Below are 144,179 nucleotides of genomic sequence, written 5' to 3'. Positions count from 1 at the left end.
AGAAAGAAGCGAGAGGAGGAGATTTGTCAAACTTATTTCTGTGTGTCTGACCTGGAAGAGTATCAGTTCCTCTGGGGAGCTGAATGCATCATAGTTAGCAGCTGAGAAACTGAAGGCAATCCATCTGGACCTGCAAGTGATCAGGGAGAAACAGGGGGGGGGGGGGGGGGATCAAACATCTCCAAGAGGGTTACAGCCCTGGATTCACCCCTACCTTCTCTGATGAACCTTCAGCCTCTTGACGATGTCCCTAAATGGGTATTGTCAGTCACTGCGGATACGAATTAAGGCAAACCCGGAACTTCTGTGGATTGCACTGGGCTCCCAATCAATGATCAGTGCAGAGAGAGAGAGAGAGACAGGGAGAGAGGACCAATAGTGAGGCCAACCCCAGGAGGAACCGAAAGTAAACGTTGCTCTGTAGTCCCATCTCCATTCTGGTTTGCAGCTCTGTCTGAAAGGGAGACCCCCCCACCCCACTCCCACCCCCCTCACCCCCCACTCCCCCCTCCTTCTATTGCACAGAGTCTCTTGACAAGTTATAACTGTGTTTAGCCATCGATATCCATTCAGCATCTTTCTGGGAGGGAGAGGGCTGTGGCATTGATGTGGTACCCAGTGCTGCCCTTTAACAGAGCTGTTTGACCCATCTTAGGGATCTGTCTTAAGACACTGGACTACAATGTATATACACATACACACATGGGAAAACATATCACACACACACACACACACACACACACACAAGGCTTCTGCTTCCTGGTTATTCAGATTCCTGCAACAACAACGAACTCACACAAAAGGATCAGCAGATTGGAATTTGAACCCTGTGGTGTATCAAAGGGCAATGACTGTACTCATCAGAGCATTTTTTTTTGTAAACCCTTCTCTTCTGATCTGCTGTTTTCATTTCTTTGCGGCTCACCGAATTGTCCGCCGAACAGATTTCCGTGGGGTGGGCAATGGAGCAACTCATCACCAGCTCGTCCAACTGTGGGGAGGGATCTGGTATTCGTGTTCTGTCGAGTTCTTCTGTCGCTCGTTGGGGGACCTGTTGGGGAGGGGTGGGTTGAGAAAGAGGACATTGTACCCTTGCTAAAGCATGGTTGATGCCCGTCTGATGTATCATATATGTGTGTGTGTGTGTGCATGATATATAGTCACTTCGATCCTGTTTGTGAGACACTGCTGCGCACAATCGGCTGCCGCGTTTGCCGTGTCAATTCACTTTGCGGTATATTCTGTGAAGGGCTTTGAGACATTTCGAAGACGTGATAAGGTGGTATATCAATTGCAAGTATTATTATTATTAAATATATTCCTACCCTCCGCCCCTTCCAATCCCAACCCCCTGCTTGGGTCCAAATCCCTGACTGTCCAGCGCCTTGGGACGTCCTCCTGATGTGAAAGGCGCTGTACAAATGTAATTTGTTGTTGTTGTATCAACTATGGTTGATGTCTATGTCTGCTGTACCTGACAGAACGGTTGAAAACAAATACTTTATTGTACCTCTTCACACACATTTAAAACACACACAAATAAAGACTGGACTGACTTAATCAAACAAGATCTGCTTCTAATAATTGTTTTAATATGATATTTCAGTCAAATGGTATCATTCGGGGAGGTTGGATTAACATTTAATAAAATATATATATATCCATCGCAATCAACCGCCATTCTCTTGTACTACTTGTACAATTGTACTGGAGTGGTTCCAATTTTAATGGGGGCTGAGACTGACACAGATGTACGAGTGCCTGGGATGGAAATCGCCACCACTAGCCAGTACTGTACAGATATAATCCTACACCTGGACATGTCACTCACAATCAGGGGGCTGGGCAGCTGCAACAATCCGACTATTTTTGTGTCGTTCCTGGGCGGAATGTCGACGGTAGGGTTTGTCTTGATCATTGTCATCTTCTCCACAAATTCCCGGAAGTGGTCGCAAAAGGCCTCTTGGATGAAGGCTTTGTATTTGATCTCGGAGTAAAGAGAGTAAGATATTGACTTGACGTTCTTTGGTGTCCGGTTGTTGATGTGGGATGTAATGATGACTTCTTCGCCAGGGACGAATCCGCCTTTATCGATCGAGACTCTTAAAGAAATCCCTGGGAATGTCCAGCATAGGTACGAGACCCCTTTTTCAGCTTCAACCATCACAGGGAGCTGGAGAGAGAAAGGCATGCACAACGTTACAGAAATGACACGAGTTCAGATAAACATGCCTGGTCCAAACTTGTCCTGCAGTGTATTAGTTTGAGCATTGCCACGATTCCCAGGCAGGACAAACCATTAGGCAAGTTTCCTTTCTCCACACGCCTGTTTATCTAGCAGTAAGTAGGAACTTGATTGTTAGTCGATTGGCGGATCGCTTTTCCAGGGGTAATAATCCTTCAAAAGACTATTAATAATAATTTGGTCACTCAATCCATGACTGTTCATTACTGTGCACAATTGGCTGCCGTGTTTCACCCACAAAAAATATACAGTCAATTCACTTTACAGTATTTTTGTGAAACACTTTGAGACGGCTCAACGATGTGATAAGGCACTATATTAAAAGATTATTATATTATTGTCATTACAAACTTCTAAAGCAACTTCTTTCACACTTCTGTTATACTGAATTCCTTATTGCATAGTGATGCTTCAGTGCAAAATCAGGACTGAACCAGGATTATTTTTGGATCAGTTTTTTTTTCTCTCTCCCAATTTTCTCCTCTTCTGAAAGTGCTGCCTTGCGTTGATTGGGGGAAAGTTCCACTGGTGTCCTCCGGTACCTGACTCGAGAGGCCTTGCTTCAATTCTGAGCCTAGATAGAGAGTGTTGGCAGATATCGAGACAACAGCAGCAACAACAAATTACATTTGTATAGCGCCTTTCACATCGAGAGGATGTCCCAAAAAGCTGGAACAGTCAGGGATCTGCACCCAAGCTGGTGATTGGGATCAAGAGGGGTGAAGGGCAGGGTTGGTAGGGGTAGGAGGGTGACCGAAGGCACAGTCGAAGAGGAGACTGATTCTGCTTTCACCCATTGATTCCCTACTAAGTGCAGTTAGTTGCTACACTTCACAGTAAATCCTGTGAAACACTTTGAGATGTCCTCCCAATATGAAAGGTGCTACATCAGATATGTGGATTATTTTATCGGACACATATGCTTTACACTAAGGATCAATAGATAGCGATAGTAGATCGGTAGATATCGAGCGATAAGGGGCAGAAAAGACTCACCTTTTTCTCTTCCCGAGCCCAAGATCAGTGCGATCATTATAGCTGTTTTTTTTCTCCCTCAGCGAAGCTGCTTAGATCACTGGAAGAGCTGCCCTGATTTTTTTTTTGTAATTTTGGCGTAGTCACAAGACAACGGCACTGTCGGTCAGTGCAACAACTGATGGATAGAGTGACCAATTTTTTTTTGAATGGATTATTCCTCCGGAAAAGTGATCCACCAATTGACTAACAACCGGGATCCTACTTAATGTTAGGTAAACAGAGACGTGTGGAGTAGGAAAACTTGTCTAAGGTTTCGCCCAACCCTGGGAATTGAACCCAGGTTGCAAGGCAAGTGCTCTAAAGTCTAACCAATACACTACAGGACGCTACACAACTGCAAGTTCAGATCTGTGCTAAATTTTGTGATCTCAAGGTGGAGCAGCATTTGACCTCAGTGTTCTTGGGTTAACTACGGGGCAACTTCAGACAGGTTTTCTGCATCTGATTACCTGACTTTTCAGAGATTCTTGCTGTAAGGTGTCTGTGTGTGGATGTTGGGTCAGAACAGTAGGGGTCAAACAAACCACCCCACCCACTCCACACACACACACACACACACACCACCACCACTATGACAACACATGAAGAATAGGAGGTGTTCTTGCAACGGTGGTCCAGCTTGAGTCAACACCTTCAGAAGAGAGGGAGGAAAAAAATTATTTATCAATAGCGAAATCCACTTCAAAAGAGTAATGGAAATGCCACACATTCCTGAAATCTGCGCACAGCTACAAAAGGGTATTGCCTTGGTAACCAGACTGTTTCTACTGTACTCGGATTCTGTCTCCCTTAGTGAGATGCGGAAATTGTGCTGCTGTACATTAGGGTCCCAAGATCGATCTGTGCTACGTTAGCGGATCTCACTTTCCGGAACTAGGTCAGCGGGAGAGGGGAGAGAGGGCGCATTCCATTCCAACAATCTGTCTCTGGGATTTTCATGTGTAGGTGGGACGCGTGGAATTCTCAGTTTGGTTTGGATACTCTCAAGCACGGTGAAGGGTTTCCGCGTGTGTCAGTCACCCGGCTGACCCAAAGAAAAAGCGGATCTCATTTGAGGCAATAATAATAATAGTAATAATAATAATAGTTGGTGATCTGCAATTGGCCTCAGCACCTTCCAGAGAGAGGAAGGTAGAACGTCAGTGTGTATAATAATAATCTTTGCATTTGATATAGCGCTTTTCACGTCTTAGAGACGTCTCAACGCACTTCCCAGAATATACTGTAAAGTAAATTGACTGTATATTTGTGGGCGAAACGCGGCAGCCTATTGCGCACAGCAGTGTCCCACAAACAGTCGTGGATTGAGTGACCAAATTATTATTTTTTAATTGAGGGATTATTATCAGGTGTCTGGAGTAAAGGTCCTTACTATCTACAACCTCATCCTGGATGAGCACATTGATATTCTTGGGCTTACAGAAACCTGGCTTTCCCCCGGTGACCCCGTTTCTCCTCGTTGAAGCCTCCCTTCCTAGCAACACTTTTCACCGCACCCCCCGCCCCAACCAACATGATGGCGGGGTGGCCCTCATCTCTCAAGCTTCCCTTGGTCTATCCCGCTATTCCTCTGGCTGTTTCTCCTCCTTTGAGCACCTCACCTCTATCATCCCTCCTCTTTCTCCCTCAAATCCTCCTAGTTTCTCCCCCTCCCCCCAAACCTCCTGGTTCCTTCCTGACTGATAGCTCCTCTCTCCTCTCATCCCTGTCCCTCTGCACTGCTCATAATGGGTGATTTCAACCTCCACCCAAACTCCCCTTGCACCACCTCCTCGAATTTCACTGGCCTCCTCTCCTCCCTAAACTTCAAGCTCCACATCAACTCGCCGACCTACAACCGTGGCCATACCCTCGACCTCATCATCACACATGGCCTTGACATTTCTGACCTGCCCATCACAGACAAGGCCACCTCGAACCACTTCCTCATCTCCCTCTCCTCCCGCAACCCCTCCCCCAGCCCTTCCAATCTTCCTCCTCGAATGCCGTCTCTTCCTCTGACCTCCTCTCCCTCTGGCCCTCCACCAGCAGAGATCCTGATGCAGCTGTCAAGCTGCTGAATAACTGTCTCTGCACAACCTTCAATTCCTTGGTTCACCTGAAATCCAGGGTTGTTTCCAAACCCACCCGCTCCCCCCGGTACAACAGCCATCTCCACTCACTCAAAACACAAACCCGCAAGCTCGAGCGCAGATGGTAGAAATCCGGCCTCACGATTCACCACCAAATGTGCCTTAAGCATCTCCACTCCCACCGCCTCTCCCTTTCACAGACCAAAACTGACTTTTACTCCAAAGTCATTCTGGAGGCAAACAACAATCCAAAGACGCTGTTTCCCACCGTCCATCACCTCCTTGGTGCACCCCCTCAAGAACCCTCTATCCTTGCATCTAATGGCAAGTGCAAAGTGGTCCTAGACTTCTTCGCCTCAAAAATTGAAAACATTCGCTTGGCTGCATCATGTCCACCATGTCCCCTTCCACCGCACCCATACCATCCACACCCTCTTCTCCCTCCGCCACAGCTCCCACCACTCCCCACTGCTAACATTCCTTTGCCCCCACTTCTCCCTCCTCCTCCTCAACCATAATCACCCGGATGAAATTCACCACCTGCTGCCTTGACCTCTTCCCTACTCAACTGCTGTCCCCTGGTGGCCGACCCGGTCAACCAGACTCTCTCCTCAGGCTCTGTTCCGCTCCCCCTGAAAACTGCTGTCATCACATCCCTCTTCGAAAAACCTTGAGTGCTCTAACCACTGAGCTACAGGATTCCAACTCTGGAACACACTCCCTCAATCCCTCCGCCTTGTCCACTCGCTCCCTTTTCAAGTCCCGCCTGAAAACTTTCCTCTACGACCATGCTTATGGCCACCTCCCCCTCCCCTGGCTCAGTCAGGCTCCGTCACTGTCAAGTGCTCTGAGACGCTACTCTGCATGGAGGGCACTATATAAGCGCAAGTTGTTGTTGTAAGGAAACTTGCCCAAGGTTTCGTACTGCTGGGAATCAAACCCAGGCCTCTCGCTGGCGAGGCGAGTGCTCTAACCACTGGACTCCATTCTGAGCATTCTCAAAATGTATGTGTGTGTCTGTGCCTTGAATTGGAGTCAGTTCACTCCAAAGAGTGAAGGAAACGGTTAAAGTACCTTGGTTTGTGGATCAAGGTTAAGGTTGTATGTTTCCTGTACTCTTAGTTCCTTTTCCACCTGCGCTAAGGTCCCCGAGACTGCTGTGCAGAAAGCCCGGAGGTAGTACCGTATTTTCCCATGTTTGCTGGTAAAGGAGGAAGGAATGTCTGAGGACAGCTTGTAGTTGAATTGGAAACTGTGGGGACCAGCAACCAGGACCTGCTCCAACCCTTCAGCATCGTGATCTGTGTGAAAAGACATTGCTGTGTTTAATGAGATCAAATCATAGAATCTTACAGCACAGAAGAAGGCCATTCGGTCCATGGTGCCTGTGCTGGCTCTTTGAAACAGCTACCAAGTAGCCCCCACTCACCCCGCTCTTACCCCATAGCCTTGGAAATCTTTCCTGATCAAGTACCTATCCAATTCCCTTTTGAAAGCTAGTATCGAATCTGCTTCCACCATCCTTTCAGGCAGTGCGTTCCAGACCGTAACAACTCTTATGTTTTTCCCCAAATCTTTGCAAATATTTATTCAACAACAAGATTACATTTGTTTTGCGCCTTTCACGTCGGGAGGATGTCCAAGGCGCTGGACAGTGTACAGCATTTCAGATCCGACCTGGGGTTGGGGAAGAAGGGAGGGAAGGGGCGTGACCGATGGCATGGTCGAAGAGGAGAGTTTTGAGGCGGGACTTGAAGGAGGTTTTGGGAGACACATGCCAGGTGTGTGAGATTCTAAAAGGTCAGAATACCATAAAGACCCTGTTATATTCTTCTTAATATTGAACAGATTCTTAATAAAGGGACTACTTTCAAGCCAACAAAATGGGCAAACTCTGTGCCGTTAAGTCTATCCTTTCCCTTTATTATTATTATTATTTATCCTGTTTCGCCCACAAAATATACAGTTGATTCACTTTACAGTATATTCTGTGAAGCGCTTTGGGACATCTAGAGGACGCGCAAAGCGCTATATCAAATACAAGAATTATTATCATTTACAGTATATTCTGTGAAGCGCTTAGAGACGCCTAAATGGCACGATAAGGCGCTATGTGAAACGCAAGGATTATTAGTATTCAAAATATTTCCTCTTGATGCACTCTTCTTAACGCGGACGAATGGCTTAAAGATTCGTTGAGAAAAAAAATGAGGATCATATTCGTTGAGGAGGAGGGGGGGGGGGGGGGGAAAAAAAACAATGCAGCAGAAGCCCACCAGGGGGCAGACACGAGGCAGGAATGTCAGGAACATCGTGTCGTTTTCTCCGGTCAGGTCACTCGCTGCTTTTCCTCGTGGGAATGGAACCACAGCGCGATACGCTGAAGGACCATCTATAAAGCTAAGATAACTAACCTTTTAACTCGCCTTTTCGCGAGCTTCGTTCCGATTTTACCGGGCGCGGGAATTCAATTTTTTAAACAAGGAGCTTTTAAAATCCGGACAGCCACGTGGTTAAGTAAATGCTGTCCGGTGTATTGGGGTAGAGGCTGTTTAGACTTTTTATGGTTACAGGTTGACCTTTAATCCCAAGACCAAAAGTAGGACAGTTTGCCCTCCTCCTCCAGACCCTGAGATTGAATTCACTGCAAGGTTTCACCCATTGTGAACAAAATACATAAGGTCATGGATTTTCTTTTAAAATGGCTTTCACGTCGCACTAACAACATAACTGATTTGTTACCCTCGGAAAGCAGTGGCGTGTTATGCAGGACAAAGTGCGTGAATGGTTTTATTGGGTTGAGTCAGAGAGGAATCATTTTCCATTCCATTCTTTAACCAGGACTTTTAGTATCCAGTCCACAACCATTTCCTGAGTAGAACTGAAGAATAACTCACTACGCAGATATCTTTCACATTCAACTTTTAATTTGTTATTGACAATACGTATTGTAAAGTGAATTTGTGATCCAAAAACCTGCGCAAAACTGCACAGGACTGATAACCTGTGGTGCTGAATCGAGGTTCCAAGCCTGAAAATGATCAACCCTACATTCCCACATGATTCCTCACGTGTGACTCACATATATTCACTGCCGCAGTACATGTACTTGAGTACAGTTGATTTCCCAGAAAAACTACTTTGTGAGGGGTGGTGCAAGACTTGCTCCCCAAATTGTATGCCTCAAATAGGATTGACCCTGGTTTCTTCAACAACAATAACTTGTATTTATATTGCTCCCTTCACACGGAGCAGCGTCTCAGAGCCTGACGCCGAGCTGGGGGGAGGAAATTACCATAAATCAACACAAACAAAATGCAAAGTAAAATGGGCATTAATGTCTTGTCCGCTTCTGTTGTTAACGTACACTTGCCATATTTTCCTCAAGTTCCTACCTGCTCCCCACAGTGTGAGGATATGATGGAAGTAATCTTCTTTGTTACTGCAGTGGACTGCCCTGGTGTAATCCAACGACTGATCAGTTTCCTCAATCCACTCCACAAACCCTTTGCCAGCGAACTTCAGCTTCAAAGAATAAAGGAACAAAGTGTCACTCAGCTCCAAGATGACCTCCCCATCAATATTCTGACCTGCCAAATACACCTCATCTCTAAAAACCAGCTCCAACTTTGTAACCTTCGGAATTGGAACAAATATGGAAACTGTTCCCATGGCAGATGCCGTCTCCAAGCGAGTGGTGACTCACTCCATAGGGGACGTTTCAATGAGAACATAGAAAGTAAATTCAAAGTGGTCTTTGAGGTTCAGAGGTCACAGCAATTATGTAGTCATGAATAGAGGGATAAACATGGCCTGACATCACAACCGATTCTTTATGATACGGAATTTGTGCCTCCACTTTGGGTTTAGAGAGTGATGCTTAACAGTCAGCAGCTGTTATTTTACCTTTTGTGATTATTTTATTTATCGGCTGTGGATAAAGAAGGCAGAGTTGTACCACAGCATAGACATTATTAAATGCGTTAAGGTAGCATAAACATGTTCATATCCATTTGACAAATTTATACCCACTGTTGTTTCAAGTGATCTGCTGGGAGTCTTCTTCTGCCATGCTATATAATAATAATCCTTCCATTTGATACACCGCCTCATCACATCGTTGAGGCATCTCAAAGTGCTTCTCAGGATATACTGTAAAGTGAACTGACTTGTTTATTTTGTGGGCGAAATGACTTAATGGAACTTGGAAATGAGATCACCATCCGGATCAAGTTCTGGTCATCCCATGTATGTGTAGGATCAAAATTGGGATCAAGATAAGGTAAGGCAAAATGAGTGGATTCAGTCTCCTCAGTTCTGCCTGTACTGAAAATAACAACGGGGTAGCATTTCTAGACAGTGACTGACTCTTAGTTTAATATATATTCTTTAAGTAACCATGTGTTTTTAATTCATAGATTGTTGGCAGCAGTATCGCAATGTAAGCAGTTGTACCGCAAATATCAGCGAGGAATGTGTCTACTTCTTCTTCGTTTCAATTGTTTACAATTTTCCTTGTGGCTAAAAGCAGAGTCAGCAAGAGTAAAAATCGTCCTAAAATGCGGAACATACAAAAGAGAAGGGTCCATGATAATAATAATAATCCTTGCATTTGATATAGCGCCTAATCATGTCGTTGAGACTGCACAAAGGGATTCACAGGATATATTGCAAAGTGAATTGACCGTATATTTTGTGGGTGAAACGCGGCAGCTAATTGTGGAGAGCAGTGTCCCTCAAACAGTCATGGATTGAAGGGGCAACATTTTTTTTGGGTGGGGTGGGGGGAATTATTACCCCCGGAAAATGATCCGCTAATCGACTAACAACTGGGTTCCTACTTACAGATAGGTAAACAGATGTGTGTGGAACAAGGAAACTTGCCTAAGATTTCGCCCTGGCTGGGAATCGAACCCAGGTTCTCAGTACTTTCACGTTTAGCAGAGGAAGGAGTAAATCTCTTCAGAAGAAATCTTTACATAGCAAAGCAAGACAGCAGCGCATGCAACATTCAAAGGCACTTTATGCAGGAATTTGTTTACAATAATATTAATAATAAAAATCAGTATATTTGATAGAGTGACTTTCACATTAGGAGAACATCTCAAAGCACTTTCCAGGCACTTTATAGGCAAAACGCAGCAGCCAATTTGCACACAGCAAATGTCTTACAAATAGCCATGAAACGAATGACCAATTTTATCTGGCGAATTGTTGGCCAGGATATCAGGAAAAACTCCCTCCTCTTTTCAAATAGTGCAATGAGGTCTTTAATGACCCCCTGAACAGGCAGATGGGACCTCAGTTTAAAATCTCATCCAAAGGATGTCAGTTCCAAACAATACAGCAGACCCCTCGCATTGGATTAGAGTGTCATCTTACACCATGTGAGTTCGAAGTCCCAACATGAGGCGTCAACTCACAACTTTCTGACTCGGGAGGCAAGAATGCTACCAACTGAGCCAGCTTACATATCAAATAACTGTCTTGGCACTACCTCAACATACTGTGCGACACGACATCACATAGCGAGTATTAATCTTTAACAGTAAAACTACTCGGGCACTGTTGATTAAATCTAAATGCAATGTGAATTGAGCACAGCAACAGGCTGTATATGGCTGCACTAAGAGGCTTTTGTGTAACCAAACAGTGGGGGGAGTAGCATTGCTCAATTGTACACCAGCCTGGAAAGGTAAAAAGAAAAAAGAAAATGTTTCAAGAAAGAGAAGCACATTGGGTATGAATTAATTCGCCCTCCCTCATTTGTCACCCTGATCATTTGGATTTAGTTTAAAGAGATTAACTTTGCCTGGAGCTCTCGAATGATCAAATATGGTTTTAACTGCTGCCTCTTTGCTTGGACTTCCTGAAACACTGTATGTGGTTCGGGGCAGAAGGGTGGTTCAAGGTGCTTGATCTCACTTAGCTTAAAACCTCGCTGGAGGAAGGAGGAGTGGATTCAAATCACCTTTCCTCATCCTCAAGAGTCACAGATGTGTCAGTAAACAATACATGGTAGGGAAATGCAGTCCTATCTGGATGAAGATGCAATGCAGCCCAGGGCTCTGACAATGCCATCGCAAGAGCGGAACAACAGCAACAATAAATTACATTTGTGTAGCGCCTTTCATGAGGACAACCCAAGGCTCTGACCTATTACAGCTGCTTTAAACATCAGCCTGAGGTTCAGCAGCGTTGTCTTAATGTTAATGTTGTGTACTTTATACAGACTCTAAAATAGAGTTCTCAAGTTGCTGTTGCGTTAATGACTGCAGTCCAAGGGAGCCAACATCTCTCGAACATTTGGGTCCGCCCCGGAGCTTGACAAAAGCTGTCAACCTATTGCTATCTGTGTTTGGGTTGATTGAAACCAACTGCTGGGTGAGTGGGGGCTGGGGACTAAGTTGGGGCTCAGGGCAGCTGCCATCCTGCTGCTTGCTGTACATATCTGTTTGTGTTGGAAATTCAGCAGAGCTGTCATCTGCTGCTACACAGATTTGTGACAGTGACTGCTGGGGGCCTCAGTAAAGCCGTTACCTGCTGCTAGGCATGTTTATGTCGAGGGGGCTCAGTGTAAGCTTCACCCTTCTGCTCTGTGTCTGCCTACATTTGCTGGGAGCTTAGCAAAGCGACACCATGCTGCTACACATTTCTGTGCTAGGGCTTGGGCAGAGCTGTCAACCTGCTATTTGTCTGTCGTGCGTTTAGATCCAGGATATAGGTTTCTTTTTTCCTCTCCCCTCCCCCACAAATCAGCCTACAAAAAGACGAAATAATTGCAAAGTCTGGGCAGCAAAAATATTCACCAAATAGGAATGTGTGGGAATAAAGGGTCACAGACAGGAAGTGGGTTTAGGTTTCCTGTTTTCTATTTATTAAAGGAAATAATCATATCAGGTATTCACTTCTGTGGGATCAACTCACTATTGGTTGTAACCTCCCAAAAGGCAGAAATATTCACCCTTTATGTGACTAAGCACAGGCCTCAAGCTACTATGATTCAGTCATTCACTAAACGCCCTTGTGTAAATGCATTACTCTCCAGTGCATTGTGTGTTCTTGGCCCACATCCCGAGTCCTTCTTTAACAACGATAATCAGTACATCAGTAAAGGAAACCCCTTTTAATTAGTCCAGTGAAATAAAAGGCACTTTATTACTACCACATAAGCCTCACTGTCTTAAAATCCTGATTACAAGTTATGTTTCCAATGCAGCTGACAGGCAGGTTTCTGAAATGCCTGGTACGTTTATTTTATGCTAATAACAGATAATTTGTATAATTGTTTTGTTCCTATGAAAAAGGACATTGAATCTTCATGCAAAATAGAACCGTCGACACACACAGAGAAGAAAATAAGGGTCCATTCAAGTTCAATAAAGCATGCCCTACATGTTTCTACAGCTGCCACAGTGGGTTTGAGGATGTGCTGCCTAAGCAAGTGAAACGAAGATGCTCCACACATAACTGTACAACCTTTAGGCAGGCAATTATTGTTGTGTAAATATTGAGCAATGTCAAGTATCATAGCTCGATCCCGTCTTCACTCTGCATCCACAACCATGCACTTTTCTGCAAAGGTCACTGGTAGCAATCCAGAGTGGGAGCCCTGCCTGATTATTCGCTATGCTATTTCAGGGATGCTGAAGCCAATTGTAACACTTCCCCAGTTAAAATCAGCTAACTTGATAATAGTAATAATCCTTGCATTTAATATAGCATCTAGTCACGTCGTTGAGTCTTCACAGAACACACTGTAAAGTGGATCGCCTGTATATTTGGAATCAAACCTGTGATGTTCAGTATGCATTCATGTGTGCTTCACGAGTTTGTACCTTTACACAAGAAGCCATTGAGGAAACTGATAGTCTAAACATAGTTTATAAGCTCCACATTCGCATCACTAATACCAAATGTTTTTCAAAATGTACCAGTTGCCAATCTGAGAACTTGCATACAAAAGGTGTAGTATTTATATAATACTTACAACTTAGTGTTTACCCTGCCTACTATAAGTGACCGGACTGATTCAATCTAATCTTCCTTCCCTACTTATAAGTAATATAAGTATCACTTATAGCCTGTAATGCAACACATTAACACATAGTTTTTATGTTTGATAAAAACATTCTTTATTGCATCTTGTTAGACTCTAGAGACAAAATATGTTCAAATAGCTTTTTTTTAAATCTTCAGTTTCCTGGTAAGATAGACCAGTTAGAACCAGTCAGGGAGCAACTGGAGCATTGGGATATGAATCCTTGGTGCCAAAGAAAAAGAATTTCAAAGCAGATCAATATTGGCATTGCATCAGGGAAATATGAAATTCCAGCAAATAAAACAAGCTTCAAATTCCACTGCGGTCCAAACGCACTTCAGACTTGCCTTTCCTGCCATCCTGGGTGGCTGATGTGGTAGAGCAATTGAGCTAAGTGAATCAGAACAAAAAATTTAAATAAAAAACAAGGTTGCTGGAAAGCAACTGCCAAAAATAAGGCATGAGCGGTAAATGAAAGTACGGCAAGTTTCACAACTTCAGCCCTTCCAATGATGATTGGATCATATATCCGGTGGTATGTTTAAAAGTGATACAAGTACTGACAAGCTTCTGTTAGATGTTATGAATTTTGTTTTTCAATTATCTTTTGAGGTTTTGTTTGCTCAAGTTGTGCATTCATAGCAAGTGCTTTTTTTTACTTTTCTGATCCATTTTACAAAATGTAGGAACGTTGCCTTATTCTGTACTACATGGATTATATAGGGAACATTACAAGGAAATAGCAAAGCATCCATAGGGAAAATACAGGAAACCCTTTTTAAAGGACTGGAGCATTGGTTTAATAACTTCAATCACACTCAACTTTTTTTTGAGAGGTAGAAGAATGTTACCCTCTTATATGTCCTGCCTTCCCCCTTACTGACCTTTTTTCGGCTACAGACCTCTCATACTCTGGACAAGTGGTCATTCCTCAAGCTTCTGCCAGTGCTGCTCTTGGCTGCCAAACAGGAAGCAAATTGGGGAGTTCCAATGAAATCTCCTCATTCAATTTCTGCTCCCTCGTGCAGCAAGGCATCAAGAGGAAGAGACAGATAAATCTGGAAGAACAAAAGTGAAGAACTAAACCTCTATTTACTCTGCATACTGGTGCTCCAACAAGCCGTGCTATTGACGCTCCATTGTTCTGTAAATACACAAGTGCGTACTCCTAATACTGCAACTTCCTACCCTGTTTTGTGAAGCGTGTGTATTCACTGAATAAGAGATTATTGCAATTGTGATTGGTTTATCCCTTATATTATGTTCACTTTGGTTGAGAAGGAGTTAACTATATGGATACAGAGAATGCTCTTCCACCACAGAAGCCCCTTGTTCCTTCTCACTTGGTATTCAGATCTAATCCTCTGTGAAACTAGGTTCCTGGACATATTATCACACAATCTGATATCTATTACAATATTTAGTGTTACAACTCAGCAGCCATTTAAAAAAAGACTGTATTCTTACTTGGGCACACAGCCTGGATCGTTGTGAAAAAATAATAGAAGTGAGAAAACCTGTCACTTCTCTTCAGTTGACTGAGTCAGTGCACTGGTTCTAAATAAGTCATACAACATTGTTCTATGACTCAGACAGAATGCCTTTTTATACAAAAGCTTTGTTTCTAAAGGATATAAAAAGCAAAAAAATAAAGTAACGAAGCCTGCAGTCAGAGAATGATGTTCTAAAACACTTAATCCTCTTATTAGTCATCTGTCTACAAGGCATAAAAGGCTCAGAAACTACACGTTTATAGGGGAGAAGATGCTGTGTTGTGGCAAGTTTGGTGCACGATTACAATGCATAGTTATAATGGGTCATTTCCATTCTCACATATTATTAAAGTGCATGAAAATAAACCATCAAATGCAGTTTTATCCTCTGATACTTTTATTTAAATAAGGTTTCCCCCTCTCCCTCCCAGCATGGTTCCTAGTCAACTGTGTGTGTGTGTGGAATGCTTTGAGCTATCCTCCCAACCTAAAAGGTGCTACACAAATGTAAATTGTTGGTTTTATTTTCCCACTTTTTGTAAGTCACTGGTGTCAACTTCGTGATTCATTAAAATGTTTTCCAACCTAAAGATGCAACAGCCATAATCAGATCGATTGATCTAAAAATCAGAAAGAGGGAAATAAATCTCTCTTGGAAAAAGATGGCGATGGCACATAAGATCGCATTGAATGAATGAAGCAAGGCCTTTATCATCAGACCCAGTCCTTCTGCGTATTATGCAAAAGCTCCCTCATCATGGACTCCACCCCACTAAATCTATCCACTTGTGGCAATACACTGCAGAATTACTCCTTAGTTGTCAAAGCTAATTCAAGCAAACACAAAAGCGTTTTCATACCAGGGTGCTTTCCTCCGCAAACAACATTCCTTTCTTTGGACTTCCTCCCAATTTGAAAGACGCTCTATAAATGTAATTTTGTTGTTGTTGTTCCTGCTCCCAGTCTCAGAAGCACATTTTGCAGCAGGAAGTATTTGTTCATCTCAGTCTACATCTATTTCTGTATATTTATTTATTTCTCCCTCCAAAAATAATCCCTTCAATAAAAATTATTTGGTCACTCAATCCATGACTGTTTGTGAGACACTGCTGTGTGCAATTGGCTGCCGCTTTTCGTCCACAAAATACAGTCATTCCAGTTTACAATATATTCTGTGAAGCGCTTTGAGGCGTCTCAACTCTATATAATAATATCACTCAATCCGACTGTTTGTGGGACACTGCTGTGCGCCATTGGCTGGTGTGTTTCGCCCACAAACATACAGTCTATTCTGTGAAGCGCTTTGAGACGTTGAGAAGACGTGAAAAGCGCTATATCAAATGCAAGGATTATTATTATAAATGAAGGTCTGTCAGCCATGTTCGCCTACAAAATACACAAGCCATTCCACTTAACAGTAAAATCCTGTGAAGCATTTGAGATATTCTAATATGAAAGGGGCTGAATGCAAGAATTTAATAACCCATTTCCTCATTTAGACAATGAATAGCAAAGCTGTGGATCTCCTGCCTGTCTCATCAAGCTTTCCAGCACTGAGTGGGATAGAAGGCCATTCGGCCCATGTGTCTGTGCTGGCTCCTTCAAGATCAATTCTCTCAGTCCCATTTATCTGCTGTTTCATTGTAAATAACCCTATAGCTGACTTTTTTTTAAAAAAGTTATTTTGTCTCGTTCCCTCTTGAAGGCTAATACGGATTTTGGCTCAACGATCGCTCCTAGCAGGGCATTCTATATCCTAACAACTCTGCGCGAAACATATTTCTCCTAACCTCCCTATTTGCTAACTTTTCTAAATGCTCGGAGACTCTGCCCCTCAAGAAGGGTGCTACATAAATAGAAATTGTTGTCAAATTGATGCCCTCTGGCTCAACGACAAGCACAGATACAGCAGTTTCTCCCCACTGACTGTCAAAAGCCTCACATAAATTAAAAGACCTCTATCAGGTCACTCCTCGACCTTGGCTTCTATACTGCCTTACCTGACATTGGCTGCAGGGCGGCCAGAAATTAAAATAGTTGGTTTGCAGCCCAAAGGCCACCAAACACCAGCCCAAAAGTAGCCCAATAGTATGCGTTTCCTCCTGTAATAATAATCCTTGCATGTGATATAGCGCCTTATCACGTCTTCCAGACGTCTCAAAGCGCTTCACAGACTATACTGTAAAGTGAATCGACCGTGTATTTTGTGGGCCAAACACGGCGGCCGACCGCGCACAGCGGCGTCCCACACACAGCCGCTGATTGAAGTGACCAAATTACTATTTCATTTAGGAGTATTTAGGATTTATTACCCGTTTCATTTATTACCCCCGGAAAAGCGATCCGCCGATCGACTAACGGCCAGGTTCCTACTTACCGCCGGGCAAACAGAGGCGCTCGGGGGGGGGGGGGTGGAGTAAGGAGACTCGCCCGACGGTTCGCCCTGCCCAGGAATGGTACCCGGGGGCGGCGGGTGGGGGTGGGGTTGGTGTCGGGGAGGGGGATCACCAATTTCAGTCAGCGCCGTTGAGTCTGCGTTAAGGAAAGACTCCTCAAAGGGTGGGGGAGAGGGAGAGAGGGGGGGGGGGTTGGGGTGGGTTTTGTGGGAACCTTCCCCAGCTTTTAAATTAAAAACGTCTGAAAATTTAAGACAGTGCAACAGAAACCCGCCCCACTCTGGGCGTGAAACCCTCCCAACCTGACCCTCTGGTGGAGGAGGAGCTGTCCCCCCCCCACACCCACACCCCCACACCCTGCAGTTCCCGCCAACCGCCAGCAAAACAACTTTTTTTTGCGCGCCAAAATCCCCTCCCTCCTCCTCTCTCTCCCTCACACTCCCCCTCTCCTCTTCCTTCTCTCCCTCACACTCCCCCTCTCCTCTTCCTTCTCTCCCTCACACTCCCCCTCTCCCCTTCTCTCCCTCCCACCTTCCTTCTCTCCCTCCCACTCCCTTCTCTCCCTCCCACTCCCCCTCTCCTCTTCCTCCTCTCTCCCTCACACTCCCCCCCTCCTCCCTTTCTGTCCCTCCCCACCTTCCTTCTCTCCCTCCCACTCCCCCTCTCCTCTTCCTCCTTCCTTCTCTCTCCCTCCCACTCCCCTCTCCTCTTCCCCCTTCCTTCTCTCTCCCTCCCACTCCCCCTCTCCTCTTCCTCCTTCCTTCTCTCTCCCTCCCACTCCCCCTCTCCTCTTCCTCCTTCCTTCTCTCTCCCTCCCACTCCCCCTCTCCTCCCTTTCTGTCCCTCCCCACCTTCCTTCTCTCCCTCCTCCCTCCCCACCTCTCCTTTCCTTCCTTCTCCCCCTTCCCTCCGGGAGGGGAGGGGGGGGGGAAAAACCGCTTCATTTTTTAAATAAAAAATACCACTAATTTTTTTCTGGAGGGGGGGGGGGGGAAACGACAAGAAATAATTTTTTCCTTTTTTTTTTGTGTTTTTTTAAAAAAAAACAGGAGACAGAATAACCCGTCACCAGGAAGCAATGCCGCGCGCTCACTTTTTTTTCCCCCTCGGACCCGTTCCTGGTAAATTTCCGCGTCACTTTTGTTTTTCTTTTGAGGGGGGGAGGGGGGGAGGCGGGGAATTAATTAAAAGAAAAGTTATCAATTAATTAGTTTTTTTTTTGGGGGGGGGGTTTCTTTCATTCACACACGACACATATAAAAAAAATAAAAAACGGCGGCGGACGGGGGGGGGGGGAGGAAAACACCCCTCCCTCTCCCCCCCCCCCGGGCAACTCTCGCGAGGTATCGTTCGCGCCGCCGCCGACGCCGAGACTCGCGCTTTCGGTTCAGTTCAGAGCGGCGTCGAGTCGAGTCAACCAAACTTGCCGAGGGGACGCGGAAAACCTTGTGCGCACGCGCCACCTCCCCCCCCCGCCCCGCCCACCCACCCCAATGCCTTTCGCGCCCGAGCGGCACCGACAACCGAACTTGCTGAGGGAGCGACGTCAGGACGCATGCGCGGACGCTGGCTCGCTCGAGCCACGGCCGTTACCTCAGCCGCTCCCCCTCCCCGCCCCGCCCGGGCCCCGCCCCCCCTTCCCCTCACAGGCGGGCAGCGTCCAATGGAAGCGCGCGATGGGCGCGCGAGGCGCAATGAGCGTTGGGCCGAGGGGGCGGGAGGACGAATGAACGTTGGGCGCGCGGGAGTCTCGCGTTTGAATCGAGAGGCGGCGCGAGCCGGGGTCGGGCTGCGAGAGGAGGAGGAGTGCTGTGTCCGGCGGGAAACTTTTTTTTCAGTCCGAGAGAGAGAGGCGCGTATACACCCCCTCCGGGTCTTGAGGAGTTTTTTTTATATATAAGTCTCTGCCTTGTAAAGAAAGAAAGGCCCATTAATTTTAAGCACTGTTTTCGCGCTCAACTTTCTATTCAAAACAACAACCGTCACCGCACACACATTAAAAAAAAAACCCCACCAAGAAGGGCTCAAAGATGTGGATCCAGGTGCGGACGATGGACGGTAAAGAGACTCGGCGCATTGATGGCCTCTCGAAACTGACGCTGGTGCAGGAGCTGAGGGCCAAGATCCATGAAGCGTTTGGGGTAGAGGCGGAGAGGCAGCGACTCTTCTACAGGGGAAAGCAGGTATTATTACTTTTCACTGGCCCTTTTTGCTGCTTGCACCCCCCCCCCCCCCCACCACCACCACACCACCCCCACCCCCTACACAAGGCCGCCACCGTTTAGGGGGTCTTCTGACCAACACACGCCAGCGTGGTGAAGCGGTTGCTCTCGTTTGTGGAAAAGTGTCCCGCCAGAGACAATAGAAAGAAGAGAGGGGGCAGATGGTGAAGGGACTGTGTGTGCCTTATATAATATATATATAGTATGTGGGTACAAATGACTCCTGTGGTGTTATTGATATCTAGATCGCCACGTTCACCATCCACCTGGTTTCTCATGTTGAAGTTGAAGGGTGGGTGGGGGTGTCTATAGGTGGTGGGGGGGGGGGGGGTGTGAGGCAGGAAACGGGGGTCGCGGCAGTTTGATGGCCCCCAAATCCGGTGTTACAGGTCGAATACGAAGAGGTCATCCTTACCTCGAGGTGTAACTCTTCCATGATGCTGTGCTGCCGCCGGGGGTACGCTCCCCAGTCAGTCACCGGCCGGTGTATTTTTATGTCCTCCGTTTCCCCCGGAAAGCTTCCATCACCCACCTCACTTCACCCCCATCTTTGTCGGACTCGGAATCCGGTGCTGAAGAAGTGGGATTAAAGGTGTTGCTTTTCTCTCCGTCCAGCAATTGTTGCTCATCCATCTATCCTCCCTCCCTCCCCCGCTGCCGCCGCCGCTTTCGGTGTTTTAATTAAATTCATAGCTTGGAACTGAGAAACGACGCTCGTTTAAATGGTTTTAGATTGGAAAAGGAATCCAGGACCTCCGGAGCTGGCACTGTTGTCAGAGAGGCGGGGTGTTTACACCACACTCTAACCTGCTAGCTGCCGCGTCCCCATTGGCCGCCGGCGTGCGTTTGTCGCACCCCATTGGTCGCTTGCCCCGTCAATCACCGGCCTGGCGGGCTTCTCCCATCATGTGTGGTTGCAGAGACGAAAGAGTTACCGAAAAAAGGCGCTAAATGGCTCGGTATCCGCTGGTTCTGGGTTATATCGCGTTTAGTTTGCACAGGGTCAGTGTGGGGCACTGAAGCTCTCATAGAGCGCGATGATCACATCCTTGTACGTTTGGGATGTCTTCCGCCCCTTCGGTTGTATTTCATGCATTTTGTTTGATGTGGGCGGTTTGACAAGCTGTTCAAAATTCCTTTCACGTGGACTCGAAATGTGTTCCCTGTCCATTTGGCCTACGTGTAGTTTCTTCATTAGAACAAATCGAGTGTTAAGTCAAGACAGTTGGATTAAGGTTGTGTAACTCGCCACAGTTAAGGCCATTGCTGGCAGTGAGTGATTTCACAAATTTGCTGTGATTGGAAATGGAGTTGTTTTCTGCTGTATTTTATACCTTATAGGCAAACCTCTGGGCTTTTAACTGAAATAAGGATTTGGTTTGGGCGCCACCTAGGGATCGAACGTTTTTTTTAAAGGTTTATAACACGCTTTTAAGTTAGGATCATAAAATCATTTAATGCCTTCCATGGAACTTGTATTATTTACTGATGGTAAAACCGCAGGAGTTGGCGGCCTTATCTACTCACAACATATTGGGCGCTCTATTTGCAACATTTTCAAGTTAATCAGCGAATATCCCTTTACAACGTTATCTTGGATTTTTCTGTGACCCTGAATAATTTTTTTAAAATAAAGTCCATTTCAAGAGGATGTTTGCGAACTTTTATTGTATTATAGAATATTTGAAATTGCTGATGCTAATATGTCTAAGGTAATGGTAATATATCCCATTCCCTAGTCCTCATTCCCAGAAGAAACTGGGTTGGTGGTTAAGAGTTTCACTTTGAAGACCTTGTGGTAGAAAACAACTTCCTGAGAAGGAAATCTGTTTAAAGCCTAAAATATATTAAAGCCAACTCAACTTTATCTCTTAAGAGCTATCAATTACATCAATCAGTGCAACCAGAATTCACCCTTAATGGTTTTGTTTAACGAATGTAATCATTCTGTAGTTCCACATTTTTAATTAGTATTGAGAGAAGTGGAGATTTCCACCCTTCACCTCAACAAAATTCCACCTAATCTTGGCTTAAAATAATGATTTTGTTTTAAGATTATACAGTATTCTGGAATATTCTTAATCTTTTGGATGAGCAGAAAGTTTCACAACAACTTGCATTTCTATAGCGTCCTTCACACAAGGGAAAGCTTAACAGCGGAACCTGATACCGGAAGGTGTTCAGGCGTGATCTGAAAAAAGAGGAAGGAAGGGGCAAGGCGGAGGGATTGAAGGAGAGAGTTTGTGGTGTAGTGGCTGAAGGCATGGACTCCGAGGGTGGAATGGAGGGGATGAGCAATAAGTGGGAGGCTGGAGTCAGCAAAGCGGAGGTGGTGGGGAGGGTAACGGAGAGTAAGAGGTTGGAGAGGTAGAGAGGTCCTAGGGTATGAAGGGATTTGCAGTCGAGTGGGAGGATCTTGAAGTTGATCCGTTCTGGGAATCGAGAGCTAGTGGAACCTGGTGATGGCGTTTCGGAGTTTAGATCGAGTGAATATACGGGCAGAGTTGGCTGGTTAGTTGGATTTTGTGAATATTGGAGTTGGGGAGGAGGGCATTGGAATAATTGAGATGGGAGATGACAAGTGTTTTCTTTGTGTCTCCTATTTAGTGCACACTTGCATACCCCAAAGGAATCGCCCTTTTTTTCTTAATCTTGGAAAGTTAAGGCACAGGTTGCCTTGAACTGTTGAGTAATGCAGCAGCTGAAATTGCTGATCTCCTGGTATCATAGCCAACAATCCCCCAGATAAAATTGGTCATTTACTTTATGGCTGTTTATCTGGCATTGCTGCGTGCAGGTTGGCTACTATAGTTACCACACTTTACAGTTAAATGCCGTAAAACGCTGTAAGACTTCTCGGTGCTGCAATGAAGCATTATTATTATTGTTGGGCAACCCTGGATTATGCATTGGGATACTGCTGGAGTTAAACCAAGTTAAATCCATGTAGCCTATCTTTGCAAACAGGAGCAAATTTCTTGCTGCTTGTTCTGCTCAGTTCGCTCTACTTGCGACAGTTTGGGTTTGTAAGGTTATGGTTGCAGAGTGAGAAGAATCCCAGCTCCCAGTAACTGATTTGCTTCTCCAAGACTGAGCAGAGCTGGCTGGTCAATCGTTAGCAATGGAGTCTTAGCAATGGGTAAAATGAAAACGCAAATGAAGAGTTTACTGAACACATAATCTAAAAGATGGGTCTTTGAAATTGACAGAGAGATGCGTAGCAAGGGTGTTTGGGGAATAATTCCAAAGGATGGAGGTGGCTGAAGTAGCAGTCAGACTAGACATGTGTAGTGTCGAACAGTCATCGAGAGATTTTAAAACTTTTAAAAAAAACACTGGCATAGGTATCCAGTGGAACATGTGGGACATGGTTAAGGCAATTGGGGCCTCGATTTAATGTCTTATCGAAGGATGGCACCTCCAACAATGTAGCCCTGAACTCTGATTCCGCGAGGAAGCGTCAACTTAGACTATTAGTTCCAGGTTCAATATGTGGCATGAACTCACAGCTTTCTGACTCAGAGGCAAGTTTGCTACCAAATGAGCCAGGTTGTGCACATATTCCTGTTTTCTGTTGTCACAACATGGCCACAGTGCAGTAGTAGCATTTTTCATGAAGCACTAACAGCAGCATATAATAATAGTAATCTTTGCTTTGATATAGCGTCTTATCACGTCATCGAGGTGTTGCGAATAAAGTGTAAAGTGAATTGACTATTTTATGGGCAAAACAATAATCTACTGTTCGGGACCTGGTGGCATGGAGGTGTGGACCTTGTTGGATTGATTCCCTGAAATCTGAAGTGGCGTCTCCTTTCTGTCCCTGGGAGAGTGTGATCTTCTGATGTTGACGTACACTTTTACTGCTTTTATGCTAAAATGAAAGATAAAAAATTACACTGCCAAGCTGTAACTGAGGCATAGAGCTAACTAAGGACTGAAAGTATGGTAATGCAGTGAGAGACATGAGTTTGATCCTGATCTTGAACATATTGCTAAAATGCTCCCTCCCCACTTGGGCCATTTTGAATTGTTTGCAGTTTTGCTTAGTTATTTTAGATGGCTTTCTAGAATCGACGAAATGCGTCATGGAAACATTGAAGAGGGAACAATTATGAGCAGAAATTACTCCAATTTTACTCCTTTGATAGTGTTTTCATGCCCTCTGGGGGTACAGTTGCATGGGTGGCATTCACAGTACTTTAACCAGGTAGTTTATTTGTATGTGAATTTTGTCTTTCTGTCTGCAGTGAGCCCAATTCTCTCCTCGACTTCTACAATGATTATATTTCACATATACGCACTGTAGCAGAAAGAGGGGCGGGGAGGGATGGGGTGGTCTCTGGATAGAGATGAGAAACAGATTGACTTTTATCTATTGTATTTTAGCGTTCTCCTTTCTACCTCCCCCCGCCTTGCCCCTTTGCCACTTGAGGTGTTAAGTGCGTTTCTTGAGCTCCAGCGGAGACGTGTTAACTGACCAAGCTGGGATTTGCTCTTGAAAATTTCTAGTCTGTATAGCTCAACTTTTCAGTGAAAAACTAGTTTAGCCTTCAAATAAATTACTCTGACCCAGCAAGCAGAAGGGCACTAACTACAATTGGAGTCAATAACTTGGTTTAGAGGAGAGGCGGGGTTCTGTGAGTGCTATGCAATGGAAAAGGAAAAAGGGAAAAGGGTGAGAATTTAAGAAAAAAATATGGTTCTTATTCTTTTTACTGTTTGTACTAACTGTGGTCTCTTAATTTGTTTGACTCAGTCAATAAAACTGTAATATTATATAATTCGTGCCACTGGATGGTGCTATACTGGAATTAGTTGAATGAGTGTGAGGAAAGTTATACAGTAATGAAATAACTTGTAGATTAATCTATTGTGAACAAGTGATTTATTCGTTTAGTGATTTTGTAAAACATCTGTCAGATCAAGATGTATGGTGGCCTTTTTAGATCCCATGTGGGACTATTTGCAGCCTTGCAATTAAAATAAGTTAAATTCTGATTGCTTTGAAACTTGTGAACCTCAAATTAAATTTGTAAACATGGATTGTTGTGTATATTTTCTCCTCGTTTACAGATTAAACGAGACAGCCTCTCATTGGAACATTTATGGGTTTAGTTGTGATTTTCATTTTAGAATGTAACAGTGACATGTGGGAAAATTTGCACAAAGACAGACTTACTAAGAATTTGATTATTAAATGGTTTCCAAGTATTTTTATCTATAGAATCTTGCCTAATGGTCTGTTGGAGGTTCTGATGACGAGTTACAAAAGGAAAGAATAAAATGTGTAAAATGCTTCCTCGAAAGGAATGGTAGTTGGCTATCTGCTTCACTGCATTTACTTAAATGAGTTTCCCCTTTAACTATTGCCTACAAATTGCTCTCTAGCTGCTGTCTAGTTTATTGTAGTAATACTGTGTTTCAAAAGCTAATTATGTATAGAATGTTATTACCTAAAGTGTCATGAAACTGCTGTTAATGTGTGTTGTTCGTGTTTCGTCCTGTACCATACTTGATCTCTCGCCCACTGCCCTCCCAGTTGCAGGTGTTTCTACTGTTGTAACAAAATGTACAGGTTGGAATTGATGTACCTTACTGAGCGCTGTGTGGATAGTAATTGGATTCTTTTTTTTTAAAAAGATGGAAGATGCCCATTCCCTTTTTGACTATAATGTTGGATTGAATGATATCATCCAACTACTTATACGCCAGGCTGGTTCATCACAAAGTACAGTCAGGAAGGAGAAGGATGCTGAGCTCTCTGATACAGATTCTGGATGTGGATCTGGCCAGAGTGAGTCTGACAAGAACTCAAATAATGGTGAATGTGCTATGGAAATGGAAGGTCAGGCAGGGACATCTACACAGCTTGACCTCATTGATCCAGGATATGGTTTGTACAAGGTGAGTCCTGGATCCTTTGGGTGTTTGTTTAACTCAAAAAATAGTGGATGGTATAATCCTTCAGGAAAATTGTGAACCTCAAATCAAATTTGTAAACATGGATTGTTATGCAAATTTTCTCCTTGTTTACAAATTAAACCTTTTCAAGTGTAACCATAGGATGGAATATGTACAAACTAGGAACATAGTCATAGGTAATGTAAAATACACGTCTTGAAGACCATTGCGCTCGATCTTGTACAAATTTTAAAAAATACAGAAAATTTATTATTTACTCCACCTCAATTGAATTTACCGAATTGTTGCATAAGTGCCAAATACTGTGCTGAAAGAATAGGCATTTAAATGATATTTTCAGGAAATCTCAGATTATGATGGAACAGTTGCTTTGATGCATATAAATGTCAATTTTGGAACAGTGCTTCTGAATCTGGCTGCTGTGATTGTACTATGAGTTTTTTTGTTAAAATAAGGGTGTCCTGAGTCTTCCTCAACATAAATTCTGATTCTACTGTACTATGCTTGTTATTTTCACATAACCTAGTAATCACAACTGAGATGAGCTTGTTTTGTAAACTTTTTATTCCCCTTTCAGATCAATGAATGTGTTGATGCTCGAGACATGAACATGGGTGCTTGGTTTGAAGCTGTGGTGGGTAATGTAACATTGGATGAAAGTACAAATAAAACCACCGATAATGAGGAGTCTGCAGATACAAGTAAATCTACGGAGACCAAGGCTGCTGAAGAAGATGTCATTTACCATATTAAATATGAAGAGTATGTCAATAACGTTCTTATTTCTATTAGATTGCTATAAGAAGTGATTTATTTATTAGTTGAGCCATAGTGGCTGCTCTTTGTGAGGATTAAGCAAAAATTGGCTCATGTGAAAGGATGCAAATTGTGTGTTGCCCCTTTTTGAAGCTGAGAAAAATGAGTATTAGCATATTGTAGAAGCTGTATTTTTAACTAAAATTGTTTATTTTGAGTTGAATGTCTTGCATTGAAATCTGTATATTTAATTCTTTCAAGTTACCCTGAAAATGGAATTGTGCAGTTGCGTTCAAAAGATATTCGCCCACGGGCTAGGACAATCCTACAGTGGGAACAACTTCAAGTTGGGCAGGTGGTAATGGTAAACTACAATCCAGATGAACCTAAGGAGCGAGGATATTGGTACGATGCAGAGATTTTGCGAAAAAAAGAGACCAGAACCATCAAGGAAATCTACACAAGAATTCTCTTGGGGTGAGAATTCTGGCACAGTACCATATATTGTAGCTTGTTTCTGGAGGATGCATGAATTCATTTGGTTACTGCTTGAGTGCAAGTTGATATAATTTTGAGAGGCTATGTTGTCAGAATTGGCTTACCTGTCTGCTGTCAGAATTACCCCTGTCCTGGGGTATGTTGTAGAAGCCTGATATCTAATTAAAGTTTGTTGCATTTGTGAGATGTCCATGGATGGGGGAAGTTTAATGCAATCTGTGACTACAATATAATGACCAGGTTGGGGTGATTTATTAATTCAATTCACGTTTTCCAAATATTCTCATTTTTGAAGTGCCTTGAGATGCTTTTACATGATAGGTGCTATGTAAATGTGGTAATGGGATAATTAAAACAGCTTGCTTAATTTTGAATACATGACTTCTGGTGCTTAATAAGCTATTACTGCAGCATTAGATGATTGACACTGTTGATTTATCAGCTTTGGATACAAACCTTTTGAACATTGTACTGTTGGGAATCTTTAGAAATACTTTAACACACTGAGATGTCAACAGTTCATCATCAAATCATCTGATTTCAGACATTAGCCCCTCTTTCTCTCTGGTGCTACACTTTGCTCTGTTTCATGTAGAGTTATTAATCTTCTGCACTGTCTGATTCTTGTAGGGATGCTGGGGATTCCTTAACTGATTGCAAGATCATGTTGGTGGATGAAATCTACCAGATTGAGAAACCAGGAAGTGCTGGAGGAGCTGTATCTGAAAGCCCTATGAAAAGTAAGATTCTTAATGAAGCTCAGTTACTGTAGAAACTAAAGAAATTTGTCTTACCTTGGGTACCCTTCCCCCATTAATAGTGTTCCAGGATGTAGCTAGCTTCCTCAATAATGTGTGACTGGTATAGAGAAGGGAAATCTCTGATGGTTAGCAGAATGCAATGTTCTAATGCCCAGCTGACCCCAAAACATTGGTAGCATCTCCTGTAATAAGTCTGGCATTTTTCAACAGAAAGTGTGGACTGTCATTTGTTTTAGCTATGCCAATGATGTACTCCTGTCAGGAGTCCTGTAGCTTAGACCACTCATCACAAGCGAGAAACAGCGAAATGTTGGGCAGTTTCCTTAGTCCACACGCCTCTCTTTATCTAGCAGCAAGTAGGAACTTGGTTGTTAGTCGACTGGTGGATCCCTTTTCGGGAATAATAATTCCTTCACAAAACATATTGGTCACTCAATCCACAACAATTTGTGGGGCACTACCTATGCGCAATTGGCTGCCATGTTTTGTCCACAAAACATACAGTCAATTCACTTTACAGTATATTCTGTAAAGCGCTTTGACACATCTCGAAGATGTCTAAGGCACTAGCTATATCTAATACAAATATTATTAGTGGTAGCTAAGTCAGATGTCATTTGAGTTTACAGTTGGGAAACTTCTGACATGTTAATAAGGGTATTTTTGAGCATGATGGTGCCATAATTATAAATTATTTTTTCATGTTTCATAGGACAGAATGGACCTGAATGCAAACATTGCAAAGATAACCCCAACAAGGAGTGCAAACAGTGTGCTTGCCATACGTGTGGTGGGAAACAAGATCCAGAGAAGCAGCTACTGTGTGACGAATGTGACATGGCTTATCACACATATTGCCTCACCCCTCCCCTCACAATCGTACCTGAGGATGAAGACTGGTAAATTGGGATTGATTTGTACTCTTTGGCTGGAGAGATGGAGAAGTGATATTGTTGGGCATAATGTTGTATAGCTTTTAAAAATATTCAAAAGGAATACTAATGCTGCTACAAAGGTTGTATAGAGAATCCAGGGTTTTGCTAGGGGTCATTTCTATTTTTCATCTCCTTATCAGTCTTTGTTCTACCAATGCCAAGAGTGTCTGATGGAAGTGGAGTTTAACCCATATGCTCGCTCACATTTGTTAATATGTCAGTGTGGTTTTGCACTCAATGAGCTGTATTGACGAGACAAATTTCTGTGACAGACTGCGCAGGACCAATTTGATTAATTGTCCTCAAAGCATTTGTGTTATGGAAGGGTCCTAACGTGCGTGGTTTCCTAGGATGAAATTAACACTCATGCTGTTACAAATCAATTGTATGTTTCACTTCTTAATTGTGAAAAATGTAATATTTTTTTGATCTGAATATAAGATGACCTTGATTAGAATTTCGTCTTTCCCCATCTCTGATTTTCATAAGTATATTGGGAGGGGGGAAGTTTAATGAAAATTAGAAGATTTTTATTTTGTATAATTTTAGAACAATATTCCAGTAAATTAATATTACTCTAATAACTGATTACAGAATTTTAAAATGCTGGCAATTCTGTTCTCCACAGCTTTCATGAAATCACATTATATCAGATGTTCCCCCCACTCCCTTTCTATCTGTTCAGTAGTGACTTCCTTTGAGCTGCTAGCGGCTTACAGCTGAGTTGCAGAATGTGATAGACTCACAGGCTGTGTTTTTGCCTTTTCACAGGTACTGTCCACTATGTAAGATTGACACCAATGAAGTGGTGCTGGCTGGTGAGAAACTGAAGGAGAGCAAGAAGAAAGCCAAGATGGCCTCTGCTAATTCTGCTTGTCAGCGAGACTGGGGCAAGGTAAGGAATGCTATGGAAGAGCTTTCAAAATGTTTCATTCTGTTTAGTAAATAGAAATTAGCCCAGCTGCTTTGCTTTCTTGCACTCTTAAGGTTAGTGGATATATACTGTTCAAAGGGCCTGCAGTTTGGTTACTAAGATACTAAAAGTATCATGGTACATCTCCAGGTAGCAGGATTTTTGAATATAGTAAACAGCAACAAAATTATATTTTGTTCGCCAGGAGGACGTCCCAAGGTGCTGGACAGTCAGTGTTTCAGACTCAGGGTGGGGGGGTGGTCAGGATTGGGGAGGGTGGAGGGCAGGGGACGAGGGAGGGTGATCGAAAGCACTGTCGAAGAGGAGGGTCTTGAGGTGGGTCTTGAAGGAGGCAAGGAAGGGGGAGAGGTGGAAGGACTGCAGGACAGAGTTCCAGTGGGTGGGGGCAGAGTGGCAGAAGGCCCGCCCATCTAGGATGGGGTGGGGCTGGCGAGATGGGGAACGTGAAGCAGACCGGAGCCCTCTGAGCAGAGGGAGCGGGCAGGATGGTAGGGGGTTTAGGAGGTTGCGGCGGTAGTGGGGAGCAAGGCCATAGATGACTTTGAAGGTGAGGACCAGGGTCTTGAACTGTATTCTCTGTATGATGGGAAGCCAGTGGAGTCTGGTGAGGATGGGGGTGATAGGGTCATGGAACCTGGTGTGGGAGAGGAGACTGGCTGCAAAGTTCTGGGTGATCTGCAACCTATTGGAGGGAGGAATTGGTTTTGCTCACTTATTACTAAGAATAGAATTCATCATGTGCTGGCTGTTTTAAAGAGCTATTCCATTCAGCTCCATTCAAATTAGTTCTTTTTTGATATCTTTCTAGTTTTCTCTTGAATGCCAATCTGGATCGTGCATTGACTACAACTCCTGGCATTTAACAATCTTCTGTGTAAAAAGAATTCCTAATTTTGTTGTTCTCTGTTTATTGATTTGCTCAGAGGAAAACATTTCTTCCTAGCTACTTTCTTCCCTCTGGCTAGTGCAAATTGTGCAAGTACCTGCTCATTGGTCAAACATCTTATCTCTGGTATCATCCTTGTAAATCTTTTTTACCCTGTGGCCCTGATATTCTTCCTATAGTGGTTAGACCAGACAGTTTTTACACTGCACTGAAATTCTTTTTTTAAAATACCTTGAACCCCAATTTTTGATCTGTTGTCCCTTAATTTTAAAGCGTCTTCACATCTGTGTAAATGACCTCAACTTTGAAAGTGGTCTTCACTCACTCAAGTGTTTTTTGTTCAAATGTTACTATCATAATGCCTTTTGAGCAACAGCACATTTCCATACTAATTTTTCTCTGTACTTTGTCCTAGGGTATGGCCTGTGTTGGTCGCACAAAAGAGTGTACAATTGTTCCCTCTAACCATTATGGGCCTGTACCCGGTGTACCTGTTGGAAATCAGTGGAAATTTAGAGTTCAGGTATGTTTTCAGCCGCTAAAATTAGATTAGGTCATTCATTTCATGGCTTCTTGTGGACCATTGCCTTGCACAAAGTGACTGCTGTGGCTGCCAACAAACTACAGTCTGTATACTTTACAGTAAATTCTGTAAAGTGCTTTGAGAGATCCTCTTGACATGAAAAGTTCTAATTCAAGAACTATTTATAAAAAAAATTACCGTTTAACGCATAAGACTTGTGGACACAAATTGAGAAGGGTTTGAAAAACCGCACATGACATTCAGAACAGTAGGTTGAATCCTAGTCTGCTGAATTAGATGATTTTGGGGTGATGTTTCAGTAACTATCAACTGTACCAATTAGAATTGAACTTCATTACCCTGGATTAAGGGGGAGAGGACAGCCAAGCTCCACTGGATATTGTCAGTGCAAAGGAAACTAGGTCATTTACTGCGTTCAGAAGAGTAGAAAAGCAGACTTATTTTCTTTGCAGATTTCTTCTATTGTATTGTGGAAATGTTACATTGCTGATTGATTTTTGTACTGGCATTTAAAGGTGAGTGAATCAGGAGTTCATAGACCACATGTGGCAGGGATTCATGGTCGGAGCAATGATGGAGCATATTCTCTTGTGCTCGCGGGAGGATACGAAGATGATGTGGTGAGTAGAGAAGATTGTGGTTAGACGTGTAAATTTAGATTCTTAAATTATTTAAAATACCTGCGCAAGATAACAAGGTGTTCAAGATGCAAGGAAATCGATTTTAGGCCTCTTATTAAAAGAATCATAGATTTGTACAGCACAAAAAGAGGCCATTCGGCCCATCGAGTCTATGCCGGCTCTTTGAATAGAGCAATGTAATGTCAGTCCCACTCCCCAGCCGTTTCCCCATAACCCTGGAAACCCATCCTCCTCAAATACCCGTCCAGCGCGTTTTTAAAAGTAGTTATCGAATCGGCCTCGACCGCCCTTTCAGGCGATGTGTTCCAGATTCGAACAACTCGCTGCGTGAAAAAATTTCTTCTCACCTCCCCTTTGCTTCTTTTAGAGACTCTTTTGAATCTGTGACCTCGAGTCACCGACAAGGTTTGCCTTTAACAAATCGGTGCTGGCTGTCCCTAATTAACCCATATTCCTCTAAGTGAAGATTTATTCTGTCCGGATTATAGTCTGACAATTAACTATGAATGAATGTAATAAAACTCAGTACTTGGGTTTTCTTGGGAACCATTCAGTTATAGTCGTGTCATTGACATGTATCCATTTTTTGTGCGTGAATCTCTAAAATGTGATTTAAATTTTTGCTGTTATATGTAGGCCTGTATCTCAAAGGGTGATCATCCTGGCCAATCATTGTACTATCTAATTGCCAATGATATAGAGATTGGAGTTTTTTTCAGGAAATAAATAGTTCAAAGAGCTTTGACTCTTCTCTTATAGGATCATGGGGGTGATTTCACATACACTGGAAGTGGAGGACGTGACCTCTCTGGCAACAAACGTACTGCAGAACAGTCATGTGATCAGAAGCTCACCAATATGAACAGGTACTAATTTTTAAGGATTAATTTACTTTGTAGTTAGACAATGTTTGTGTGACAAAAAAAGCACAACAATGGTTGCATATGTCTGGAATGGTTGTTTGTTTACTTCTGCAATTCTTTCTGAACTGAGTGTGACACTAGGCTAGAGCTTTTCAATATGGTTTTACTGTGCTGGATGTGCAAACTTACCTTTATTTAAAAATCTTCAATGCACAAAATTTCATTCTGAGCATTATGCTTGAAAAAGTACCCAAGGTGTCGAGTGTAAGACCGGGTTCTGTTTTTGCAATTCATAATTGTAGAGGCTCAGATTAGAGTAGCCTAATTGCTAATATTTTCTACTGGAATTTCTTATCGGCATCTTTTCAAATAGGAATGTTGTGTTTTAGCGTACTGTTTTTATTTCTGTTTTACTGTTTAGATTTTTGTGCCCAATTCTGCCTTTTAGACTTGTTTTAAGTGCTGGGGATATCTGGAGCAAGCTATTCTAAAGGAACCAAAACCTTTCCTCTTTTACAGGGCTCTGGCGCTAAATTGTAACGCTCCCATTAATGACAAAGTGGGCGCTGATGCTAAAGACTGGAGAGCGGGCAAACCGGTCAGGGTCGTGAGAAGTGCCAAAGGCCGTAAACACAGCAAGTATGCGCCAGAAGAAGGAAACCGCTATGATGGCATTTATAAGGTGTGCACAAATTAAAAGTTTAATTATGAATGAAATATTGTATAATGTTATAGCTCCAAAATAGGCCATTGAACTCCGACTCGCACTGTACATTTACTAGACGTTCATACATTATAATTAATACTGGCAGTTACAGCTCTTGACTTTTAGACTAAGCTATCAAACAATGGCTTGCAGAAAAGTTTTCTTGGTTCCCCTAAAACTGGTCCATCCAATATCAACATTGTGAATGTTATGTGATCTAAAACAAATGATATGTGAGTTTTTCATGTTGCAACACTGGTGTCTGCTGTAGTCTTGGTTCCTGTGAAGTGAATGGGTAACTCAGATCAACCGTATCTCTGGAAGCAGAAGCATTTGTGTTTTTAGATATGTTGGTGCTGTTTTTAGAACAGATTGGATGTTCAGCCTGCTTGTGCAGGCTGGTACTGCAGGTTTCTGATCATTGGTTTGCATGTTCCTTATTCAAACATTATGGAATATCTCGTAGCCAGAAAATAAAATGGCTTTCAAACTGCAATCGTACACTTTGATATGGGCAGTCTGTTTGTTTCACCAGTGCTCTGGCTTAATTGAGACAATCCAGGAGCTCAGGGTATTATATAAAGTTTGTTTTTTAAAAAAAAAGTAAAGCTGTTAATACCATGGGGTAGTCTAAGAAAATGTCTTTCCTGATTTTGTGTGACTGAGTTCATTCACCATCATTAACCCGTAATGTCTTTTGAGTTGTGGTATGAAGAATGACCACTTTCTGGGAGTGGTCACATGCATAGTAAATGATGGAGAAACTAATTACTGTGGTTTCTGAACCAGGTGGCAAAGTACTGGCCCGAGACAGGCAAGTCTGGGTTCTTGGTTTGGCGATATTTGTTAAAACGGGATGATGAAGAACCAGCCCATGGACTAAAGATGGCAAAGAGAGGCTGAAGAAGCTTGGTTTAACAATTCAGGTAACATAAATCATTAATTTTGTGACTTAATAGGCTACAAGTTAAACACAGTAAAATGGGTATTTGTGTATCTTCTTAATGCAATACCGCAATAAAATCTGCGGTATTCCATTTGCTAAAGTTTGATCGTAAGAGCAGGTTAGTGAGTTTTAGCAGTGCTAACTGCTGAATTTTCAGCATTTCTCTTATCGTGAAATTTAGTACATTAATAACAAATCTTGTTTAACAGTACCCTGAAGGTTACCTTGAAGCTGTGGCTAATAAAGATAAGGAAAATAAAAAACGAGAGATAGAAGATCCTGAGACGCCAAGCAAAGGGAAAAGGAAAAGAAAATCAAATGCTGCAGGTTTGTAGATTGTGAGGGACTCCAGCCTATTACTGATTTGTAAAAGATACAAGACTGATGTTGTACCAGTACACACTGCCAATATGTTTACCTGATAGTCCGTGGTGAATTTTGATCTTTGAAAATTGCTGCAGTCACCTGAATACCAATTGGTTATGAATTTTCATGAGACTAGTGACCTGTCTTGCTTTATTCAGGGGTTTGGTGACTCAGGTTTGCTGCAGTTGTTTGAGAGTGTGACCTGGTGTGAATGTCCTCAGCCATTCACTGGGAATGCTTAATGGATCAAATTTGTAAAAGGTAGCAATCTACTATAAAATTCTTGTTTGTTTAAGGAATCCTTTGTTTATTTCAACGAATACTTTAATTATCCTATTGGGTTAGTCATAATTTCAAGAATTAACATTATGTATTTTTTAAATATTATGGGAATGCAATGAGTATTTGTTTTAGCATTGACATTAACTTAATATATTAATAGTAACAACATGGTGTAATACTAGAAAGATTAAATGCAACTATTTTAATTTTCTGATCTTGATGTTCTATGTTAAACGGGGACCACTGAGTTTCTCCATTGCTTAAAGACACTGATTTATACAGACAAGGTTGCATGTTCGAATCTACGTCTGTGGTTAGTTGGCTACAGCAGTTGGGAATTGTGAGAGCGAGCACCTGGGACTCATTCTCTTTGCTATCCCTGTGAGAGTGGCTGGCCTGTTATCAATAATTCCCTGTGGTGGTGCATCTGAGATGGGCAGCCTGGACATATGGAGGATCACTTGTGAACATATTCTGTCTCCTTGGCCAAGTGCTGGCACGACAATATATTGCCGACATTGTCTTTAAAAAGGTCTTCAGAAAAATGACTCACAATTGACAATCCATGAGCGAGAATCTGCTTAACTTGTAAATGCTGGGGTTAACCAGGATGTTCTTTAAACTCTGTAGTACAGGGCAATTTTGTTACAATGCAGTGTCGGGAGTCGATAAACTCAGACCCCTATTTTTTTTAAAAATGGTCGGAAAAATGACTACCAGGTCATTAGGTTATTGATGTTGCTTCCTTGTGCCTGAGAGGCTGACAGTGAAGTGAGTGGGGTTAGAGAGGAGCCAATTGCTAAGGGAATTGTCACTTAATTAATTAATTAATTAATTTATAAGTTAATTATTAAAAAGTTGTTGGGATTGTTGAAAATTGCTCAGCAATGGAGTGTGGGGTGGACAAAGTGTTCCAAGTTGAATGGGATGAATGCCACTCATTTTTCTATACTGTACAATAAGTCTCGTTTTCTGAGAAACAAGCAGTTTTTGTTGTATTGAAGTGCTGCCAGAAACCACTGTTTTACTAAGCATGCTGATTATGAGGTTGGTTTAAGCAAAATACAGTCTGCTGGCCTAGATTCAAGATTTTGCAAATATGCTTGCCACTGATCCTTTACTCAAAAGGGCAATAAGTTTCATCATCTTGAAGGGATTTGACTTTTTATGAAGTTTCACCAACCCCACTTTCCTTACATTGCTGTGCTGTGTACCTATAATCAATTAGGTTTTCAATCTCTACTTCTCTGTTCACAAGTTGTGTCTTAGCTGTGAGCTTCCTCCCTTTCCTCCTTCAAGGCCGGTCTCAAGACCTTTCTCTTTGACCGTGCCTTCAGCTCCCCTCTCGACTCTCTACCCCCTCCTCGCTCCCTCCCTTCCCTCCCCCTGACCATTTCCCCCCAATGCTCGGGTCCTGACCCAACTGTACAGCGCCTTGGGACGTCCTCCCGACGTGAAAGGCGCTCAATAAATGGAATCTTGTTGTTGTTGTTGTTCCATGAAGCCCAGCTGGTTCCTTTTTTCAGTGGAATATGCAATTGCTTTTACACTAATATTTTCTGATTCTGCAGACTTGCTCATACATTTGGACGTTCAACCTCACAAAATGTTTATTATCTTCCAGATGAGAATGAATTTACCTCATCGCCTCGGTCTGCGAAAGGTACGCCAAAGAAACAGAAGTTGGAAGCATTCAAACTGACGGCAGAGCAGAAAAAAATCATTAAAGAAGATGAAGTGAATAAAAAGCTGTGGGATGAGGCATTGCTATCCCTTAAGGATGGCCCGGTAAGGAGTGGACTGGTTTGAATATTTTGAATTGCATGGCATAAATCAGAAGGCAACCATTTAGTCCATCAAGCCTATGCTGATGCTGTTTCCTTCCAAGCCCTATGTATTATATTCTCTGCTCTCATCCAAATATATGCCAAATCCCTTTTAAATGTCTGACTTTAATCAGTCACTTATGGCAAAGTATTCTATGTTCCAATAATCTCTGCATGTAAACTAACCTTCCCTAAAAGACTTAATCAATGTTCTCCCTCTAACTCCTTTGAAAACACAATTGGTACATTGTCTATTTGTTTGCATTTCCTTGCATTTGAAATTGCGCCTCATTACAACAAACAAGTATATTCTGCAATTTTTAAAAAAATCTTTACCAGAGTAACTATCATAACTTGCAAGTATATATAGTGCCTTTCAAATAAAACTGAACCTCAAAGTTTATTGCAAAATAGATTAGATATCAAACTAAATGTTAGGTAAACACAGCAGCTAACCTATGCCAGCAATGTAGCATAAACCCATTATGTGAATCCTGCATGTTACAGGGAACTAGTGAGCGCCACTATGTTGGAAGCAGATTTTTAAAAAAAAATAAAACAAATTTATGTTTACAAAGACTAATTTTCTTTTAACAATTTGCTTCTCCAGAAATTTCTGTTAAAGTTGGAAGAAACGTTCTTGTGCATTTGCTGTCAGGAGGTCGTGTTTCAACCGATAACAACAGACTGTCAACACAATGTTTGCAAAGTAAGCACTATAGAATCAGGACAATAATGCTGTTGTGATTACCCCAGAAACTGAGCTATGGAGATAATAGTATAAAATTATGGAGATAACAGTAGAAAAGGTGTCGAAGATGTTTGAATAATTATGTGAAAGCATGTTAGTTGCATTTGATGAAGGAACATAGTAAATTTGTTGGATGCAATAGAAATTTCAACTCTCCCTTAAATCTTTATACAGTAGAAGTTTATTATGTTGTGCATTGTTATAATTCAGTTGGTATTTTCTGCTATTTTCTAATCTAAAATTCCAACATTGCGCTATTTGGATACATCATTGCGTTTCAAATTGCACTTAATCTCATTGTTTCACTTTGACGTATCAGTGCAACAATGTGATTTACAAGCGCATCGACACGCGGTGGAGTTTGCCAACTTGCGACGCACATCCACAGTGACGTCGTGATCGGTCACAATGTAGAAAGCGACTGCCTCGTAGGCCCTTTCGATTGCAATTGTTATAAGGCAGACTGGAGCCATTGGTGGGCGAGCCTTCAGCCTCTGCCCCCACTCTCTGGAACTCCATCCCACAATCCCTCCGCCTTGCCCCCCCTCCCTTGCCTCCTTCAACACCCATCTCAAGACCCTCCTCTTCAACTCTGCCTTTGTACCCCTACCCTCCCCATCCTCCACCCCCCCCACCCCAATCCCAACCACCAGCTCGGGTGCGGATCCCTGACTGTCCAGCGCCAGGGGACGTCCTCCTGACATGAAAGGCGCTATACAAATGTAATTTGTTGTGGTTGATGTTGTGATCTTACCTTGTAATGGGGCTCTACTGTACAATAATTCTTTGTAAGGGAGTAACTGATATAAATCTCTCAGTTTGGATTTCTATATGCAAGGAAACCAAAATAGGTGGTTTATGCAGTGTCTTGCATCCTATTGTTTTTTCTGATTTCCTTTTTTTCCCCCCCAATCCCAGAGCTGCTTACAACGTTCGTTCAAGGCTGAAGTGTACACGTGTCCTGCCTGCCGCCATGACATTGGTAAAAATTGCAGCATGGTGGTTAACAAAAGTCTGCAGACTCTTCTAACCCAGCTGTTCCCAGGATATGGTAATGGTCGGTGATGCCTTCCATCTCATGGTTCTCTTTCTCTCTCCCTCTCGTTCTCACCTACTAAATTTGCTCATAAGATTTGTTTAAGTGCGTGGCTAATCTGGCCTACAGAGCTTGACTGGAGGACAGATCGACTAATGAACCCAGGGTAGCTGACTTCCACTTTCCCCCCCCAATCTTTCGGTGCAGCACGTACGAACGTCAAGTTTCCGTGCTTTCTTTTTTTTAGCCTAGCAGCTTGTCTAGATGTGCAGACCAATTTCATTGGTGTAACACTGTGGGGAAATTTTGAAAAAATACTACCTCAAAGTGGGGATACTTTTCTGGGGGTTTTCTTTGGCCAGTGTAGGTTCAGCTGAACACTGCCTATCTAGTCAGCCTTGATTCTTTTTGCTTGATCAGTTAAGCCATCACATAAGTGCCTTAGCCCTTGTTGAAGGCTGGGCTGTGAACGTCTTCCTAGCACTGAAATGTTTCGAACTGCAAAATAGCACATTGTTTGACAAACTTAGCTGTGCAGATCATTTTTTTGTCAGAGTATTTTAGCAGGGAATATGCAGGTTTTCGATGTACTGTTTTTTTTATATATAAAACAGTAAGTAACCTTTTGGTTGTGGTCTGTAATTCAGAAATGTAAATTTTTTCCATTTATTAATGATTTTCATTTATTGTTGATGTTAATGATCTTCCCACTCTGGTGTACTGTGAAAAACAATCCTATATTGAAATTTGCAAGCCAGGATGTAACCAAGCCGGTGGGGAGACCTGAAACTTTCATGTCTACCTTTCTTATAAAAGGATTTCTTCACATACCACATTCTGACAATACCAAAGGATGCAGTATGGTACCTCAACATTGTAATGGACATCATTCCATACTTCAGATTTAGGCTCTGAGGGAGTCAAACTGGACATAATCAACTTTTTTTTTAATAAATTCATTTTATTGTACTGTTTAAAGACCTTAAAAAATCATTAGTACGTCTGTGGAAAATTCTAGAATTTCATGGGATATCACTTTAATAAATGCTGTGTTTATGTGCTGACTTTTTAAAATAAAATTTTTCTTGCTTTTCACTTGTGGTGCTTGTGTCATTGTGGGTAAATTGTTTCAGTGTCTTGGGACATCCTCCCAACATGAAAGATCCTATACAAATTTAATTTGTTGTATGAAGAAGGAACTAGAATATCGCACATATTGTGGTTAGCACTTTAAAATGAGGTTTGCAGAATATCCAGTGCGCTTGCTTTAACCCCATTTGTCTGATAATAGCATTGACCAATTTCTGTTGTGGCGGGAAAACGTCTCGGATAATAGGGATTTTTTTTTATAGAGAATAACGTCAACACACCCTTTGGAGAGAGAGGAATTTCTGTATTCTCGGATTCTGTTTATAGTTGCAAAAGTTCATAGACTCTAATTGTATTGTAAGGGGAAGATGTGATGCTTATTTTATGTGAATAGAACTCTGGGCATGAGTGCCCCAGAATTGCCTATGCATTGTACATGGTTTCCTCTAATCTACTGCTCTCACTGGATCAGGAGGGCTTATTTCGCAAGAGTGGTTGCAAATACATAAGTCAAGAGATCTATAAAGCAGTATACACTAACATCTACACAGCAGTGCTCAGCAATACTGGATAGATTTTCTTCTGCTAAAATGCGTGTACTGAGAGGTGGCATTCCAGGTAGTGTCTTCATTAACTAGCTCATAAGGAGATTGTTTAAACATCATCTTTAAAGCACAAAAGTTAGGATACCGGAGAGCCATATAAAGGTAGCTGTCTGTAATACAGTATTTAGGATCATCGGACAATCTGTTTACACATGCTGCTTCTCTTGACTACACGAATGAAGATAACACTGAATGATTACTTTGTGATGGTTAATGATTAACCAATTGGAGAAGCTCAAGATCTTTGTTAATACCTGTAGAATTGTACTTTTTTTAAATTCATTTTTATTTATCGTTGTGAAAGGAGCGCTGAACTGTTCATAATGTAGTCAGTTTGCTTTATTTTATCTTCCGTAAAGAATTTTTATTAGATGTGTTCAATGATCCATGTTCTGTTGTGGATTACTGGCAGCGATAGTAAGTTTCTCTATGTGTAATTCAGAATGTAACCGATTCACTGTCCATTGATTGTTTCCAGACCCATTGTCACACAAAAGTGAATTTTGTGGGGATGCTTCAAATTTGCTCTGCAACTTCTGCCTCAAATCTCCATACGTTACAGCCACAACAAAAAGAAGCATATATCAGAAGTCAGGAAAATAATCAAAGAAACAAACAAGTTGGGATTGATAGGATATAAATGTTGAAAATTGAGTTTCCTCGTGTCTTAATAGGAAAGGCACAGGTGTGATACTGCACTGTATTGATCAATAAGATCCTGAATTCAATCTGTATTAATATGATCTCAGACAAAATGCCAGTAGGAATGTTGAAACTCCCCTGGGACCTGGACTAAAGTTTTGCATAGATTGATACCAGTGACCCCTCCTGGAGAACATGTTTAAGCATAGCATGGTGGTTGATGACTGGACGTGTTTGTGATGCCATCACGGTTGGAAGAGCCTGTCAACATTCACTGACCAGTGAAGAATCCCTACTTGAGTTAGGAACCAGTGGACTATTGGATACCTGGAACTATTCCCAACCAAGACTGCACTTTCCAAAGGAGAGAAAAAGCTACATACAGTGAGTGAAATGCTGAGATTAAACACATGAAGTGACAGTTTTCAAACAGCTCTAAACAGGAAGAACTGTTTACCATTGATCACAGGATGAGTTTTGATGGATATCATGGAGGATGATCTCCCATTGAGTTTAGAGCAAGTTGTGTTTGGGGACCCAGCTTCAGTGCTCTGTCACTTCCACTTTATACGCACCTGCATTGTAATTTGCATTGTTTGCAGATTTGGAATTGAGATCAAGTGATAGTGGGGAGGAGGGTTAATACATCCATTTCACTCCCAGAATTTGATTAATTTTAGTATGCAAAAGTGATTATCTTTTACATGCATATTGAGCATAATTCAATAGTAAAGCATTTAAAATACTGCAGCAGATAATTATAATTCAATTTAGATTTTTAAAGACGATATTTGTTTAAATAAAAAATAGCCATGTGTTGCTTCTCTTGCCTCCGGTGAGAAGAGAATGCCGCGGTTTAAAGTCCAGCTCTTGAAGGCGACCATACGCTGTACTTGTACTCGACCATTTGCATTTATATTTTGCCTTTCGAAGAATTTCGCAGAGATGATGGGGAGCACAAAGCAGGTCGGAGCGGAAGGATAACTTAAGATCACTGACGAAAGATACAATCGCCCGTAATCTCTGGAACTCCACCTTGGAGTCCCTTTGACTCGTCCCCTCCCTCTCCGCATTCAAGACCAACCGGCAACGCAAAGCACTTTGAGACGTCCTCCTCACGTGAAAGATGGCGGATAAATTGTAATTGTTTGTTGCAAGCGGCTTAAAGGGGAGGGAGAAGAAAGAGCCAGGGGGAGTCGGAGAGTGAATTCCAGAGAAAGGGAGTCCCAATGGCCGGAGACGGTGGGGGCCGTCGAGTAAATGTAACGAAACTGGAATCTTGCAGTAATAATCCTTGCCCTTGATATAAAAGCGCCTCATCGCGTTGACGAAACGTCTCAAAAAGCGGAACATCCGGTCAAGTGAATTGTCGGTGTGTTTTGTGGGCGAAACGTGGAAGCCAATTGCGTCCAACAGCGACCCCCCAACCCCAACCCCCCACCACAAACACTCCCGGATCGAAGCGACCAATCTTTTTTTCACGTAAGGGATCATTACTCCCCCCCCCCTCCCCGCGCCCCCCCACCCCATTTAACGCGAGGGTTAATTCCCTTAAGAAGCTTCTCAGCGATTGTATCTCGCGAGCTGCCGCTCGCGTCCTGGTTGTCCGCCCGAGCCCTGGTAGACGACGACGATGATGATGACGATGATGAAGAGTGATCTTGATGCCCAATCCCACACAGCGGGAGGGACCACCCAGAGCTTCCGAAGTAACAGCCTGAGCACAGCTCCACCCATCACTACAGGTGTGTGTGGTGGGGGGGGGGGGGGAGTGATGTGGGGGAGTGTTGGGGTGGAATGATGTGGTGGAGTGATGGGGTGGGGGGGTGGAGTGATGTGGGGGAGTGATGGGGTTGGGGGGATGTGGAGTGATGTGGGGGAGTGATGGGGTTGGGGGGGGTGTGGAGTGATGTGGGGGAGTGATGGGGTGGGGTGGGGGGAGTGATGGGGTGGGGGGGTGTGGAGTGATGTGGGGAGTGATGGGGTTGGGGGGGTGTGGAGTGATGTGGGGAGTGATGGGGTTGGGGGGGGTGTGGAGTGATGTGGGGGAGTGATGGGGTTGGGGGTGTGGAGTGATGTGGGGGAGTGATGGGGTTGGGGGGGGTGGAGTGATGTGGGGGAGTGATGGGGTGGGGGGGGGGGTCGGCTCTCACCTCACTTCGGCGGAACGATACGGGAGCCGCTCACCGAGGGCCGGACGGCCAAACCAAACAGCAGTGGGGGGGGGGTCCGCGCCCGGGGCCCGGTTTCCCCTTTTTAATGCACGAGGTGCGGTCGGTTGCATTTCGTCTGCGGGTGGGCGGCCCGACTGTGTTGAAGCGGGGGGGGGGGGATTGGGCACTACTTGCGGGCGCGCGCGCGCGGCGGCGGCGGCGTCATCGCGCGGCGGCGGTTGTTCTTCTCACGTCACCCCCCTCCCGGCGCGCGACAACCAAACTTAGCGCCGGAAGAGAGGGCGGGACGGTGAGCGGTGGTCCAATCACCGGGTCGATCTGCCTCGGGGGCGCTTGTCAATCAAGAGGGAGAGCCAATCACGGAGGCCGATGGTGCTGGTGGTGGGAGGAGGCGGGTATTCGGCGCGGCCGGGGTTGAGGTTAGGTTGGCCGGTGTGTGAGGAGAGAGGGGGGCGATGGGGGAGGGGGAGGGGGAGCAGCTTTCTGTTTAATGTTCGGTGCTTCGGCGTATTTTCTCTCTCTCTCTCTCTCTCTCTCTTTCGCTCTTTGGCTTTTATTTTATTTGTCTGTCTTTGAGCGACGTTCAGTTCTCCGTCGAAAAAGGTGGGGAGACGCGAGGCTTGAGGTGGCGGCGCCGCGGTGAGTAAGGTTTCCCCTTCTCTTCATCTCCCCCTCACCCCCCCTCTCACCCTCCCCTCCCTCTCTCTCTCTCTCTCTCTCTCTCTCTCGGCGATGGCGATGTGGGAAGGTACCGGCGGTCGAATTGTGTGTGTGTGTGTGTGTGTATGTGTGTGTTCAGGGGTTTGAAATGGTCTCATGGAGGCTCAGGCCTAGAGAAGGAGAGAGAGAGCGACCCCCCCCCCCACTAAGCGGGGCAGTCAGCCACAAGCCCCCTCCCCCCCGTCACCCCCTTCCCCCCTCCCCGTCATCCCCCCCCCCGTCACCCCCCTTCCCCCTCCCCGTCACCCCCTTCCCCCTCCCGTCACCCACCCTTCCCCCTCCCTGTCACCCACCCTTCCCCACTCCCTGTCACCCCCTTCCCCCCTCCCTGTCACCCCCCTTCCCCCTCCCTGTCACCCCCTTCACCCCTCCCTGTCACCCCCCTTCACCCCTCCCTGTCACCCCCCTTCACCCCTCCCTGTCACCCCCTTCACCCCTCCCTGTCACCCCCCTTCACCCCTCCCTGTCACCCCCCTTCACCCCTCCCTGTCACCCCCCTTCACCCCTCCCTGTCACCCCCCTTCACCCCTCCCTGTCACCCCCCTTTCCCCCTCCCTGTCACCCCCCTTCCCCCTCTCCGTCACCCCCTTCCCCCCTCCCCGTCACCCCCTTCCCCTCCCTGTCACCCCTCTTTCCCCCTCCCTGTCACCCCCCTTCACCCCTCCCTGTCACCCCCCTTTCCCCTCCCTCGTTCCCCCTCCCTCGTTCCCCCTCCCTCGTTCCCCCCTCCCCTCCCTCGTTCCCCCTCCCTGTCCCCTCCTTCCCCCCCCTGTTTCCCCCCTCCCTGTCATCCCCTCCTTTCCCCCCTCCTTGTCACCCCTGCCCCCCGTCACCCTTTCCGCCCTCCCTGTCACCTTAAAACCACTCATTGCTGGGCTCCAGGGGGTCATAATGGAGCTCCTCTCCTCCATCCCATCCGACACAGCAGTGACCCCCAGTTATTAACTTTGAACACCCCCCAATATGTGTGATTCAATTCACTTGGTATCAGATTAAATAGCACTGTTTTGTTGGGGATGGAACAAATAGGAGATTGGTTTCAATTTTGATTTGCAAAACAACAGCCGCAAATTAGATTTGTATTGTGCCTTTCACGTCTAGAGGACATCCCAAGGTATTGGACAGTCAGGGGTTTGGGATCAGGAGAAAATAAAGGACATTCAAACCTGTCTATATTTAAGACCCACAATGAGACAGAATTTTGAATTCCGGGTCAAGGCTGGCACGGGGGAGGAGTGTTAAATTGATAAAAGTACCATCCTTTGGATGAGATCTAATTCCTCCCTGTCTCTTCGGGTAAATGTTAATGGTCCCATAGCAATATTGGAGGAGAGAAGCAAGTTTCTCCTGGTGTCCTGGCCAACAACCTCCAGATAAATCAGTCATTCACTTACTTTATGGCTGTTTTATGGGACTTTGTCATGTCATTGGCTACTGTGTTTCCTATTCTCACTACATTTGACTGCAACTCCCTGTGAAGTGCTTTGAGACGTTTCAATGTTACAGGTGCTACATTAAATGCAAAAATTATCATTAAAGTGATTGCTCCTCTATGAAAAGGTCAGCTGTCAACCTGTGTCGGCGAAATTCCATAACCAATTGCTGATTATTCATTAGGCAGGAATAAATCTTATCTTCTCTTTTTATCTTCCCAATTAAGTAATTCAGTATACCAGGGACCGTTATCTGTGACATACAATGCTGTCCAATTTTTTTTTGGGGTGGAGGGCAAGTTTAATTTTCTTGATTTACTTTACCCTCGAAGGATCTCTTTGCAGTCCTGTGTTTACGTTACAGTTTGGAGTCATGCAGTAGCTCAAAATGAGTAAGGGTGGGAAAGAGAATAGTGGATATTATGACATGAAGATGTAGAGTTATAAAAATGTAGATACCAAGAATCCAAATATTGGATGTAGGTCACTGAAGGCTAGAGATTAACACTAGATTCCTAATTTTGATAAGAACAGTGAAGACGTCAATGTTCAATGATTGATCTGACTTGTGAGCTACTAAGAACACAAGCTGCTGACTGACAGCAGTTTGTGTTCCTTGTAGAGCATCCAATCTTGAATTTAGTATATTTATGAGATTACTGGGTAAATGTTCAACAAGGTGCCTAATTCTAGGTGGGCCAAGTGGAATGATATTGTCAGTGTTTGGGATTTCTTCATAAAATTCTGTCTGGAGCCACTCTGCAATACGATGTGCAAAATAAAAAGGGAATCTATCTTTAAGTGGAAATTGGGGTCCGTGTTGGGAATGGCGGTGGACCTAAAGGTTTAACTTTGTATTTATTTGCTTTATCAGGATTAATCTATCTTATCTGTTGCTTCTGATTGGTGCAGAGACTGTACAGTACAAATGTTGCACTATCCTTCTCCCTCCCTCTTGTGCTCTTTGTGAAAATGCTCTCAATTACAAATGGCCGCTTGTGTGTTATTGTGATTGGTTGGCTAGCAAACCTAATCTTTAGATAGTAAATGTCGCCTATCCATCGAAAAATGCAGAGCTAGTAATGCATCAGTACAGCTCTCCTCCTGATTTATATCAACATAAGGATTGTTTGTTGTGCAGTGTCTTATCTGGTACTGTGGTTGAGGTATACAAATATATATATAGAGAGAGAGAGAGATATGTATATAGAGATGGCCTGTGGGACTGTCAAGAACCTCCCTCCCCCCGAACATTTGCAATAGTTCAGATAAACCTGTGTTTTGATTGGTAGTGTGTTTCCAGGTTGGCATAAATCAAGAAATATTCATTCAAGAACACTTATATATTTATTTATTTATTTATTTATCTTTTGGACAACCAAAAATGTTGGCCACCACAGATGAAATGGATAGCTTTATCAGAAAGCCAGCGCAGATATAATGGGCAGAATTGGCCTACTTCTGTGCTGGTTCTGATTTGGAGAATGGAACATTAGGCACTGAAGCTGTTTCAGCAGCTCTACAATGATTGGAAAGATTTTCAAACAGTACTCTGTACCAGTCACAAATGATCAGTCATTAAGAGTTGGCAGAATTAGTAATTTGGACACTAGGATTTGAAGAGGTGGCAACTGATGTGAGAAAACATTGCTTGTTTAATACTCTTACTGAAATAAAATTAATGTTTTGCTAGGTGTGTCGCTTTTACATTTTATATGAGGTAACTGCTTAAAACAATATCTGGATCACTGTAAAATGTTAGACTTCCAAATTATCATTTTAGTTCAGCTAATCTATTTGTGAAAAAAGGTAGGTTATGACCACATGTATTTAAAAAAATATTATAGAGCTGAACTTGATTCATTCATTGGTGATGTTACAGTAATTATATTCCTGGTACCTGTAATAAAGAGAGGGTGAACCTTGTTTACAGTAATAAGTTCACAGTCAGTTGCCACCAACCAGCTCCTGTTAAAATAAGTTATAGATCAATTCATCAGAGTTAGAGAAATGCAATGTGTTTTCTAAAGAGAATTGCTAAACCATTAATTCAAAATTCAAAATCACAGGGTTAGCTTGGAGAAGGGTATTGATAAAATGCATGGAGATTTAAGAGAAAATGCAGACTGAAGTTTAATTGGTTTACTTTTTGTTTTTATTTTTTTATTTTGAAATGTTTTAAATTTGACTGGCTATAATGTCACATATCCGACAGTGTAGGTTTGTAAGATTTATTCATACCCTGTACCCTGCCACATTTTGCCCACAAAATATACAGTCAATTCACTTTACTGTATATTCTGAATTGCTTTGCTCCGTGATAGGGCGCTATATGAAATGCAAGGATTATTATTAGTAGTACTGAAACTGAAACTTTGGTGCGATGTTCTTGGCGATTTCCATGACTTTCACACTGTTTCTCATGGTTGATCCTTTACTTTCAATATCTGAGTTCATCTGCCAAAAGATAAAATTACTTCCACATTATTTGTTATTGTTTGCCTGACTTGTTCACAAATATTTATCAACTATTGCTCTAGCCTTGTATTCTGCAGGGACACTCCCTATTTGATCTTGAGGTATAAACAAACACAGCATTTGACATTGATTATTTACTGGTGCTGTACAGTAGTTGATATAGTGTAATTGTTTAAGATCTCTTCTTATGCTCTGTTTTTATTTTTCTAAATTACACTGATGTTTCTAGGTCATTGGGTCAAACCCAGCCTGGTTCATTTGTGCTAGTACTATATGTGTCTCATCTTATCTGTTCCTGCTAAAGAACTCAAGGTCCAATTAGTTCTTCTTCCGATACAGAGAGAAACAAGATTTTGTTTCATGCAATTTTGATTTATTTAAACACTTACTTTTCCCAGTTGGATGACTCAGTGCAATCTTTTACCATGCCAACAGAATAAACAGAATGCCGACCCCCGTCCCCTCCGGTTAGTGAAGGTCCGTTGGCAATGCTCTTGTGGACCTGCGCTACTCCGAAGCTCTATAACCTAGTCTCCGGTGCCAGTGAGCTGGATTCCAATGTTAAAAAATGTCCAACTTCTGGTTGTCAAGTTGCAGCTGACGTCACTTTCTGTGAGTTGCTCAACAACAACAACTTCTGTATATATAGTGTCGTGGAGGTAGAATCTTGGAATGCTTAACAGTGGTGGAACTTGATACCGAGTTGGGAGAGAGAGATTGTGACTGCAGATATAGATAGTCAAAGAGGAAGATCTTCCGATGGTATCAGATGGGCAAGGTGGAGTCGTGGCATGTGCATTTTAAAGTGTTTTACTGTATCTACGCAGTATATGACCTTCTATAACACACCTGGATGGAAACTCAGTATTGATGTAAATTATTTGGTGCCACAGTTTTTTTTACCACAGACTTGATTTAATCCTGTTACGGTTTCACAAACCGCTGATGAGCTTTATCATAAAGTTTAGTAGTTATCGTTTTGTTTGTTTATAATTCCACCTTGTATCCTGACTGTTAATTTCAATGCATATTTACTTATTATAATTCTTTTGATACTGAGTTTTAACACATTTTATACAATAAGTTACTTTTTAGCCCCTTCCCCAATACTATGTTGACTCTTAGATAATTAGACCAATTTCTATTGTGGGCTTGAAGCCACAGTCTTCTGACCCAGACATGAGATTGTCACCAACCGAGTCAAACAGTCTCCACTTGAGACTGCAACCACTTTTATTTTAAATTTGAACTAATGAAGCTTTTGTACCAGAGTTTAACAATACATTTTCCTTTGTTTCCTTTCCAGTTTTTGATGTATAAAGGGGTAGACAGAAAGCGTGCAGAGGTATTCAATGTGATAATGTGTTTGTTCTTCCTTTTTCTTGTTCTTCCCTAGGAGTTACAATTTGCAAATTTAGAGTTACTTTACTGCACCAATTCTTGTGACTGCTCGATGAAATTTCCATGATATTTCCTCACCCTCATTGCTCCCATAAGGGTTGCAAACATTTACTTAGCCCCGATCTGTTCAAAACAAAATTTAGAATTTTTTAAATAAATATAATAAATACTCAATCCACAACTGTTTGTGGGACACTGCTGTGCGCAATTGGCTGCCGAGTTTTTCGCCCACAAATATACAATTCACTTCAAGGTATATTCTGTGCAGCGCTTTGAGACGTCTCGAAGACGTGAACAGTGCTATATCAAGTGCAGATTATTATATTATAAAATAAATAAAAACAATAAATTCAAAACAAATTTGTGGAAACACTTTCAGTGAGCGAGAAGTAAACGTATGAAACTGGCTCCCTGAGAAGACAGTGGAAGCAGAAAGTGTAAATTCTTTCAAAAGCAAATTAGATAGATTTCTTTTAGGAAATAATATTGCAGTATATAGTTGCTATGGCCAATTGGCTACTGCGTTTCGTCCACAAAATATACAGTCAATTCACTTTACATTATATTCTGTGAAGTGGTTTGAGACGTCTCAAAGGCGTGATATCAAATGATTATTATTATATATTTTAGGACATGATGCGCGTATGCGATTGCCAGGATTGTGGAAGGCAAACCGAATGGCCCTGGGTCTTCTTTTGTCTGGCAATTCTTATGTTCTTAAGTTCTCGAAAGAGTTTGTCGTCTCCCAGCTGCGCTCTTTCCTCTCCACCCACTCACTTTTTGAACCCCTCCAGTCAGGTTTCCGTGCTGCCCATACCACGGAAACCGCCCTGGTCAAGGTCACTAACGACATCTTGACCATCTGCGACCAGGACTCCCTCTGCCTCCTCGTCCTCCTCGACCTATCGGCCGCATTCGATACGATCGACCACTCTATAATAATAATAATAATAATCCTTGCATTTGATATAGCGCTTTTCAAGTCGGGAGGACATCCCAAAGCGCTTCACAGAACACACCTTAAAGTGAATTGACTGTATATTTGTGGGCGAACGCGGCAGCCAATTGCGCACAGCAATGTCCCACAAAGAGTCGTAGATTGAAAATGACCAATTTATTATTGTTTTGGTTTTGGAGGGATTATTATTAGGCTCTGTGTGGAGTAAGGAAACTTGCCCAAGGTTTCGCCCTCTGCCTGGAATTGAACTCAGGTCTCTCGCTTGCAAAACGAGTGAATCTAACCACTGAGCTACAGGACTCCTCCTCCTCCACCGTTTGTCCTCCGACCTCAACCTTCAAGGCCCTGTCCTTGAGTGGTTTAGGTCCTACCTCTCCCACCGTCTTCATTTTGTCTCTACAAACGGCTTCTCCTCCACCCCCGCACTGTCTCGTGCGGTGTCCCTCAGGGCTCTGTCCTCGGTCCCCTCCTCTTCCCCCTCTATATGCTCCCCCTGTGGTGACATCATCCGCAGACATGGGGTTAACAGCCACATGTATGCGGATGACACCCAACTCTACCTTTCCTCCTCTACCCTCAACTCCACGACCCCGATGTCCTGACAGCTGCCTGTCCGACATCGAGTCCTGGACGAGAGACAACTTTCTTCAGCTCAACGTGCGCAAAACTGAGGCCCTCCTGATTGGCTCACGTCAGCGCCTCCGCACCTCAGGCGCTGACACCATCAGCATCCAAGGCTGCACTCTCCACCTCTCAAAGCCAGTCAGGAACCTCGGGGTTCTGTTCGACCCTGAGCTGTCCTTTCTCCCTCATATCCGCGCCACAACTGGCACCGCCTTCCACCACCTCCGGAACATCGCCAGACTACGGCACTACCTCACCCCTCACGCTGCTGAAACCCTGGTCCACGCTTTTATCACCTCAAGGCTGGACTATGGGAAATCTCTCCTCGCCGGCCTTCCCGGCACCTCCCTCCACACTGCAGGTCATTCAGAACTCTGCAGCTCGTGTACTGTCCCGCACCAGACACCGCGACCACATCACACCCACCCTCGCTCGCCTCCACTGGCTCCCCATCCCCCAGAGGATTGATTTCAAGATCCTCATCCTCACCTACAAGGCCATTCACGGCCTCGCTCCCTCCTACCTCTCCAACCTACTATCCCCCTACCTACCTGCCCGTACCCTCCGTTGCCCTGGCTCCGGTCTGCTCCACATCCCCCGCCCCAACCGCCCTACCATCGGTGGCCGGGCTTTTAGCCTCTCAGCCCTTAGGCTCTGGAACTCCATCCCCCAGTGCCTTTGCCTTGCTTCCTCCCTCTCCTCCTTCAAGGCCGGTCTCGAGACCTTTCTCTTTTACCGTGTGTTCAGCTCCCCTCTCGACTCTCTACCCCTCCTCGCTCCCTCCCTTCCCTCCCCTCACCCTTACCATTTCCCCCCTGCTCGGGTCCAACTGTCCAGCGCCTTGGGCCGACCTCCCGACGTGAAAAGCGCTCTATAAATGCAATCAAGTTGTTGTATCTCTGCTAAACAAAAAGCTAGTTGCAAAAAGTGTTTTGAAGAGTGCAAATCCTCAAGAAATTTGATGCATTATTGTTGTCCATGGCAGTGCTCATTAAAATTGTTCCGTGTCCAATGTTGATATTGTAAACCTTGTTGGGCTGCACAAAAGAACATTGAATTGCTTGCAATGCTAGTTTAAAGTGCACTTACAAGGTGCAGTTTAAAGCTTTTATTAGGTGGTGTACTAGAGTGCAACCAGTTGTAACTGTAACTAAGACAGATGTTTTAAATTTAACCCAGGTGGCTGCACGAACATGCACATACAGACAGGTACTAGGTGAAATTATACTGTATGTAGCCTTGAATAATTACATTTTTTTATGAGTCTAAAATGAGTTTCCAAGAGGGAAGCAACCATTTCAGTTACTCTTTAATAAATATCCTATTTTTAAAAAATATTATCTCGAGGCTGTGTGCTCTGTAGTGCTTTGCTTCCCTCTCGGAAACTTATTTTAGAATAAAATTTCAAATAAACCCACCTCCAATTGTTGTGTTTAATGTGGAATTCAGAATCAAATACCAAATTTGCTGTCTCTCGACACACCGAAGATCTAGATACATATCGGGTGGCATTTGATAGTAATGTAAAATGTTTGTTTGTATCCAGTAAGGGAGAGTGAGTAATAGTTGTAATAATACTTATATTTGATATAGAGCCCTTTCACGTTGGGCATCTCAAAACACGTTGCAGGATGTGCTGTAGTACATAATCACTATTTTCTAGGCAAATACGGCAGCCAACTTGCACACAGCAATGTCCTACAAACAGGCATGAAGTAAACAACTATAGTTTATTGTCCGCCAGGACATTGGGTGAAACTGCCTTCTATTTTCAAATATTCTTTAATGTCCACCTGGCCTTTGGTCACCTTCGNCCCCCTCCCCCGGGCTCGGTCCCAGGAACCGTTACTGTGAAGCGCTCTGAGACGCCGTCCGGCGTGGAGGGCGTTATATGAATCCAAGTTGTTGTTGTTATTCTGTACAGTAACTTTGTATTTGGTATAATAAAGTAAAATATAAAGTATATAGGTTGTGGTGTTTCTACCAGGTTGTCAGTAAAGTGCAGTCGTTGGCTTTCGTGTCATTAGATCAGAGAAGGGAAAGGTTGGACGAGGTTCCCCTCTCGATTGTTAACCACTGCTGGAAGTGTTGAGTGGGGACAGATGAGTTCAGTAGTCTGCTGAAGCTAGCATTCAGTCTAGGTACCGTAGATATACCAGCATTTATGGAACTGTAACATAATAGGACTCTCCATTCTTGGAACCTTACAAATAAGTTGAAGACAGTAATTGAGCTTTGTGGTCCACTGATGTTCAGCCACACCTTGACCTTCAGCTGAATCATATAGGTTTGTGACTGTTGGTCCTATATGGTAAATATTAATAGTTTTTTCTGTGGGAATATTATGTTCTTACTGGCTAGCACCAGTAAAATTCACAAGCAATTAATTTGTGCCTTTAGCCATGGCATTGTGGTTGATTTAGTGGATTTGTATCACATTTTTAACTTGTTTGCACATTAAATTCACACTTCATACAAAGTCTTGTGCTAATGTAATCTGTGTGAGATTCAGGTGAATTGTATTACACATCAGGAGATTTGATGGTAGATTGAAGTTGAAGCCCATGTTGATGCTCTGTTTAGAGCTATTCCCTTTTTTCGAGAAGTGCCATGGGATTGTTAATGTCTACCTGAACAGGCAGACAACACCTCTGTTTAATATTTCATCCAAAGGATGACACGTATAGCAACGCAGCGCACCCCAAGCACTGCATTGGAGTGTCAGCCTGGACTGTTGGCTGAAAGTTCCGATGTGTGGTGTGAACCCACAAACTTAGAGGCGAGAGTGCTACCAACTGAACCAGATTGACTTACATCAAAGATGCAGCTGATCTTGTGTTGCTTATGGTTGAACCAATTTTATTCCTGGGTTTCTATGCTTTACAGTCGTTACTACCAAATGTAGTGACTGTTATTGTAAGCAAATGCATAAGGAAATTTGTACTTGGCCAACACTTTGAAGTGAATGACCAATTAATCTGGAGGTTACAGGGCGAAACTCTTTTGGAATAGATCCATAAGATCCATAAGATGTTTAACATTTACCTGAACAGGCAGTTTTATCTGAAGGATTTCATATTCAACAATCCAGGCTCTCCCACTATTACTGAATCTAGACTGAAATCTCAAGACTTCGTGTGAGGTTTCAACAACCAATCTTTTGATCCAGAGGTTAAACTGCTGCCTTCTGAGGCAAGCTAAAATCTAGTATGTATAGGGAAGTTCTGCAAAGGCTAGCCTTACTTTGTAAGGTTTGTTCCCTCCTGAAGAGATGTGAAAACTGAAACTGGGTAAAATTCTTATGGAAGCAACATGCTGCTTGCTTCATTGAGGTTCTGTCCATGCCTTGGAAGGCAAGGGAAAGACACCTGAAAGCTAGATAAATTATAAGTATTAGCAACTTTAGTCCTAAGGGATAAAATGGAAAGAGATGGTTTTAGTGAATGAGAATTCTGACTCAGCAAGATTTGTCCACAACACCTCAAACCTAATTGATAAGTTACAAATTGGTGATGTTTGTTCCACACACATACATTTCCCTCTTTCTCATGTTGATGCTGACAAATGCTAGGATATGTTTGTGACAACAGTCTATCACTATCTCAGCTAAGTGACTGATTTTTAGGTCTGCAACAATAGTAGTTTGAGAACTATTTGCCTTGAAGAATATCCATGGATTCCTTTAAACCCGTTATATTTGTTCCTAACTAAGATTCTCCACCTCTGGAATATTGGCTGCCTTTATTGCTACTACTACTCTAAAATCCTTATTCATGGTTTTGTTGCCCCCAAACTTGGCTTCTCAAACTCTCTCTTCTCCTGTCTTCCTAGATCGCCTCTCTGTAAGATCCAGAGCACTTGCCTTGCAAATGAGAGGATCTGGGTTCAATTCCCGGTAGGGCGAAAAGTTGGGCAAGTTTCCTTACTCCATCCACACGCCTGTTTACCTAGCAGGAACCCGGTTGTTAGTCAATTGGCGGATCGATATTACGGGAATAATAATTCCTTTAAAAGAAATTGGGGCAGTTTTTTGTGGGACACTGCTTTATGCATTTGGCTGCCGTGTTTCACCCACAAAACATTCAGTCAGTATCACCATACAGTAGATTCAGTGAAGTGCTTTGAGACGTCTACAACAACAACAACAACAAGATTCCATTTATTGAGCGCCTTTCACGTCGGGAGGACGTCCCAAGGCGCTGTACAGTTGGGTCAGGACCCGAGCATTGGGGGGAAATGGTCAGGGGTGAGGGAAGGGAGGGAGCGAGGAGGGGGTAGAGAGTCGAGAGGGGAGCTGAAGGCACGGTCAAAGAGAAAGGTCTTGAGACCGGCCTTGAAGGAGGAAAGGGAGGAGGCGGCGAAGGCACTGGGGGATAGAGTTCTAGAGCCTCGGGGCTGAGAGGCTGAAGGCCCGGCCACCGATAGTAGGGCGGTTGGGGCGGGGGATGTGGAGCAGACCGGAGCCAGAGGAACGGAGGGTAAGGGTGGGTAGGTAGGGGGATAGTAGGTCGGAGAGGTAGGAGGGAGCGAGGCCGTGAATGGCCTTGTAGGTGAGGGTGAGGATCTTGAATTCGATCCTCTGGGGGAAGACATGGTAAGGCGCTATATCAAATGCAATAATTATTATTATAAGATCCAGTCCATTTGGAACTCCCTAGCCTTTATCCTCACATTGAGCTCTGCATGCCCATCACCCCCAACCTTTCCAGGTTCCACCCGGTGCTTGTGGCCGAGCTTTCAGACATCGTTCCTTTAATCTCTGCGATTCCCTCCCTCAAGTTTATTCTCACGTCTCCCCCCTCCGCCCCCGCTTGATTTTTGCATCATTTTGCTTGATTTGGAGTGTATCTACAACATTTTCATCGGGAGGATAAATGGGATGTGTGGGTGTTACTTCATAATAAGCTAGATTGCTCATGCTACGTGGAGGAGTGACATCGTGGACTGAGTAGCCGTTTATTGTGCTCTTAGTTGCCAGTCTTTTTTTACTTAAGCTGAGTGGATGGGATCAGGCCTTTGAGAGTATTTCATTCCAGTTGCACTCCTGCCAAATAGCCTGAATTTCATGTTCAGTTGAATAAAGATGCCCACGTTTTGAAAGGATGACATTATTGCGTGCGTTCAGGTTGATCTTCTTTCACTCTGAAAGATTTTGCAGGACTTTTAATGGTTAAAAGGCTGCAATTACTCCAGATGTTTAACGGGTCTGTCTCTTTCACTGTCCAAGAATAAATTCAGTGGCAAGTAACCTTGCAGTGGCAGAGTATATTTGGGATTCTTTGAACCCGGAGTTGGGACCTATTAGTTCTCTATTGGGAGGTAAGAATTGAGAATATCACCTAAACTGCTCTTGCGTACCTCCTAGTGTCGTGTTATAGGATTGCAGAAGATGGAAGTTGCCTCTGCTGCCTCTGGTTCAGATAATCAGGTCTGATTCTCGATATTTTGCAAACTGGATTCAGAGTGTTAATTTGCGATTATCAAAAGCTGCCCAATTTGTGGGATTTGAAAAATGACTAATTGTGATTCCCAAACCAGTCAAAATGATTTGCAGCTAATTTGTGTTGGTGATTTTTTTTTACACATTTTCAGAAATTGAATTTGGCTGTTTTGCAAAAATCATAAATTAGACCTTGGTCATTTATGATTAGCTTTTAAAATCCCATCTGTGAATTATCATGAATTACGCTCTTTGACATGAGGAGACTTGGTAACATAAATGAAAACTGGCTTAACTGTACTTCGTCTCTCCTGGAGGTAATTACTTCAGCGAATGTACAATTTAATGGGAGATAGCGGTCCACTGGCTTTGACGTGATTATTCTTCATACAAGTGTGGACATGAGAGTTAATGCAATATTCGATCCAATGTATTTCTAGTTCATCCCCCCAAAATGTGGTCACTCAATCCATCACTGTTTGTGGGATACTGCTGTGCACAATTGGCTGCCACTTTTCTCCCTCAAAATACACAGTCAATCTACTTTACAATATATTCTGTGAAGCGTTTTGAAACTTGTCAACAATGTGATAAGGCGCTATGCCAAAACCAAGGATTCTTATTATTATCATTATCTTAGCTGAACGCAAATCTGTGTTGATTATATCTGTATGTACATTTTGAGCAGAAGGTCACATAATAGTGATCAAGAATGAAAATTCTGTCTTTTCTGTGTATATTTCTTCCCTCGTTTTCCTATTCTATTATTCTTGGGGAGAGGGAAGTGGGGTCTTCTTGTAGCCGACCTGACTTCAAGGTGATTGAAATTCTTGGCAATGGAATGTCAGAATCCATTCAGTCTTCTGTGGCAGTTTTAGTGTCTGGTTCTTGACGCAGGCAAATGCGGAAGACTTCAGTGATCTGCTGCTGACAGACCAGCCAGCTTGGCTCATCAGCAGGATTTGGATGGGAGGACCAGGACTGGGAGCAGGGATTTTTCTCACTCGTCTCCAATTAACCCTGCAAGCCAAAGTTAGTGGTCTTCGCTGGATGAACAGCAGAAAGCTTGCCAGCCAATGCTCTCAGTGGATAGCGATCCAATTCTAGTTGATTAAACTCCAGCAGTACCCCAACTCAGGGATTCCTAAGTGGGGATTTACTAACCTACACTTAATACTTTCTGAAATTCGATAGCAGGGTTTGTCCTTCTGGGGAGAATGGGCATTTCATTCTGGCCTCAGGGAAGCTTCTGTGTGTAAGTTGTGCAAAACCTCTCTCCCTTAAAAGCCTGTGGATGCTGGATCCATTCACATTTTCAAGATGGAGGTAGATGGATATATGTTAGGTCAGGGTATTAAGGTATATGGGGCAAGGGCGGGTAACTGCACTTGAGATACAGATCAGCCATGAACTTATAAAATGGCGGAACAGGCTCAAGGTGCTGAGTAGCCTACTCCTGTTTCTATGTCTCTATATGTGGAATTCTGTCTGGTTTGGTTACTCTTAATAATAATCCTTACATACTCAGAAGCATGGGGATGGGTTTCTGCATTGGTCAGATCATTCATGTAGATGGCAGTCACAAGTGGTGTATTGTCCATTTGCCACCCTCCACCAGTGCCTTTGCTTCACATTCCAGCTATTACTTGGAAGTTTAGTAGATTTTACAAATCTAGCATTATTTGCATACAAACCCCATCCCTGACCATTAAATAGTGGTTTTGATTCCCTGCATTGATAGTTTGACGGTTGTAAGAGTTCAGTTAGAAAAAAATGCCTGAACTGGTGGTGTGTGTATCAAGGCAGAGATAGTGGAAACGGTCTTATTCTTAAAAATTTTCAGCAGAGAAGGGAATTTCCACATACATCTTCGAGTTGTTAACGCTACCTGTTGTTGAACTTGCCATTCAGAGCATTTGTGGCTTTCAGTATAGCTCAAACAAGTTTCTAACTGCTGCTGAAAGCATTGTTTTTCAGCCCAGAGTGGCTGTGTTGTGCTACTGGAATATGGTGAGCTGTTCCTCTATCACTTAATTTTTTTTTGAAATTCTTACCACGCACGTTTTTTCCATTGGCTTGAGGTTTTAAACTTTCTCATTGGCAATTAATTGTTTTTGTTATTGAGTGCACATTGTGCCTTAATGGGAAGCATAGACCAACAACAACAACTTGGATTTATATAGTGCCCTCCACGCCGGATGCCGTCTCAGAGCGCTTTACAGTTTCGGATCCTGGGACCGAGCCAGGGGGAGGGCGGGGAAAGTGACCAAAGGTGCGGTCGAAAAGAAAGGTCTTCAGCAGAGAGAATATTAGATGGTCGTAAAGCACCACAAGGAATTATTCTTAATGTCTTTTTTTAAACTCATTTTGGGATGTGGGTGACCTGGTAGGGCATTATTGTTTATTCCATTTTGCTTCCAAAATATACAGTCAATACACTTACAGTATATTCTGTGAAGTACTTTGAGACGTCATAAGGCGCTATATCAAATACAAGGATTATTATTACTCCTGGTTGCCTTGACTGAGTGGCTTTCTCAGCCATTTCAGAGGACTTTAAAGAGTCAACCATGTAATGTGGTACAGTAGTCAAATGTAGATCAGACCAGGTCAGAATGGCTTGTTTCCATCCCTGAATGATGTGAGTGAACCAGTTGGAATTTTGCAACATTGCTGTTTTTTTGTGGTCATTTTTTCTATAGGTATGTCTTCTTGCCAATTTTTCCCCACCATTTTCCTTTCTTTTTGTAACCAAACCAGATTATGTCCTCGCCTGACATTACCCACTGCATAACAGTTGGGAGATGGAACATTGGCTGTGCTGAGGCTAAATGCAGCAGCACTGAGGCCAATTATATGGCCACTAAGATCAACGACCTCGAATTGGAAATAGAAATTGAATTGAAATCCTTTATTGGGAAATGTTGATTTTTTTTAAACCTGAATATGTTTATCCTGAGCCAATAGCTACTCAGCTTTCAGCCTTTGGCAGAACTACATTTGTGCATATTAGATCAGGTTTAGCAGAATATCCAGTACATGCTTTAGTTTTAACATTGTTTCTGTCTAGTTTTCCTGCTTTTCTGGACCCTCAGTGTTGCTCTGACACCAGATGTTAAGGCCAGTCCCATAAATGATAGGGTGGGAGGTACCTTGTACAATCTTTATAGGATATTCTGTGAAGTGCTTTGATACATCTCGAAGATATGATAAGGCGCTATATCAAATGCAAGGATTATTACAACGAGAACTTGCATTTATATAGTGCTCTTCACGTGGGGTAGCGCCCCGGAAGGTTTATTATAATAATTATTAGGATATTGGAGTCATGTTGGCAACCATGGATCTCAAGCCTAGCCTTCAAGGGAGAAGGGGTAAAATTAAACGAACACAGTCGTACAGCAAAGAGATTAAATTGACACTTGCCAACACACAAGTGTATTCTAAATTCACAATTTTCAAATGTAATAATCTTTTGAGGGTAAGACTTTGTGTGCAAGTTTCTCTTGCACCTGTTCCCAACCCATCTTCAACTGAGAGGGCAGTACCCTGGGCTCAGCTCAGCTAAAACTATGAGCAGCTGTCAGAAGTGTGTGGTCTGGGGTGAACCCCAAAAATCTAAAACACAGTAAGAGACCATTTGTTCCATTGTATTATTGTTGGTGTTTACTCCTCGAATGAAGCCATCTATCCTAATTCCAATTCACTGTTCTTTCCTTATACACAAATATGGTGTGTATCTCGTTTCGTTTTAAGTGCCTCGATCACTTATGTACTGCACAGGAGGTTAATCTTTTTTTTGCCCCTTGAAATTTTCTGTCCTCTGACTAATCTCCATGATTGGATTGTGAATGCAAAGTTGCACTGTACAATTTTATGTGGCACAATATTGGCACTTTATGAAGAGAATTAAGAACCACTTGAGCTTTTCTGGTGATTTTTAATGCGAACTAAAATCCCTGATTTGTATTAGAGATGTCATTTCTTCCAGTACATGTAACCTTTTATACAATTTAAACATGCAGTCACACACACAAAGCCTAGCAGTGCAAGGCTGCAAGAAAGCCTCATGATTATTTCAGGTAATGAGAACATATAGCATCCATAATACAAAACTTACAAATGGATTTAAAAAAAACAAAATGGTTTTTAAATTGAAAACTATTTACATTTTTTCAAAATCTTCTACAGAGTAGTGCCTTTTCTGCAATGACAAAAACCCAATGATAGAAACTTAACAAATCACAAGTGGTATACCATATTAAACTACATGACCAACCAACCAGACACTTAATTTACGAGCAACTGCAAACCTAATTGTGCCCTTTAAATTTGCATAGCTAGGAAACATAATTCTTTAGTAACCTTTCCACATAATCAAGGACTCAAAATCAAGCCCAAAAGAGCCAACAGACAGAAGGACCCATCATCACTCATGGTGAAGTTGTGGGTTCTCTAAGAATTGCTCGTCTGCTTATACTGTGCAAATTGTGCAAGTATTTGTTAAGCCAGTTTGAAAAATGTTGGACTTAGGTCCTTCTGGTGTGTGGAAGTGCAGTATAGATGTAATAAAATATTCACCGTGTATCAATCTACTGTTGTCACTGGGAACCATTGTTTCACATATGGCGATATAGATCTTTTTTATTTGGTCCTATTTTTCTAATTAATTTGTGGGTTCTGGGAATACGTTCTTTTGAGGCGTTCTAAATCGACTTGTCAGCTTATAGACTCGCCTCAGCTCCCCGGGGCTAGGGAGGGGCAAACAAATTAGCCAGGTTCCTAATTTTGTTTGTGACCTACTGGGTAATGCAGGTGTGTGCACACATGGGGAATTAATTTCTGTGGTCCCTCTCTATCTCTTTTACCTGCCCCATCCATAGTATTCTAACATTTGCAGTCTAGCCTTACACATAGAAAATACCGGAGAACAATTCAATAGCACCTCAGTTTGCAAAGACACTTTTAGGATATCACTATAATTACCTTCCACGTGATTCACAAATATTGTTATTTGTACAGGAGGAATCTCAGTATATACGTCTGAGCGATAATCCTGAGTTTGTTCCCTTTCCCTGTCTCAGAATGTTGAGGCTGATTGAAACTGTACTGGTGATGTAGCTAATAATAATAATAATCCTTGAATTTGATATCGCATTTTATCACGTCGAGATGTCTCAAAGCGCTTTGCACAATATACTGTAAAGTAAATTGACTGTATATTTGTGGGTGAAACGCGGCAGCCAATTGTACACAGCAGTGTCTCACAAGCAGTCGTGGATTGAGCGACCAATGTATTATTATTCATTTTTTGAAGGAATTATTACCTCCGGAAAAGTGATCCTCCAATCGACTAATGGCTGGGTTCCTACTTACTGCTAGGTAAACAAAGATTTGTGGAGTAAGGAAACTTGCCCAAAGTTTTGCCCTGCCCGGGAATAATAACATAACTTCCCAGGAAATTGGCTTAAAACCTTGACAAAATTTATACTTTCTTTTGTTGTTTCGTGATGCTTTTCCCTTAGCCAGAAATCTGCGTGCGTAGTGTGTATGACTCAATTCTCCATATTCTCCACACTGATCGCACGCTCTTGCCTGTCAGCAGGCGGTACATGGTATATGGCTGGTCAGTTCTCTCTCTATTGATGGAATAGTTGCTCAGTTGCTACACCCAGAGCTATGACCAAGAATCTGTGGCGATTGGTGCCTCTGGAAATGACCAGTTTTCTCCCCAGAAATATTTTTGCAGCAGTTTTATTTCCGAGCTCCTCTTGGATACTCAGGAGCAAGCCACAGTTTGCTCACCACAATGTTGATCGTTCGCAGAATACACCTGTAACTTTAGAACAATGTCAAGTAGTAGAAGGGTAATCTCGCGTCTGCCAAGAACTCACCCAAATGTGTGTGTGTGCATTTGCTAATCAAAACCATCTGCTCCACTTCTACTATACCACAGCATTTGCTGATAGGTGGATTGCTAGCAACTATAGTACAGTAAACTGGTTACCTCAACCCTTGCTTAACCATTGAGTCACCATGCTGTCAATATCCTGGCTGTTTTCTATTCAAAATACTAATAAGGGACTGCGCTTTGCTTGTCACTCCACTTAACCTGTAACTAGTCAAATTCTAGAAATTCTTGTAAGTAGTTACCATATAAAATTAGTTGGATAACTTGTCCTATAAGATGGCATCTTGCATTGCAGAGGCCTCCTGACCCTATACTGTGACTGGTGCGGGTGCTCAGTGGAGGTTGGGCACCCTTACTCGAATGAATTGCAGAAATCTTTGATCTATTGGAGGGAGCTGTGCATCCCATCCTGCCTCCGGTCCTATTCTGTGACAGGTTAGGACGGGAGGCTAAAGCACGGCCCTCAATAGACCAGAGGCCTTTGCGATTCATCCAAGCAAGTGTGCCCAACCCCCACCCAGTGTCCCCTTGAGCCAATGTAGCCGGGGAGGATCCGTGCCTAACTAGCCACTCTGAATAACTAGTTGCTGAGCTCTTTTCCCTTGGAGCGCTAAGTTAGCTGGAGTTTATTGTACATCAAATCAAATAGATGGAATACCTCCAAGTTTTAGCACCTCAGATAAAATAAGTCCTGCAGTATGTGTAGATGTTGGGGTGTTTGTGTTGACACAATCTAATAAAATATTAATATAATGCAATGGAAGTCTATTCTCAATAGGGCCCTTGTATAGTGTACATTTGAAAGTCTCGTAATTTTTTTTTAGTGGTGGTTCTTCACTTCTTCAGTTCTTCAGAACTCTGCAAGAGCTCATGTACTGTCCCGCACCAGGCTTTGGGACCACATCACTCCCACCCTCGCTCGCCTCCACTGGCTCCCCATCCCCCAGAGGATTAATTTCAAGATCCTCATCCTCACCTACAAGGCCATCCACGGCCTTGCTCCCTCCTACCTCTCCAACCTACTATCCCCCTACCTACCTGCCCGTACCCTCCGTTGCCCTGGCTCCGGTCTGCTCCACGTCCCCCGCCCCAACCGCCCTACCATCGGTGGCCGGGCTCTCAGCCCCGAGGCTCTGGAACTCTATCCCCCATTGCCTTCGCCGCCTCCTACCTTTCCTCCTTCAAGGCCGGTCTCAAGACCTTTCTCTTTGACCGAGCCTTCAGCNCCCCTCTCGACTCTCTACCCCCTCCTCGCTCCCTCCCTTCCCTCCCCTCACCCTGACCATTTCCCCCCAATGCTCGGGTCCTGACCCAACTGTACAGCGCCTTGGGACGTCCTCCCGACGTGAAAGGCGCTCTATGAATGGAATCTTGTTGTTGTTGTTGTTCTTGGGTGCAGCTCAACAAATGGAGAATAATAAACAAATGAAAGTACTGTATAATTAATTCAGTGGATTTTGCATAACTTCTTTAAATTTTCATTTGGTAGCTCTATTCTTGTGGAACTCGAGGCCAAGGTTTTACACTTGTGTTATTCAATGAAAATCTTCTGTTAAATATAGGCTATACGGCTTTTGCACACGTAAAAAGCGGTCTCCTTTTGATGGTGCTTATTTGAAAGCAACTTGCATTTATTTGTTTGTTTGTCAGGAGAACGCTGAACCTGTGTTCCATTAAAAGCTTTGTTTTTAGCAACATTCATTGTGTTCTATTAGCATCCTGTGCTCAACATTAGATTAATCAAGAGACATTGTATAAGAACTTTGTTTGCCAAATCATTGAATGCAAATGGAAGCATGAAAACAAGTATAATTGTGGAAATGTAAGCCAACTGACAGTAATCTACTGACAGGAGAAGAAGACTGCCATTTATAGTTTAGAGCTTCTAATTTCACATGTGGGATCAGTGATGGTTTACAAGTTCGCATGCCACTTCCGTAACTACTTCTCATTTCTGCGCAGGTCCCCTCCCCCTACACTGGTCCGTTGACGCTTGCAGCTGCTCGTTCTCTTTTGTGGTTTGCTACCCTGTTGCAGACATCTATTTTCTTAAGATCTGTCACTTATTCCTCTCCCATCCTCACCCCGGCTTGCGGATAATAACTGAAGAAACTTACCACACGTGGCTGGGGATTGAGAATCAGAATGCCACACAGCTTGTGTATTTGGGGCTTCTTTTCTCCCCTTTGTAAAGGCAGCACATCCTGGACTGCTTGTCAATGAATGGACAGATGACTGCAGTCATTTCCAGGGTCTTTGCCAATAATGAGGCACAAAGGGTGCTGAAATTTATCTTGAGCCTTGGTTTGTGGTTGTGCATTCATTTGACATTTCTCTACCCCCCCCCCCCCCCCCAAATTAATACCTATCTTATTGCTCATTCCGAGCTATCGAAACTCGAAACTTCTGTGTTTGATTTTTTTGTAGTTGGATACTGTTTTGAATATTTTAGCGCTCATTGTTCACTTTCGCAGCTTTTAAATAAACGGCCTTTAGGTATCTGAGTAAGTACTCTGTCCTGGTCAACAATCCCCCAAATAAAATTGGTCATTCACTTCATGGCTGTTTGTGAGACTTTGCTGTGGGGAAATTAACTGACTATTTTGTGGGCAAATTAGTCACTGCATTTTACAGTAAAGCCTTTGAAGAGCTTTCACATGAATTTGCATTTACATTCTGGCCTTTATGTAGGATAATGTCTGAATGCTTTACAGTGACTGAGTCGGATACACAGCAGGATGGGTGTATGTGACCATAGGCATGGTCGAAGAGTTAGATTTTAAGATGAGTTCTCTGGTTACCAATCAGTTGACACTATTTTAGAAGGCAGATTTATAAAGGATGGTGGATTTTTTGAAAGCTTAAGGAGAGTGTTCAGGTGAGACAGAATTATGAAGTTTTTTTCCTTGAATACAAAGAAAGTCATTAAAGTTGTGAGTGTGCCTGCTTGCGCGCGTGTGCCTGCTTTTGCGCGTGTGCATGTGCTTGCGCTTGCATTCGTGTGCGTGCGAGTGTGTGCATGAGTACGTGTGCTTGCGTGCATGTGCGCTTGCTTGCGCCTGTGTGCATCTTTGAGCTTCTGCGCTTGGTGCGTGTGTGTGTATTTTTTAGAGTCCAGAAAGCTCTCTGTACTCGCCTGCCTTTGAACAGCTGTAATTTACAGTCCGGCTCAAATTGTGCTCCAGGATAAATCTGCAATTTTCACTTCTAACATTCTGCTTCCATTGCTATTAATTGCAGGTGCAAACCACCCACTTCATCTGCTTCGACCTCTTGAGTGAGATTAACATCAGCCATTTTCCAACAAGGGAGGTAAGTAAAGATCAACACACTGTAGTTTGTAAACAAATAGATGGTCAGGGATAAACTGGCAAGTTTGAAGAAGCACTCTATGGTTTTGCATTCCACCTGTGCACATGGTGACTCCAAAAACTATTTGGGAATGGTGCCTGGTCCAATGTTATGGGATTTGAAAATTCATTAATATTGTATGTATGCATATGGCTGCTTTGTGTCAAGAGTATGAGAGAGCTACTTAATGAATTCAGCTTTGTATCTTCGATCGTGCCTTCGGTCGCCCTCCTACCTCTCTGGCTTCCCTCACTCCTACACCATCCCTCCCCCATGCTCGGGCCCCGACACCTGACTGTTCAGCGTTTTGGGACGTCCTCCCGATGTGAAAGGCGCTCTATAAATGTAATGTAATGTTGTTGTTGTATCTACTTATGATGATCTGAAATGCTGTATGTCAATGGATATTCTTCATTCAAACCAGTGTAGGGGACCAATGGTCAACATAAAGACATGGTGTTGTGAGATCCAATGTACTCCCCATTTAGAATTTTTATTTTAACCAATTGTGCAATATCTGCATGCTTTCTTGGGTTATAAGGGTTTACAGGATATACAGGTATGTGTCAGTTTAGCTCAGTTGGTAGCATTTTCGGTTCTGGGTCAGACGTTTTTCAGGATTATAGTCTGACACTGAAGCACTGAGGAAGCACTGATTGTTTTTCCCTTGGGCACCCTTTAGAAAGAGGATGACAGGGCAAACCAATTGTAACATGGTCATCTGGGTCCAATATTGCAGAGGCCGCATTACAGTGAACACAAAAGAAAATGGCTAGCTTTCAGGTTATCTGGTCACCTCTGATGTTGCTATGCACAAGAAGTGCCATTGACATTCCTTCGCAAATGCACGTATGCAGGTGCAGGAAGTCACATTAGCAGTGCTTGTGCATAGTAGTGCTTTCCAGTAGTGCTAATCACCTGGCTATTTTATAACACAGCAAGTGCTAGAACCTGGGTTTATTGCACTTCCAGTTCACAATCTTTAAGTTGAATCCGCCCTTACATGGGCGCATTTTAATAGAGGAGTTATTCTATCGTTCCTCTAGTGTCATGACCAGCATCCCGCCAGATTAATTTCTTATTCACATCATGGGCTGTCTGTGGGTCCTTAAAGGTCCAAATGGCTCCTGCGCTTGGTACAAAATAAGTTAGCGAATAGGGGAGAGGAAAGAAATTGAATGCATTTGCGTGCGTGCGCCAGATGGTGCCATGGCATGACTTGTATTAGCCTGCGAACTTGGGAAGGGGGTCGCCAGCTCTTCTAAAAAGCAAAGGTTGTCATTTGCCTGGAAGTTGGATTTGAACAAATCCAAGTTTTGGTATTTGGTTTTGTGTATTGATCAATAAGGAAAAGTTTCTGCCCTATGGCCACTTGTGTATCACTTTGCTCTGAACATGGTATTTTTTTTGGCTTGTCAGTGGTTTTTTGTGTAGCAGGTGCACAAGAGTGTCTTTCCCCTCCCTCCCCCACCCCTTCCACAGGCCCCCGGAGAACCTGTAATATTGTCAATGCAGCGCTTATTTACTTAATTTGACAGTTGTCTGCTAGCCTGCAGGTTAGGGCTGGAAAAGACTTATTTTTTGAGGGTATTTACTCTCGAGGGTTTTGCCTTCCCAACCCCCATTATGTCTATACTCTCCAGGTTAAATACCCCAACCATTTATACTTGTCTTTGCCTGATAGTCGGCAGGAACTGATCAGTGGTAAGTGTTCTGTGTGTCACTTGCTGCTAACCGTGCAGAGATCAAGAGCTGAGGGGTCACACTGTGGCACTGACTTGAGGCTCTATCCTTCAGCACCACTGTTTAAGCAGACTTCTCAACAGGTAAGATAAGTGGTTTGGTTTCCCCTTTGCCACATGGTGAAGTGGTGGAGATCGTTTCCAATACAGTTGTGTTCCCCTTTTAAATACAGTCAATACAGTAGTTACTTTGGAGTAAAATACTTTGAAATGTTTCACCATAAAGCCCAATATTAAATGTAATATAAAGTAAAAATTATTTCTAATATTGAGTCAACAAAGGGAAAGAGATGCCTTTTTGCCCACTATTCATCAAGTTATCCTCGCAAGCGAGAGGACCAGGGTTTGATTCCCGGCAGGGAAGTGTTGGGAAAGTTTTCTTAATTCACATGCCTCTGTTTACCTAGCAGTAAGTGGGAACCCAGTTGTTGGTTGTTTGTCAGATTTCCGAGGGTAATATCCCCTAAAAAATAATAAAAATAATAAACTTAATCAACTATTTGTGGGACACGGCTGTACGCAATTGGCTGCTGCGTTTAGCCCACCAAATATACAGTCAATTCACTTTACAGTACATTCTGTGAAGCTCTTTGAGACATCTCGAAGACATGATAAAGCGCTATATAGCTATCAGGAAAGGTCACTGTTGACTTATTGTAATATTGTTATCCTTCACTATCCTGGTAAATTGGTTCAGATTCTATCAAGTTTTCGCCACAGTTTAAACGGCACCAGGAATGCAATTGAAATGAAGTGAACGTGTGAGAGGCTTGTGGATAGGTTGCTTTCATTCTTCAGTCGTGTTATTTCCCGAAAAACGTGCTGTTTAGGAAAAAAAACGTCAGATTCACTAATCAGCCTGTAGGGAATCCTGGGCATAACTCTCATCCTATCACTGTGGCAATAGGATGTGGGAATTAATGTCCAGCAGGACGAGGTTTTTGTTTAACATGTTTAGAATTTGTGGTTTTTCACACTGGAATGTGTTGTGAAAGTAAATGTGTTTATTTAACTTTTTTTGTCGGTAGCTGTCATTGAGTGTTGGTAGGTTATTCAATCTTATAGGACGGGTTGGGAGGCTTTCACAACATATCTTGGATCTTTTACCGAATGCCTGTGTGATTTTCCTCCTGGGTCACTTAGCAGCAGTCAGAGGCAGCATTAATGTTACTGCATTGAGCTTCCTCTACAGACTGCTTCACTTCGTAATAAGCAGTTGTATAAGAATCTCCTCAGCTGAATATTTGTGATTGCTCCCTAGCCTGTGAGATGTTGAGAGGAAAAGACTGTATAAATACAATAAACTCCTAATAATAATAATAACTCGACCCTGGCTTATCTTGTCATTATCGCTTAAGTTATCATGTTGTCAATATCCTGGTTGCATTTATTTATGTAGCTATACATATACCTAACTTGCCACTCCAGTTAACTCATCGTTGAGCCCTTTCCCCTTGCAGCGACGAGTTATCAGGATTTTACTGTAGTTATTCTGGGAATTCTTGTGTTGATTTCAATTCCTTTATCACCATCTGTTGGTAAAAGTCCAAACTACAGCTCGGCTCAAAGCTTCCTCCAATAAAATTAGTTTCTTCCAGAAAGATGATGCAATTACTTGCGTTTCGCCTACAAAATAAGATAATAATAATAGAAAAAAATGCGGTCACTCAATCCACGAATATCTGTGGGTCCCTGCTGTGTGCAATTGGCTGCTGCGTTTCGCCCACAAAATCCACAGCCACTACACTTTGCAGCATATCCTGCGAAGCGCAGTGAGAGCTCTTGAAGACGTGATGAGCGCTATATCAAGTGCAAGGATTATTATTTTTTATTTTATTATATGAGCTGAGACACTTGAGTATTGGTAGATTATTCAATCTTATTAGGGTGGGGGGTCAGGAAAAGAGAGGTTCACTTCAGATCTTTTGGATCTTTTTCTTACCCACGCTTGTATGCATTTTTCTCTTGATGACTTAACAGCAGTCAGGAATGCGTAACCTTACTTTCTCACCATTGGCCCAGCTGTTTGCTTGGTTGGGATGGAGTAACTGAGCATAAAACAGAGACCAAACCTGAGGACCCCTTTACTATTCTTGTCTGGCTCAAGCTATGAGTTTACCCACTGTTATCTGTAACCAGTAGAATTTTCAGCGAACTTTCAAGTAACCAAAAAAGACTGTCGATGGAGTAACCAATTAAGTAGACTATTACTTGATAGTATGACTAAAGAGTAAGAGGAAAGCTGGAGCAGTTTTGAAACATTTCCATCTGGTAAACTGGGTAATTACCAATAGTTCTTTTTGTTTAATAGTAGGAAATTATTTTATATGGATTTTACTTTGGAACATCATACTTGAGCTACCTTCTTACATTTCTGACGTGAAAGGCGCTCTATAAATGCAATTTTGTTGTTGCTGACAATATAATGCTCTCTAACAGGGTTTGATATATACTGCAGCAAACAACTTTTTGAGACTTTTTCAAGGACTTTTGATTAACCATATTTATTATGGTCAAGATAGTTTCAATAAAGAATAAAGTGTTAAACATTTCCTCTGGAAATGTGTGTTTATTCTGAATTCTAAGCCCTGGTTATTTATGCATTTAGTTTAAATCATTATTGACTTACATTATTGATGCACTGATATAATAATATGAAACTGTTTACTGATTCCTAGCAGAGGGGAAAAAATAGTCACTGAATCCATGACTGTTTGTGGAACACTGCTATGTGCAATCCAGTATATTCTGTGAAGCGCTTTGAGACACCTTGACGACATGATAAGACACTAGATCAAATGTAAGGATTATTTTTATTATTGTTAAATTTTGTTGAGCTGGTTTTATGTATCTCCACTCATGCAGAATTACAGCTGCTCCAGTTTAGCCGGTTAGGTCACTGTGGTGGAACCAGTTTGTGTCTGTAATTGGAATCCACTGAGGACAATCCTAACTCTGCTATTGGAAATGGCTTAATTAGCTGTGAAATGAGAAATGTCTGCACTGAAGTATGGAGGGGTGGGGGAGGTTTCTGCATGGAAACCTTAACCACATTGATATGAATTTAATTGTTAAATGGTTAGATACATAGTGCATATATCAAAAATAATCCTGTTCTCTTTTAAAACAACATTTTTAAAAAAAGCTTTCAAACAATTATATTCTAATGGCTTGCCAGAATATTGCAGACTTTTTTAATACTGGAAATATTGCGATGTTTTTGCAATATTCTGAATAAACCTAAAATAGTTTATTGTATGCAACAGGCAATAGATTGAGCAGGTTAAGCCTCATTTCCAGGCACCTTGAGCTAAGTTTACGCTTCAATACAGTACTGGACAAATGCTGTATTGTAGCAGGTGCTGTCCTTCGGGTGAGACATTAAACCGACATCCTGTCTGCCTGTTCAGGTGAATGTGAAAGATCCCAAGGCATTATTTAAATGCCTTGGGATCTTTAACGGTTGATTGGGAGACATTGCTGTTTGCAAATTGTTGCCGTGTTCATCTACAAAATATGCAGTCATTGTACTTCACAGTAAATTCTGTGGCTCTCTTCCTGACGTGAAAGCTTCTATGTCAAATGAAAGGATTATTAAATAATAATAAAGTGGTTACTTCAATCCACGACTGTTTGTGGGACACTGCTGTGCGCAATTGGCTGACAAGTTTCTCCCACAAAGCATACAGTCAATTCACTTTACATTATAATCTGTGAAGCACTTTGAGATGTGTAGAAGTCGTGATAAGGCGCTATATCAAATACAAGGATTATATTATTATAAATGGTTACATTTTTGGTTGTTGTCACATCCCGCATGCCAGAAGCCAAGTGTAACGCAAGTCCACAGGACACCCACCCAAGCTTTAAAACTTATGACAGCCCACTTTACATCATGGCACTTTGTATAAAAGCTTGTTGAATCATAATAACAGAATAAAATTCATAGATATATAATTAAAATTCACGTTGAACCAACCAGCTTGCTTGTATTTTTGGTGTCTGATTTGGTTGGTTGTATTTTTACTTGGTTAACATTGAGTTTTCTGACAGCAGCCAAAGTTTAGGTTAAAAATCTGTCACCATTTTGTCAAATGGGCAATTAACATTAGTGGGCAATGGAGTGTACATGTGGTAGTGGGTTAACCCATTGGGTTTTCAGTCTTAAATTAGTTTCTTTCTAAGTAAAAATAAAAACCTCTTTGCTTCCATTTACTTTTTTTAGTTCAGTTCAGATGTCTTTCTGTTGCTGCTTCGAATAAACGGTATGTATACCCCCACCTATTTTGCAGTACAAGTGGTCACATTTAATTGGTCTTGTTGGGCCGTTGTTGGACCAGAAATGTCACAGCTGATGATTTTGAACAGATCTATTTTTAAGAGTGGAATGCCTGAGTGAGCTGTAGCAAAAACAAAACAAATTGTTTGTTCAAGAAACGAGAACTCTGTTAACGTCCTACTTATATGACCTGTTTCAGAGAGCAATTCTGCATAGTATTCCCAGGAGAGCGAATCTTTAAATTAGAATTTCACCATTCGGTGAAAGAGGGAGTCCAGGAAAACATTCTTTAAGTAACGGGTGGTGAGAATATGGAACTGACTGCCACTGAACGTCATAACAACAATAACAACTTAGATTTATATAGCGTCCCTCATACAGGTTAGAGTCCCAGAGCGCTTGACAGTGGGGAGCACAACCTGGAGTGGGGAGGTGACCATTGGCACAGTCGAAGAGGAAGGTCTTCAGGCACGACCTGAACATGGGCAAGGCGGAAGGATAGAGGAAGAGTTGATTGAATTGTGCAAAAGAGATGGAATTGATGAGTGGTGATGTGGAGAAAAGTTAGAGAGAATTGGAAGACTTAATGTAAGAGCAAGCTAAGCAGGTCTAATAACCTATTCTGTTCCTATTCTGTTCAGAACAAAATGGCAATTTACATAGTTGATTTTTATTCCAAGAGAGGTAAGCAGCTCTTGCTCAGGCTCTGCACCTCCAACTAGTAGAACCATTATTCAATGGGAAGGGATGTGTGACCCAAGCTGTGGGCAGCAAGATGGTGACAACGCTCTCACACATTTCATGCTGAGCTAAGTTGACCAACAGGAACCTCGCAGGAAGTTCCAGGTACCTGCCATCCACCGACTGAGGGCTCAGACCCCTGTTTGTCGGATGTCAAATGAGCCAGGCATATCTGCAGTACTCCAGTGACCTGATCAGCATAACTTGGAAGGGCAGACAAGTCACTGGGGGCAAGGATTCTTCCCACTCAGCTCCTGTTAACCTTATAAACCAAAGCCCTGATGGGTAGGGGGGGTCTTAGCTGCCAGACGTGCTTTTATTGACAAGCTATGCAGTTTTAGCTGGTTACATTCCAGCAGTTACCCCAACAAACACTCCAGGGTTCCAAAGCCTTGGTTCTTGTCAATTTGTGCCTAATACTCTCCAGAATTGGCTAAGCATAATGCATTCCTCCAGAGAGAGACGTTACATATTCCATGTATAGGTGGCATGCGTGGAACTGTGTTTGGTTTGGGTGCTCTTAATAATAATAACAACAATAATCCTTGCATTTGATATGGCGCATTATCACGTCTTCGAGACCTCTCAAAGTGCATCACAGAATATACTGTAAACTGAATTGATTGTATATTGTGGGTGAAACACGCCAGCCAATTGCTCACAGCATGTCCCACAAACAGTCTTGGACTGATTGACCATATTGTTATTTTTAAGGGATTATTACCCTCGGAAAAACGAGTGATTTTAATGATTTTAAAAATAAAAAGGAACTTTTGTTTTAGGGGATGAGTTGTTAGAAACTGTATATCGTGGGGTGTGATATTCCCTGAGTGTGAATGAAAACCTGATATCTAAGACATTGTGGTGAGTTTGCAGGCACTTTGTTTCAGTGTGGCCAGTAATTGAGCACTTATGAAAGCCCTCTCCTGGCCGATGATTGATATTGTTGGCTCAATCAAAGGAAATATCAGTAAAAATAAATATATAAAAATGTGCGTCAGATAGGATCACCATCTCAGAGTTAATGTTCTGGATGCCACGCTTCATCAGAATTCTACTCATTTGGGCAGATTTTGTTTTGAGTTCTTTGGACATTAATTAATGTGATCATTTGCAGTTTAACAACCATCTCTGCTGATATTAATCCAGCTTCGTCGCTCTTTTTAACTTTAGGAAGCTTTCAAAGCCAGTTTCCTAACCTGAATCAGTACCATTACTCAAAAAGCAAAAAATGAAAAATATCGATCATAATTAAACAATCTTTTTCTGTGCGGCTCTAACAGCAAGATTTGTTTCTTACCAATAGGTTCGCAAGTGAATTGTTTGGTTTATGCTTATCCACTAATAAAACGCCATCTTCTACAATACCCACTGCCTATCCTCTGCTCCTCCACCTGGTACATAGCTGAAATCACTGTTTTAAATGATCTTTGCAAAACTTTTTGTGACATGGATATTGGGGATAGGAGGAGAAAATAGATACCTGGTATATCTCAGGCCCATCACCACATCCCAGGGATGCCTGATCCACATCCGAGAGATAACCGAGTGAAGTAGAAAGCAACAAAAATAAATTACATTTGTATAACGTTGGGAGGACGTTCCAGGGAAAAGCTTGTAGCACTGTTTGCTGCATTCTATGCTGTAACCGGGGGATTAAAGTGTCTTGTCTTCAAAACACACCAAACAAAAAGGAGTGGGGAAGAGGAAAGTGTTGTGGCTTTTCTTCCCATTTTTAAATTTACAGATTGAAAGGGCATAATCTGCATTGTATTTCCACCACAGTTTAAAGGATCTGTGTAAATAACCATAAAGATGCCTTATAAAGATGCCTTCTTGAATTAATGTCCAAAAGAGAATGGCTTTTTATTTGCAGTTTGAGGTTACGAGAGTCAATAACAGAGGAGGTAAGAGGAGACTTCCCTCCTCTGTTATTGATTTTACCAGGCTCTCTTTATTTTTTATGTGTGTGCCTGATAGTGGGGTCAAAAAAGTGGCAAATCCCAAAGATAGCAGTTCATGCATGGAATCCTACCAGTAACTAGCAGTAAGTCACAGTCGATTGGTAGGAACCCCATGATCTGTTTATGAATCTGTTGACGATCAATATTTTTTTGGCACCTCCCTCTATTGCCTCAATTTATTCAGTTTCACTTTGTTGCCTGTATATCCTCTGATAATCTTGTCACTGATTGCAGATTCAGCAACTTTCAATCTGTTGTTTTTTGCAGGTATCGGCACAAACATGGGGTCAGAAAATCCAGGAACTTTCAACACGAGCTGTAAGATCTTGACCTTCCACCCAACCATGGAAGAGTTCAAAAACTTTGGGAAGTATATCGCATACATCGAATCCCAAGGAGCCCACAGGGCAGGTCTCGCAAAGGTAACCCAGAAATTCAAGAGTCATCTAAGGCAGCCATTTAAATATCTGCTATTTAAGATTTTGTTGATCTGGAAACGTTATTTATTTGGATGTTGGTTCGGTAGATTCTGTGATAATTAAATCCTACCTGTGATCCGGGACTTTGAAGTGTTCTGTTGTATTGCTTTATACCTGGTGGTATTCCTTGCAATTAAAACCTGAATGTGACAGGAATAGACTTCACACATTTAGGGAACTCCACTGTAGTGTAGTGTTGCAGGACTACACTACAGTGGTGTTCCCTAAATCAAACCATTTGCTGTTTCTTTTCTGTGATGCACCCTGAGATTTATGGATGTACGTGGAAGAAATCTACAGAACAAACCAAGGTTTAGTTTGTGATCTTCACAAGCCCATGGGAAATGTTAATTTGAACCAACCTTGGCCAACCTAAGCATTCAGATTGAGGTTGGCAATTTTGAAATGCTATATTGTGAGGGGGAAAGGGATTAAAGCTACAGAGCGATATGACCAGTGTGGGAAGGTACTGTTTTTCTCTCTGCTCCCACAATTGGCATTTCCCATCCCCCTTTTGCGAATATAGTAATTTAGACTCCCAATATAGCCAAGTAGTGAAAGAACTGCCATCTACTGGAAATGTTGGATCTGGATATGGGAGCATGAGTGTAAATGCAATGTGCCAGCCCCAATCTCGTCTTGTATGCAGTGATACTGATGGGACATTTAAATTCGCTATAATAATGTTACCTGCACACGGGACTAGTTTCTGTTTAATATTTCAATGGGCGGTGATACTTACTCCGCTCCCACAGAAAATCAAATATGTCCCAAGCACTACCTTTACCTGAAATCCTCACTTGAATTGGAGTTCAAGGCACAGACTTAACCGTGCAGGATACTTTTTTTCAACCCACTACCTTCTGTGCGACTCAACGTGACATTTCATCTGTTTAATCTCGCGTGTATTGCACCTTCAGGTTATTCCTCCGAAGGACTGGAAACCAAGACAATCCTATGGGGATATTGATGATATGACCATCCCAGCTCCAATCCAGCAAGTCGTGACTGGTCAATCTGGCCTGTTCACACAGTACAACATTCAGAAGAAATCCATGACTGTTGGGGAGTACAAGCGAATGGCTAACAGTGAGAAGTATGGCAACTCATTGCAGTTTTTTTAAGCTTTATTTTAAAAAAAATTAAATAATGTTTGATTTTTAAAACTCGAAACCTTAGGCAAGTTTCCTTACTCCACACACACACACCTCTGTTTACCTCGCTGTACGTAGGAACCCAGTTGTTATTTGATTGGCAGATCTCTTTCCAGTGGTAAATAATAATACCTCAAAAAACAAAGATTGGTCACTCGGTCCACGACTGTTTATGGGACGCGCTGTGTGCAATTGGCTGCCGTGTTTCGTCCACAAAATACACAGTCCGCTTTACAATATATTCTGGAGACTCGTGGAGTCCTGTAGCTTGGTGGTTGGAGCACTCGCCTCACAAGCGAGAGACCTGGGTTCGATTCCCAGCAAGTCAAAACTTTGGGTAAGTTTCCTTACTCCATACACCTGATCGTAATCCCTCAAGAAAAACAAAACAAAAAATAAACAACAATAAATTGGTCACTTCAATCCACGACTGTTTATGGGACACTGCGGTGTGCAATTGTTTGCCATGTTTTGCCCTCAAATATACGCTCAATTCACTTTGCAGTATATTGTGTGAAGCGTTTTGAGACATCCAGAAGACGTCATAAGGCGCTATATCAAATGCAAGGATTATTATTACTATATTATAACTCAGGAGCTGTGGTGGTAGAGTATTCGTCTGCTAAGGACTTTGAATTTTTTTGATAGCTTTGATGTTTCCGGGTCAGAAGTCCCACACCAGGTTTTGAGTTCAGAATCTAAGATGACATTCCAGTCTGGTACTGAGGGAGTGGTGTGTTATCTGAAGTGCCATTGTTTGGAAGAAGGCTCCAAACCTTGGTCAAGTTGCATGTTCTGGAGGTGGTTAAAGATCCCATTTCATAACGAACAAAAAAGATTAAATTTAGCCATTCATCTCATTGCTGTCCAAGGGGTGTTGCTGATTAGCTGCCATATTTACCAACATAATAGTCACAAGCTACCTCATTATAATGAACTCTTAGACGTTGACGTAAGGTGAATATCAAATTCAAGCATCAGGCTGCAAGTTTCTTTACACGCCTGTTTATCTAGCAGTAAGTAGGCACCCAGTTGTTAGTCAATTGGCGTATCACTTTCCGAGGGTAATAATCCCTTCAAAAACATTTTTTAATTCGTTAATTCAATCCATGACTGTTTGGTTGGTCACAAGTGTACGTAATTGGCCGCATTTTGCTCACAAAATATACAGTCAGTTTACAGTATATCCTGTGAAGCGCTTTGCGTTGCCTGAATGAAGTGATAAGCTGCTATATCAAATGCAAGGATTATTATTAAATAATTCTATTTTTCAGAGTCCTACAGCTGTACTTATATTTCAAAAGCATTTGATTCATCCATCCTACACTGAGAGTAGTCAGCAGCTGGGCTGTGTTACCAGGAAAGGTGGTAAAAGCCAGGAAATGCAGGATTCATTTAAAATACACCTTGATAGTACAAAGGGAAAAAGGTAGAGTTGGGATTTTGGATGTTTGAGATCAAACGGTCAGGAGAGTTTCCTTAATGCAAGTCTGGCTTAAAGAGGAAAGAAGTTGCATAATACCTTTTCATGTTGAAATGCATCAATGAGCTTCACAAGTAATTACAATCAAGTGCAGTGACTTTTTTTGTTGTGAGTAAGGTGAAAGGATTTTGTCTTTTGGTCAGCCGGCTGTTTGACACACGTGGAAAGCCATTATCATGCTTAAGAGTATCCCACCAAGCTGAAAATTCCATGCATCTCACCTACACACGGAAATCCCAAAGATAGGTTGTTGGTATGGAATGGGCACTCTTCCCTGGAGGGACGCATCCTGCTTACCTAATTCTGGAAAATATTTGGCGCAAGTTGGCAAGAGCCAAGGCTTGGGGACCCCCAAAATGTGTATTGGGGTACTTCTGAAGTCTAACCAGCTAAAACCACATAGCTTGCCATTGATATTGCTGTCTGGCAAGCTGTGCCACTGCCTGTCCAGCTAGGACCACCCTACCCGTTAGGGCTTTGGCTTGCAGGGTTAACAGGAGCTGAGTGGGAGAATTCCCTGCCCCCAGTTTCTGCTCTACCCTTTCAGGTCCTGCCGATGAGCTGGGCTGTGCTGTCTTCAGCAGTACCCTGGAATTCTGCAGACCCGCCTGGCTCAGGAACCAGACTAATAATAATAATAATCCTTGCATTTGATATAGCACTTTTCACATCTTCGAGACGTCTCAAACTTCACAGAATATGCTGCAAAGTGAACTGACGATATATTTGTGGATGAAACGCGGCAGCTAATTGCTCACAGCAGACTACCAAGACTGCCACAGAGTCCAACATTGATTGATTCCAACATTCTGTTGCCAGGCATGTTACCCCGGATCCAGTTCAGCTCCATGGAGACCCCGCTTACCTCCCTCCAAGGAGGATAGGCAAAAGGATTCAGAGTTGTGGAGGGGAATTTTTGTATAAAAATACCAGTCACAACACTGTAGAGTATATTCTGTGAATTGCTTTGAGACATCTCAACGAAGTGATAAGGCGCTATATGAAATACAAGGATTATTATTTATACCAGGAAATATTTCTGGAAGATAAAGATTGGAACTTCTTTGTTTGAACCTCTCTCATGTTTGGATGTCTACAGCAGCCTAGAAGCAATTTTGTATGAGCCAAAAGGAAGCTGGAATAATTAATTAGATTCTAGATCTTCCTGTCTGTATTCTGCACTAGTTTAATAAACTGAAGTGACACAATGCACATATACTAGAAGTGAAATGCTCTTTATTTTGCATGAGGTAATGAAACTGAGATAAGTAATGCTTAACCACTTATGGCCTTTCCTAACGTTGTAATTTTTTTTGTAAACAATTACGGTTTGCTGAGATGTTCATTTATCCAGAACCTGCCTTTGTGTATCCTTAATTTCTTCTCAGCTGAAGAAAACCTATATTACTTAACCACTTTCAATTGAAAACCCTCTCAAAATAGCTTACATTGACAGAGCTGTGATTCCTCTCTTTCAGGTATGGTACTCCGCGGCATTTAGATTTTGATGACCTTGAGCGCAAATATTGGAAGAATCTTACGTTTGTGTCACCCATCTATGGAGCAGATATCAGCGGCTCCCTGTATGATAATGTAAGTCGTTTTTCACTTTTGAACATAAGCGTTAATCCTTTATCAAAAGGAAATGGTTTAAGTCATTTTCTCATTAAATTAAATCCTTTGCCGTATGATAAATTGTGAGCTGTTGTGTGCTGCACAACACCCTGCTTTCTCTTTACCACTTGAAGATGCAGTTGCTCGTCCCTGGAGTAAGGTGGCAATACTATGGTTTGCTTTTGTGTGAATTCTGCTTTGTACTGCATAACCTTGTACAGAATTGATTTAAAAGCAAAGTCTGAAGTTTGATTTTCAGAGAAGTTGTACAGTGCAACTTTAAGTGTTAGCTCAGTTCATAGCGCTCTTGTGAGTCAGAATTGTTGGTTCAAGCTCTATGTTAGGACGTTGAACTTGCGTAGTTCTAAGCTGACACTCCACTGCTGTGCTGGGGGGGGGGGGGGGGATTGCTGTATTGTTGGTGGTGCTGTCCTGCGGATGAGATATTTAACAGATGTCTCATTTGCCTGTTCATCCAGGCAGCTCCACTGCCTTCTATAACAGAGGAGGAGCTGCATCTGGCCAACAACTCAGTTTTTTCAGTCGCAGTGGGGCAGGGGAACTTGGTGTCACCTAAGGCTAGACTGGTAGCTGAATCAGAGGTGCTTAATGGCGGAAAAAAAATTACTAATTGGTTGCTAGACTTGCTTGATACAAAGCTTTTTTGGAGCAGAAATAGTGAATTTCTTGAATCTCATTGATATTTCAGGAATAGCAATTTTCCCCCAGATGGAAATAGGGCCGCTTAAACTTTACTCCCCCTTTTTAAAATCAGCTTGCAAATTTTGATGTGAGCAGAAAGAGAGAGACAATATAAAAAGACAGAGCTCAGAAATCATAGTGGAGCAATAGTGTATTTAGACATTGATTCACAAATAGAATTATAATGTATAATTTCCATTGATTTGCAGTATGTAGAACTTGCTTGTGCTGTGTGTGTTCATGCTCTGGAAGGTGAAGGGTGACTGTGCAGGGAATGGAGCGTTTTCCTGTTTTAGCCCCTTCCTCCCCTCTGTCACATACCCTTGGGTCTCATGCAGCCCAGATCAGATGTTCAATCTAATTACTTTCCAGTTAGGCCTAAATGCCAACAATTTCTCATCCTGTCTTGGCACAAGGTTGTGCAGTCTGTGAGACTGCTGGATTAGTGGCAGGTTTGTATCATGGACTCACATCACTGGAAACTGGATTAAGGCTGTCTGTCAACCTATTTCATTTAGGCCCTTTTAACTGACATCTAAGTAGAGAATGTGATTCCAAGGCTCTGGATTGAATTTATAAACCCGGGTCAGAGAGGTGAAAGAACAGTGTTCTCACCACCCAGGATTGGTTATCTAACATTCCAATATGTAACCATGTTCCGGAAATCGAACAACACAAAATTCAGAATTCCTGTTTTCCTTGTCATCGTGGTAAATCTCAGCTTGCCGTTTGTCAGGCTGCTGTTTACATTTGTACTGGCGTTCAAATCTTGAGCTGGTGCACTGAAACAGAACTCGTCTCTTTCGTGCCCCTCAGAAATGCTGATACACCAGCTGCTTTAAGTAGACTGGCTGAGTTGCACAGGATGGAGCACTTGTCTTGATTCCTACATACTTTTACCAAACATGGGAGTACTTTTCACCTCTGCAATACTTCATGCTAGACAAATGCTTGCCTATATATTACTCTAAAAGGGTCAGGTACACTGAACTCCCATTCAAAGAGGCCTCTAATTTATATTTCTGCTACTATTAAAATGTTGAACTTGCTCCTCCAGAAAGGTGAGTTTCTTTGTTTTTTGCTTAGCCTGCTAGATGGAACCATCATGGGAAAGGAAGCAGATACCCACCAAAAAGATGTCCCAGCAAATATAAGGATTTCTTGATGATAGCCATATGGCAGCCTGTCATTCAGATTATTGTCACTCTGAGTCCAGCACTCAAACACTATTCTGTGAGAAGGGCTGTATTTTTGGCCCTTGTGTAATGTTCATTCCATTTCAGTACTGTGGGAGTGTTGCATTTCTGGAGGTGCTATATGTTTCAGATGAAAAATTAAACTGAGGTTCCAACTACATGTTCAAATGGACATCAAGAATCCTATTGCACTATTTTTAAAAAAAGGGAGTTTCTCATGGTGTCTTGGTTAACATCCCTCCAGCTAAATTGGTCATTTACTTCACAGCTAATTGTCAGATCTTATTATTACAAATGGCTGCCAGTTTTCTTTTACAAAAATGGCCATTATACTTGGACAATCATTACATGTGAAGGGCATTGAGACGTGCCAACGCGATTCAGTGCTATAAAAATGGAAGTTCTTTCTATTTTCTTCTCTCTCTCTGCCCTTCTCTGGTAGACTTGCGTTCCCTCCGCTTCCTGTCTGCAAAACAGATGGCGCGTAAGGGTTGACAGATCTCCTACTTCAGTCATCTCTTCAGGTTCCTTTAAGTTATTTCTTCTATCCCTAAGAGGTTTAGAATAGCGTAGACCTTCTCTGTTAACATGCATTGCACAGCTGTTCGCTTTATGTGAACTAGAATCAATTGCAAATATGATGTGAGTAAGTGGTTTTAATCCTTGCTGCTCTGATCAAATACTATAGGTCCAATTAATTTTGCTAGCTTGTCCCTTTTTAAACCAGTGATTTCTTGAGCTCTTATAAATATATCAGTGGTTCAAATTATCGTGTTAGATTCAGAGCTTCATTATATATATTGCAGTGACTGAATATTATGGTTATTGGGCTATGTGGAGTTTGCAGCCACATGGATTAAGATAAGGTTATTGTGAACATTTGAGTTAATGAGCCTTCAATGTTTTCAGTATTGCACGAAGGGCAACTTGTCTATAATAATACTTTTTTGTTTTGTTTGCTGTAGCACATTGACGAATGGAACATCGGAAATCTCAACACATTGCTTGATATGGTGGAGCAGGAGTGTGGGATAGTGATTGAAGGTGTGAATACTCCATATCTCTACTTTGGAATGTGGAAAACGACATTTGCCTGGCACACGGAGGACATGGACCTGTACAGCATTAACTACTTGCACTTTGGGGAACCCAAGTCCTGGTATGTACAATCCCGGGTTCTGTTGTGTGGGTGTGACTGAGGTTTTGTACAATGCAGAGGATGGCTGGCTGGCTTACCCCAGGATGGAATTCACTTGAGACCTGACCTCCAGGTTCAATCAGAACCTGACCTGCACAGGAGGTGACATGTGGCTTACACAACCTGGTAGAAGAATACTACTTGGAAATATCAATGCATATCTGCATCTTATTGAATTTTGCATCACTAAAGCTGCTCATTTGGGGGATTATATTTTGGACACTTCCATTGGAATTGGAAAAAGTTTGGCTGGATTAATGTATCTGAACTAAAGTTTGTACGCCCTCCCCTCCATTGACTGCAAGGATTGTTGCAATAATCCATACATCAAATACAATGATTATTATTGACTGAATTGGACTCAAATGGTCTGACTAGTTTTGTAAGATATTCAAGAAGAATTGATTAGTGCAGACTTGATTGATTTGACTGACATTTTCTTTGTTACTCAGCAACCAAACAGTGACATTTTATAATTATTTTTTTCTTTTCGGTAAAAGTCAGCAGGTGCCAGAAGTCAGCAGGCACGTGAATTTAATGGACTTTTTGTGTTACTGAACCACTTCAGGGAGTAAGCAGTTCTGCAATGCCAGCTCAGGTCCCAAGAAATAGAATCACATCTACTATGGAACAAATCCCACAACACGCTCGACAACCTTAAAAATTGCACATATAGTGCACAATTTTTTCTGGCTGCTGGACCCAAAGGTAGAGGCTTTCGGTCAGTAAGTGGAAGCCTGGCTTCAGGGCGCATGTGGGTGGGCAAGCACAGCACTGCCATTTACAGAATAATAATAATAATTATCCTTGCATTTGATACAGCGCCTTATCACCTCTTCGAGATGCCTCAAAGCGCTTCACAGGATATACTGTAAAGTGAATTAACTGTATATGGAAATCTTCGACCTCCATTTTTACGGAAGGTCAGAAAACTTGCTGGCCTCCCACATTCCAGTCTTTTTGTGTTTGACAGTACAGTGAGATAGATAGGCCACTGAAGGCAATTAAATGATGACCTTGTGTAATACCAAAATAGCAGTCACTGAGCTACAAGCCACCATGGTTTCCGGCTTTAATAACAATAATCCTTGCATTTGAAACAGCGCCTTATCACATCTTTGAGATGTCTCAAAGTGCTTCACAGAATATACTGTAAAGTGAATTGACCGTATACTTTATGGGTGAAACCCGCTTGTCTTATAGATCCTGAAATCAATGTAGCAGCTTCAGCTCAACACACCATACTGTCCCTTGTTGACTGGAGAGATCAAAAACCTCATTTTAGCGTGAGATCAGGTGTCTGTTTACAGTGAGCTAGAGTGGGTTTTATATCGATCCAAAGGGAATTCTTCTGGATTTGCATTTAACTGGATGTGTAAGAGGCTTTGTAAAATGGCGACTGTATTCTCAAAGACTTAAGCTTCAATACTAAAGAGAGATCAAAAATTTATGAAAGGTTTAAATTGGTAGAATAAGGAAGATGGCTAGAAATGCTCAATCCTTTTCTGCTCGATCCATATGCTCATCGGTAAGTGAAGTAGTTACTGTTTGAATTGCTAAGGACCGATCAGAGAAATCCTATAATTAATTCTCTGGAATCTCTAAACAATTCAGCGTAGCCTCACTTGTTACGAGTGACTGCTTTATTAAAGTTAATTTACTGCTATGCTTAAGTGGTAGAAAGACAAGGAAATCACTAATGGGAAGACAAGGAAAATGAAACTCTTTGTCAGTCTGTGCACGGTTGCTTTTTAAAAAACACTCCACAAGCTTGTGTGTGTGTGTGTGGGGTGTGTGGGGTGGGGGGGGGGGGGGGGGGTGGGGGGGTTCTCCACAAGGACAGAAATCTCTCTTTTCATTTTTTTGAAAATGGCAAAAAGCTCGATATTTATTTTGTGTGACATATGTAATTTGCTACACCAGGGGGTGCTGTTGTCTGGATAAATCTGAAACTTTCGGCTTACTGGAAGCGACGTCTTCTGTTCCTCCCTCTCCCCCTCCCCATCCCCACCCCCCCACCCCCCCCCCCCCCCCCACCCCTTGGGACTGCACTGCAGTGAGTTACGAGAACTGTAACCATGGTGAGCGAGCGAGAGCTCTGTATTCTGAACACCCTTGGGTTTCATTTATGTAACCTTCTCTCTGAAACTGAGGGAAACACTTTTGTAATTTTTACAGATAAGCTGTCGTCATTCTGGTAAAATTTGGATGGTTTATGCATTACTGTTCTGTGCAGCCGTCGGGCAGATATCCTTGCGGTGCTGTATTTAAATCGCTGTTCTTTGTGCTGTATCCTGCAGCGCTGGACCTGGGATAATAGAGTTCACTAAATAGAAGCCTCTATTTATTCAGTGTAAAATAGTTAACTTACGCTCAGTTGGCGGTAACTCAAAAATCACTTAATGATTTTCCTTCCCTTCAAATGAAATGCTGATCAATATTGGGGTTTCCGAAATGTTCCGAAACTTTCAAATATTCGGAACTCAGAGTTCAAATTGAAGGTTGCAATCTGTAAATTCAGATCCTGTGGGTTTAAGCATTTTTAGGGAAGTTTTGTGGGATTAAGTTGATGACTTTACTTCTGGTGCTGCTTCTGTGTAATTTTCAGCGGCTGTTTGGCTAATCATCACAAGGCAGGTCTCAGGTTGCAAATTCAGTGGGAGGAACTGTATTGTGCTGGTGTGTTGGGCACTTAGAAATAAATCAAAAGTTTTCCAGATCCTGAGCTGTTGTCACTGATTTGCATTTACATTGTTGAAGATTGGACTACCAATGTTAACAGCTTAAGAACACTTCACTGACCTTAATCGCTGTGGGTTTTTCACACAAGTGGAATGGACTGCCTAGTTGAATGATTCTGCCAACATTGAATGTCAGTGTGCTGTGCACCGTCAAGGGTTGTGTGACTGCGTTGGAAATAAAATCCATTCATTTTATAAAGCGGTGACCATTTACAGTCCAGTCGGGCAGATTGCAGTCACTGCATTGAAAGGTAGTCCATTAGAGAATATGGATTCGCTCTCTGTGTTCAGCACAGGAGTGAATGGGGACATCTCCAAGTGTCTTTGTTCCAGCTCATTGTGCACACAGTTTAGTGTCAGGAAGCTGCTTTATTGCAACTATAAATTTCCATTGTTCCATTAGTTTTAATCTCCTCATTAGTACATTAAATGCAATTAATTGATTGTACAGAGCAAAGGATAGGAGAGAGGAGAAATACTGTATTATAGACTGAGCACCGTCTTGCCTGGTTTGGTACCAATGGATGAGATGCACTATTGCTTTCAGCAGCAGAAGGTTTCTGAGTAGGATTTGTACTTGGTGCCTCTGTATCATTTTTTGCCTGAGGCTGAACACATTTCAAGTTAATGCGTTACCTTAAGTGCATTCATTGAGTTCCTGATTCATTGGTGTGTTTTAATGTTACAACAAGAGCTACTTAGACGACTATGATGTTTTCTACGATATCTTGTAAGCCTAGTTCCAAATGCTGGCGTGAGTTTGCACATCAGCGCTGCCTTTGGGAAGTACAACCATTTGTCTCATATTTTTTGAAATGGCATGAAAGATGGCTATGTATTTGTGACACACCTTTTGTAAGGACTTCTATTTCTTACAATACAAAATTGGACAGCTTAATCTAGCTATGGAGATGGAATTGATAGGAGAGGAACTGTTTTACTTTTTACCCTACACAGGTGTTCTCAACAAAAGGTGTTTCCAGACCAATTCATTTAGAACTTTTGATTGTTTGGCGGAAATAACACTGTTACCTTGAAATGTGTCAAGAATGTTGTAAATTGTGTTATTTATTCCCCAGTCAAAGGATAGTGCTTTGTGTTCAGTGTTGTGTTTTCTGTCTCTGCTACAGTGTCAAAATTATATTGCATGGCTGGAAAGCCAAGTTCCCATGTTAGCCTCCAGGCAAAGGTCTCTGGTGTCATGGGAAGAGTCAGGCTCCAATTGGAGCTGAATGTGTCTCTGAATGATTTTGAAGGCCAGAAATGAGCTCTGTAAAATTGGCTCTTCGGTTCTGCTTTGGATTGAGAAGCTAAAGGCTGAGCGAACCTGAGGGTTCACCTTCCAAGATTGGTATCTTTATCAAAGGGAATCTTTACTGCTTCATCTTCAGAGAAGAAAGAAGAAACAATCGCTAAGATCTTAAAAGAAAGTGCACTGGTGCTCACTCATGTAAAAGATTGAATTCTGAATTCATTTGGGAGATGCGCTAAAAGTCAACTTATACAAAATAATTAGTGACCGCCCTTAGTAAATGTCTTTATTTAAATAAATCTATTTTAGTTGTCAATATCGACCTCCGGAAGAGACTTGATAGCAAATAGAGCAACACAAAGAGTAAAAAAAGGGCTAATAGTAGGTTTAAAAGGGTATGAGAAAGATGGCAGTGGGCCTAAACGGATAGCTCTTTAAGAGAATTGGTGAAGAGTGTTGCGCTGAATGGTCTTCTATGCTGTAAACGATTCCATGGAAATGAGCTATCCTGAGATTAGGGTGTAGGCACATGGTCTTGATCATCAGCAGAGAAGTGGGCCATTTGGCCTGTCGATTCTGCACTGGTATTTTTCTTCACATGATTCAATTTAATCCCAGTCCTAGAGACCTTACTATTTCTTCTCTCAAGCTTCTAATTCCTGTTTAATACCATTTATGGGCTCTGCTTCAGCTAATCGTTTTTGGCAGAAAAATCCACATTCCAACCAACTTGTGTGTAATTATTTTCTTCTCATATTAATTCTTTTGTGTTGTCCTTACTGCCTTGTGTATAATATGGGTATTGTAAAGTGAAACGCCTAACTATTACTTTTTGATCAATTTGAGTTGCTCATTCATGGTGTATACATTGAATGCTTTTCCTGTTTATCTAATCTTTTATTTTTTTTCTGGTTTCCACCTGCTGAGGTCTCGAAGTGGCAGACTACTTTGATGGGAAACTAACGCACAGAATGATTGCCTTGTACCCAGGATGATTTACTGGGATTACCAGTGTATTATTCTGTATAATAATAATCCTTGCATTTGATAAAGCGCCTTCTCATGTTTTAGAGATGTCTCAAAGTGCTTCACAGAATTGACTGTATATTTGATGCTTGTGCAGCAAGCTTTTTTCATAAGGTTTAATGGATAGTCATGTTTTTTTAAAAACTTTTTTTTGAGGGGGCATTGACTTAAATTTCATATCACATCATCAATGCTGCTCAAAGTGCTTCACAGGATTTTACTGTGAAGTGCAGTTACTTTGCATTTGTAGACAAATATGGCAGCCAATTTGCGCACAGCAATATCCCACAAGCAGCTCATGAAGTGAATGACCAATCTTCTTAGGGGGATTGTTGGCCAGGCCACTGGGAGAAACTTCTTTCTCTTTTTGAATAGTATCAACGGGAGGTTTAACATTTTATCCAAAGAATGGCACCTCCCAACACAACACTTCCCCATCATTGCGTTGGAAATGCTCATTAGAGTGTGAAATGGAGTCCATTGGAGGAAGATTTCAGGTTCAACCTGATTTGGACTGAGTTAGCTGGTCTGTTTTGGATGTATTTCTGCTCTAGCTGGAGGTAAAGAGGGAGCAATATGGCCAGGATCAAGATAATGAAAAAACATTAGCTGTCAGGGGTTGTTTACGACAAGGACATAAATCTGTACACTTCGGGTTTCGAGAATTATTACCTGATGATTGGTGGTGCTTCACATGTGCGTGTGTATTATTATACTAGAGATTACAGAACAAAGGAGCAACAAAAATGTACACTCTGACTGAGAAATAACCGCCTTCTAAATCGTAACCCTCAGACACATGCTATGAAAAACTTAAAATCATCTCTACTGCCTGGATTTTGAGCAACTGTATATTCAGTAACTATTGTTTTCAATCCAATTCCTGAATATCATCATAATTTACAGATATCGAGTGTTGGAATGGCTGAGCTGGTGAAATTTATTCAAAGGTATAGTTTATTAATTGTAGTGTGAAGGTTATAACTTTTTTTTTCCAACCTTCTGCTTTGCCCAGTCTCTTTCCGCCTTCAAAATCTGTCTTAAGGGGCCTATCTGTTTGACCGTGCTTTTGGCCATCTTTTCCTTCCACTCTTCAGCTTTTCTCCCCCCTCCCACCAACTTGGGCTCCAAGTCAGTTGTGTAAAACATTTTGAGACATTCTTCCAACATAAAGGCGCTCTATAAATGTAAATTATTGTTGTGATGTTTTTGTACTCCGACTCCTAATCAGCTTTGATATACTTTAACTTGCTGAAGCTCTGGCTTTGGGATATTAGCCCGCAATACTTTCTTCATATCCTTGACTATCCAGGACTCGGGACCTCCTCCTGAGGTAAAAGTTGCAATGCAAATGTAAGTTGTTATCTCTGGGAGATAAACAACAACTTGCATTTACATAGCGACCTTCACATAAGATGAGTGGAGTCCTGTAGCTCAGTGGTTAGAGCACTCGCTTTGCAAGTGAAAGACCTGAGTTCAATTCCAGGCAGAGGGCGAAACCTTGGGCAAGTTTCCTTACTCCACACTCCTAATAATAATCCCTCCAAAACCAAAAAAAAAAAAAAATTGGTCATTTTCAATCTACGACTGTTTGTGGGACATTGCTGTGCGCAATTAGCTGCCGCGTTCGCCCACAAATATACAGTCAATTCACTTTACAGTGTGAGCTGTGAAGCGCTTTGGGACGTCCTCCCGATGTGAAAAGCGCTATATCAAATTCAAGGATTATTATTATTAAGATAGAGACCCGGAATGCTTGACGGTGGCTGAGTCTAACACCGAGCCAGGGGGAAGAGGGAGGTGGGAGGTGACCACAAGCACCATCAAAAAGGAAGGTCTTTAGGCGGGCAGAGAAGGGAAAGTGGGGAGGGAGGGGGCAAGGCGAGGGATTGAGGGAGAGAATTCCAGAGTTTTGCTTGTTTGCTTGGGCATCAAAGTCACAGAAAGCACCAGCTCACGAGTACTATGGTCCATGTTCCATTGTTAGAAGCCTGTGCTGGGTATGGCGCATTTTGATTGCATTCAACAACTGAGTCGCGCACTGTTGGGTTGCGTGTAGCAGGGATTCAATGCAGTGCTGAACTCCTTTGTATATGTTGACTGAACAGTTGAGAACTGCAAGCCAATCTCAGTGGAATTCTCTGCAGTTATGATATTTCCATTTTTTCCATATGCGCTTTGTGATCTGTTCAAGATTGAGTTTGTTGTCAGTCAATGCAGAGGCTGGAGCAGTTTGTTCATGCAGGCATGGCCACTGAGTATTAAATTGCTATTTCCCAGAGTAATTTTATGAACAAAACCTGGTCTACAAGAGGGGGGGAAGATTTCTTATAGCATCGCTTAAGATTCCAGTAAAGGAAGAGTGTTAATTTATGGACATACTGTGCGAACTATTTTGCAGAAATCAAAAAATATTGAATGTTGAATGTTCGCCGAATGTGTCATGCTGATCTATTGGAACTCGCCTCCAATGTCAGACACCAGGAGTCTTTGGTTACAATCTGATTTTTGTTGCTACCAGGCCAAAGGCGGAGGCTCTTGATGTTTTGTTCAATAGATTTTATTATAGCCTGTTTGATTTTTATTCTCTCAAATAAGTCAGCATCTTGTTTACACCCTTTCTCACTCTGCCGCTGGTTCCTGATTACTTGCACAGTAAGTCATCCTCCTGCTTTATTTCTTGTGCATCTCAGTTCATTGCATTTGTACCATGTTGGAAATCTGTATTGTAAACTGACAACTCACAAATTACTACAAGTTCCCCTCTCAATGGAGAATGGTACTGTGATGACAGTAATGACCGTGAGGAGAAAGTAACGCAGATAACATTTCTAGAAGGAATTGAAAGTTGGTGAAAGTCCAATTTCTAGATATTGTGTATTGGAAATGGCCTTCTCCCCCTGGGAAGTTATTGGGGAAAAGGTTTTCCTTCTGTTCATTGATGGTATTTGCATTGTGAAAAGGGAATACTGCTGAAAGTAACATGATTAAAAACACAACTTAGCTTCTCGCTGATCTTCCCCCTTGGAACTGTGTGATCATCCTCTGCTTTAACTGGTCCTATAAAACTAAAAGATACCAAAGACAAGGCAAGCAGATTTACAGTAAGACAAAGCAGCCAGCTATAATGAAAGAAAGATATGCAGGGTACAGATGAAAGAGCTGTGAACTGAACATGATGTGCAGTGTGTAATGAGCTAAGTTGGCCAGAAAAATCACATCTCTATTGCATGACGTCATTTACACTGCATATCAAACTAGCTGCAATAACTTAGAAACTCATTCAATATCGTGGTTCAGACTGCGTGGATACGGAAATGGTTTGGTGTGTTGGAAACTGAGGGCTGGAGGTATCTAGGATTACTGATCTTGACCTTCCACAAAATACACAGTTAGTTCACTTTACAATATGCCCCGTGAAGCGCTTTGAGACGTCTCGATGATGTGATAAGGCACTTTATCAAATACAAGGAATATTATTATTCATTTCAGTATTTAAGAGCTGAATCTTCTCTATAGGTTGCAAAGCACAACTTCTAGTACTCAAACGCTTTAAAAATTATAACCTAAGGATCCAGTTTTAAAGTAGCTCTCGGGAAAATAATATTCTGTGTGATTCATGTGAAATTTAAGCTTTCATTTTTATTTCGATGCAAAAATGGAATCTTGACCTTTTCATAGAAACTCAATTTTAACACTTAGTAAATGTTAAACTATATAAAACAGTATATTTGGCAGGACAAATAACGTAGCTTAGTGGAGTCTGTCATTGAGTCCCATTGAGTCCACTCAGCCCTTCACCCATTGGAGATTGATGTATTATGCAGAAAACCAACAAAACACCAACAAATCCTTGCCAAGTTTATTTGCTGCTTTGTGTTGGTGAGGGGTAAGCGGTGTCTCTAATAATAATAATAATAATATGGAGGTAAAGTTAGGTACACAATCTTTTTAAATCAGTGTTGATGGTGATCCTTGTTCTAATTCACCATTGTAACTTGGTGGTTTAGAGCTGCCCCAAACAGTGCAAGACAAAATTCTAATGGGGAGGAGAGTGACAGCTGGATATGTACCGTGCGTTTATTGTTGATTTGTCTTGGGCAGAAGGGTGGATTGGGCACCATATAGAGACAATGAAACAGATAAAAAAGCAAAATGTTTGGCAATTAAAACCCTGAGAATCTGTCTCTCTGGATCTACTGGAGGTTGTGCTAGGGCTGTCTACCCCATAAGCAAAAGTTATTCAAATACTTTAACATGCAGACAGCACTTTCATCTGAAGAGAAACTTCAAAGCACTTTGCGTAACAATACCATGTTGATCTCTCCAGATGCAGAAGGCTTGATGCTTGACTTGTAGTATTGATAAATAGGGCCCAAGATTGGTCATCCATCAGTTTTAGGCTGAACATACGTTCGTTTGTAAAATGGAGAATTGAAGGGTGGGGGAGAGAAACAAGAAGCCTGGATTTTTAATGCAATTGTTTTACAATTTCACTTGCGATATAAAGGCATTCAATGTTGAGTCTCTTTTCCCCATCACTGATGAAAATTCATTGCCTAGAAATTGGAACTGTGATGCAGTCCCTATCCAGTCCCTGCATTTCGGACGGACATGGCATTGATGATCAGCACAGGACAACAAGAGGCGACAATTAAAATGCCACCTTGGCAATTGGCAGATAATGCATTTGGTAGGTCGGTATTTCATTTCAACTGCCATGAAGCTAAAATCTTGATTATCTGTTTATCCGTTTTACTCGTAAAACTAGATAATCTGCAGTCCGCCCCGATTTTGCTCATTCCCACTCACCTACACCATTAAATTGAGCCCCTTATAAATTGATAACTTTAAATCTCTCAGCAATTTAAATTATGCGTATGGAACACATTGATGTTCATTTCAAACTTAACGGCACCAAAGTTACTAATCTAAATCAAACATGAATTTAAACCTATTTGCATGTACATCATTTATATATAAAAAAGAGAAGGGGTAATTATATGGGCCCAATCAGTTTCTCTGGTTTGTTCAGCTGTGTCGAGGTCTGTCAGTCACTTAGGACACTGGCTGTTAATACTACGTCAGTGAATGGAGCGGTTGTAGGAGTGCGATGGAATGTGCCAATTTCAATTATTCACTGGGTGTTTCTTTCATCATGAAGGTTCCATTTTACAGCACATTAATGCATTTATTGAAGTCAGTTACTTTAATCTTTGCTGAATCACCTACTCGTAAGGCTGCGTTTGTCTCTATCTAAACCTTGAAATACAATTGTGCGTTCATGGCATGTTGGCTACGTTAACAAGCAGAGTTGTTTTGCTGGCTGTTACTCACATTTACCAGTGTATTCTTCTTGTGTCCAAATAGATTCCAGGCACCAATTCTCTGCTTACTTACAGCCCATCTCCTTTACTTTCAGCTACATTTTGTCAATTTATTTTTTTAAAAAAAAAGTTTGTCAATTACATTTATAAGTAATTGATTGAGTGGTAATGTAAGTGAGCATAACTATTGGAATCCTGTCACCTCCAGTTCCGACTATTACTGGGATTTGTAAAGCTGTATCAGTGGATTTTGGAGGCAGTCTCACTTATCACAATGGTGCTATTTTAAACAAAAGAAATTGAATGATGATGCCAGTTTTAATATACATTTTACAATAGAATATGTATGCTGAATTCATTCAATGTGGCAAGTGGGAAATAGTTTGCAGGTATTAAGGGTTTTTGTAGATGCCAGAGAGAGGAAAGCTGGAGTCACTTTTTTTTCTGAAGCTTAGTTAATGGACTTCTATTATAGATGACAGATATACGACAGCTTGCCTGTAGTCACCGAGATATTTGTGAGACAGAAACACTGAGTCAGAATCTGCTGTCTCGTATAATCCTTTTCTTTATAGCTTACATTTTCTGTTTGGGGCTTAATACATTTCTGTTAGTGTTTTGGCTATTATCAAATATGGTTATAAATGGCAGTCCCCGGTCTTATTATTGGTCGGCTATTCACCTGAGCTTGAATTTAGTATCGAACCGATTCCTGTTTAGCAAAATTACTACATGCATTTGATTGTGGTGTGATTCATTTAAGGAAATGATGTATTGACAAAGTTGTTGGGTTCTTTCGGCTTGATAAATGGTGGAATGTGCGAAAGATGTTTCGGCTAAATATACTGCAGACATTTGTTAATCAATATCTAAGCATTGAGCCAGTCCTTCGAAGAATTATTGCGAGAGGCAGAAATGCACAAAAAAGGTCAGGTTTGCTTGAAAGGAACGACGGTTGGTTAGAGTGTGTCTGTGAAACTTGTTTCGTGTTAGGGGTGTGAACTTGCGTTCTATTGAATTAGTAAAATGGCCAACAATCCCCCCCAAATAAAATCAGTCACTCACTTCATGGGTGTTTGTGGGAAATTGCTGCACGCAAACTTGCTGCCTGGTTCACCCACAAAATACACACAGTCATTTCAGATAGACAGCGTGCTAAAGTGCTATATCAAATGCAAGACTTATTATTAATAATAAATAGAGCAAAGATGTCTGCAAATCTTGATCTGGTTCAGCGAATTAGTCTTCTAAATTGAATGCCTGCAGCAACCATCAAAGAATATGAACGTTATCCATAGGACTTAACATGTTCCTGTTCCTTTCAAATGTGTTTGTTCTATAATGCCGCAGACATCCAATAGCTACATATACTGAGCAGTGGACATCTTAGGTTACAGGTAACAAGTGCAACAGGCATTCATTCAAGATCCAGCATTGGAAAATTAAATTGGCTGTTGCATTTAATTACTGGAAGTGACATGGAAGTTATTAAAATCCGATGAAGCCAAGGTCACATGCCGGGCCTTTTGTCCAGCGGTGTTGCCCGTGGTGATGGATTTCATTGTTGTTTACATTGCGCCTACTGTGAAAGAAAGAGAAAGAGCTGTCCTTGTATGGGAGGAAAATAGGCTATCACCTTCTGCAGAGCGGACTGTTCAACTCCCAATCACAGTATTGTACCCTGTGAGATTAAATCGCAGTCATGTCCGATGTTTGCTCCTTTCTCCAGTGTTTTACTTTTTCTTGATAGAATAATTGAGAGCAACTAACATTGGCCACTTGAATCTCTTCAGCCCTCTCAATCACTCTAATCTATACCTCTCTGAGTTCCCAGTTGTCCACTCTATTCATTCCAACTCCACACTGGCATGAAACTTGTCTATTAGGTGCATCTCTATATGGTAAAGTTGAATGTCAAGCTTTCTGACGCTTCTTTCTATCTTACTCTTGAGTGCAACTCCAGAGACACCACAAGCAAATTTATCTGCTTGACCATCACGAACCCATTGCTTTAATTAACATGCTTTCCTAATCCCAGCACTATCTGCATAGTCCTGTAGCTCAGTGGTTAGAGCACTCGCCTTGCAAGCAAGAGACCTGGGTTCGATTCCTGGCAGGGCGAAACCTTGAGCAAGTTTCCTTACTCCACACGCTTGATAATAATCCCTCAAGAAAAAAAAATAATAATTTGGTCACTTCAATCCTCGACTGTTTGTTGGACACTGATGTGCTGTGTGCTGCTGTGTTTCGCCCACAAAAATACAGTCAATTCACTTTACATTATATGCTGTGAAGTGCTTTGAGACATCTAGAAGACGTGAAAAGCGCTACATCAAATGCAAGGATTATTATATTATTTATTATACCTTCTTCCCATTATTCACCATCAGGAATGTCTTGGCAGACCCACTGTTCAGCGTTTTATTGTCCTTTCTGTCTCCCCTTGTCCAGAGGAAAGAAGCAAGTTCAAGTGATGATGTTGACATGCCACCATTAACATCCCTCACTTTTGTTGAACAGAAAAAAAATCATCATTGAACCTGGTTCTTTTACTGTCATGTCAGCGGTCTGTACGCCAAAGTGTAAGTTTTTTTTAAGACCAGAAATAATTTGTTTTGAGGGAATTGTATGTTCATTATACAGTCATTACACTACATTGCCAGATTGCATATTAGAGTAGTCCTTAATGGCACCAATGTGGTATTCTCTAGATCAAATCCTCTAGATTAAAATTGGTTTTTCACTTCATGCCTGTTTGTGGGACATTGCTGTGTACAAATGAGCTGCTGCATTGCCTAGAAATACTCACTACACTTTACAGGAAATCCTGTGAAGCTCTTTGGGATGTTGCTACTATATGATATGTGATATTGAATGTGCGGATTATTGTTATATTCTTGCTGAATAACTGGAGAATGCTGAGAATGGTAATAAAGGGACCTGGATAAAGCAAGTTCAAGGGCAATGAAGGGAGCATTAAATTGCATGCAATCCCAGTCTTACTTAACCTTGCTTGGTGCAATGATAATCCTAATAATAATCATAATCGTTCCATTTTCCCCCCTGCTCGGGTCCCGACCCAACTGTCCAGCGCCTTGGGACGTCCTCCTGACGTGAAGGGTGTTCTATAAATGCAATCTTGTTGTTGTTGTATTTGGTTATAGTGCCTTATCATTTCGGAAGGACGTCTCAAAGTGCTTCACAAGATCTACTGCGAAATGGAGCGACTGTGTATTTGTAGGCAAACGCGACTGCACAATTGCACACAACAATGATGTGGAAATGTGTTCCAAGTCAGTATTAACCTTTTATTTTCAGGAAACATGGGTGCACCTCCCTTCCAGTACAAAGTTACCGATCGGGAGCAACGATAAAATGCATTGCTAACAAGTGGCATTTTGTAAAAGCTAAAAATCAATAGAAGAATTTAGAGTTGCATTTCACTTAACAGACGTCTCTGTGCAGTTTCATTTAGGGTTTGAATTTGTTTGTAATACGCTTGTGACCTGTACTTCATCATCTTAGCACTTTTTATTATATATTCAACTATGCTTCAGCAAATCCATTAATCACTTTAAATCTAGTCAAGACTTTTCAAAAGGTTAAAACACTTAAACTCACGTGTCTTTTTGGGAGGGAGGGGAGAGGGTATCTAAATGTGATGTGTATTCTGGGCCAGTCATTAATGTGAACAAGAAGGACATCAATAATGGCTATTTTGAATGTTCTCTCCACTTTCTTAATTATCCTAATTGATTTTATGGCTTTTTGTAAAGTTGCATTGAGATTTATTCCACAGCATTCTCCATCCTTTTAGCTACTTAGGAATTATGGAAGGAATATTCCAGGGGTAGATGAATGTCATGTGGATTTAACAAGATTTACTAACGATTCAACCTTCTGTGGCCGCCTTTCCTTTTCTTTCATAGACCATTATTAAGGAGCTGGTTTGGAATCTTAGAATCCTAGACTTTTACAGCGCAGGAAACCACTCAACACATTGTGCCTGTTGCTGACTGCCTAAAAGATCTATCCACCAATATTCGAACAATTTAGCCGCATTCCCTTAATCTTATTTTAGTGTAATTTGGGGTTCTGAAGGTCTAGTGATTCATTAAAAAAAAAGTTAAAACAAAGCTAAAGATAAAATTGAAGTTAAAGTGTCGTTCTTTTAAAGGATTCCTTTCTTCAAAATATGTATTTAGTGCAACTTTGGTGCGTCACTGATTGATATACGATGGTGTCTCACCTTTTCTGCGCATGTGAAAAACAGTGTCAAAAATTTAATGTAGGGTTTCAAAGTTCAATACATTTTGTCCTTGGCGAGAAACGTGTTTTGAAATCTAGGCTTTCGGTGCTGAGCGTGTATCATTAGGGATGTGAGCCTTATTGCTTATGGCATTATTTTATCCTTTAGATGGGATTGTTCAGTCTTACAGTTTTAAAATGTAAGAAAAATTACTTTTTTTTACTTCATTTCATAGAATCATAGAATCGTACAGCACAAAAAGAGGCCATTCGGCCCATCGAGTCTGTGCTGGCTCTTTGAAAAGAGCAATACAATGTCAATCCCACTCCCCAGCCCTTTCCCCATAACCCTGCAAACCCGTCCTCCTCAAATACCCGTCCAAATACCCATTTGTTTAGTGTCTACGTACCAATAGAAATTAGCATCACACAAACATTTAGGAGCACTGTCCTTTTGAAGGACTTTGCAACCCAAGTAGTTGGATCTCCCTACCTTATCCCAGAGCTAGGGCTGTGTATTCATCCACTCTCTGGGATGTGCACCTCATTCCTTTTCTCCTGTCACTAGCAACAGATCCTCTGTTGTCTCCCGTGTGAGGAGAAGGTTCTATCTCTCTTAATTTTTTTATAACCAAACGGTTTGAATTCTCTCCTACAATCTTTGACTTGAAGGAAGGACATTTTCTTCAGTTTTTTTTAAAAAAGCTTATTTTGTATTTATTCTTCAAAGGTTTTGAGCTACTTCTGTTAAAATCTTTAAAGCTGTTGATCTATCCCAGAAATCAATGTGCCCTGCACCTGTCTGCCACTTTCTAGTATTGAATGACCTTTTAAAATATGAAGCTAGTTCCTGATCCAGCAAAAGGACATTAGAGAGCGACACCTTTGAAAGAGACTTAAGAATCCAGAAGTCTCTTTATGACCATTCAGCACTTCCAGACAGACGCAGAATAAGGTTCCATGTAGCTCTGTTTGTTGTGTCGTATGGCTCAGTGGTTGATTTGGTTCAAATCCCAGTATGTCTTTGTAGCACTGAACTATTTTGAAGTTGATAGAATGAGAGTCTTGACCAAGTACTGCATTGCTCAGTGGGAGGTAAGCAGAGTCTCCTTAGAACTGGGCTGACGAGATGCTCCTGTCAATGTGAGGCAGGTTTGCAGTAAGCCAAAACACTATTATTGGTTGACCAGTTTTCTGGCTCATTAACAAGTCTTGGAAATAGACATGGCTTCAATACTGGGAGTTTTGTTTTGTTCCTCCTTTCCCTTTTGGTCTTTGTGTCATATGCCATTCCCTATTTTAAGGTAACTTGTTCTCAGATTCAGTGAACACTGTTGCTGAGCTGACCACCAGAAAAAGAGGCCAGCTATTGCGGTATATTTTTCTCTCTCTCCTCCACATTTCACCAGATTTTATCCAAACTTTCCTATGAAATATATGAGTTCTTTGAAAATCACCCGCTCTGTTTTTGAACTGTCAGGAAGTCTCAAAACGTTGTATTTTGCCGCAATAACTGAAAGCCAGCAATGGGTTTCGTTGAAAGGATTAGGTTGTCCTATTTGACAGATTGATGAGAGTTTTATGTAGGTTTTTAAAAATATATAAATTGGAGATCCAGTTCCAATGACTCAAAAGTTTACTAAAAGTAAAAAAAAAAGGCCTGCAACAACAACTTGCATTTATATAGCACCCTTCACGTGGGGTAGCGTCCCGGAGTGCTTCTCAGTGGTAGCGTCTGACAACGAGACGGGGGGAAGGGAGGGTGGAGGTGACCGTAAGCACTGAACCCAAGTATGAATTATTAGCCTCTTTATCACTTCCACAAGGAGGATTCAGTGCCTTGGCTGCCGATCTAGTGCCACATGTTTGTGGCTAAATGCTTCGTATATGTAGTATGAGTTGTTCAGGTGAGGAAGATCTGAGGTTCAATTTCTGGTGATGAACTGAATTCAGTTTGTGTTGTTGAAGGGCTACAAATTCATCTGTTAGTCCCGTACCTGGGGTGCGGAGGGAAAGAGACTTTTATTCATTTATCCAATAACACTTAACAGGGTATGCTCCTGTGCGGATATTGGAAGAAAAGTGGATTAAGGTCAGCTCTGAGACTTCACCTTATGGTAAGTAAGCTATCAATATTGTCGAGGCTAATATGTGAAAAATATGCAGTTGGGTGAGGTCCAGGGAGACACTCTACCACAAACTCTACCATAATCCTCTGTATTTACAAAGGATAACTTTTGGCTTTTTTAAAAAAAAATAAAGCATACTTTGAGCAGTTTGTCAGCCTGGCGCTACGATAGCGCTCTCGCCTCTTGAGTCAGAAGGTTGAAGGTTATGGAATCATGTAGTCTAAACTGATAATGCAATGCAATGATGGGGGAGTCTTGCATTGTCAGAGGTACCATCCTTTGGATGAGACGTTAAACCGAGGTCCTGTCTGTCTGTTCAGGTGGACATTACAGATCCCATGGCACTTTTCGGAAGAGAAGGGAATGTCTTGGCCAATAAATCCCCAAATAAAATTGGTCGCTCACTCCATGGATGTTTGTAGGACACTGCTGTGCGCAAACTGTCTGCTGCATTTCACCCATAAAATGCACAGCCAATCCACTTTTCAGTATATCCTGTGAAGCGCTTTGAGACATTACAATGACATGATAAGGTGCTATATCAAATGCAAGGATTATGATTTAGTTTTCAGGAAAATATTTTGCTAACAATTGGTGTGTTTGTTTTGTAATATTAAAATCCCTGCTTGAAACTGAATGGTGGGCTTGGGACCTTCATGTAGTCTATCATATGGTAGCAGCATTCTGAGAGCCTTTAACTTTAATAGATTTTGATAATCATTTATTAAAAATAATGAATCCCGCCGCTGCTGTAGTTTGTAACATCAGAGACTGCTGCCTCGCAGTTTACATAAAGCTCTGGACCAGTGTTCCTCCATTATTTTTAGATGCCTTCCACAATTTCACAGAAATCTTTTTTCACTGAATCAAATCAAAGTTTCACAGTTTCAAAAGAAAATAATTCTGACTTAAGAACATAAGAGAAGTCTCAGAGTTTAAAAAAACACACTTCCCAGTTGAAACATAAAAGCTGCGTACTCTTGAATTTTAAAATGTTTTCAAATCTTCATTCAGTCATTCAATCTCTTGTCGTAAATAGAAATTGTCGCAAATAGAAAGTTACTGCTGTTTGACAGGGGGAGAATCATCTGGGACCCTATTGTTGACCAATAATACTCAAGATCAGGGTGGTCCAACCTTTTGGCTGCTGAGGGCCAAATGCAGGATTTGAGAAACAACCACTTTAATCTTCATATCTCGGATTTTCCTGGTAAACAAATCTGATGACTCAAATTTGCTGCATTGTGGCATCTAAAATCCAGGAAACGATCCATCATATATATTATTTATTGCATATATAGATTTGACCTGTAGTCAAGGTTGACACTCCAAAGTTGTGCGAGAGAACCGCAATGTCAGAGGGTCATCCTTTGGATGAGATGTTACATCGAGATCCGAGCATTAAGAGAGACAAAAGCGAGATCAGTTTCTTCTGATTTCTTGGCTGAAAATCTTCCAGATAAAAATGGTTATTCACTACATAACTGCTTGTAGGACGTTGTGAGCAAATTAGCTGCCGTGTTCGCCCACCAAACTCACAGTCGCTTTGCAGAAACTTGGTGAAGTGCTTTGAAATGCTCCCAACATTTCAGATGTTGAATCAAATGCAAGGACTGTTATTATCCATGACATCAAGTCCAATTTGTTTTGGGTGGGTCTCACTGGAGGTGGTGTAGTCAAATTGTGTGGAACCCACTATAATTTGCATGCAAAATTTTTGCTGAAACAGATGGAGATTTGCTACAGATGTGGTATATCAAGTGCATAAGAGGTCTGGTTAACAATTTCATTACAGCTCTGTGCGTTTCCAATTCTTGAAATTGCTTCTACCCAGCAATTTAATTTCCGTGTTCAATCTCAGCATATGTCTAAATGTCCAGCAGGATAGTAATGTTGTAATTTGATTTTTGTAAAAAAAAATTATTGTGATGCATGTTGTCGGGAAAAATATACAATGCAGTGAAGCAAATAATGTGTAATACAATAAGTCTTGAATATCAAATACATTCTGAGTATTTTGATATTTCAATGCAGTTGATGAGCACACATGTTGATGTAACATGTGTGTGATGATAGGTAGTCCTTGTGGGAGAATGTTTTTTGATAATTGCAAAGTATATCAGAAATTGTTTGTTGCTTTTATTATTGAATTCCCCCATATCCCCACACCTGCTAATTTACAGCTACATGGTAGAACCACTGGATGTACATTAGTTCTTTATGTGAAGAGAGAAATATTTTCTTTCTGTCTGGCAGGTAACGAGTTTTAATCTTGAATCTAGAAGAGTATGTTTATTGAGATGAAACGTCAGACTCCCTAAAGAACTGCCTTTTTTTTCTGTCATTGATATATTGGAATCAAAGGATTCTAAAGGTCTTATGTTGCTTTGTAATCATATTGTTAGATTTCCTGTGCTAACTAAATAGAATCCACTCTTTCAAAGAGATTTTGTTTTAATTGCTGCAATATCTATGAAATGATTACCACATCCACATCTTCTGTTGGATGGTTGAATTTCTCCAAATTATGGATGTACATATTTTAATTTTCATTAAAATGAGTTTGGTTCAGTATTCCAGAAGCTCCTGTTTACCTTTTACACTCCTTGAGCCTTCTTCATATCAGCCATAGCAGTGTGACTGATTTTCATGGGGTTGAATCTTTGATCTTGTTGAGGAAGAAAAGTAATTTGATATCAACATCAACTGTGGGAAGCTAGCACAGCACAGGCACATTATCTGAACAGTCACCTTATGTGCTAACATGGCTTTGGATATTTCTATACAAATTTAGAGATTATGTGTATTAAGTTTTATATAGGATTTTAACTGTGTAAGTATTTGATTTGTATGAGCTGTCGTGTAATTAGCTCTGTTGTTTCCCTGTAAACGATGACGTTTTTTTTAGTTTAAGTATCAGTTTGGAGACGTCACGAAGACGTGATAAGGCGCTATATCAAATGCAAGGATTATTGTTATTATTGGCTTTGGTAAAACTTTACCTGCTCACCTCTGAAAATTAAGTGTGTTGACAGAAGCAATAGGGACAACCAGATGTTTTCATGGGATCAGTTTTGCATGCTTCTGTTTCGATCTTCCACTTTAACTTTCTGCCCCATTAAATGAAGCGTGACATCGAGGGAGGCATGTACACGTTGCTACATATTCTTTGATTCCAGTAGGGCACAGGAAATCAGAGACGGGAAGTACGACCTAAAGAGATAAAGTATTGTAACCCTGTCAGAGATGCGTGCGCGCTCAGCCACCGTTTGAAATTAATTTTTATATCCGCCACCCAATTACGGTAGAGGGATTGTAAAAGCCTGGGAGCAAATCCTCAAGTCCATCACCAAGCTTCTGCTATCATAAAATGGCTGGAGTAAATCACAACCATTTACAGCAAGCACACAAGATACTTACACTGATGTCCAGATGTGTTGTGAATGCGCATTGTCATAAATCCTTTGGTAATCTGAAGGCACTATCGGAATCTCGAAATGCAATAACACCCCATTTTTTGCAGCTGTATTTTGAGACTGCAGATCCACAATGTAAAAGGAGACATGTATGTACTTTGTTGGGATCTTCCCGTGGGTTAGCTCCCACTGGAGCATGATGGATTGTAAAGTAAATGATTTTGATGTCCAGGTTCTGAGGTTAATATCTTTGCTGTGAATTTCTTAACCCGAGTGCATTGAGAATACTTTAGGGGGACCCCTGGGCTGAGGTAAGATAAGCTTTCAAATAAAATGCCAAACTGTCTATTATTGCTGGAATGGACTGTTGAATTTACAAGGATGATATTTTATGCACGTCAGTCAACTGAACGAGTTTATTCACATGAATGATCTTTCAGTAGAAACAAGAAATTATACATTTTAAATTTCTCGTCTTCACTTTTTGGTAATTATAGCATGTTAAACTACACATCGGCTGTTTGTGCAACCCCTGTGCAACCACTGTGAAATTAGCTTCTTCTAATGTACATGACTTGGTTAGAAATAGCACTTCAGAGGATTCTTATCAAATATAAAATAGTACCCTTTGACTAAAAGAACTAAAGTTCAGTACATTAGGCCTCTTTGTGTCATTCGCACCTATTTAATTGCAAGTTGACTAATTAAAATCACCAGTTTTGAAGTCTCTGCTGTTTAATTGCTAGATGTCTAATTGAAGTAGTCATTTATGTAAAACTGAATTGTTGGAGTGGTGGCCATGCTTAGTTATTACCATTATAACTGTTCCCCCACCCCCAATTAATTCACAACTTAGTAGCGTTAGGCAAAGTTGGATAAAAGTTTAGTCAAAGTCTAAAGAGAAGAAATCAGCAGAAAAATTCATCAAAGTAGCTGATGTATAATAATCCTTGCACTGTGCCTTTCACATCAGGAGGACGTCTCTAAGTGCTTCACAAGATATACTGTAAAGTGTATTGACTGTGTAATTGTTCCGCAATTTAAGGAGTCAGCATTCCCGAGATGCCATTCCTGTGCAAAGGGAGCTATTTATAAATGGTAGCCGCTGTTATCATTCCTCCTGCATGTGGAGGTTCTAATAATAATAATAATAATGGAAGATCAGATCACAAATAGGGACTTTAGTGCCATTTTGGGTGTCAAGAAAACTATCTGTTTTGCACTATGTGTTGCCTCCTGAAGCAAAAGCGGTATTAGGAGGAATTTATCCCAAAGTACGCTGCTTTGTCCATGGATAAACTGTTCTCTCATAAATGATGAGTCTACCTTTAGTGAACAGAAAAAAACTATTGTGCTACTCGATCTAAAATCGGTGAACCTTGGAATGAATTATTTTCAAGGGAGGAAGGAGAGGTCTTTGATGAAGTGCTATAGCCATATCGCCGCTGAATAGAGACTTTGAAGCATTAAACCTAAATAGAGCCAAATGGAGAGTAGATGCAGAGACCTTCCTCCCCCCCCCCGCCCCCCCTCCTCCTCTCGGAATGCTGAGCACACAAATATCTATTGCCATAAAACATGAAAATACTCAGAGGACACAATTTATCTCCATCTCTCTGATCAGATATTGTAAGTTATAAGTCGAGGCCCTGAACTGTACTAAATCCTGTTTATGGAGCATTCCCACTCTCAATAATTCCACATTGTACTTGACTTCTTGAAAGCATTTCATCATATGTTGCACTGTGTATTGCAGGAAGCAGTGCAGTCAGAAAATTATCACAAAGTTAAAGTTGATGTAGATCAGTGGGTAACACTAAAATATTTTATAACAATGAATACTATTTTTCTTTAGGATTTCAGCAGTTCGATTTATTGGTGAGCAATGGAAATGGATGTGTTCAATGGGCCTAAATATGAAACTATTTTAATGTTATTTTCTGGATAATAGTACATAGAATATAAAGTTGAAGAAAACGTGCACAATGCAATAATAATAATAATCCTTATATTTTCTATAGCACCTTTCACGTCAGGAAGACATCCGAACACTTCACAGGATATACTTTATAGTGCAGTGGCTGTGTGCTTTTCTGAGCGAACACAGCAGCCAATTTGCGCGCAGAAATGTCCCACAAACAACCATGAAGTGAATGAGCAATTTTATCTGGGGGATTGTTGGCCAGGACATTGGGAGGAAATTATCTTCTCTTTCCGAATAGCGCCATGGGATCTTTAACATCCAACTGAACAGGCAGATAGGGTCTTGGTTTAACGTCTCATCTGAAGGACGACAACTCCAACAATGCAACACAACCCCAGCACTGCATTGGAGTGTCATTAGATTATTTGAGTTCCACATCTTGACGTGGTGCTTGAACCTACAATATTCTAACTCCGAGGCGAGAGTGCAACCAACTGAGCCTGGCTGACACTAGGCCAGGTTACGTGTCTCTACTGCAGCCAATATTTGAGCACATTGCAAATTGCTTATATGGAGATTCTACAGTTGTTTGTGGGACATTGCTGTATGCAAATTTTGTTCAGAAGCTTGTAAAGATCAGTTTGTATTGATCAGCTGGGTGTCTTGACACACGGGAACCCATCACCATGCTTAAGAGTATCCAAACTAGACTGAGAGTTCCACATGTGTATGCCACCTACACATGAAAGCTTCCCTGTGTTTGGAATGGATTCTTTCCCTGGACGGAGGCACTTTGTATAACTTTAGACAGTATGAGGTCAAATTGGCATCAGCTAAGGCTTGGGGACCCCAGAGTGCATGTTGAGGTATTGCTGGTGTTTAACCAGCTAAAACTGCCTGTCTTCCATTGAGCCCACTATCTGGCAAGGTTCTTGCTGATTTTCCAATCTACCCTTCCTCTTGGGGCACTGGCTTACAGGGTTAACGGGAGCTGAGTGGAAAGAATCTCTGCGTCTAATACTGGTCTGCCCCTCCAAGGCCTGCCGATAAACCAGGCTGGCTTGTCTGTCATCAGCAGTAACCTGGAGTCTGTGGATCCACCTGGCTCAGTAATCTCAAGATACATTATTTCTCAGTTCCAAGTTATTTGAAACCTTGTTTTTTTGTTGACAACAGGTCAGTTTTCAGTAATTAGCCCATGCAGCCTCACTAAATGAGAACAAAAATGATTGTGGCTTGGCAATTGAGGCAAGCCAAGGGGTTAAAAACGCACTAGCATTAGGAGTCTGAAAGAAAGATGTAAACCCTGTTTGATGGATTAATATGACTTAACGATATTAGAAATGAAGTAAGGTGTGTTTGATTTTGAAAGAAGTTGATGGATTAGAAGGAAAACTAATTTATTGTTTCAAGACTCTTGTGATTGATGTAATAATCCATTCTTACAATGCAGCATTACCTTAATTACAATTGGTAATTGCTAGTTGTAAAGATAAGATTAATGCAGTCAGGGAGACTTAAAGCTTTAATATGCCTGAACATCAGCGTCCGTCCGTTATCTTTGCCTCCAGATTGCTGTTCCCGTGCCAGATTGCTATTGCGAAGCTTCGTGCAGTTTAGGGCCAGCTTTTTATTACAGAGCACTGGGAAAGGGGCGGGCATGTTGCAGGAACCTTGACAAATAATGCACTGCTCCCATTGATGGCGCTCGTCAGCTATACATCAAAGCTGCATATATCTTAATGAAGAAATTAGTGAAGGAAAGAAGCCTTTGTGTGGAAAATAGTCTTCCCAAAGAGCTTATTACTTTCTGTCAGTAAACGTTCACCACCACCAAAACAATTTTACTGGTGTACAACTGCTAACTCATCAACGTCTTGGCATTTTATATTGTGCTTCTATTTTTCCAAATGCCCAACTAGTCAAGTTCAAGTTGGTTTCAATATTCACTGAGTACCAAACTGGTCTTGCATACTTGTCTAACACACACCTTGAGTCGGGATGTGCAAAGGATTATTAAAAACAAATAGTTACTTGGGAGGGATATGAAAACGTTGATCTGTATGTTTTTGTTTGATTGGGGGAGGGAGAAAATTGCAATTTTGCGATTATGGTTTTGAACTGTTTAATAGGATATTTATCAAATGCCTTGTATATAATTTTCCTTCTTTGAAATGAATCCAGCAACGAGCTTAGTGTCCAGCATGTTGGCAATAAAACACTATTGAAAGATTATATGGAAGTGGAAAATGCAGCAACAACAGTAGGTGGGTATTACCACTGCTAACCTTAACTGCCAGGTGGGATCTGCAAGGTTTTAATGTAACTCTGTAAATTATTTCATAAAGGAAAACTGGGGTCATCCAGCAGTTACGAAAAATAATAATAATTTGGTCACTTCAATCCACGATTGTTTGTGGGACACTGTTGTGCGCAATTGGCTGCCGCGTTTCACCCACAAAATATACAGTCACTACACTTTACAATGTATTCTGTGAAGTGCTTTGAGATGTCTCAAAGACATGGTAAGGCGCCATATCCAATGCAATAATTATTATTACAACATTGGCCTCTGAATCTAGAAAGTAGGTGATTGCGCTTGCTTTTATTGAAGATCACATAATGTAGGTTGTAGTCAAATCAGCAAGAGTGACGCCTGACTACTGCAAAAGCATGCCCTTAGTTGACTAAGCGGTTTACATTAATGACACCAATATACCATTGTTTTAAATCTAGTGAAACACAGAAGATTAATATAAATACATATGTTGAATTGTTACTGACTTCCCCTTTAACAAGAATCAACTCTTGATTTTTCTTTGATAAACTTGGCAGGAATTACATAGATTGTGTGTCCAGCAATGTGAATGCCCTTATCTATCAACAACATTGGAGACCACTGGCAATCACACTCACGTAAAGCTGCAGTTAGAAAGAGTCTTGTGGGATGTGGATTCCTGCTTACAATTCATGACATGTTGCCAAGCTTCCCCCTATCAATGAAATCAGTGTAGTGAGGCTCTAAGCCTAGTGGTGCACTAAGGAAGGGGAGGAACTATTAAGGGACTTGATGCTGAGCCCTCCTTGCACACTTGGATTCAGAGCAGGTTCTGTGATCCAGGAGGAATAGGTATTTTTTTCCTCCTTGTTCAATAGATGTCAGTTGTATTTAAAAATTGCTTATATTCTTTTTTAAAATAAGGAAACCACCTTATCAGCCGAATGGAAAACATTTATTTAAAAAAACCTAATGACGTTTCTAGGCTGCTGGTTTGCATATAAGTTGGAAACTGCTCAAGCTTTGATCTCCTGGCTTGCGTCCTCTGAGCCCCTTGAGCTGATTATTGCGGTGTAATTTCAGCGAGCTAAATGTCTTGGTCTCCATGTGATGTTTCCCATCTCTTCTCTACACACTGCTGCTTGTGTATTTCTGTTCAAGGCACTGTACGTCAGCTGATGAGTAATTTCTTATTCAAATTCATATGAGCCTCAAAGATTAATCTGATTTATCTTTGGTCTTTAAACTCAATGTTGGGGTAACGTGAACTTGTGTCAATGTCCTCTGTCAGAAGTGTTCAATAATGCCATACACCGAAAAATGTTTACCCTCTAGGCTTTCTGTTCAAACACATTATAAAATCAGCAAATAATTGCAAATTATTTAAGGGAAATCTCTGGATTTTTTTGTCTAATGACATTTAAATGCAAAATCTGTTTTCCTCAAGTAGAATACATTAACACTGTATTAAAATGTGGGGCAGATCTTTATTGGAGCAGACATTCTAGAATTATTTTACTGAATAAAGCAGTGAAGGAAGAAGTTATCTAATAGAAAAGCAGCTGGAAATTAATGTTTTGGACATTTGATGGCACAGTTCCTTGTTGAGTTTGTAGTGGCCCATTGTGCCTTATTTTGGGATATGTTGTACCAGTAATTCCTCTCCTATCTCCCCCTGAAATATCATCTTGGATTGGTCCTGCTCATTTTCAAAGGACACTTCGTGCCAGTCCAGCGTTGTAAGGGATAAAGAATATAACTGGGTGACATGAGAGAAACAATATGTAGGAGAATTTTCTGTACCTGTTAGTTCATATCATTCAGTCGAGTTCAGAAATGGGATAATGCCGTGGAGATATTTACCACCAATTCAGTTTGGGAGCTGTGTTATAGCCTGGTGTGTGTGCAAGCTACATGCCCTTTCATCTTTAGCATAGGTAGTCAGAGAGAAAGCAAAACCGAGTCAGCGTATGTAAGCCAGGCAGATTGCTTCATGCCAGTCCAGTGTTGTAAGGGATAGAAACGTGACAAATCATTGTTGAAATGTCCAGAAAAGTAAGTAAGACAGACTTGTTTTTCCCCAGCTTCTATTTGCCGATTGAACCCTTTTGTATAAAACAAGAAGGAGATCACCAGAGACGAACCTTGCTTTTCACCCAAAACATATACAATTGATTCACTTTACAGTATATTTTGTGAAGCGCTTTGAGACGTCTCAACAATGTGATAAGGCGCTATATCAAATGCAAGGATTATTATTAATTTTAGTGAGTCTAAAAATGATGGTCTAGATTAAACCAATTCAGTGAAATACAGATTCTGCAGAGTCCTGTAGCTCAGTGGTTAGAGCACTTGCCTCACAAGCGAGAGACCTGGGTTTGATTCCCGACAGTTCGAAACATTGGGCAATTTTCCTTATTCCACACGCCTGATAATAATCCCTCAAGAAAACAAAACAATAATAAATTGGTCATTTCAATCCATGACTGTTTGTGGGACACTGCTGTGTGCAATTGGCTGCTGCGTTTCACCTACAAATATACAGTCAATTCACTTTACACTATATTCTGTGAAACGCTTTGAGACGTCTAGAAGATGTGAAAAGCGCTACATCAAATGCAAGGATTATTATTATTATTTTTTACCCTCTTCGTGAGTTTTCCAGAAGCTTGACTTTCTATAAAACATCAGATAATTGAAACTCAACAATTCATCATGCTTCCCATCTGCTTATTGAAAAGGATGCGCTTGCCAATTGGCAAAGAGCACAAGAAACCCACAATCAGAATAAGAATGGGTATTCTAATCTATTCAAAGTAGCCAAGGGTAGAAAATCATAACTGCTTTTAATGGAAATGTGCACTTCATGGAAATTAATTTTATCTGGCTTCAGAAATTGCAATAGTTTGGCTTGGATTCCAGGTAATATGTCTTAAAACATCTATTGCACAGCGGAAATGTATGAGAATTTAAACCCACAGAAGCAAGTCCATTCATTTGTGGTCAGAGATCTTCACAGCTCCTTGGCAGTGCCATCGATGTTAATGAATTAAAAGCTGCTGATGACATTCTTCGGAATGCATTCTCAGGAAGTGTAGCTCTGTTTTGTTCCATTTTTAAAACACTTCTGCCCAGGCCTTTTTTTATCCTACGAAAATATGATTTTAGGATGGGCGAGGGGGCGGGAATTGATCATAGCTTGCAGGCAAACTGTTAAGCAGGCTCTTTTGATAACACTTTGAAGTTTGAGATTTTCCCTAATCTAGTGTAGGCTAATACTTCATTTGGGTCCTTGGGGAAGCACTTGGACCCTGCTTCTTCTGAATGTGCAAAACTATATAATTGGTTTTATTAAAAGGTTAATTCATTGTAATGAAAACCCCTGTATGCAAAAATAGGAACAGGAGAATGCTATGTGGCCTATTGAGCTGGTCTGTCAACTTTTAACACCTTTCTGCTTATCCCTGAATGCTCTTTTTCCTAAGTATCTCTCTCCTGTTAAGCATCTCAATCAATTCTGTGATTGACAACTTTCAGGATCCGAGATGCTATCCTGCGTGAAGGACACTATATAAATGCAAGTTGTTGTCATTGTTCTTGTAGTGCATTTCAATATTTACAAAATCTTTTTTCTGAAGAACTGTTTTGACTTCTGTTAACTGCCTTAGCTCTAATTTTAAGACTATTTTATTTATGTTTTATTCAGAGCAAGAAATACTACTTAGGAATGCACTATCATGTGTTGAGAAGCATTGGAGTGTTGCATAATGCTACCAGCTATATACATTGGGGGTGTTGAGTATATCAGTATATTTGGATGGTCTGACTCAGGTAGAAGAGCTCATGCAAAGCAGAAAGTTAGTGCAATGTGAAGTGAATGTTAGTCCATACTCGATTGTGTAGGTGATATATGTAAAGATCTGGCCATATCTCATTTGGACAACTTAATGCTGTCCGTTTTGATCTCCTAGTTTCACCATCAAACCTCCAGTTAATATTAGATTTAACTTTGTTCTTTTTTAATTTGTTTTGACTTTTTATTTCCCTCCCTCCCTCCCTCTCACCAATTTTCTCTCCTCTCCCCTCCTGAAAGCGTCTGACTTTTTTTCCTTTAACTAGTAATGTTTGTTCGTTACTGAACAAAAATGTCCACAACAGTGTCGTGTATAGCTGTGAAAGTATCTGTACAGAGAATGCAACCCAGTCGTGCAACAACGATTTGCATTTATATAGCGCCCTTCACGCAAGGTAGTGTCCTGGAGTGCTTGCATTGTAAATCCACATGGAGTTAGAATCTGCTCATAGAATTGTACAGCACAAAATGAGGCCACTCGGCCCATCGAGTCTGTGCCGGCTCTTTGAAAAGCGCAATGTAATTTCAGTCCCACTCCCCAGCCCTTTCCCCATAATCCTGCAAACCCATCCTCCTCAAATACCCATCCACAGCGTTTTTGGAAGTTGTTATCAAATTGGCCTCCACGACCCTTTCAGGCACCCTTTTATATCTTCTACAAAATGTATAATCAATCAATGGGCAGAGTTCCCCGGGCAACTAGAACCCTCTGCTACCTCGCCCAAGTGATGGTTATTTATGGGTGAGAGTGCGTGTCAGCAGGATGTTTGACTGCAGGGGAGTAATCCTGTCCTCGCCCTGCCAACAGAACATGAAGGTGATTGCGAGGCTCAACTGAACTGACTTTTCAGTCATGTACGATTGGATGCAATTGCTTGAGGCTTATGTGTTATGTGCCATTGAATCTGATTCAAGAACATGGGGATATCTGGAATAAGACAAAGGGATGGTTATATTAAAAAAAAGCATCAGTGATAGCATTGCATCAAGTGAGTCCTCTCCAAAAAAAATTATCCAATTCAATTAAAAGAACATCCAAAACATCAGGGAGGAGAAGCTTAGTGTCTCAGCAAGGAGCTGCGTTCTTCAATAAAAATGTCATACAGTTAGCTTATGGCAAGCTTACAAAAGGGGAGGATTGACTTTATGTTCTTACAAAAAAAAAGAGCAGATTCTGTCTCCATGTGGATTTAAAATGATTAGACAAATTAATAACAAAGAATGTTTCAGTTGGGGAGCTTAACCCACCATCATTCAGTTAGTAGATTTTATTTTGGTCAGCTGGGTATCTGACCTACATGGAAACCCTACTTAGCATGCTTGATTGTATCCAAACTACCTGGTGAGTTTGACATATGCATGCCATCTACGCATTGGAAATTTCCTTTTGGCTGCTTTTTTGGGGGAATGGAATGGGCACTCTCTCATTGGAGGGATGCACCCTGCTTACTTCATTCAGGAACGTAATAATGCATAGGTTGACAATGATCATTACAAATATTACATTTACATTTGTTACATCGTTTTTCACGATGGGATGATTCGAGACGGGAGGGGAGGTTAGCAAAAACCAAAGAGTCCTCTTGGCGAAAAAGACACAATATCAAATGCAAGTGTTATTGATAATAATAAGGGTCACATGGCAAAATTCTATGTAACTTTAGTGGTTAAAAATTCTAATAATAATCCTTGGATTTGATGTAGTGCCTTAGTACATTGTTGAGACGTCTCAAAGAGCTCACAGGATATACTGTAAAGTGGATTGACTGTATATTTTGTGGGTGATGTTACCTTTTCCTTACCCCACTCTCATGCTTTTCCTTATCCGACTCTCTGCTTGACCAATTTGAGCCTGCTTCACCCCCTCTATGCTGCCATTGGTGGCGAACCTCTGGATCTCCCTCTCTCTACTGCTCCGTCTCACCCTCTCTTATAATAATCTCCCCTTCTTCTCCCTCAGTGTCCAATCCTGACCTTCTTGACTGCTCCAAGATGTTACTCTATGTGAAGGGCACTGAACAGATGTAAACTGTTGTGTATTTCTGTGTTATATCTAATCTTCTTCACTCTCTACCCAGCAAGGTCACATGTTGGATGTATATATAATCCAAGGAATGTAGTGGGCGTCAAGTCAATGTGTGAATATCTAATAATTTTTGCTAGAGCTATTGGATGACTTGTATATTTGTAACAATTTGTGTTCTAATTGACGAAGAGCAGAATAAGAGGATAATTTTGTATTTTTTCATTGTCTCCTAGGTACGCAATACCCCCGGAACATGGGAAAAGACTGGAGCGACTGGCTAAAGGTAAGCTGCAAAATGTAATGTTTAATGATTTAGCAACGTATTCATTATAATAGCCTTTTAAAATGTGTGTCCTGTGTATGGGAGCAACGGAGTAGCCGGGGGTCTTGTGTCTGATTTAAATTTAGGAATTTATCATATTTTGAATCTTTCCCGGTATGAGGAGAATATGGACTAAAATACCCGGTCTTGCTAACAGCAGTCAAATACCATGATACAAAACAAAATTACATTTGTATAGCACCTTTCACGTTGGGAGGACATACCAAGGGTCTGGAAAGTCAGGCATTTGGACCATGATCTGTTAACCAGACATTCAGTGTGTGATCAGGATCTGCAAACATTGATCATGATGTTGGTGTCGATGGGGTACAGAAGGAGAGTAACCCATATATACCAAATATGGTTGCATTCCAGATGTTATGAATTTCTAAAGTTAAATGTATGTTAGATCCCATAATGGGTACAATGTACACTTATATAGCGCCTTTCATACCGGGAGAACATCCCAAAGCACTTGACAATTCTGGCTGGGTATTGAAATTGTAGGTGGGAACTAAGCGGGGATGAGGAGGGGAAAGATGACCGAAAGTCTGGGTCAGAGGGGTACGTTTTCAGGTATACTTCAAATCTCTGGTAATAAGTAATAAATTAGCGGAGAGCAAAATGGGTGCATGAGAATATATTCACAGTATAAACTTCTCCAAACCTGCACTGCCCTCCCTGTAAGAACATATTTGTGCTTTCAAGAATCATTGATGTTTTTTAAATCAATGAATAGTTGATAAATTTCCTGAACAAATTTTGAAAAAGTCTTATTGAAATATACCATTCAGTAATTATACAAGTTTTTGACATGCTTCTAATTGCACACAAACAGCAGATTGTGTGCTAGTCGTGTTTGCATCAGACGTGCGCAATGGCGTGTAGAGCCTGACCAGCTGCTAATTGTCTCCATCACAAACTGATGGTGGTTTTAAAGGAAAAAACAAATTTCCAAATACAAATTCCGTATGGTTAGTCCTGTCAGATGTATTCTGTTCAAGGGTTAATCTAAACATGGGTCTTGTGTTCAAGGACTTCCTCCTGATCCCAACCCCCAGCAAATCGTTGACTGTCCAGCTCCTTGGGTAGTCCTCCCGACATGAAAGGTGCTCTAAAGTGTAATTTGTTGTTGAAATTGTTTTTTTGGGGACTCAGCAAATCCTCTAGTTTGTGGGTAACTGTCCAGCAGCAGACTTGGACAAACCTGTCAAAGCTCGAGGGTGAGAGAATGAAATTGACAATGAACTTGTAACCCAAGGCTGTTCGATTTTTTGCCTTCCACAAGAGACTGAATGTCTGCTGAAACCTTTGTGGTAACAACCTGGTTGAAAGAACTCCAGTGTGGTACATACCACTCAAGTATCAGTCTCCTTGGCTGAGGAGACTATCACAAACTCTGTCAAGGGAGTGCTGGTTTGAGAAAGTTATTACTTTCACTTTCATTTTTGCTAAGTAGCCTTTATGCAAACTTTGAATAGTTTCTAGTGGTGTATTTTACACAAAAATCACTAGGTTAGCACACTTTTTCACCACAGTTGTGAACTTCCATCAGGAGCATTTTCACACACATTTTAGCATCTTGGGCAAGATTAAGGTGTCCCCATGTCAGATAGAGAACCTAGCTGGATGCAGAATTTCTGTCAGTTTGAGTCAGTTGGTAACACTCTCGTTTCAAATTCTGGCGTGTGGGAGGGGCGTGGGGGCGCTGCTTTGTTAGAGATGCTATTCTTCAGAGGAGTCTCGTCTCATCTGCCTGTTTAGGTACTCGGAGCATAATCAAAAAGAAAAGGAAGTTTTTTCCCGGGGTTCTGGCTAAAAATAAAATTGGTCATTCACTTCATGGCTGTTTGTAGGGCATTGCTGTGCACAAAATAGCTGTTGCTTTCTCCACCGAAACTATCTTATGAAGTGCTTTGCTACCTTCTCGCAAAGTGAAAGACACTATATTAAATGTAAGGATTATTTCAATAACACACTGTCTGTCTCAATATTTTATGTTAACTTCAACCATAAAAGTTTTGCTGATTTTCTACGTCACACTTGTGCTTAGTGAAAACTTAGTGTAAGTCTGTTTNAAAAAAACATTTGATTAGAATTATAAATGGTGGAAAACTGAATTTGTCCGATTAGTTTAGGTTGGATTGGAAACCAACTATGCCACGTGAATGGACAGATTCCTCACCAATTGCTGCTTTCTTTATCATCGAGCTTTAGTTATGACTGAGTCTGTGCCTGAGGTAAATGGATTTTTTTTGTCTAAACTAAGCCATAGAAATTGTGCAGGTGCATTCTGCGGATAGCTTCTTCGACACTCGTTTATCTCTAGTGAAGCAGTTGGTGTAGATGTGTCCATTATGTGAGGCTCCTTGAAGAGTGACCGAGTTGATGCCATCAGGAATGGGTTTAGAAGGCAGTTTGTGGCATTGGCTAGATGCTGTGGAAGTAGTACTATAATGCTGCAACTTAAGCTGTGATCAAAGTTGTCTGCCTTATGTTTTGCAGAGCATGAAATCCGATTGTGGCTCTAAACCGCATGGATAAGCAGTGGAAATGTTGTAAAAGCGACTGGGTGTGTTATTACAGAGGGCCGACCCTTCCTGTAATCCAAAGGGCAATAGCCAATGCTAGATTTGTTATTTGAAATCTAGGAGATATTGACTTATGTTTGTGGGAGGTGATTATGGTGGATCTCAGAGATACTTGGAAAAAACCTCAAAGGTCTCAGTCCCAGCCAGAAAGAGTGATTTGCATCCATGTCTGCAGTCTCTCTTCCCAACCATGTCTGCAGTCTGTCTATGATTACAGTGGTGAGACATCACCTTGTTGACGAGTATCAACAAGATAATAATAATCCCTCCAAAAAAACCAAAAAACAATAATAAAAAAAAATTGGGTCATTTTCAATCTTCGACTGTTTGTGGGACATTGCTGTGCGCAATTGGCTGCCGCGTTCGCCCACAAATATACAGTCAATTCACTTTACAGTGTGTTCTGTGAAGCGCTTTGGGACGTCCTCCCGACGTGAAAAGCGCTATATCAAATGCAAGGATTATTATTATTATTATTATTATTATTTAATTCAAAGTTATAGTATATGAATTCTACAAGCTATTCTGGGTGAGTTGGAACAGAACTGGATTTGTTGTAGGTTGTCTGTTCCCTTGGTGAATACAAATGAAATATTTGAGGCACCGAAAATGTACAGATCCATCTCTTTTATAGGATTTTGTGGCAATTCACTCTCCTTTTAATCTGTTTTGGCATAAAAAGCTATAATTTTTGTTTTAATGGTGTAATTAGTACCAGATTGCACTGGTAATGTCAACGTTGCTGAAATTCTATCTTATCCATTTTCACACATGTATGCTAGCCAAACAAAATGAGTTGATTGGAAAGGGAAACTCCAAATGGGAAACAGGTTAACAGTGCAAAAACAAAACTGTGCGATGGTTTAGATTTTTCCTCAGGTACTATAGTTGTGTATTGCAAGATTGTAATCCTGGAATGGGTAAATTGCATGTAGAATTTCAGTTTTATTTGTTTTAGGACGCTGAAATCTCCAGTGCAAACTTAGTTGGAGCCTATCTTTATTTATTGCATTGAGTTGAGAGCATCATTTTCTTCCTCTTTTCCCCCAACACCGATCTCCCTGGTGAAGTCCAGGAAGTTGGGAACAAGAAGCTCGGACTTGCAGGTTGATGTCTCCCACTGCTAGTTAGCAGGATTTTTTCCACTCCTCTCTTGTTGATGCACACAACTGTTTATGCAACAAAAACAACAACTTACATTTATATAGCGCCCTTCACGCGGGATAGCGTCCCAGAACACTTCACAGTGGCGGAGTCTGACTCTGAGCCAGGTGGAGAGGGAGAGGGTGGTTACTGTAGACCATTTGCTGTCTAGTGACTGAAACATTCATTTTTAAAAACATATTTTTGTTTCAACTCAACCGTGAGAGGAAGATAATAACAACATAACAACTTGTATTTATACAGCGCCCTTCACGTGGGTAGCGTCTCGGAGAGCCTAAAGGCTCTGTCCTGAATTTCTGCTAAATTCCAGTTTGGTAAGAGAAGTTGGGAAAGGAATCTTGTTCATGCTTGCTTATTATGCAGGTTCGCTTATTGGCACTTAGACCCTGACATTTACATAGCAAAAGATCCAGAATGTGTACAGAAAGCTGGCCTTGAACGCTGGCTGACTTTGTGTGCACTAAAAAAATGGCAGACCACTGGGTCATATGCACGCTGTCAGTGTCCTTTCCTGCACGATCAAAAAGGAAGATCTTTAGGTGGAATTTGAAAGTGGGGAGGGAGGGGGCAAGGCAGATACACTTAATGTTCAGTTTGATGTGCAAAAGTGGTTAATTTTCTCTCTTTTGGAAGCACTGTTCTCCTTTAGTAATAATAATAATCCTCGCATTTGATATAGTGTCTTATCACAGACATCTCAAAGCGCTTCACAGAAACTGTAAAAACTAGAATTCATTGGAGTCAACCTCCTTCTTACTTGTTGAGTGGAGTTCCATGAACTCAAAGGGTTCAGCACTTGGTGTTATGGAAACTCGGCGTCAATTTGTTGCTCTCTGCACAATACTTTGACAGTCTGGAAAGAATTTCTATCGATGGCGTTGGGCTGGGAAGAAAAAATAACCTTTTGGCAGCGGTCAGGGCTGGCACAGTTGGAGGCAGTATGTTAATGGAGTACACTTGGCTGTAATAATAATAATAATAATAATCCTTGCATTTGATATAGCGCTTTTCACGTCGGGAGGATGTCCCAAAACGCTTCACAGAACACACTGTAATGTGAATTGACTGTATATTTATGGGCGAACACGGCAGCCAATTGCGCACAGCAATGTCCCACAAACAGTCATAGATTGAAAATGACCAATTTTATTATTGTTTTGTTTTTGGAGGGATTATTATTAGGCTCTGTGTGGAGTAAGGAAACTTGCCCAAGGTTTCACCCTCTGCCTGGAATTGAACTCACGTCTCTCGCTTGCAAACCGAGTGCTCTAACCACTGTGCTACAGGTCTCCTGAATGGTCTGATGACTGGTTCAAATGTACAGAGGTACATTTAGCAAAGGTTTTAATGATGTTAACCTATTAAAATACTTTAATTGGGAGATGTGTAACAGGTCTTCTTGTATTAGTGAAAATATTATAGTTTTTCGATTGAAATATGTTTGTTCAAAGCAAATTCTATCGGATGATGTCTAGATAATGTGCTAGATAATGTCTAGATAAGTAAAGACGGTTGATAAGAACAGCTAATAATCTGTTGGTGTCACAAAGGCAGTAGCTTGTGTCTTTGATGAAAACTGTAGCTTGTAAAATCTCTTTTACAACAACAAGATTCATTTATAGAGCGCCTTTCACATCGGGACAATTGGATCAGGATGGAGAGGTAGGAGGGAGCAAGGCCGTTCATTATTGCTCACAAACAATGGCACACCTGCCGGCCTCAGTGTTGTATTTTGAGGTACTCGGGTATTTGGCTGGAGAATCTGCTGTACGCTGTAAATGGAAGCTGACCCAGACATGCTCAGGATGCAGCTCGAGACTATGAGGTTATTCTGCCGTTCTGCCTCTGAAATGCTTGGATGAATGTATTCTTAATACAAAATTTCTCATGTGGAGATGAGCCTGGGGGGAACAGTATAGAATTAATCAGATGACACAGTCGACAGCTTATTTTGTTCACTTTCATCTTTTTAAATAAATTTTGGCATAGTTTTAGTAGGTGCACACAGAAAATGTTCCAAGTGTCACAAATAGCCCGTGATTAATGCAGAATATTAATAGCTGAAATTGTTTGGAAAGCAAACCTTGTGCACTGTAGAGGAATGATTTTGTACAGCGTTATCTGTACTAATCATTCAAGATGGGACACGGCATTGTTAAAGCCCATTAAGCAGCAGCATAATATTAAAAGGAACAGCATTAGACAAACGGTAAGGGGTGGCAAAATAGCTGATGTAATTGAAAGTGCTGGGTGAGAGTTCTGTACAGACGATTATAGGTCATTCGCAATTAAAACCATTCCAGGATCAAATAATTATAGGTCATTGTTGGAAATTTGTTTTCACTTATTGCGTTGAAATACATTTTAAATGCTTCTTTAATTACCTCCAGCTTTGAGAATGTTGAGTAGCCGTGGGAGGTTGACAAATAACTTGATGGAAAGTTTTCGGCTATTTTAATATTGTGGAAATGCTCTGTGCTTTGTTGTGAGGTCGTCCTCCAGCTTAGTGGTTAGAGCTCTCACCTTGCAAATGAGAGGACCTGGGTGCGAAGCATTGAAGATGTTTCCTTTCTTCACACGACTGTTTACCGAGCAGTAAGTAGGAACCTGGTTGTTGCGTCGATTAGCAGATCGCTATTTTATCACTTAATTCACGACTGTTTTGTGGGACGCTGCTGTGCGCAACTAGCTACTGCGTTTCGTCCACAAAACATAGTAAATTCACTGTATAGTATATTCTGTGAAGCACTTTGAGACGTCTAGAAGACATGATAAGATGTAGCACCTTATCATGCGAGGATTATTATTGTTATAATAAACTGGGGAATGCCATTACCGGCCACACAACAATATAATACAACAATAAGAGACAGATGGACAGAAACTGCATGGTTTGCTAATCAAACTGGCAACTGGTTGTAGCTGTAGCTGCATTTGGTTTTGAATGATCAGCTTGTATACACGTCCTCCACCTCTTAAGGCTTGACCAACCATCACATGGACAGACAAGCAGCACTCGTTCCTTCCATTTTCAGTTCTCTCACAACTCATTACGCTCATCTGTTGCGACTAGATATTGAAAGTTGTACCGAAGTATGAGGCTTGTCTTTCATTTGAAGTGGAGATGGCAACGTATGTGTAGGAGTAGGAACTGGAATTAAATATTCATTACGACTTTGAACTTAAAGTATTAAACATGTTATTTCTGCATATTCTTCAGCAGATACCTCTCCCAATCTCTCTTTCCTCCCCCAAAACCCCTACGATAAACCAAAATAACATTGTCTGAAGCAGCACTCCGTTTATCTCACGGTTAACAAGGTCTGAAGCCTCTTGACACAATAAATAGTTGTGATGTGGTTGTAAAACTGCATCCACCTGTGGAATATATAACATAGATTTTTTTAAGTCTTTGAATTCCATTCCCTTTGCACTCCTGCCTGTCTATTTTTCTAGGTTTTCTCCGTATCTCGGCTTGTATTTTTTTCTCTCGAATACAAATTCACCCGAAATTTTTTGATTGACTATTTGTCTCATTGTTTGAAGACCATTGCTGACCAAAATTAGCTACCCCAGTTGTTTTTATTGCATTCAATTAATTTTTTTAAAAATAATCTTTCCAAAAAGCCCATAGATATTTATTTTATGTGAAAAGAGTTCTATAAATGTAAGTTGTTTGGAGCTCGCATATCAGTGCTTCCTCAGACACATTACCTTTGTGAACAACGGATTTGGGACAAACCCCAATCCCCTTGACACTGCACGTGTGCTTTAACTTCTCTACCATGTGGTTTTGGATTTTGGAAAAGGAGGAGGAGAGAATGGTGCTAATGTAACTCCTAGCAATTTCAGATGGCAATTCTGAAGTTGCACAACTCAAGAAACTCGTTAGTTTAATAAACTTTAATTACACAGTTGTTTCCTCTGATGGCTTATTGGGATTATAGAAATACATGCAATAGTAATATTGCACATAGCCAATGTTCCACAAACAGCCATGAAGTGAATGAGCAATTTCATCTTAGAGATTGTTGGCCAGGACACCAGGAGAAACTCTTCTCTTTTCGAATCGTGAGAATGTGTAATAATAATAATAATAATCCTTGCATTTGATATAGCGCTTTTCACGTCGGGAGGACGTCCCAAAGCGCTTCACAGAATAGACTGTAAAGTGAATTGACTGTATATTTGTGGGCGAACGCGGCAGCCAATTGCGCACAGCAATGTCCCACAAACAGTCGTAGATTGAAAATGACCAATTTATTATTGTTTTGTTTTGGAGGGATTATTATTAGGCTCTGTGTGGAGTAAGGAAACTTGCCCAAGGTTTCGCCCTCTGCCTGGAATTGAACTCAGGTCTCTCACTTGCAAAGCGAGTGCTCTAACCACTGAGCTACAGGACTCCACAGTGTAATCTCTGCTGGATGGTTGTTGTTCCTGCTTACTTTGTTTGAAAGTTAGGAAAGTGTTCTCTATCTTTCAATTTAAGTTTATAAAATAATGGGCTGGTTTGCGGATTGACAGCTTGTCAATTGCGGATTGGATCGGAGCCTATTTGATTCATATTCTTAACGCTTCTTTTGTGGTTTCTTTCTTTTCAAAAAAATGTAGGCCCGTCACTGTTTTGATCAGACGTTGGATCCTTTTTGAAAATTGTAATGCTCGGAAGCATCCATGTGTCCCATCACTGCCGTCTAAGCATTGAAGTGTCACACCTACTACTTTTTAAAAAAAAAACTCTTCATTGAATTCACCAAACGTGAGAAGTTCCTTCCTCTCAATGGTCCCTATTGCAGTGGACATACTGGGGAACCAGTGGTACATTTCAAAGTGTTTCTGCAGATCATCTGTCTCACTCCTGTAATTTAATAACATCAGGTCTTCTCTGGATTATGCCCTCTGTGTAAGGAATGAAGTGAATGATTCAAATGCAAGGATTATTATAAGTGACAGTTACAGATTGACTCTTTAACAAATTGACCCATTGGAATTACTAATGGAATGGGGAAAAGTTGGAGATCTCCACACAAAACACATTGTTAACCACATTGTTGTGTGGGAACAAAATGTCGCACCAATCATACTCTTCTCTGTGCCAATTGTGTATGACTGATTCTTTAGCAATATTTAGAAACTAGATATGCCTGCCCCCATTTAAAAGATTCCCTAAGACTGAGGAATAAAAGATCAGTGAGCGATTAATACATAGTGAAAGAAATCCAGTAATAGTGACCTTAATTTAGTCGGTTTTGCGCATTTTCAAAACTCAGATGCTAAACTTTTACAATGGGAGCTTAGTTTCAAATTGGTCAGATGAGCTGACGTCAATTGCTCCCCCCCCCCACAACCACAAACCCACAGCAACATATTCCTCCATTGCCTCGCCCGTTGTACCTCTATGACCTCCTACAAGCACACCACTCTGGCTGCTCTTCCAGTTAGTCTTCATGTACCCCAGCTGGGGTGACTGCCTTGTCGGAGTTCGCCTACAAAATAGTTACTAGACTTTACGGTGTATTTTGTGAAGTGCTTTGAGATGTCTCCTGATGTGAAAAATATTGTATGTAAGGATTACTAGTATGTTGTGACTCCTAGCTGTGATGTTATAGTACAGGTAAATGTTTAATTCTTTCAAAGTCCAGTACTTCCTTTTTACCCATTTCTAAATATTTTTCAGCAATTGAAGGGACGTCTGTTCTCCCCCCAAAAAAGAAACTGCTTATTCACCTCCAGGCTGTTTATTTGTGGGAATGGATTGCTATGTTTGCCTACACAAACTGTCACTACACTTAATAGTCATTACTGTAGAGATGCTTTGACCTTATAGGTGCAATATGAATTGAGAGGATTATATTCTTATTAACCAGGGTAATTCTGAAGCACAATAATCTGGATTTGAACAAATGTTACCAAGATTCAAACCCTTAAATTTATTCCAAAGAAAATTGGGAATCAGTGATATGGATATGGTTTAAATATGTAGCAGTGTGTATACCTGCTAGCGACCAAATCAATTACAATCACATGATTGCAAGCAGTATCAATCGGGTAAAGTGGGACTGATGTCTAGATTAATAAAACGTCTGGGCCAAAATGCTGTGACATCAATGTGTGGACCTAAAACAGTACAACAACTTGCATTTATATAGCACCCTTCATGCGGGTCAGTGTTGCAGATTGTACCAGTAGCAAAAATGTGTCTGATAGTTGGGATACTCAGCAACAAAAGTGAAAAAATATTTATTAATTTTGCTCATCTGGTAGTGTTACGCTTTGCTCATGTGGAAATACAGCCTCTTTGTGTTAATCTGAAGGCCATTTTTTCAGGTGTATCCCAGTGACAGGTGGCGCTGGAGAGGTGTCTGTCTTAACTTTGAACGCCTGAGCTTCAGTGGCACATGTTGTGCCATTAAACCGTCAGTGGGTTCACAACCCAAATCCTTGCCGACCAACCAAATTCCTCTTTCACCACCTCCTCCTCCACCCCCCCCCCCCACCAAAAAAAGAAGCAGAGTAGGGATTCAAAGAGGGAAGTTTAAAAAAAATCCCATGTCTTGATAATAATAATAATCCTTGCATTTGATGTAACACTTTATCACGCCTTTCAGACATCTCAAAGCGCGTCATAGAATATACTTATCAAAGTGAATTGATGAGTAGGGAGCAGAACTGAAGAGTTACTGCAAAGAGAGTGACTACTCCAAGCACAGTATTGCTATATCACTTTGCACACTGTGAGAAAAATATTCTCCCCATTAAACAAAATGCATTGTTCTAGTTTCCGTGTGCTCAGCCCAGCACACGATGTTTCTCTGGTTGATATCTACGATGTATATTGTCTGCGGCAATGAGCATGTATCTTCCTCTGTTTTATGTACAGACCTCCCGAATACATATTCTCTTATTGAACTTGAGGTCTTAAAATGTTGACGAGAGGAGTTTTTACACAGTAGTTGTCAAATGTGGTCGCTATTGTAGGACATTGGCAATCTGGTAGCTAAAGTGAGTATGAGAGTAAATCTTTTGCTACAGTCTGATCTTACTAGGATCAGTTGTTTTTAAGGTCAAGTCAAGTGAGAATAGATAGTTCCTTACAGCTTCAAACCCAGCAATTCACAAGATGTCGTAAATTCATATTTGCTGTCTAGTGACTGAAACATTCATTTTTAAAGCATCTTTTTGTTTCAACTCAACATGAGAGGAAGATAACAACAACTTGCATTTACACAGCGCCCTTCACGGGGGTAGCATCTCGGAGAGCTTAACGGCTCTGACCTGAATTTCTGCGAAGTTCCTGTTTGGTACTAGAAGTTGGGAAAGGAATCCTGTTCATGCTTGCTTATTATGCGGCTTCGTTTATTAGCAGGTAGACTCTGACATTTACGTAGCAAAAGATCTAAAATGTGTGCAGAAAGCTGGCCTTGAACGCTGGCTCACTTTGTGTGCGCTAGAAAATGGCAGACCACTGGGTCATTAACTCATATGCTCGCTGCCAATGTCCTTTCCTGCATATCGTGGTGACTGATAACCTAAAAGTCGGATACTTTCATTATTAAGGAAAGCTTTCTGCGCTAAAGCACCCGCTTTAACGCTGTTAGAAATTTAATCGCTACTACTGTTATAATAGAACTAGACTGTGTTATGACATTGTCAGTCTGTGTTCCAATTCACTTCGTAAATTGAAAACTAATATGATTCTATGTGAAGGGTGCTTCGTCTGAGATGGTATTGGGTAATAAGTTGTGACTAGAAGCTCTTTTTGACTAGGATGGTGGTGAGGATACTACAGATCTCTGCCAGGAGTGCTTAAGGAAATAGAATTTTCTTTCTTTGGAAAGGAAGATTTGATTACTGAAGAGGAATAATTCTAAGTGCTTTTCAGAAATGGGAATCCTACCATTCAGGTAAATTCAAGAGATATTCTTGATTTGGATTCAAGTAAAGAACCCTCATATGATTTGGGGAGAGGTGAATATAAGTTAACCTGTAATATGGTTAACATTTGAAAATGACTTGCATCTACTGCAGTGAATGAGGATTTGGTTGAAGTATTGAACCAAAGAATAAGGTGAACATCAGAAATAGTGGTGATGGTGGGAATCTAACTTGGTTCCAGTACGTAGTATATTGTTGTATGAAAATGGTTCTATTCAAGGAATTTGCTTAATTAGAAACTGGATGCAGGACTCAAATCTTGATGTCTCGATAGTCTTAAGAGCCTTCAAAATATGAATTTTAATGTGTGTTTTCTCAATAACCTGAGAGATTACAAAATGGAGAAATGGCCTCAAGTGAAAGTACAACAGGTATGAACAATTAGTACAAATGGATGGATTTCTCTTGTACTTACCCAACAGTTTTTGCCTAGGCTAAGCTGCAAAAGGTGCCTTTGCTACACCAATGATACCTTTCTGTTGTCCTCGTCAATTTATGCCTTCAGTCCTAGAATGACTAACGGTTTACTGTACAATACCATCATTCAGCACAAGTTTTGTGATTCCTCTGTAGTCTGAGATTGTGAACAGTTGACTTTAACAGACATAAAGAGAGAGAGGGTAGGGTGGGAGAGGGGCTGTTCAGATTTACCTATAGTGGAACCTTTTTATAACGCACATTTAGTTACTCAAAAAGCACAAATATGGGGGTAACAGGACTTTGTGGACACCCTATAGTTAATGCCTATCCAATGCATGGTTTTATTTATTTGTTTGTTTATTTATTTGTTGTGTCTTTGTTGCAGGTTTCTTCCCAGGCAGCTCCCAAGGATGTGATGCATTCCTTCGGCACAAAATGACACTCATATCACCCTCCATTCTGAAGAAGTACAGCATTCCCTTTGACCGGGTAGGATAATCTCTGCTCTTCATCTGGCCTCATTTGTGTCGGCACCTAATTTATTTTATGGTCTATTTCTTATGTTTCCAAACAAAGAGCTCACACGTTTGTTGCTGTTTTCTGTGCAGTTAACAGCAATTAATTGTGATTGAAATCAATATTGCTGGATTCCCATTATTGGAAGAATGTGATCAGTAGAATGATTTCTACCTACACTTTAATTTTATTATCAGTATTTTCATTCAGAAACGTTTGGTAGCACACTCAACTCTGGGTTACAAGGTTGTGGGTTCAAGCCCCCCATACCCCCAACCAGGGGGGTATGGAGTGTATTAATTTGACACTTGAGAGAGGTGCCATCTTTCAGGTGAGACATTAAATCCAGCTCCCATCTGCTTACTCTTCTGGTTAAAGTGGGCATTGAAGATCCTGTGCAATGTTGAAGAGCGGCAGGACTTCTGGCCATTCTCCCTCCCTCCCCGCCTCCCTCCCCCCCTCCCTCCCTCCCTCCCTCCCTCAAATTTGCCAAAGAAAAATATTGATTATTTAATTGGCACAGATTTGTTGCTGTTTTTACCTGCATAAATCATCACATTTCAAAGTAACTCATTGTGTTGGCTTGAAGGCATTGTATCAATGTAAGTATTAATGCTGTGACTTCCTCCATTGGGAGAGGTGAGGCTTGTTTTGCTGGCCTTTTCCACGTTCATCATTGTATCATTAACGTCATATCTGCAGATATAAGGCACTTTGCATCAGCTGGGTGAAAGATGCGGCAACTATAAGATGCATTTCAATTTGTGGAGGTCTGATCAGGTATCACTAATGTATTGCAGTTCGGAATTCAGAATGGTCAGGTTGATTAACAATTCTCCACCCCAGTGCACACATTTATATCTCTTTGTCAGCCCACCAGCAGTGTGAATACATTATCAAGGTCTGTGCAGTCAAAATCTAAACATTAATTAAAAACATGTGTATAAATTAAAAAACAGCATAGTGAAGAGATACAATTTCCAAATTGCAAGTGTCAACTTCTTTTAAAGGAACTTGTTAAAGTTATCTTAGTAAGCTTGTCTCAACGAACAACTGTAATGGAATAGAGTTGGGCTTATTTGACATACTTCATTCCCATTGCTTTGCGGTGGATGTTAGTAAAGTTTCCCGGATGAGCTCCCAACTACAATCATTTCATCAAATCATTTTCATTGATAGCAAATATTGAGTGGGGGGAAAAAAGCTGTTTCTCACTTAATATTGGACTGAATAATTTTGTGAAGTACCTCTTGATGTGAAAGGACATCTTGATGTGGTTTAACTTCCTCTGTATCTTGCACTGCTTTGCAGTAAAAATGGAGAGGCCAGAGATTTTTACACAAGTTGAAATGTGCAGCTAGTTACCAAAAAAGCCTATTGAAGTTGAGTCAGTGTGGTCATTTTAAGGAGAATTGGATAATTTAACAGTAAAGACATGAAATTCTAAAGTGCCTGGGGATGTCCTCCTGATGTGAAAGGTGCTATATTAATGTAAATTTATATTGTATTGAGATGGTATGGGAAGTGCGAGAAGCAGTGGAATGGGAGTTAGTGGGGCTAATAGACATGATGATTGGTCATTTCTCCTGCTGGAATTTTTACATCCTAAAACCTTAAATTATTTTAATGCCCTACATGGTACTCCTACCTGTCTTTTCTTTATTGAAAACTGGTTCAGCTCTGGCAGTTTGTCTTCAAAACAAAGCCCCGAGTCCTTTTCTCTGAAACACTTCTCTGCCTCTGCTCAACTGGCACCTGCCTCCTGCTCGTCCCCCGCACCCTCCGCCCGACCATTAGATGTTGCGCCTTCAGCCACTGCCCCCCAAAACTATGGAACAGTCTTCCTCAATCCCTCCGCCTTGCCTCCTCTCTCCCTTTTTTCAGATCCTGCCTGAAACCTTCCTCTTCGACTGCGCTTACGGCCGCCCCCCTCCCCCTCGGCTTGGAGTCAGGCTCTGCCACCGTTAAGCGCTCTGAGACACTACCCTGCATGGAGGGTGCTATATTAGTACAAGTTGTTGTTGCAAGTGTTTGGAACCCAGTGATCAAGGCAAGGTTAAAATAACTTCTTTTGACTTGCGTGAAATACCCTTGAGATGTAATCTTGTATTTAATTAGCTTCGTTCAGAACAGCTTCGTATTCACTGTGATCAATAATTGCACTAAAATCCTTTTCACACTCCTCCCTTGCTGGGGGCTGAGTTTTTATCATGTGTATATATCCTGTGCCCTGTTCCAATGTACATTTATCTACAGTACACTCTCTCTACCAATCTTTCATCCGTCTGTTCAATTGGCCCGGACCCTTTAAAATGCTGCTTCTTATTTTTGTCACCTGGCAACGTGGCTTGGTATCAGCAACAGGTTTTTTCCCCCCAACAATAAACAAAGATCTCTCCTCAAAGGCTGTTTCGAACAGCGCAAAATACAGGTCTTAATGTTGTTTTTATATTGCGACCCAGGTACTCGACATGTTGTTGCATTTTGAGCTTTGCTGCGGTTTACCTCATTGCTGCATTTCCGAAACTCTCCTTCGCTTGTGTAAATCACGCAACGATCCATCTACACATTTTCCCAAATTAGGCGTTGGGACAACGGCTGGTTTCCATTTTGAGCTTCCAAAGAGGTGTGCTCAACCCTGGAGATGAGCTTTCAGTGGAATCCTGTAGTATAGTTGTTAGAGCACTCGTCTCGCAAGCGAGAGGACCTGGATTCGATTCCTGGGCAGAGCGAAACGTTGGGCACGTTTCCTTATTCCACACGTCTTTGTTTACCTAGCAGAAAATAGGAAGCTGGTTGTTAGTCGATTGGCGAATCACTTTTCCGGGGATAATAATCCCTCAAAAAATAAATCAAATGCAATATCAAATGCAAGGATTATTATTATTATTAAAAGTAGCATGAGAGGAAACCCTGGATGTCAGTACCCCTTTCAGTGCAGGGTAGAAAGTGCCAACTTTTACCCAACATACCTGATTGCAGGGCTGGCTTGCGCAGCTTGTTTTAAATGCTGAATACAACCTATTACAAGGGCGCTGACAATTCCCAAACATCTAACTGTTAGTATGGCTGATGATCCTGGGCAATAGAGCTACTGATCCTTGCCGAATATGAATTCAATTATCGTTTACATGTGTACTTCAGAAGACTAATCTATAACAACCCAACTGAAATTAATGGGGTAGTATTCCACTTTCCTGTAATTATAAAAGAAGGAAATGTTCCTTTTCTCAAAGTTGGAGCTGAACTTTGAGTGCATTAAAACCCTATTAACATGCTCAGTGCGTGATGCCGAATGTCTGGAGGTAGCAAACTGACTGAGACGTACTGAAGCAATAGCATCAGTTATTGTGTGTGTAAAACGCAGCGTTGATGAATGGGCCACAGCTCCCCTGAAGTGATCCGAGGCCAACCAGATTCCCGAGCTGCCTCCTGAACAGGAATCCAAATATTTTCTTTGGCTGGAAATTAAATTTCGGAATCCTGTTTGACTTTTCCTAACTAATGTGTGCTTCGTTTAAGGACGTGTTTCTTTCCTCTCAGGATGGGTGTTCTACACTTTGAACGTTGAATGCCTTGCCCAGTGATGTGCCGAGGCTGGCTGCATGATTTCCAGTCTCTCCTCCGGATCTCTACTCAATTTGTCTAGGGCTGTGCCTATTCAGGGAGAGGGGAGAGCTGTGGAAATGAGCTGAGGAAGCAGCAATCTCTCAAACTTGATACACAGCTGGGATTGACTTTGGCAAAATCTCTTCCATCTTGGTCACAGTGAAGGATGGGGGGGTCAAAGCACCAGTAGATTTTAAGAACCTTGAAAGATCTACCAACGGGAGAGGGAAGAGAGAGGCAAAGTGTGAGAATTGTTTGACTTAGATGTGATGAAGAGATTTAAGATTCTATGCAAGCTTTTGAAAATGACTTAATATTTTTAGCGTTAAAATAACTTTTCATGATCACGTTTTTGCACTAAATAAACATTTTAAAAAGGAAGAGGCTTTTATAGTGGGACGTTAACCCTATCCCGATGTAAAAGATGGAATCGGACAATCTTATGAGCCCCATCCCTCTGTGTCAGTGAAAGATACGGTACTGTAAAAAGGAATTTTAAACCTGGCATTGATTGATCGATTTCCTTTATTGATCAAAGCAAATTTTGGGACATTGTAGGCTGAGAGAGAGCCACATGCACAAAGTCTCTGACAAGTAGCAAAGAACACGGAGCGGGGGGGTGGGGGAGAGGGTTTTCCCTGCCCACCTCCCCTCTTTTCATTCCAACCCTATATGGTTCTGCTCGAGTAATTGCCAATGAGTTGTGAATAATTAAATTGATTCTGCCGTAATGATTTTCTTTCGACATTGACATAAACAAAAGGGACAGGTCAGGGAATAGAGTGGAGCGCAGCAGGAACTCGAGCGCTCTGACCCCGGGAAAAGTTTGTCATTTAATTTGACCAAATGTAGTCCACGGTGGAACTCCAGCTGTCCCAAGGATACAGGGGCTGTAATAGTCTTCAGCGTGTAACATTCAGTTTAATTTAAAACAATGACACTTTTTGGACAAGGCATTAAAATTTGGGAGATGTGTCCATTCAGTCAGGAAAAAACCCCCCCACAAAGTAACATTTATGAATTGAGAAGTGTTCTTGTGTCAGATTGTCTTTCAGCTTGTGTAGGATTGTTCTGCTCACTGCCTTTGTACCGTACAATAGTGAAGGTGTAACACCCAGCATAATTCGTGTGCAAAAAGGGTAATTTTTAACGCTAACAATCTGAAATAATTAGCTGTTACATAGCTGTTATTTGTGAATGTCACCTTGTTTTTTCTGAGGGTGGAATAGGTGGACTGCCATTTAGGCTGTGCATAGCAATCTTGAGGCACAGGATCCATATGAAAGATTTCTAGTGCGAAGAGTTGGGAGGAGGAGTATGGATGGCTCCTTTGCAAAACACTTCACTGTAAATCCTATGAAACGCTTTGAGACGTTCTTCTGACATGAAAAGTGCTGTATCAAATGCAAGGATTGTTATTAGTTTGCTCGAGAAAGCACTTTGACACGTATAGATTTTATTCTCGAATGTATTGCAATGTGAAGTATTTTAGAATTCAATGATTTAACTCTGAACATCTTAGAATGAAAGTGTGCAGGTAATTGTTACGCATTTAAGTCACACAGTTAGATGGCCCAATGATCAGATTGCCATTGAGTTATGGCCAGTACATCTAAGATACTTTATTTCCTTTCACTTTTATTCAGCCTCTTTTTCGTTTTTTGTTCACACACTTCCAATGTGAATGGAGCACAATTCATTTCTGTGTCAAAAATATAGCCTCATTTGGGGCTCAGTCCACAACTGTTTATGGGACGCTGCTGTGCGAAATTGGCTGCTGCGTTTCACCTACAAAATACACAGCCAATCCACTTTACAATATATTCTGTCAAGCGCTTTTGAGACACCTCAACAACGTAAGACACAACATCAAATGCAAGGATTATTATAATATTATGATCCTAGGGTAGGTTACCAGGATGATCTCTGATACGCTACGGTGTATGAAAAGTTTTACCACTCTGGCTGAGATCTGCTAAGTCAGCATAGATGGACAGTGGATTGCATCACCTTCTGATCTGTCTGTGTTGCCCTTGAAGGTGCTTAACGCTTTTACCTTCCAGGCCTATTGAGGGAATTGAACTGTCCAGTTTTGGGACAAATAGTGAGTTAAAGCAGATACATTTATCAAAGAATTTAGCTCTCCTGCCAGAATTATATTTACCATATACTGTACTTATAGGGTATATGTGCTTGCTGAATATGTGGTGCAAAAACAGTAGAATTTTCCGCTCTTCAAGTTTGCTAGAAGGTGGCAATCTGTGTTTACTGTTCAGGTGGCAGCATCTTCATCTCTCGGTCACGCTTTTGGATTTGAGTTCATTGTCTGGGGCACATTTCAGGGGTACTGGGGACTGAAACGTAACACCAAGGTTCAGTCAGCCTGTTCAGGTAGTTGTTTAAAGATCCATGACCGTGTTAGAAAAGACAAGGGAACTACAGTAAAACTCGCATAAGGCTGATCTGTAGAAATCGTATAATCGCCTAAGTCGTACATATGCCTAAATCCCATTCAAGAGTTTATATTCAATCAAGTTTGATATAACTTATGCTTTGCATAAGTCATATTAAATGTATGCTCCCAACTGATACGACTTATGTGAGGTTTACTGTATCTCTCTGTTCTGTCCAACAATCTTCAAGTTAATTGATCATTCATCTTGTGGCAGTTTTGGGGTCTTTGTTGGCACAAGTGGCTGCTGTGTTTACCTACTAATATAGTTACTACACTTGTACATGAAATTCTTTAAGACATTGCAACTTGATGAGGTACTATAAATTTTTTTTAAAAATTCTGTCTTGGGACTGTCTCAGAAATTGTTCAGATGAATCGAGAAGTGGGTTGTGTCATTGGTGCAGATGTTTTGGTGTTCTGCTGACGATTCATTCTTGAGGGAGTCCAAAATTGCAACTCAGTGTTTGGAAACCGAACGGAAGGCTTCGAATGTGAAGGATTAAAATAAATTGGCGGACAGTGAAAATTGCAGAAAATCTTAGAGTATTGATTGTGAAGTTGCACAGATTCAGCGAGAAAGCCCAAGGAAGCTGGTCCTGGCAACCTCACTACACTATTTCATTGCTCCTGTACTGCAAAAACATTTGTATGAAACCCAATGACAAGGCAATATTTTCCATATAAAATATGGTGCTTTGCTATTAATTTACATTCTGTGTACTCTTAAATGGGCAGGTGTGTATTTATAAATCTCTAATAGTATTAACTTTTAACTGGAATTTACAGAATTGAATCAATACCAGGCGTTTTAATAATTAAAATGTGTATTTCTGTAATCCACTATTGATTTACTCATTCATTTTATATGAGGCAGCATAAGTTAGTAATTCAGAGAGCTCTCTCTCTGTCAAATGTCAGCTTTAACTCCTCAGTCATTGTTTTTTCATTCCACACCACCCATTTGTACGCAGCATTTTCCTATTCAGTGTGTGGCTGCTGATTGTGATGACTTGCAAGTAATAATGAAGAGAAAAAATGAGACCGATGTGCAAAGATTTTTATAGTGCCTTAATATCTTGGAAATGCTTCACAAGCTGTTGTTATGCTGCGTTTATTAGGTGTCAGTTTGGTTCAGTTGGTAGCAGTCTTGGCGCTGGGTCAGAATTTTGTGGGTTCAAGGTTCACGTCAGGATCTATCTTGAGCTGTTGGATACTGCAGTGCAGTGCTGGGATGTGTTGATAATAAACCCAAATCCTGTCTGCCTTTTCAGATGGACATTAAAGCTCCCGTGATATTATTGGAAAGAGAAGGGAGCTTTTCCAGATATCCTCCTGGCCAATAATTCTCCAGATAAAATTGTTTATTGACTTCATGGCTATTTGGTAGGACATTGCTGTGCACAAATTGGCTGCCGTTTCACCTCTGGTCACGGTGACTGCACTTCTACAGCAATTCTCTGTAAAGCACTTTGAGACATAGACCCTGTATCAAATGCAAGTATTGTTATTAATTACGCTGAAGAGAGCGAAGCCATTTCACTCTGGGAGCGTAGCGATGTGGAGCAGGAATCGGAGGCATAAATAAGCTGTAGGCATGCATGCAGTCCGTCAATTACAGAGGCCAGTAAGGTCAAAGTGCGCTCATAAACAAGCACTTCTCTTCTGCCTGATTCTAATCAGATGTTTTTCAAAATAAAATGCTTTTGTACATTCCGTTTAACATATTTGATCCTGATACAGGAGTGATTGATTCCACACTCCCAAAATAGCATCACTAACTTTCCATTCCCAATATCTTCTAGTTTTCCATTAAATTCGGCTAAAAGTGCCATTAATATGGAACAGATGCAAATGCAATACAAGAGAAGATTCCAAATAAGTGTAGAGCAGGTTTGCAATATTTTAACATGTATTAGATGTCTTTCCTTAGAATTGTTTAACCCTGTAGGGTATTTACAGGCACAAGGAAATTGCACTGACATACGCTGTGTGAAAAGCCAGAAATCTCATGTCCGTTCCAATCCACAACCTGCAGTGCAGCAATGTCATGGCCAGCTGCCAGGAGTTTGAGCAGGAGGACTTGATCGTTTTAAATTCAATTGAGCAAACTTTCCATTTTAATATCTCAGAAGCGAATGGATTTAACTTGTGTTTGATTTCTTCTCGTCCGATTCGGAGCTATTTATTTTACCGAGTGCTATTGATTTGTCACAATACGGAATAATTGCGAGAACGTTGAGGTTTAGAGGACTGCATTTATTTTAAAATATGTTGCTCGTACAGTATTTAAAGTACCCTAGCATGTAACCGTTAGGCTGGCTACACCCAGCACTTCATTGAGTAATGACCTGTTGAGATGGACAATAAATTGAACCAGTTCAGTGAAGTTTAGAGTCAATGTAACTCTCAAGTGTGTTCTGTATGAACAGAAAAAAACATTAAAGAACTGCAGTGGGGAGCAATGGTTTATTTCACACGGGAGGCGGACTTTGATTTCAATATATAAGACTTCCTTGCAAGAGAAATAAACTTTGTATTGTACCGTTTCTGCCTGTATAACACGTGTGAGAGAGGTTGTGATGTAATAATAATAATATAATAATAATCCTTACATTTGATATCGCCTTATCACAACATCAAGATGTCTCAAAGTGCTTCACAGGATATACTGTAAAGTGTGTATTTTGTGGGCAAAATGAATTTTCTTTTAAAAATGAATATTCCCCCCCCCCACCTAGAGAGTGGGATGTTGGTTATATCCCACTCTGTAGAACGTGTTCCAGTTTACAGTGCTGCTCTTTATTTTGTTTTAAAACGTAGCTGTGAAAAGCTGGTTAATAACTGGTCGCCAGTCACTGCTTGAGGATGTACTTGGAACAGGGATGTCAGGTGTCCTAAATCACATCCCTATGTTAGTCGAGCCAATGATATTTGGATGCAGTTTCCTGTTACCATCACTATGGAGGGCGACACGAGCAGAAGCATCTTTAATTTCTCATTTCTCCATTTGGAAATGGTGGATATGCCCTTTAAGAGTATATCTCAATCATTGAAATGTAAAGTGACAAGCTCCAGTAAGTTGCCTGTGCTTTTATCTGAAAGAAAACTGTAGCAATAGAATTTTAATTACAGCATTGTCTATTATCTGTGTTTTGCTGTCGGCGACATACTAAGTAACTGATCTGGACCCCCTGAGTAACTAGATAGGGCACTGTTCTTATGTATGGTACCATTTTCCTCTTTCAATCGAATAATTATCTTTCATCAAAATTATGGTTACATCTTGTTTAGGGAAGCATCAATACTAGTTATATCAGAGACTTAGTGCTGGTATTAACATTGAGGCTGAGGAAAGTGCCTATAAAGTGCCCTGGGGTGCTGATGATAATGGATTTCTGCTATTGTTGGAATCCGGATCAACGCTGGCAACCTAAAAACAGCTGCACATGAGCAAACTGGTGCAAGTACAACTGTTACGTGTTAGAGTCAGACTTTTCTGGCCCCTGGCCTTCTAGGTCTCAGGGGAAGGTTCTTACCCATTGCTACCGTAAAGGGACAATCATCGAGTTGCACCAAACACTGATTCATCTGGGAGATAGAATCCTCTGCACAGAGAGAAGCAGTCACCTCTAAAGGTTATATTTATATGGCAGCACTAGAATATTAATGGAGTATTAGTCTCTGGAATTAAATAACTATGATAAAACCAAAGATGCTTCCAGATGCCAAGACCATCATGGAACAGCAAATTCTACCTTTTATTTTCTTTCCCTCGACTAAATGAAGGGTAAATTGGCAGGTAATTGCGGCAATTTATTGACCGTACAGTTTATGGCTTTTAATTGCCAGCTAAATCTAGAAGTGGGATGTTACCATAATGAAGTTTTAATCCAATCCAGTTGTTTATCCCCCTAGAAACCTTTCATTCTAACCATCAAGGAATAAACTTACTGGAAAAGGTTTTATGACATTATTTGCTCAGTGGAATCAGATCTTTGAGCGCTTCCATCTGACTGATGGTAATGAATAGGAAGAAAATGTGCATTACCCAGACTTTGTTAGATAATAAAATGCTACATCTGTGGATGTCTTAGCAATTTTTAATTGTGCTTTGAAATGCCCATGGTTTTCATTTGTAAATGGCGTGTTCTCTTAGAATCTGAAAATCAGCAATAAAACACATTGCTCCCCGATGATATCAGAATTAATGGCTTGAAAAAGTCCTATTCAAGCATCTTTTCATACCTCGTAGTTTACCTGAAGTAACACAAAAATGACAATGTTTATATCCGCACGGAACATTTCAGTTTTTTTTAAAAAAGCGACAGGGCAGAGGAATTGATGATAAAAAGTGACATCCCATCAAAAGAGGAGAGGAATCCAATATCAAATCAATTGGATCTATGATGGCTATAAGTAGGTTTCACTGTCTGAGATGAAATAGTAGTTGTAGGGAATTTGCTTCACTCTGCATCCATTCCAGCTCACTTTGTACAGCTTTCTCTGCCAATTAGTCGTAAAGCGTTTATAACTATCTTTGCAAGTATTTTTTAAAGAATTTATGATCTTTTATATTTTTTTACCCTAGCTTCAAAAAAATTACGTATTTTTGATTTAAATAAAGAATGGCAATCAGACGATTGTGGGTCGACTGGCTTAGAAGGGTGCTTTAGCCTGGTAGGTTAGCTTCCTATGCAGCAGCATACATACATGCAGTCAAAATAAGAAGGTTGCTGTATCGCCTCAGGGTTAATAAGACTCTTAACAGATATTAAGGTAACACTTCCTGCTGCTCGGCTTTGCAGCTCTTCCCAGTTTATCAATAATATACAGTTATTGACCAACATTTTCTCAGATAAAATTGTTGATTCACTTTATGATATTGGAGACTGCAGAACATTTCTTTGCACAGATTAGCTGCCAAGTTTGCCCACAAACGTGCACAGTCACTGCACCTTACAGTAAATCCTGTGAAGCTCTTTTAGACATCCTCTTGGCGTGAAAGGCATTATATCAAATGCAAGCATTTATTTTATTATGGCACATTTATTCAGCAAGTTTAGTTCCTCTTCACCTTGCGTTGTCACATGTCAGAGTGTGTCTGTGTGGGAGGGAGTGGGGGTTATGAGAGAGGGAGAGAGAGATGTGTGAAAAAATCCACTGGTTGTACTGAATTCAACATATTGAGAACATGGGCATGTTCTTGTATGGTTCACAGTGATAAAAGGGTGTGGTGGACGTGTGTCTATAATGTATAAAGAACAATGATCAGAAGCTCGTATTTAGCAGTCGTGGATTGGCATGAACGTTATTTTCTGAGAATCTCCCCACCAGGCTCCTTTTTAAAAAAAATCAAACAGTTAATTCTGCTCAATCGCTGAATATTTTTAAATAGTGAGTGCCGCTGATTTCATTGATGGAAGCAGCATGGATGAGTTACTGAGCTCTGACTGAACAGCTGAATTAACATACACTTGAAATATGATCTGTTTGCTGAAACATTTTAAGTTAATGACCCTATTTATTAATGCTAATTCAGCTCAATAACTCCTCAAAAACTAACTCGCTTGACAAGGGCACTCAATAGTTTCTTAAAATAAAGTTAATTTGTCTCAGTTTCCTCCACAGAAAACTGACCCAACTCCTTGGGGTGGGGGGAAGGATAAGTTTTACAGATATTCCTGGTTTCCTCTGAGGAGAAGATGTAATCAGGTTATTCATCCATTGTAGACTGAGTTTGGGGTCGCGAGGGGTGGAGAAAAGAAAGAAAAATAAACTAAATTCCTCATCTTTCCCTTCCCCCCCACCCCCTTCCCGTTTTCTTTGTATCTAATATTTCATAAATTGAATAATATTTGAGATGATGCCATATCCAGTTGAAACATCTCAAAGTACCTCAGAAAATTAGCTACTTTGAAGTGCAGCGATTGATAGGTGAGCTGGTTGTGGCAACCAAAGTGCACCGTCAACATTTCGCACAAACTACAGCAGGTTGAACATCCAAGTTTCACTGCTGAATTTGAGAGGATGAAAGGAACATTTGCCAATCTCGTAAACCTCGACTCCTCCGTAAATGCTGCTGAGGAATCTTTTATCAACCACATGAGTCAGGACCTCAGTTTCTTATCTCTTCTGAAGGGAAGCACCTCTAGCAATTCTCTCATTATTGTACCAGAGTTTGGGCTTGACTTGATTCTGAGCTCAAGTCCTAATGTAAGCCTTGAACCCGCAACCTTTGGAATGCTACCAAGTGAGCAAACCGACCCCGTCAATCCAGAAAGCAATAACGTGTGCCTTCCCTGATAGCTTATGAGTTTATTCAGTGAAGTAACGTAGACGAATAGATTCAGAAGGCCCTCGACTTGATTCCTGGAGTCTGCTGAATTATCTGACCTTAAATGATCAGCAATAAGTATGATGCAAATGGCTTTCGTTCCCTGGAATCCAAAGGAGAAATTCACTTTGGGATTGCTCTTGATTGCTCTTGGAGACCAGTGCTGGAGGGTTGAATGTGTGGCCATGCAGTGGAGTCCAGATTGGACTTGGCTGCAGTGCCCTCCTATGATTAGAGAACAACAACAACAACAACAACAACAAGATTCCATTTATAAAGCGCCTTTCACGTCAGGAGGACGTCCCAAGGCGCTGCACAGTTGGGTCATGACCCGAGCAGGGGGGAAATGGTCAGGGTGAGGGGAGGGGAGGGAGCGAGGAGGGGGGAAATGGTTAGGGTGAGGGGAGGGATGGGAGGGAGCGAGAAGGGGGAACACACCAGACATGATTTGTGTGTAGATAATGGCCAGTTTATCAAGGTATTGAAGGGCAACCAGCAGGGGAGCACTATCCCAGCATAAGGGAAAAATAGAGTGATCCCCCTTCTGGAAACAACAAATTACATTTGCCCCTTCCTGCCCAAGTTCAAATCCCGCCTAAAGACCTTCCTTTTTGATAGTGCTTACGGTCATCGCCCCCTTCCCTCTCCCCCTGGCTCGGAGTCGAACTCCGCCACTGCTAAACGTTCTTGGGACCCGGGGTGAAGGGCACTATATAAATGCAAGTTGTTGTTGTTGTATAGCGCCTTTCATTGGAATAACATTGGAAAGGATAAATAAATTCATAAGCTATCAGGGAAGGCACACGTTATTGCTCTGACTGAAGCAATGGAGGCAGGTCGATGTGTACTCTTGTCTGCACTTGCACACAAGCTGTCTGCAGGCAACTTCCAGGCGCCAACGACTCCTTCCTTTGTAGTTCTATGCTGGTTTTAATTGCATTTCATGGGAATTACTCTCACCTCCAATGCCCTGGTTTGTGCTGCCTGGCAGACGAGTTTGCAAAGAAATTAATTTTTCAATGGAAATAATCTTTCCTTGTGATTACGGTGTTACAGTTTGGAAATTCCTAACTGAAAACATATTTTTAGTATAGTAGCACCTGTGCTGTGCGGTAAGCAGTTTGGTCTGCCTTTTTGTTCATATCCACGACCCTCTGCTTGTTGGAGTCTGCTCCATTGTAAATGTCTATCTTGGGATTCTCATTGCCAATGGGCACAGTGGCACTCAACCACTTTCGGCTTCTGGTCCGTGTGATTTCTGTGGTGAAAAGATACAGCCTGGCTCAGTTGGTAGCGCACTTGCCTCCGTGTCAGAAGATTGTGAGCTCAAGCCCCACATCGGAACTTTGATCTCACATAGCCTGGGCCAGTGGAGGCCAACCGTTTTGCTCGGCCAATTAAATACATTTTCTTGATTTAATATTTTTTGATTTGTGCCTTAAAGCAAGAAATATTTAATCAAGAAAAAACTGAAAACGCACTGACCGAACACAGACTTGGACCTGGACGTGTGCAAATGTTTAGGGGCTGCTTCTTGATGGCGTGGCCTGTGGGTCACAGGTTGACCACCATTGGTCTCGGCTGACACTCCAATGCAGTGCTGGGGGTGTGTTGCATTGTTGTAGTGCCATCCTCTGGATGACATATGTTCACTCCTGACACCATCTGTAATTACACTGCTGAATATTTCTCAATGCTCATCATTGGAAAAGAAGCATCATTATAATAATAATAATCCTTGCATTTGATATAGCGCCTGATCACGTCTTCTAGACGTCTCAAAGCGCTTCACAGAATATACTGTAAAGTGTATTGACTGTATATTTGTGGGCGAAATGCGGCAGCCAATTGCGCACAGCAGTGTCCCACAAACAGTCGTGGATTGAAGTGACCAATTTATTATTGTTTTTTATCCTTGAGGGATTATTATTAGGTGTGTGGATTAAGAAAACGTGCCAAAGGTTTTGCCCTGCCAGGAATCAAACCTAATGTCTCTCGCTTGAGAGGCGAGTGCTCTAACCACTGAACTATAGGACTCCCATCATTGAAATGTTGGACAAATTTCCTTACTCCACACGCCTCTGTTTACCTAGCAGTAAGTAGGAACCGGTTGTTAGTCGATTGGCGGATCACTTTTCCAGGGGTAATAATTCCTTAAACAAACAAAAAAATTGATTACTCAATCCACGACTGTTTGTGGGACGCTGCTGTACGCAATTGGCTGCCACGTTTCGTCCACAAAATATACAGTCAATTCACTTTACAGTATATTCTGTGAAGTGCTTTGAGACGTCTCAAAGACGTGATAAGACGCTATATCAAATGCAAATAGGATTATTATTATTATTGCCTTCACTGGAATACGAGCCACACCACTGGATTTCCAGTTTTAAATTCAAATTGTGCTTCATTTGGATTTTTTTAAAACTGGGATTGAATTCAGTCTGTTTGGGGATTTGACTTGTAAGGACTTTCCACTGATAATTGTCAGTAACAGCCCAGCAGTATTGAGAAGTCTTAAACAAGTTAGAAGAAATGACTTTGGCACCAAAGGGACTGTTAGAATATGGAGTACTGTGCTACTATGACTTTTCATAATAGGATTTAAAAGTGAATTGAATAAATATATGATGAGCAAAAAAAAGGATACAGACTGAATCGAGAAAAAGGAGATGGCTCTGGTGGGGGAGTTAATACTGCCAGTCAAGTCATCAAGACTTTCTGTGCTGTAGCATTCTACCATTCAATGGAGATTATGAAAGAAAGTAACTGATCTGAATTGACTGGCAGTACATCAGTTTCAAGTTTCAATTGTTTGTTTGAGAATTAAGTCTCATCAACTTGGTTCAGTTGTCACCTCTGGATCAGAGAGTTGTTAATTCAAAGTTCACCTGAGTTTCCGAGTGTAATCCTCTTAATATGCTGGGTTGTCGCCTAAATTAAACTCTCAGTGCAGTTCAGGTGGACGTTAATGATCGTACATTTTTATAGCGCCTTGAAAAAAAAGGGAATTTCTCCCAGTGTACAAGACAACAATCTTCTCAATTAAATTGGTCATTCATCTCGTATATTTCATTTTGTGGGACTTTGTAATTAGCCATTGGTTTTTCTACAAAAAGACACTTGACATTCACTTGTGAACCACTTTGAGATGTTTTGCTGCCTTAAAAATGCAAATTATGCTCAACATAGCTTTGATTGTATTCCAGGTCACACAGGAGGCTGGCGAGTTCATGATCACCTTCCCCTATGGTTACCATGCAGGTTTCAACCATGGATTCAACTGTGCAGAATCAACTAATTTTGCCACCCTCCGCTGGATAGATTATGGAAAAATGGCAACGCAGGTAAGACTAACTCTTCCACTAACTCTCATCGGGTTCCAGTATTAAACTGTTGGGAACATCTCTTGGATGTAAAAATGCCTTAGGATATTTGAATTGCTCACATGTTTGTCAGAAACTTAGGAAAGACTATTGTGGTCCATCTAGCTGGTCCCAAAGTAAAATAAATAATAAAATCCTGTTGCATTTGTGCTTTGGACCTTTTAATTGATTTCCTCACCAAATAGTGTAGCTATCTGTTTCCCACTTGAAATTGCCAACACAATTTTCCTCCACCATCTCCCTCTGTACAGCTCCTTACGCACACCCTCTGTGTGAAGTAATTAAGTCCAAACTGTCTGTGCTGAGCTCGTGAGTCTGTGCCCTTTATAGAGATGTTTTTGGCCACATTAAAAATATATTTGGATCAGTTTATCTGTACTGTTTAGGATCTTAAACATCACAGTAAGATCTCACTGAGCCTTTCCTCCTCCTGGTGAAGATTTCTATCCTCTGAGAAGTCTCCTCATTGGGGTGAAATAAGAACACTGGCAAATTCCAAATATTTTTATCCTGCCGCAACCTTTCCAGGTGAAAATAGCAAGGTCTAATGTGCTAGTGAAATGATGGATAATTATGACATTGTCTCAAATTACATTTGCGGTTGAGCTCATCAATAACTGAAACAACCGTGGTTGTGAACCTCTCCAGCATTGATCACAATGGACTCCAGTTGTTTGAGTGAGGACTTACCACACTGCTCGCTTTTCCTCTCTTTCTATCCCTCCTCCCTACCCCTCATCTTCCCAAATAGTGTACAATGAGGATTGATATGATGAGCCCTTCAAACGGAGCTTAGGACTCTGCAGCTACCAACCAATTATTCAGACTTTTTCTTTATTTTCTTGAATTTTAAATATTCTTCTCTTCCCCATGTGATCTCAATTTTTTGAGGGGGCCAGCCAGGTATTTGATACCCAGAACTCGTATGACCAAGCCACAATTCCACATATATAGGGCTTCTGCTTGATCCCACATCATGCACTGTTCATTTATTAGAGACGGAGCAATTTGCTCTCAAGCGACCATTAATTTGAGTTGACATTAGTCAGAAAGTGGTGGATGAACAGGTTCTGTATGACTGTTCCTCAGTTGTTCTCCATCTCCCATTTCCCAGGAAAGTGCCTGCCTGCTGCTTATGTCCTGCCCACAGCGAGATGGTTCAGATTGGGAACTCAGCATGTGGCTATGTTATAACCTGATTTCCCAGATGTTAAGCTATTGTGTTAATGGACATAGGGAGGATGATGTTCATCATGTTGGCCACTTCTGCTGCCTGCTTACGGCACATGTGTGATGGTGAGTGGTTTTAGTGAAACAGTTCCTGGATTGCTCTTGCCTTGCACATATCCATGCAGCGATGAAAAACGCGTTTCCTGCAGAGTGTTCCATCATTAATGTTCAGACATTCTAATTGTTCCATTGATTGCAAAATGGCTTTCACTAAAAGCTTGATGTCTTCGTGCAGTTCTTGAAATTAAAGAAAGCTAATTGCTTTCATCTCAGGGGATACAATTCATGGAACCTCGCTTCAAACACCACATTTCACAACCATTCAAATCACATTGTTTAATTTTACTGTCTTGACGTTCTGTGTGAACATTATTAAAACACCCCCAAAACATCAGTATGTCAGAGTAGAATTAGATTTTTTTTCTTTACATATGTTACCATCCTCTTTCATTTATTTTTATTCTTTCTCACTCTCTTTGCACTTCTTCTCATCCTCTTCCTATTTAAGACAGGACTATGGCAGTTCCTAGCTGTAAACCTTTCTCCTGTTCAGCAAGCAGGATATTAAAAACTATAAGCGGGAAATATATAATGGGACAATCAGTGCCTAAGAAAAGAGTAGGTGACCATTTTGAGTGTGCCACTTTATCAGTTTTGCTGAATCTTGTCAAGTGTGCTCTGTTTTTAATTAGAATTTTCCAGCATTCAGTGTTTTCAGCATGAGCTGTAACCACTTATTTTTTCCCCCCTGAAATGTGTTGTATTGAACATTAAAATGCAATGAATGATATGTGCAAAAATAGTTATTTTTTAAAAACAATCTAGATAATGAATGAGCATTGTATGCTTTTATTTCGAGATTAATGAACCTTTGAGCAGCAACAAATAGGACCATGTATCCTTCAGCAACTGTTGAGTTGTGTAGCCTCAATCAAAGTAAGGGCTAACTGTAGTAACCCAACATTGAGGACTGGTCATCTGGATTGGAGCTATAGAACATGGCAGATAGAAGTGAAAGGAATGAAAATTGTACTGTTTGAGAAATCTGGTGTGTTTTCATTTCATTGAGTTTGTATCACATTTTGTCAGAAATAGCTATAATCTTCAATTACTAGTATCGAAAACAGAAAAGTCAAAAGAAAGAGAGATGCAAGCTTTGATGATTTACTGATCCTTCATGTGGAATCCATGAAACATAAGCTAACACTTGTCTTGGGTGAGATAACACACAGAAACCCTTGCCTTATGATGGAGCCATCAAATATGACCATTTAAATATTTCCTGTTTCTAAACCTTTGAATTAGATCAGGCATAGTTTTACGTACTATGGCATGTGCCTTGCTGACTGTCGAGGATTATATCTATCCCCAAGCTTTAGTCCAAACATCATAATAATATGATAATAATAATGCTTATCATGTCTTGGCATCTCAACGTGTTTCACAGAATATACTGTAAAGTGAATTGAATGTACATTTTAGAGGCAAAACATCCACCCACAGACCTGGGGTTCACTTCAATGTGCAGACTGAAACCCAACTCATGTCTCTTGTCTCAACTCCAGTACCACTTCTGTTCTGATCCATTGCCTGTCAGGTGTCAAGTTCTGAATGAGCTCTAATTCAGTCCTCAACATTAGGTTATCTGCGGTCAGTCCTTACTTTAATTGGGGCTACAAACAAATCAACACTTGCTGAATCTAATCAAAAAAGCTGTTTGAGAATTTTGGTACAAATCTATATTTAATGTTCTTTTTTCTAATATGCAATTTCTGGTTTGCTGAATGAAGTCGTTTTAATGGTTTAACCAAATTAGACTGAACTATCAATGTTTTATGGTGAATTTTGTTATCTTCAGAAATGAGAGCGCGAGTGGAAAGAGACAATAAAGGATATAATATCTAGTTTTCTCAACCACCTTCCAACACTCAACTGTAGTAATTGAGATAAAGTAGCTGGAGGTTATTCTCAACCCATTGGAAGATTATAAATTGTTTAATTTCGTAGAAAACGGAGACTACATTTTGCAGATGTATCAAAGATGGGATGTGTGTTTAGTTTAGGTATGAGTGACACTTTTAATAACCTAATTTCTGCCCCAAGGCGGGAAAGGAAATGTCCTACATCATTTGACAACCTTCCATTTTCTCAAGCAGGGAGAGCAGATTCATCCCGACTGCAGCTGTTATCTTGAGAAGCAGTAATACAAATAGTTTTCTTGGGACCAATGGTTGGCTACGGGACAGACACAGCAGAGAATTTTCCTACACAATAAGTAGATAATATGCTCCATATAAACTGCATAACTAGATGATTTGATAAAATCTTTTAACTACTCTCAGTGCATCTGTCTTTAAATACATCTGATGGGAGTGGAACTGAACTGTACACACATACACCCTCTGTATACAATGACCCTGATTCATGGCCTACCAAATACTTGTGTTGGCCACTAT

At 41.4% G+C, this 144,179-nt stretch overlaps 4 protein-coding genes across 5 annotated transcripts in view; 2 read left to right on the top strand and 2 right to left on the bottom strand.

Annotated features, from left to right (window-relative positions):
* The window catches only part of LOC103183547 (TIR domain-containing adapter molecule 1), a 6,557-nt gene extending 6,177 nt beyond the window's left edge, over nucleotides 1-380 (bottom strand). The window contains exon 1 of one of the 2 annotated variants that reach the window (XM_007901107.2): nucleotides 215-380. The gene's annotated coding sequence lies outside the window, so the exon portion shown is untranslated. Of the gene's footprint in view, nucleotides 1-51; nucleotides 129-214 lie in introns of those variants that run through there. The other variant, XM_007901109.2, reaches the window with a different exon arrangement.
* A 1,085-nt stretch (nucleotides 381-1,465) lies between these two features.
* Nucleotides 1,466-9,027, bottom strand: LOC103183549 (arrestin domain-containing protein 5). The gene is made up of 3 exons (XM_007901111.2): nucleotides 8,751-9,027; nucleotides 6,430-6,656; nucleotides 1,466-2,173 (listed from the first exon to the last, which is right to left on the bottom strand). Exons 1-3 carry the CDS (start codon nucleotides 9,025-9,027, stop codon nucleotides 1,691-1,693), a joined length of 987 nt encoding a protein of 328 aa, XP_007899302.2. The 3' UTR covers nucleotides 1,466-1,690.
* A 9,977-nt stretch (nucleotides 9,028-19,004) lies between these two features.
* Nucleotides 19,005-39,252, top strand: LOC103183548 (ubiquitin-like with PHD and ring finger domains 1). Its single transcript, XM_007901110.2, is given in 17 exon segments — nucleotides 19,005-19,468; nucleotides 25,151-25,414; nucleotides 26,010-26,194; nucleotides 26,450-26,665; nucleotides 27,317-27,426; nucleotides 28,160-28,346; nucleotides 29,154-29,277; nucleotides 30,618-30,725; nucleotides 31,262-31,366; nucleotides 32,147-32,253; nucleotides 32,770-32,932; nucleotides 33,746-33,824; nucleotides 33,827-33,882; nucleotides 34,112-34,229; nucleotides 36,175-36,338; nucleotides 36,987-37,085; nucleotides 38,046-39,252. Coding segments are annotated over 17 exon segments (2,385 nt in total). The 5' UTR covers nucleotides 19,005-19,315; the 3' UTR covers nucleotides 38,193-39,252.
* A 3,874-nt stretch (nucleotides 39,253-43,126) lies between these two features.
* Nucleotides 43,127-124,746, top strand: LOC103183550 (lysine (K)-specific demethylase 4B). Its single transcript, XM_042342710.1, has 8 exons — nucleotides 43,127-43,312; nucleotides 64,879-64,950; nucleotides 73,983-74,137; nucleotides 75,115-75,290; nucleotides 78,310-78,424; nucleotides 81,309-81,502; nucleotides 111,995-112,044; nucleotides 124,579-124,746. The coding sequence occupies exons 3-8, from the start codon at nucleotides 73,997-73,999 to the stop codon at nucleotides 124,689-124,691; spliced, it is 789 nt and encodes a 262-aa protein (XP_042198644.1). The 5' UTR covers nucleotides 43,127-43,312; nucleotides 64,879-64,950; nucleotides 73,983-73,996; the 3' UTR covers nucleotides 124,692-124,746.
* The last annotated feature ends 19,433 nt before the right edge of the window (nucleotides 124,747-144,179 follow it).

The sequence above is a fragment of the Callorhinchus milii genome, unplaced genomic scaffold (genome assembly GCF_018977255.1).
Source record: "Callorhinchus milii isolate IMCB2004 unplaced genomic scaffold, IMCB_Cmil_1.0 Scaffold21, whole genome shotgun sequence".
Taxonomy (NCBI): domain Eukaryota; kingdom Metazoa; phylum Chordata; class Chondrichthyes; order Chimaeriformes; family Callorhinchidae; genus Callorhinchus; species Callorhinchus milii.
Note: the sequence above shows the minus strand (reverse complement) of the source record. Positions and strands in the feature narration are given on the sequence as shown.

Coding starts and splice junctions, on each gene's coding strand:
- LOC103183549 (XM_007901111.2), bottom strand. CDS start 9,027: ATGGGAACAGTTTCCATATTTGTTCCAATTCCGAAGGTTACAAAGTTG. Junction 6,657..8,750: donor CCTCACACTGTGGGGAGCAG/GTAGGAACTTGA, acceptor CTTTTCACACAG/ATCACGATGCTGAAGGGTTG. Junction 2,174..6,429: donor ACCTTGATCCACAAACCAAG/GTACTTTAACCG, acceptor TTCTCTCTCCAG/CTCCCTGTGATGGTTGAAGC.
- LOC103183550 (XM_042342710.1), top strand. CDS start 73,997: ATGGGGTCAGAAAATCCAGGAACTTTCAACACGAGCTGTAAGATCTTG. Junction 75,291..78,309: donor CGAATGGCTAACAGTGAGAA/GTATGGCAACTC, acceptor CCTCTCTTTCAG/GTATGGTACTCCGCGGCATT. Junction 78,425..81,308: donor GCGGCTCCCTGTATGATAAT/GTAAGTCGTTTT, acceptor TGTTTGCTGTAG/CACATTGACGAATGGAACAT.